Below are 102,507 nucleotides of genomic sequence, written 5' to 3' on the forward strand. Positions count from 1 at the left end.
GACACACACTGGTCTGATGAACCCATTCTGACCTGAGATCAGATTCTAAAAATGTCAGTCGTTCTTCGATTTTTTTCAAAAATAGCAGACCTACAAGCTCGTATCGCGCCACTCGGTGGCGCGATATGAGCTTGTAGATCTGCTATTTTTAAATAGCTAAAGCATAACATGATGCTGACACCAAAATGGGTGCCCGGTCAGAATGGGATAAAATAGACGCCATTAGCTCAGACACTATAACGTAAAATTCTCCATTCATTGTATGTCAATAACATACCCAGCCGATCACCAAACTTAGTTACGTCATCAGCCAAACCCTGATTGGCCGACGCCACCAATACATACAGTACTTGATCCATGATTGGCCGAGCGACGCCACCGACATACGCAGCCGATTGCTCTGCTTGCGCAAGTGTGTGTGTGTGTGTGTGGCCTTGATTTAGTCTAGAAACCAAACAAATCTGCCATTGCAAAAACAAGAAATAAAAATTGTTACGTAGTCTGGCCATGCCTCGATTGAAGGCTGACCGATTGCTTAATTTCTCCTGAATCTGTAGATCACCTCAGTGTAAAGTCGACTGTCTGTGGAGCATAGATTTTCATCACAACATAACAGGGCTATTTAGTGAAGAGTGAATATTGGGGAAAACAAAGAGCTCTGACCAGTCTCCCAGAAATATCCATCAGCCTCTCTTTACAGGAAATGCCAGTGTCCCATGAAGAGGAACACAGCTTTGCTTTCCACTCTAGTAAATTGTCCTCTCTCTCTCTCTCTCTCTCTCTCTCTCTCTCTCTCTCTCTCCCCCCCCCCCCCCCCCCCCCCCCCCCTCTGGCTTTCACATACACAGTACACACTCTTCTCCTGCTTGTTTACTCGAGCCAGGTCGAACAATGGCCTTGCTCGCCAATGTTCCGAATTCTTTCTTTAATGTGTTCTTCCTCTTGTTGGCGGGCACTGGGCTAGTCCCTCCAGCGTAGACTAGTAGCCAGTAGGGAGAAGGGGGCTCCCAGCGGGGTCTTGCTCCGTCCGGAGGCCCTGAGTGGAGTGGCCTTTTCCCCTGAAGAATATCCTGCCGTTGCTGCTGCTTTGAGATGTGGAATGTCAGAAATGTTCAGAACTGACCTCCTTCCTTTTCTCATTAACTGTATTTGTTTATTTACGCTTTACCTTTTTTTCTGTTTTCAGGGGACATTGTTATGCTATACATATGTTATGTTATACTGCCACACTGCATGCAAAGACAATACACAGGCCAGTAGAAGTGGCTGGTGTATTGGCTGGTCTCAGAAACACTTTCAGTGACTTTGAAGGTCTACATTAGCGCAATCAACGCATTTACAAAAACTGTTGATACCTGTCCTGGAGCTCTTACAGACGGCAAGTTATTCCATCACATTCACAATCAAAACATCACACTTGTGTGAAGTGAGGGGCGCCTGGTAATGTTTGTTTAACTGCTGTAAACAAACATTAAAAGTCCATAGACTTGGCTGCCACATGACGTCATGTCTGAAAGCCACACTTTGGGGGGGCTAGGACCTGAACACATAGCCACTGGTTAGCACTGCACAAAAGATATATTAAATTACTAGAACCAAGCTTTCCCCTACTTATAGACAACCATCACTCAGCAAACAGGAGATTGCCTAGCCCTAATTAAGCCAACACATTCTCACAGAATTGGATAAGCAGAAGTCCCTGTACCGGTTAGGGTGCAGTGACAGTCACACGCCAAACTTTGATTCTGCCAATGCTTTTCAAAGGAAGCCAGAATCTGTTAATCCAATCAAATCAAAGTTCAGTTTGACCTGTTAATCAGGTGGTAGATAAGTGCTTAAACCATTAAGCCATTACAGGATGGAACTCTTTACCAAATCATGTTAGTAAAGCAAATACCAGAGTTATTTTTTAAGAAAGGAAAAGAGTAAGCTACTTAAATTACCACTCTAGTAATCTAATTACTAATCTAATTAGTTTCGTTCCCGAGTGCTGATATTGTTATTTTACTGTTTTCTATTATATAAACTTTATTACAGGCTCGTGGCCCACAAGGTAAGACAATACATCACATATACGAGAATAAAAATACAGTACATTTACCCAGCCCCACAGGTTACTACTCTAGGTGAGGCACTCATGCCAGTGTCCTCTGATGGTAGAAGTGTACCTTACAGAACTACGGCCTGGGTCTGTCATCTTTCCAATGAGTCCATTCAGTGAGCGATCCAGCCTGCTCATGAATTTGAATGACAGGTTCCTCAACAGAGCCATGAATGTAGTGAGACCCAATGAACAGAAAAGCCCACTGGCTCTAGTGCTCCTGGGTTCTTTTAACAGGATTCGATTTATAGGCTACTTGCAGTTTGCGTAAGCTCTCCTTCTTATACTTCACCCACAGTGGATGTAGAGAGGGGTGCAATAAGCTCTAAAGAGGTTTACCTTAACATCCGTAGTACAATGGTGAAATTTAGGGACCAACATGTTGGCTTGTACATATAGCATTCTCCTCTGTCTAAACATGTCCTCGTCATCCTCTAAGGTATCTGTTATGATATGCCCAAGATATTTTGTAATCTATTAGTTTTAGTTTGATAGTAGATTTTTGTTTTTCTAAACTGCTGTTTTGTAACACTAGAGGTTTGGGCGGCCCTCACACCTTTATGGTTATTATGGCTGAGTCATGGTGACATGAGCGTGATAATGTGGTTTAAGCCTATTTTAATATAGGATATGTTTCGTTATGTGTTATGTTAATTGTTTGTCAAAATGTGGTTTTTTTGGAAGATTAGCTGACGTCATGCATGATGCATGGCGTCAACTTGATTGATCATTTTTTTATTGACAAAAATGCATATACATGAACATGACTTTGTACATATCTGTATCTCTTAATTGCACAGTCATAAAGATTAATGTTACAGCATTGCAGGATATTGATTTGTTTGTACTAATGGCTTTGTGTGGGAGAATATAAATATCTGTTATCTTCCTGTTTTGTAATGGCGAAAACTTCTGGGAACTCAGATTAGTTATCTTATAGGCTACCAGTAATTAAGACGCCTAAGGGAGAGACGGGAGAGAAGGGGTAGAAGGGAGAGAAGCGAAACCCCCCCCCCCCCCCCCCCCTCGTGCCCCCCCGCAAAAAGAAAAGAATCTATCATGTGGGGACACAGGTTGAGAACCACTGACTTGCATAGCCAAAGGTATGCTGTGTAGGACAACAGGGTTGAATGTTAGGTATGTGATGATCTGTCCTGCAACTGAATGTTTGGGAACAAACAAACGGTGCGTGTCATGATGGCACACACACACGTACACACGTGCACACACACACACACACACACACACACACACACACACACACACACACACACACACACACACACACACACACACACAGGTTTACAATAGTCAAATGCTGCAAAAACCTATCTAGACAAGTAGACAGACACGCTATTCAAAGTGCCGACTGCGTCAACTTACTTGACCTCGTGAGAGTAATTTCTCAAGGGAAGCCGCACAGTAACCAATATTGTTTAGATGCCTTCAATGACCAGTTGTTACTGTACAAAGGTCATTTGAATTACATTGATATAATATGTTATACCAATGATATGTTATCAGGCGTTCAGTGCCTTGCTTGAAGCTGCAATTTGTAACTTTTAATGTTCTACTCGGGACTCAAATCCTGGTGTCCTAATGAGAGACCAAATGTCTATCGCTCTAAAGCCAAGAGACACTTAGTCTGGGGAAATATTCACGCATGAGCTTTGGGCAGTACTATATAACGGTCAACCTACCTGCTGCCTACCTGATTTAGACTGGTAGTGTCCTACCTGACTCCAGGGTAGAGTCTAATGATTAGACCATACCCTGGTGTCCTACCTGACTCCAGGGTAGAGTCTAATGATTAGACCATACCCTGGTGTCCTACCTGACTCCAGGGTAGAGTCTAATGACTCCAGGGTAGAGTCTAATGATTAGACCATACCCTGGTGTCCTACCTGACTCCAGGGTAGTCTAATGATTTAGACTATACCCTGGTGTCCCACCTGACTCCAGGGTAGAGTCTAATGACTCCAGGGTAGAGTCTAATGATTTAGACCATACCCTGGTGTCCCACCTGACTCCAGGGTAGAGTCTAATGACTCCAGGGTAGAGTCTAATGATTTAGACCATACCCTGGTGTCCTACCTGACTCCAGGGTAGAGTCTAATGACTCCAGGGTAGAGTCTAATGATTTAGACCATACCCTGGTGTCCTACCTGACTCCAGGGTAGAGTCTAATGATTAGACCATACCCTGGTGTCCTACCTGACTCCAGGGTAGAGTCTAATGACTCCAGGGTAGAGTCTAATGATTAGACCATACCCTGGTGTCCTACCTGACTCCAGGGTAGAGTCTAATGACTCCAGGGTAGAGTCTAATGATTAGACCATACCCTGGTGTCCTACCTGACTCCAGGGTAGAGTCTAATGACTCCAGGGTAGAGCCTAATGATTTAGAGTTAGACCATACCCTGGTGTCCTACCTGACTCCAGGGTAGAGTCTAATGATTAGAGATTAGAGATCTTAGACGTTTAAAAACTAGTAAAGAATAGAAGATATACAACGATTTGCGAGCTTGTAATTAGGCTATTTTCACTACTTCTTATTTTTGTATATATATTTTTCTTAGATGTATTTTTTATTTTATAAATTTTGTATGCAAAAAAAATGAAATGTAGGATAAGAAAATGAGATTTTTACAGAGTCGTGACCCATAATTGTTTTTTGAAATTTCACGAGAGGATATACTCTAGTGAAAAATGTGTCCGTGACCCACAGATGGGTCCCGACCCATTGTTTGGGAAACAGTCTGGGTCTAGATGTCTCACTGGAAGAGCAGGGAAACCAGATGTATTAATTCAAGTAAAGTGTCTGACTCTATGCCGCTGGTAGTGAACCAAACACTTTGGTTCTTTGTGAGGTCAGCATCCCTGCTGCCCTAATGACATGGTGGAGTTACATTAGCCACATACTGTATGTGAAGTGACAGCTCCCAGCTCGTCATTACCATTCCTCTCTTTCCTTCTGCCTGACCTGTCCCTCTCCTCCGTGTGTCTCCCCCCCCCACCTCCCCCCTCCCCTCCATCTCTCCTAGATGCCCCCCCGCAGTGCTGGGGAAAGTACTCACATTTTTGACTTAAGTTAAAGTATCAATACTGTAATGTCGAATTACTTATTTGCAAGTAAAAGCCCAGAATTAAAAAATGTAAAGCACAAAAGTATTGGACATCAAAATGTAGGCTACTTAAAGTAGCAAACGTGGAAAGTATACTCACAGTGCAGAATGTCCCATTTCAAGTTTTCAAATATATAAAAATATTTAGAAAATAGCCGATCTACAAGCTGCTAGATCGTCTATTTTCAAATGGCCGACATATATACGTATATAGGGCTGGTATTATAGTGGTATTGTGTTTTGCAACAGTAATCAAAATCTATAAATAACTAGTAACTAAAGTTTTCAAATAATTGTAGTGGTACAATATTTGGATCTGAGATGTAGTGGAGTAGAAGTAAAAGTATTGAAAACTGAAAATAGTCAAGTGAAGTACAAATACCTCAAATTTGTACTTAAGTAAATGTACTTAGTGACTTTACACCACTAGCTGTCCCGCCTTCACTCTCTATGCCCGTCTCTCCTTATCTCTCTATCACACTTAGTCCATGTCAGATTTCTCAGAAGCAGCTCCCTCACACCTTACATAATGGGGAAAATTCCTTTACGCTTATGTTCCTGATTATGCTCCCTTTACGGAGAGAGTGCACCAATGTCAGAGCAGTCACGGCGAGGGGATTCAGAGAACTATTTCTCCTCCAGGCTCCTCCAGGAGAAGTCACCACTCACCACCTCCAGTCCAGACAGCCTGGCTCGCTGAAACGTTATTTTAAACTTCATTTTTCACCTTCTCCTTCTGCCTTCACACATTCAGGCTCAGTCTTAGATTTCCATGGGTTTTACACCATAGCCTAATACACTATCTTTGTGTCACTGTCATCTGGATAATCTTATCTGTCACGCCATCTGACTAAAGCCTGATTTATACTTTGTTGTGTGACCACGTCGCGCCAAGAGTATAAATCCGGCGTAACTGTGCACATTAAGGATGTGCCGCTGACCCAAATAACATCATAATCCATCCCCATTGGAATGTGCTCAATTGACATCCCATTGACAGATAAAATGGGCTCTTAACACCCTCGTAACCCTCTAAACTCAACATGGGTCTCCCGGCCTGTCCCTTCAATTTAGTTCATTCCTGTTAACATTCCAGCACTGCACTGAAGCAGTGTCACGACATGTACGACCCTGGTCATAAGCAATCTCCAGGATCTATCCAAAATACCACGGTCTGTTGACAGTGATGGCTGCCAGTGACAGGTAGAAGAGGTCACGGGGAGGAGGGGACGACAGGGCAGCACCTTTAGAAATATTAACTTTAGTTGACCCATAAGGTCACACCTCTGGCTTCCATAACCATGTGAGTAATTCTCCAATAAGACTCAACCTTGCAACTCCTTAAAGCCCAGCTTGGAATTCTCTACACATGCACCCTGGGACGTTGTAGCGTAGCCTACCGTCCGGGACGTCCTATGAGGAACATTGCTTTCACGTGTCACAGCAGTGCTTTGAAAAATGAAAGCGAGAATTGGGAAAAGGAAAAAAGGGGGGGCGAAAGACTCTGTAACCACTGGTAATATGTTTCTCATGGCAGTGCATTCTTAGCAGGGAGGGAGGCGAATGCCTTTGGTTAAGCGGATCTATTTATTCTGTCCCTGGAAACAGCTCGAGAAGAACAAAAGCATTCTCAAAAGGGTGACTTATACTCAGTTGTGCGCCGGTACCGCGCAACAAAGATAGCAGATCTACAAGCTCACAATGCATCGCAGCACGAAGCCATGTGAACGTGTAGATCTGCTATTTGTGGCGCACGACACCAGCACGCAACCAAGTATAAATCAGGGGAAATAGTGGCGTGGCCTGATGCTAGTGCCTGTTTTGCTCCGTCTGCGGTGACTGTATCCTGCCACAACATTGGGGGCAGTGTTGGCTCAGATGATACTAAAGAAAAAAAAACTTTACAATAGGCATCCGCATCTCAGAGAGAACTTTTCAACTCTGTCTGCAGCTTTGAGAGAGACCCAAGCAAAACAAGCGTGGCACTGCAGAGAGTGTTTGTGTGTGTGTGTGTGTGTGTGTGTGTGTGTGTGTGTGTGTGTGTGTGTGTGTGGGGTTCAATCTCAGTGTGGCTAAGCTCACGGAAAGACACTAAGACACTGCCAGTCCCCTTGTTTGGATTACGTGTGTGTGTGTGTGTGTGTGTGTGTGTGTGTGTGTGTGTGTGTGTGTGTGTGTGTGTGTACTGTGTACACAAATGTACCCACGCTGAACTCTGTGGGCTGACTATGAATTTTGCCTCTGCAAACTTGGGAAGCACTCCATGTGTTTGTACACGGCAGGGGAACGGAACAGATTCTGGTGGTCTGAGACTTCTGGCGCTCTTTGTTTTCAACCGAGTCACAGTGCGATCAATGCACAGTCAAATCCACAGTGTCAATTTAACCAAATGGACCCTTATGGTTAAGATTTGTTGCAAGGTCACTCTATTACTGGGTTCTATGGGAACGGGGTCACATACACGTTGTGAGCATGCTCAAGTGCACACACACACACACACACACACACACACACACACACACACACACACACACACACACACACACACACACACACACACACACACACACACACACACTTCACCCTTGTGCTCAAGCGGTTGTTTGGTCAAAGTGACCGTTAGCTGTTTGTATAGTGCTGCAACGCATTGCGACTGCAAGCTTGTAGATAGTCTTATTTTCGGTGCACGACACCCAACTAAGTATAACTCAGGCTTAATAATTGTTTTGTCTGGCAGTAGGTAGACCAGCTGCGGTCGTTGGTATAGGCAACATTGTAGGGTGCCCTCTCGTTAAGGGCCAGCGTCCTTGGACCCTACACACACACACACACACACACACACACACACACACACACACACACACACACACACACACACACACACACACACACACACACACACACACACACACACAAGCTGATCCACACCACGCCTTACTCTCACAAATTACAGTCCTGCACTCAGGCGCCCACTCTGTTTGTCCAAAACATTGACCCGCACAACCGGCCGCATGCAACAGAGAGGCGGGGAAGGGCCTGTCAATCTGACTAAAACTTTAAATTTGGAATGTTCATATTCTGAAACTTGAACAACCAAAAGCGCTTCCTCCCCCTGGCCTCATAGGCAATAGGCCTCCCCAAATTAATAGTTGCAAATTGATTGAAGTAATTATCATGAATAGTTAATTGGGGCTACTTAAGATTAGCTTTGGGACATGACCCCTGATGATTGACACTTATGGGGATTCTGGGAATCAGTGTGTTCATTATGCAAAAGGGTGGAAAAGTGGGGGCTTTTCCATAGAACATGTGGAGCTGTTTACTCCAGGGTTTTTAGAGGACAAGCTTAGCCTATATCTGAACCTGTTGATGTGGTGAAATATTTGAATAGATTATTTTGTGTTTTATTTTTCTACATGTTTACATATACATACTCGGAGAAGGAAATACAGCACGTGCACGCACGCACACACACACACACGACTTCAGGACGACTGGGCATTGGGAAAACTAGTAGGCACAAGGAAGAGTGGGCATTAGGGAAATGTGGGCACCCGGGAAAATGGGCACCCATATCCCTAAACTTGTTTGCCATTTTTTACTTCAAATAGCCGATCTACAAGCTCACAATGTGTCGAATTAGATTGGCTAGTTGAACCATTTCAAAATGTTTTTTCAGTATAGTAAAATATGACTAATACGTTTAGCGATAAAGGGGTAAGGTGGCGTGCACGATAGGGCCCCTGAAGTCTTAGGATTAATTTCCATATAAAGTGTTTTGCATGTGATAAAAAAAGAAATGAGCATGAATAGAACTACTGAAACATTGTCTTTACAGTACATGCCGTTATGTGTTGATGTGTGAAACCAGTGCAATGACGTCATGTCACACGTTTCTGAGCTGCTCTTACTAAGCCTGACACTCAGCCTAAATGTATTTGGTTTCACTCCACGTTTCACGGGCTGTAGCCAGGCTAGCGCTTATTACAACTTCAGCTCCCAAACCAGGAACACGTTCGTGCACGCCCATTCATCTAGTCACGCACATGCACACGCATGACCACAGTTGTAATTATGGTTTTCTGATTGGTTAGGTGAGCATGTACAGTACATGAACAAAACATGATGAACGTCTCTACAAAACCAACGAAACCAATCAATTGTTATTTTAGACATATACTACAGCTTGGCATGCAGTCTCACAGGTAGTAACTAGCCATTGGAGACATACGGACTCATGTTGACCAGTGGTGTAAGTAACTACGTACATTTACTCAAGTACTGTACAATCGAGGCATTTCTTTTTACTTTACTCCACTACATCCAAAGCAAATATTGTACTTTTACTCCACTACAATTATTTGCAAACTTACTATACTAGATTTTGATTATTACAAAACATAATTAGCCACTTCAGCTTTATACATCTTTGATATGAGACATTCTACATAATGATCGAGTAAACAAGTATATTTTGATGTGATTTGATGGCCGGTTCCATCTCCAGTGTCATGAGGTTGTGAAGATGTGGCGTGACGTGTCACGAGGCGTGACCAAATATGGAGGTGTGTCGTGAAATGACAACACGACTGACGGGAAATGCAGGTTTTCATAGTAACAATTAATGTCCTTCCTCTTCTATAACGTTACTTTAATGAGTTAAAAAGGGCTTTATGTGAGCACCACTGGTTTTCCTCCATCCTCTTAGAAAGTAAAATTCTCAATGTTAATTTGACTCAGAGAGTTAAATTAGCCCCTTTCGGGACCCTTGGTTACCTTTTCTGTATTTGGGATGTTGGGACTGACGTCTCAAATACATCAAAAGGTAACCAAGGGTCCTGAAAGGGGGTAAGAGTTAAATGAACACTGAGGATTTTACTGTTACGGAACCACATAGGTATGGTGGGGTGTGTGTGCATGTGTGTGTGTGCGCGCTGTGTGTGATATAGTCATTACTGTCAGATTCCAATGTTGTGTAAAGCTTGCTGATATAATCGGCCAAATCACTGTGTGTGAACAAAACCCTGGAAACAATGGTTGGGGGGTCATTTGGGTCGTGGAAAAGTGGGAACAATGTAGACCTGGTAATAAGAATACCATGATGAGGAAAAAACATGTCGTCAAAATGTTACATAATACTACGTAATGCTGTGCAACAGAAATTAACCGTAGCCGATATGACAAACTATACTTTGACATCAACAAATATCTGAATCAAAATTCCCTCAAAAACAAAACCACCTACTACATAATCGAATTCACACCATATTATACAATGCCATTATAACATGCTAATACATAACATGTAGCCTACAGTATGTTGTTAAAGAAAACAAGCCATGCTATACTGTCAGTGTCATCGATATGAATTAAAACGCTTCTCAAGAACTAGGGCAGATACACGGACCCACTGCCATGCATGTTTTGAAATCCATCATGCAAGAGACAGTGCAGGTTCTCAGAGAAACTCTTCCAAGCTGAAGAACAGTGTTGTGACAGGCTTATCACGCAGAACATGAGCCCAGAAGAACAGTGTTGTGACAGGCTTATCACGCCTGCCATACAGTAGTATCCCACTCCAAACTAAGCTATGTTGACTAAAACTATAAGACTATATCGTCAACAAATAAAAACTAGACTAAAATGCGAGGGAGGGACTAGTGGAGAAGAGATCCATAGAACTAAAAGACAAGTCATTTTATGTTTGCTTGCACTCAGATGTTGTGCTGTGAAAATAGCAGATCTACAAGCTCACAAAATCAACTGCAGATTTAGTCGACTGAAACTACAACTTTTCAGATGACTAAAATATTACTAAAACTACATGAAATGTATTCAAAAGACATGACAAAACTAAATCTGAATCTGCCGTCAATTGTGGTTCAGTCAAAAATCAGTGAGCTCACTCAGTAGCTTAAAGGTATATTCAGTGATTTCACTTAATTCAAATATCACTTATTTATTTGTTTTGTTGTGATAATCCTCCCTACTATAGAGTGTGCTGGCCAGTTCCTCCCTGTCCCCAGTTAACCCCTGGGGGTCAAAAAACCGTAGGTTTCGTTTTTGACTCTCTATCCTGATTGGACGAAAGGCTGGGTCCCACAGCCAAAAACGAAACCTAAGGTTTTTTGAGTGAAATCACTGAATATACCTTTAAATTACAATCCTTCAACAGCTATCCCATCCATGACCGAAAATAGTATTTTAAAAAGTAAATGCCAGACAAACGACAGACTGGCACAGAGGTTCATCCATTTTCACTCCTGAGTTTTAAAAAATGTCTCATTTAGTTTTGTCGGTTAAAAGAGGACATAATCCATTTTTATTCTTGATTCATAAACGACGATACCTGTATACTCTTCAGAGTTGAACATAATTGCGCTGTTAAACTATCAATCAAGCAATCACAGATACACAAAACACGATCAGCCTACATTGCAGTTCATGTGGTTTCACATGAACTGCGACATTGCGATTCTGTGACAGATAACTACATAACTGTCAATAATTTTGACCTATTTCTGTTGATCAAAGGAGAACAGCAGGTTTTGATTAGAACAGCTGTAATAGCATTTATCTTATCCAAAGAAACTCCTACTAGATCGGCAGGAGAAACTCTACATTCCAAAAGATGATTTATGCCAAGCTAAAGAACACCACATATTTGCATTAGATAAAGGGAGCAAAATAATAAGCCCAATGTTGTTAAGGTTTGTGCTTTGAAACATGACCGCTGGAGATTAGAGGTCCCTGGAAGTACACTCACAGTGGGAATTCTAGGGCTCTTATGCAAGCTTGTTCTCAGCATTGCTTATACATGACATGCTGGGAAATATCAAATTAAATGGGCCTGCGCAAAAAAAAAGAAAAAACGTAAGTAAATAAAGAGCTATATTATTACCCTGGGCTGTTATAGAGAAAAGACCCCCCCCCTAACCTCTCCCCAAGCAAAAACATTCTTCCAGGGGAGGACATGGTGTTCCTGGTCCCAGGGTGGTTTAATGGAGGCAGCATCTCCAACCCATAGCCAAATTCCAATACCCAAAATCTCGGCCACTCGCTCGCTCACACTCGGTCACTCCGGCATGGCAAATGATGGTGAAATTGGTGACCTGTCAAAATATGTGACCATCTTGTGGACTTTACACAACTTACATGGAGGTCTTTAAATACGTGGCCTGAATACCGCTATATTGAACTCTGCTAAAATACAAACTGCAACGATTTACATTCGGACACTGATGTCATGTGATGTCAACACGTCACATATTTCAGCAGGTCACCAATTTCACCGTAACACCTCCATGCTGGAGTGAGCGAGTGTGAGTGAGCGAGTGGCCGAGATTTTGGGTATTGGAATTTGGCGAGACCAGCATGGTTGTGAAAGGGCCAGGCAAGCCCTTGAGAAGATGATTGAGATATACAAGAGCGGGTTTATATTTGGAGTCATGTCATATTAATAACACATAATTGGATAAAGTGAAACCTGTTGGTCATGAATTAAGTGGCTTAAGTACAGCAAGTCAGATTATGTTAAAACTCCCATAATTCACACTGCACTGCGATCAACATCAGCTTTTTGTTGGGAGATTTTGCAGAGATCACCTTTCAGGAAGCATGCCCACCACTACCAGGTCATTAAAATAACTAGACCAGTGCCCGGCTGTAGATCACCGAGTCGGTAACTGATGGAAGTTGGAGATCCATGCCCCACCCGGCTATGCAATGTCCGTTGTACCGATGTCAGAGTATCCGTTCCACCTATCTGTCTGTGTCCCTTTTATGCCCATATATGGAGATTTGTGTCATGCATGCCCAAATATGGAGTGTTGTGACGTCAGAACAGGCCAGCCCCATGTGGACCCTGGGCAGGGGCCCGGGCAGAGGCCTTTTGGGGCGGTTCTGGACAACCGTGGGTCCGACCGATTCAACACCGAGCACTGCACTCCCTGTGGGGGTGTGGAACGTGTGTGTCGAATTTGAAGTCGGTGGGGCGAACGGTTCTCGAGTTACGTGGATTACAGCTGTACACATGTAAATACAAACAGACATACAGAGGCATTTATAGATAGATGTAGGCCTATCTGTCACAGGCAAGAAGTGCTAAAAATATATTGCAAGTCTTAACAGACAAATCAAGAAAACACAACCCCTAATATACGCATACACAAACTTTGAAGTATAGATCAGAGTGAATAATCAATCAATAATCAATACCACCTCTTCATTCCTTCATAACAGAGCCAGAGCAAAGTACAGTTGTATCATCACGTAAATGCCTGTCTTGTAGCGCCATCTACAGGTCTATAGACAAAGTGGCTCATGAGTCATGTTGCATGAGCCATGAGGTAGTCTGCTACTCTTCCATATGTAACCACCAGAGGGCGATCTACTCATGTTTGAATTTCAAAGACTTGAAAGTCTTATTAACTTAAAAGTTAATAAACTTAAAGCCTAAATAAACGGGGAAAAAAAGATAATTGTGGCAGCAATTAAACCAGCTCCTATCTGTTTATTACCAAGCACACAGTTTACACAGATTAACTACAGATCTTGCAAGGTGATCAGAACATACAATGGAATGAGTCCATTCTCACAACTTTGTAAACTTTTCCAGGAACATCAATCATTAAACATGAGGAAGAACACAGGAGAATAATCAACAAAACACAATCTCACGTAATCCCAGAGTGCTATAGCATAGAATATCAGATAATTGCGAAAGTTGCAAATGTAATATCTAATATTTGAACAGGACTAGGACAACAGTTGATACGAGGGGAAAACATCCACTGCAACGTTAGGATACACAACCCCGGCTCACTTGTGCTACTTTTCATGTAATTGTCTGATAGCTTGATACAATAATATGATAGGCTGTTTCCCTTTGGACCTTTACAGTACAGCTGTGTGGGGGATACTGTGCAAATCGTTAGTTTATGTAGCGTGTGCGACGTGCGTGTGTGATGAAATACTAGAGCAGCTCTGTGTTGGTAAAGGACCAGTCTGAAAGAGAGAGAGACAGACAGACAGACAGAGGGACCAACAGGATATAATAACATGATGAGACAGGTGACAGAAGATATACACTCCGTCCCGTCTCTCATGTTGTCACTTCACTTGATGTGGATCAACAAGGGATTTACATATAGCTAAATGGCAACAAGGGCCACCTCATTTTAGGATGATCAGTCAGTAGTGCAACTCTCAGTGAGAATGAAGGAAACAGAGCAGGATTCACAAACAAAAACGAGGAAAAAAAGCATAAATAATATTATACCAAAAACAAAACAAAACAGAAATAATGAAACCAAAAAAACTACACTAAGCTGTGTCAAGACAAATCCTATTTTCCTGCAGACAAATGAATGAATGAATAGCTGTGTATTATACTTAGCATATCTGAGAAGACAGCTGGATAATATTTCAATATATAAGAAATCTCTTTGTACATGTTGCAGATCCAGAAGAGGAAAAGTCAGCTTTAAAACAAATGGTAGTTTGATGGACCATAGCAAAGGGGAAAGGGGAAGTGTCAATCTTACAGCCGTGTAAAGAGACCCTCACTGTGGCGACATTACTTCACAGAGGGATCACTACTCAGCAGGAGTTTTCAAGTGACGATGTGGTGATGCTGCCGGAAGAATTGTGCAACGGCGCTCAGTCGTCGCCCTCCAAGATGCTCTCAAATGCAAATGGGAGGAACTTAAAGCCCTGGCCTGTGTAGAACTTATTCTGGAACTCCACCCTGGTATGAGAGAGAGAGAGAGAGAGACAATCCAAATAAGAAGAAACTGGTTTTAATGTCTATTATAATAATGCCTGCAAATGCCAGCACAAGCTCATGGTGGTCGGTGGAAGTCTACAGCTCTCGCCTGGTATACAGTATGGGGTTAATGACTCTATCAGGTCTGCAGAATGCTGAGCTGAGCGTTAGGCGACAGATGACCCCTGTTCTCCATTCCACAGTCTGCCTCTGCAGAAGCACCCGTGACCACATCTCTGCTCCTCTTAGAAAAACAGGGGCCAGAAACCTAATCCTCTGTCAGAGGGGAAACCGATCAGGCTCTATTTTTAATAACTCATTGCTAGGTAACAGCCAGATGACCTTCCAAACAGACGATCCCTTAAATACTTGCCGTTCCATCGTCTGTCTGTCTGGGGTTGGGAAGGTGGACTGATGTAGGAAGGTAGGCTGCAAGATGGCATTATATTATTGACAATGTCTAGCGAATGGTTGAAATTGTGGCAATTAGTGCAATAGATATAACATTGAATTTGATTCGATTTTTACTTTACTGGAAGATTTATGGGAGGGAACTGAAGCCGTAACCACTTAAAACACACTATACTTAGTCAACTTGGTCCTCACGTTGTTTCCCTCTACACCAAATGGGTCTAAATTATTTTCGTTCCTATGCCACCAAAATGTGGAACGCCCTAGAAACAGTCATTAAGACAGTCATGTGAATCCCTTGACTCCTTCAAAACCGCTCTCAAAGGGCACCTACGGATGGCTGCAATTCGAAACTGGCCTCAGTAAAATCTGAATCCCCGCACCCCCCCCCCCACATTTCCCCTCACTGTATATGTATCTTTTCCCTTTTTGCTTCCTTTATGATGAATTCCTGTTCTGTTCTTTAGCTACATAGAAGTGTCTATTTGTATGTCTCTAAATGTTTTGATGAATTGAACAATGTGGACCCTGTTGTAAACAAGTGTAATGCTTAATTGGGTCGTCCACTCACAGTTATCAGTCTTTGTATTGAGTTTGTGCTTGAAATGTACTGTAATTCTACAAACTGTTAATAAATATTTCAATCAATCAATCAAAAAAAATATCTTTGCCAAAATAGCCTCACATTGTTTCCCTCTACACCAAATATCTTCCCCCTATCCACAATATCACAACACTTTGCGTTGTGAGCTTGTAGATAGGTCATTTCTGACAAATGTTCCCCTCAGAATAGGGATGCCATTTACAGGTAGCAGTGTGTGAACAATGCAAACAACTGTCTCTCTAAAGAACATTGTTCACTTGCCGGCTCCACTACTGTAAGTTCAGAGGTAACCATCTGGCTGTGAGATGAGTGATGTGATACCGACATGCTCTGTGAATGTGCCAGTGGATTATCAACCACAAATGCAGGCACTAGATAAGTGCCTTAATGAGGGGCCGACAAAATGCCCTCCAGTGCTTTTACCCAGGGAGTCACGGGCAGTCACAGTCTGACATTATCAACAGGCCTGCATAAACACTACACAGAGCCCCACTTATTCCAGGCTCCAGGCCAGGAAAGACACCGGGTGCTGCCTGGTAATCCACTCATTGTTAAAGTAAGGTTACACATTGGTTACTTTACTGGGATCAGATGGGATGAGATCAGATGGGGGGGGGTCAACTCGATGAGCCACGAAGATGAGACGCTGTAGAAATGCAAAAAAAAAGAAAAAGGAACGGTCTATCCACCTTCAGAGGGAGCTAGAGACCTGTCATGATGTGTGGGATCCTCAGGCTGAACAGACAGCAACTCCATTCTCGGAAACCAGGGTTTCCTAAGCCTTTCTATGCCAAGGACACGTCACAAAGCCATAGCCTCTGGCTGCAGCCCCATTTTTCAATAATTCAATCACGTCAAAAAATAGGGGACGGCAGGCTAAAAGTGGAATTATTATTTTATGTAATTTTCTCATTTCCCCCCCCATTCTCCTCTACTTCCACAACCCTGGAAAACGCTTCATTTGGTCCAATATTTCCACATGCAATGCTTCTAAGAATGAATGAGATATTGTGACATTCTCATGGTTAGAAAGCTAGACCAGTTTGAATCTACAAAGGTCTTCGAGATTTGATGAAATATATATTATACAAACATAATATATTTTCATCAAATCATGCACCTTATGTACATTGGTTATTTTCTGCTATTTTAACTGCCTCATCCACAGCCATTTTTAGCTCTGTACTTTATGTATATAGCATGCACCCTTTTACTACATTTCACACTGCCCATATCTGACCAGTTTATTCCGTTTATTTTTCTCTCTCTACTAATAGATCTACACGAAGTGACGTGTTGTAAGCTTGTATCAACAATTTCCACTATTTAGCAATTGCTTTGGAAAGAAAAATATATAAACGATTGTCAGTGATTAATTTGTATATTTAAGCTATTTGTCACATGACCTGTGCAATTTGCGAGTACGAAGCCTAAAGCCCAAACCACACCAATAGGTCGCCATGCATCTCCTCGCAACCAACCCGTTTCGAGTTGAGATGCCTGGCGACCCATTGGTGTGGTTTGGGCCATTGAATTGAACCGGTTGAACCACTTGGGTCGACATGGGTCGACGTGTCAATAGGACATGTCACAACGCTGGGACGAATGCTAAAACCCTCTCGTCCCTTCTCGACCCTTTGGTGTGGTTTGGGCTTAAAAGCCAAACAGAAATACAAATTGTAACGCCCCAATGGTAAAAAAACAAAAAACAACAACACACGATTAAATCATGAATCGCAATTATTTGTGTGACGATCAATGTAATGGTGACGGCCCTAATAACACAGTGACTCACCAGTGCAGACGCAGTGCGTGCAGGAAGGCCGACAGGCCCTCCATGATGAGCAGGATGCACACCGTGAGGACAGCGAAGGCAGCAAAGACCAGGACCAGGAGAAAGAAGCCTGCGAAGCTCCGGGAGGACAGGCCGATGTGCATCACCATGGTCCAGAGCACCTCCGACAGCTCTGCATGGGACGGGCACACATTACAGCACTGGTCCCTGGACGGGGTTCCAGGTGGTCCCCAGTTAAACTTTTCCACTGGACACACACTGGTCTGATTAATGGAGAGTTGGACCCTTTAACTCTTGAGAATTTAACTCTCAAGGCTCGAGTAAGTTAAATTATTGTAAAACATTTGCATTACTTAAATTTTCAAGAAGTCTACACAATTAGAGAATCATAAGAATGACGATGTCTTCAAATGGTGGTCTGTGGCTTAAATAATATGGGCCTTGACATGAAAAGGGTTGAAAATCACTGCATTCGAGGTGTAAGAACCTGGGTTTCCATGTACGCGTTGTCACACACACACACACACACACATATATATTATATATATATTATTATTATTATTTTTGTCGCTACAAGTACAAACAAGCCTGTTTGATAGTGGCTTATAATCCCACTGGTTTAAGATCCCTCCCACTCACCTGAAAACAAAAGGAACGCCCTGCCACTAGCTGTGAAAGCTTCTATGGACATTTTTTAATCTCGTTTAAAAACACACATGTTCTCCCTGGCCCTTTAACACCATATGCCCCTCCTCACTTTTTAATCATGTGTTGCTGTGCTCTCCCATTCTACAGTTTTGTTTTGTACTTATTTTTACTCGTGAAAAATGTTTTTAATGTATCTTCTCGGGCATTTTCCCTACTGTATATACTGTTTGTTTTCATGATGTGCAGCACTTTGGTCAACCTTGGTTGTTTTAAATGTGCTCTAGAAATAAAATTGACTTGAATTGACTATAATGACTGTATGAGGCTGCTATAGAGCTCCAAAAGCTCCAGTGCAAGCCGGCTGTTTGTCAGTGTTGAGGTGTTCACCTGCTCTGCTGTGCTACGCAGTGGTAAAATGGGTTAATGTGTGTCAGACTTACGTGCGTGGGCTAGACTCAGGGCCCAAAGCCGCAGGTAGGAGGCTGTATTAGAGATGCAGCCCAGACAGTACTCTATGGTGTGGATGGCTTGGTGCACTGCCACGTCCCCAAAGTTAAACTGAAGATCAAACAGAACGTAAGACAGTTACACATCAGCATATGAGAGGGGAAAAAAAGAAAACGGTTCCCATAAAAGGAAGTTTGGTCAATTGACATGTTTCTTCAGATCACAGAGGTTACATCATGTCATTGATTGAAGAAGCCATTTGATATGAACACGGGCAGCCTGATGTAGCACCCTGATGTAGCACCCTTAAAACCAGAGGAATTAGCTACCCCGGCCCTAACCCCACTGGACGCCACGTCCATCTTACACCCTAACCCCACTGGACGCCACGTCCATCTTACACCCTAACCCCACTGGACGCCACGTCCATCTTACACCCTAACCCCACTGGACGCCACGTCCATCTTACACCCTAACCCCACTGGACGCCACGTCCATCTTACACCCTAACCCCACTGGACGCCACGTCCATCTTACACCCTCTACATGATTGGAACTGCCAGGAAGAAGCACTACAGTCTAAAGAAGCCGACGCCCCCCAGCAGAAACTCAAACACACAGTACAGTACACCACACAACAACAGTTACAGGACAGAGAGACGGAGACAGACTGGCGGGACATGCGCTACGACAGAAGGGGTCTGGGATGTACAGTATGAGCTCCAGTCCTACCTCTTCCTCTTCCCGGGCCTTGAAAGCAAGTGACAAAACGTTAGGTTTGGTTAATAACATGCACAGACTAACATAATGTCAGGAAAAGGTGTCAGACAGTGCATTGTTAAAAAAGGACAAGCAGGAAGCATGGATTTAGGCCAGTCAATCTAAGGTTTGACCTAAAAGAAATTGCAATAGTAATCGTTCAAGGTTTTGTATGATCCTTAGTGTCAACCAAATGAAATAACATGTTAAGATTGTGAATGAAATACTTAGTGGTTGGCCATAGCCATCTGTCATCACAAATGTGATGAGGTTATCACCACATTTGGGCACATTTGTCACATGCTACTTAAAGCATAATGACATCTTGAAATGTTTTGCCTTATCGTTTGTTAATGGTACCCCAACTTTCAACCCCTGAATTTCACAATTTGTTATGTTATTTGGATGACCCTAAGGATCATAAAAAACCTATTGCAATTTATTATGGTTCATGCCCCTTTTTAGCTTAGATTGACTGGACTAATTAGAAGTGACTGAGACTCTGGGGCATTTCTGTGAGTTTGCTGCCCTCTAGTGGAGAAATGACTGTATAAGGTTAAATGGTGCCCAGACATGCACTGTAGTTACTAGTTACAGGATGTAAGAAAGAGGCAAACGTTGTGAAAATAGCCGATCTACAAGCTCGCAGTGTGAGACGTTGTGAGCTTGTAGTGCTGCTAGTTTTACAATACGTATCTGTTGAACAGAGTCAAACCAAAATAATGTAATACCTACAATTCCAAGTGCTTGTCAGGGTGTGGCATTATTTTGGGGGGGTCGCGTCCTGAAAGGTTTGGGAACCTTTGCCTTGCTTAGAAGGCAGCAAACTCACAAAATTGGCATAGGGATTAATTGATCCCCTTCAATGGCAAAGAACATGTAATGGCACTATCTCAAGTTCTGAATGTTAGTGGGGGCGCAGGCTATGTATGCATGCTCAGTAATGCTAGGGTGTAAAAGCATTCTGCCAACGCTTGCCAGTCTTTTCATATAGGTCTTCCGGAATCCTGTCATGGACATTTGGCTCCGGTGTTTGTGTGTGTGGTTGCTGTGGGAGACGCCGGGGATGAATGGTCAAAGCCCTGACATGCTGTGACGGAGCCATTCTGACATGCACAGCAGATGGATGCCGCCTGTCGGAGTTATGCCCATATAACCATTCTGACATGCACAGCAGATGGATGCCGCCTGTCGGAGTTATAATATATAACAGCTGGCTGAGCAAGCCACACTGCTCTTTCAAAGCCAAGACAGACTGAAGGGAGACGGGTAATAATCACATTACTTTACTTCTTCCTTACTCCATTATTTCTCTGATAAGATATATCATATCAATATTATAAAAAAAATAAAAAACTGGCAACTGACTACTATCACACTTGACGGAATGGCTGAGCTAGCTCATACAGCATTAGTGGTGTGGTCAAATAGTTGCAGTTGGGTCAAAAACCATACATTTTCAGGAAATTAGGGGATTTCTTTTTAAATTATTATTTAGTCACAAGCTGTTGTTAATACTTTTCATTGGTAAAATATTTATAAAACCCATAGACTTCATAACTACTTTCAACCAGGTGTCCCCATTTAGAATATTTTCAGAAGAATGTAAACCTTGTGAGCTTGTAGATCTTCTATTTTCTAGGGTTGTCCGCGAAACTGTCATGATACGACCAAGTATAAAACGGGGCATTTGTTTTATGAATAACATGGGGGACAACAAAACATGGGGGCGTTCTCTGTGTCTGTGGTGGAACTTATGTGGGGGATTTGCAGCTTTGGCACCATGCCAACCCAGAGAACCTGATCAGCCATATTAGGGTGGAGTCTAGATGAAACACAGAAAACGCACGCATGCACATGCAAACGCTATGCAGATCATGTGATGTCACTTGGTTACAGTACAGTAGTAAAACAAGAAACTGCTTAATGAAATAAAAGGAAAAGGGAAATAAAATACATACTAGAGAATGAGTCAAGTTTCAGGCATCCTGCTGCACTCATCATCAACAAGCATGTTGAGCAATACTTAAAAATGGTGACTCGGCAACAGTGCAACCATAGCACTATGCTTCTTTAACATTAAAACCTTATACACTTCACTGAACACGGTCCTCCAGGGGTATATACTTGGCACCCTACTATTGGCAGAATTGAGACGCTAGGGTTCTAGTGGTTAACAAAGAATGAAGTGCACAGGAGTGGATAATAAATAGAAATAGTCACACAATCTCTCTAAAGCTCTGAGAATAAATTCCGTGGAAGTCAGACAATAGCCTTAAATCTTCTGTGAACTAAAACGCATAGATAGCGCCAAAGCTAGGAAGAGCACTAGACTGAAAGGTCGTGTTTACAGTGGCGTAGACAGTGTTTATAGTTATCAACAGCTCTATAAACAGTCACTTTTAATCATATCGAATGTCAGTAGACAGAACAATGCTTCAGGAAGAACTCTACTCTACTACCAGTTCACTGCGCAAAACAAGTAACTCAAAGGCTCTTGGTGGCCAGAACCTGAAATACTCGACAATCTTTAAAACCCCCGTTTCCTTTTCCTTCCTTGTGGCCTTGGAGGTGCAGAAAACAAAACAAACAGATATGAAGTTCAACATTCACCAGAGGAGCCTGAAGCTATAATATTTAACCACAACTGCAGCTAGAACACACTGCTGTCTCACAAAGTAAACAACTACACAAAATCCAATTTGATAATTGTATTTCTTCTCACAACTTCACTAAAACGTTAAACCGGAATACCAAGACTTCAGACGCATGGACATACAGTACTGGAGCACATTTGTCTAGACCATTTAAGTTTCAACAAACCCAACACCAGCTTCATCCATAATTGAGGCAAATTTCACGCTACAGTGGATGGGATGTGGAAACACGAGGCAACCGTTTTAAGTTTCCGGCTGGGGTCTTGAATTATTCAAGGATATTCCATCTACTGCCCTGGACCATAGCAAGCACCTGTGATCCTCTTCATCAAACTACTGGGCTGCTAGGACTAAAGCTCCTCTAACAACTAGGACAATGGATTGTACACAGCGAAATGTCCTGGGTCTGTTTTGCACTTTCAGAGTCAAACTAACATTGAGGGCTTTGCTGTGTATTTGTCAGAAGCAGAGGGGGATTATTTTGGTTTAGGGAGGGCGGTGCCGTCCTGTGCTCACCTCAGGTTCGTCATCCGAGTGCTGCGACAGCTGGTCGTGTTGAATGATCTCCGCCTCGTCCTCCGTGGGCCCGTTACCCACCCGTATCCCCCCGAAGCTCTGTGTGCCCTGTTGAACGAGACATCAGTTAGAGAGATGAAGCACTGTGTGCCCTGTTGAACGAGACATCAGTTAGAGAGATGAAGCACTGTGTGCCCTGTTGAACGAGACATCAGTTAGAGAGATGAAGCACTGTGTGCCCTGTTGAACGAGACATCAGTTAGAGAGATGAAGCACTGTGTGCCCTGTTGAACGAGACATCAGTTAGAGAGATGAAGCTCTGTGTGCCCTGTTGAACGAGACATCAGTTAGAGAGATGAAGCACTGTGTGCCCTGTTGAACGAGACATCAGTTAGAGAGATGAAGCTCTGTGTGGCCTGTTGAACGAGACATCAGTTAGAGAGATGAAGCACTGTGTGCCCTGTTGAACGAGACATCAGTTAGAGAGATGAAGCACTGTGTGGCCTGTTGAACGAGACATCCGTTAGAGAGATGAAGCACTGTGTGCCCTGTTGAACGAGACATCAGTTAGAGAGATGAAGCACTGTGTGCCCTGTTGAACGAGACATCAGTTAGAGAGATGAAGCTCTGTGTGCCCTGTTGAACGAGACATCAGTTAGAGATGAAGCACTGTGTGGCCTGTTGAACGAGACATCAGTTAGAGAGATGAAGCACTGTGTGCCCTGTTGAACGAGACATCAGTTAGAGAGATGAAGCTCTGTGTGCCCTGTTGAACGAGACATCAGTTAGAGATGAAGCACTGTGTGGCCTGTTGAACGAGACATCAGTTAGAGAGATGAAGCACTGTGTGGCCTGTTGAACGAGACATCAGTTAGAGAGATGAAGCACTGTGTGCCCTGTTGAACGAGACATCAGTTAGAGAGATGAAGCACTGTGTGCCCTGTTGAACGAGACATCAGTTAGAGAGATGAAGCACTGTGTGCCCTGTTGAACGAGACATCAGTTAGAGAGATGAAGCACTGTGTGCCCTGTTGAACGAGACATCAGTTAGAGAGATGAAGCACTGTGTGCCCTGTTGAACGAGACATCAGTTAGAGAGATGAAGCACTGTGTGCCCTGTTGAACGAGACATCAGTTAGAGAGATGAAGCTCTGTGTGCCCTGTTGAACGAGACATCAGTTAGAGAGATGAAGCACTGTGTGGCCTGTTGAACAAGACATCAGTTAGAGAGATGAAGCACTGTGTGCCCTGTTGAACGAGACATCAGTTAGAGAGATGAAGCACTGTGTGCCCTGTTGAACGAGACATCAGTTAGAGAGATGAAGCTCTGTGTGCCCTGTTGAACGAGACATCAGTTAGAGAGATGAAGCACTGTGTGCCCTGTTGAACGAGACATCAGTTAGAGAGATGAAGCACTGTGTGCCCTGTTGAATGAGACATCAGTTAGAGAGATGAAGCATGCCCTGTTGAACGAGACATCAGTTAGAGAGATGAAGCACTGTGTGCCCTGTTGAACGAGACATCAGTTAGAGAGATGAAGCACTGTGTGCCCTGTTGAACGAGACATCAGTTAGAGAGATGAAGCTCTGTGTGCCCTGTTGAACGAGACATCAGTTAGAGAGATGAAGCACTGTGTGGCCTGTTGAACGAGACATCAGTTAGAGAGATGAAGCACTGTGTGCCCTGTTGAACGAGACATCAGTTAGAGAGATGAAGCACTGTGTGCCCTGTTGAACGAGACATCAGTTAGAGATGAAGCACTGTGTGGCCTGTTGAACGAGACATCAGTTAGAGAGATGAAGCACTGTGTGCCCTGTTGAACGAGACATCAGTTAGAGAGATGAAGCACTGTGTGCCCTGTTGAACGAGACATCAGTTAGAGAGATGAAGCTCTGTGTGCCCTGTTGAACGAGACATCAGTTAGAGAGATGAAGCACTGTGTGCCCTGTTGAACGAGACATCAGTTAGAGAGATGAAGCACTGTGTGGCCTGTTGAACGAGACATCAGTTAGAGAGATGAAGCACTGTGTGGCCTGTTGAACGAGACATCAGTTAGAGAGATGAAGCACTGTGTGCCCTGTTGAACGAGACATCAGTTAGAGAGATGAAGCACTGTGTGCCCTGTTGAACGAGACATCCGTTAGAGTCCAGAGCACTGCTATCGTTAAGTTCCATTTAGGGCTGGGTAATAACGCATTAATATATCATATCAATATCATAATATGAGACATTGAGACTAGAACTCATCTGGGATTTTGCATACAGTATTTTAATATTGTGATGTGGCAAAAGTGTTGACTTCACTTATTTTATGAGCTTATAATATGGATCAGATATTTTAGCTATTTTGAGTGTTTGTATACATTTTTTTATGAAATGGATTATCGTTTCAATATATGATATTAGCGATATCATATTTGGTCAAACATATCGTAATATTATATTTTTGTCCATATCACCCAGCCCTAGTTCCATGCGATTAGCGAGCATCAATTAGTACAGATATTTATATACCGGTACGTGCAATATTTCGATTCTTACCAGATTTTTTTTCCATAGGTATTGTCTCCGCAGAACCAGAGTTTTCACTATTAACATACAGGGTACGCACGCCACGGCAATGACCACCAACAGCGACTGAAGGATCGCCTGCACAACCAAAGACCAAAACATTGACATTAGGATTCTACAGTATGGCCATTCCAGGTTATTTGTTATTGTTGAGATTTTAACATGTTAATACAATACAGAACTACAAAACTAAGTACAATATCTCCCCAACCCAAGCAGGCATTCTTAGCTTAGCAGCAGGGATTTCAGCTCTAGCACAGGAGACTCTGGTAGGACATACTGTAAATGTTATGGATTGCAGCTTCAAGTGTTGGATTCATATGGATGGATTGAGGCGAGAACATGCCGCGTCTAACCTGGCCTCAGTAGAGAGATGTTCTACTAACCTAGCCTCAGTAGAGAGGTGTTCTACTAACCTAGCCTCAGTAGAGAGGTGTTCCACTAACCTAGCCTCAGTAGAGAGGTGTTCCACTAACCTAGCCTCAGTAGAGAGGTGTTCTACTAACCTAGCCTCAGTAGAGAGGTGTTCTACTAACCTAGCCTCAGTAGAGAGGTGTTCTACTAACCTAGCCTCAGTAGAGAGGTGTTCCACTAACCTAGCCTCAGTAGAGAGGTGTTCTACTAACCTACTGTAGCCTCAGTAGAGAGGTGTTCTACTAACCTGGCCTCAGTAGAGAGGTGTTCTACTAACCTGGCCTCAGTAGAGGTGTTCTACTAACCTAGCCTCAGTAGAGGTGTTCTACTAACCTAGCCTCAGTAGAGAGGTGTTCTACTAACCTAGCCTCAGTAGAGAGGTGTTCTACTAACCTACTGTAGCCTCAGTAGAGAGGTGTTCTACTAACCTACTGTAGCCTCAGTAGAGAGGTGTTCTACTAACCTGGCCTCAGTAGAGAGGTGTTCTACTAACCTGGCCTCAGTAGAGGTGTTCTACTAACCTAGCCTCAGTAGAGAGGTGTTCTACTAACCTAGCCTCAGTAGAGAGGTGTTCTACTAACCTTCTGTAGCCTCAGTAGAGAGGTGTTCTACTAACCTGGCCTCAGTAGAGAGGTGTTCTACTAACCTAGCCTCAGTAGAGGTGTTCTACTAACCTAGCCTCAGTAGAGAGGTGTTCCACTAACCTGGCCTCAGTAGAGAGGTGTTCTACTAACCTAGCCTCAGTAGAGAGGTGTTCTACTAACCTAGCCTCAGTAGAGAGGTGTTCCACTAACCTGGCCTCAGTAGAGAGGTGTTCTACTAACCTGGCCTCAGTAGAGAGGTGTTCTACTAACCTGGCCTCAGTAGAGGTGTTCTACTAACCTAGCCTCAGTAGAGGTGTTCTACTAACCTAGCCTCAGTAGAGAGGTGTTCTACTAACCTAGCCTCAGTAGAGAGGTGTTCTACTAACCTGGCCTCAGTAGAGGTGTTCTACTAACCTGGCCTCAGTAGAGGTGTTCTACTAACCTAGCCTCAGTAGAGAGGTGTTCTACTAACCTGGCCTCAGTAGAGAGGTGTTCCACTAACCTGGCCTCAGTAGAGAGGTGTTCTACTAACCTGGCCTCAGTAGAGGTGTTCTACTAACCTAGCCTCAGTAGAGGCGTTCTACTAACCTAGCCTCAGTAGAGGTGTTCTACTAACCTGGCCTCAGTAGAGAGGTGTTCTACTAACCTAGCCTCAGTAGAGAGGTGTTCTACTAACCTAGCCTCAGTAGAGAGGTGTTCTACTAACCTAGCCTCAGTAGAGAGGTGTTCTACTAACCTGGCCTCAGTAGAGAGGTGTTCTACTAACCTAGCCTCAGTAGAGAGGTGTTCCACTAACCTAGCCTCAGTAGAGAGGTGTTCTACTAACCTAGCCTCAGTAGAGAGGTGTTCTACTAACCTGGCCTCAGTAGAGGTGTTCTACTAACCTAGCCTCAGTAGAGAGGTGTTCTACTAACCTAGCCTCAGTAGAGGTGTTCTACTAACCTGGCCTCAGTAGAGGTGTTCTACTAACCTAGCCTCAGTAGAGAGGTGTTCTACTAACCTGGCCTCAGTAGAGGTGTTCTACTAACCTAGCCTCAGTAGAGGTGTTCTACTAACCTAGCCTCAGTAGAGAGGTGTTCTACTAACCTAGCCTCAGTAGAGAGGTGTTCTACTAACCTAGCCTCAGTAGAGAGGTGTTCTACTAACCTAGCCTCAGTAGAGAGGTGTTCTACTAACCTGGCCTCAGTAGAGGTGTTCTACTAACCTAGCCTCAGTAGAGGCGTTCTACTAACCTAGCCTCAGTAGAGAGGTGTTCTACTAACCTAGCCTCAGTAGAGGTGTTCCACTAACCTGGCCTCAGTAGAGAGGTGTTCTACTAACCTGGCCTCAGTAGAGAGGTGTTCTACTAACCTGGCCTCAGTAGAGAGGTGTTCTACTAACCTGGCCTCAGTAGAGGTGTTCTACTAACCTAGCCTCAGTAGAGGTGTTCTACTAACCTAGCCTCAGTAGAGGTGTTCTACTAACCTAGCCTCAGTAGAGAGGTGTTCTACTAACCTAGCCTCAGTAGAGAGGTGTTCTACTAACCTGGCCTCAGTAGAGGTGTTCTACTAACTTGGCCTCAGTAGAGGTGTTCTACTAACCTAGCCTCAGTAGAGAGGTGTTCTACTAACCTAGCCTCAGTAGAGAGGTGTTCTACTAACCTGGCCTCAGTAGAGAGGTGTTCTACTAACCTAGCCTCAGTAGAGGTGTTCTACTAACCTAGCCTCAGTAGAGGTGTTCTACTAACCTAGCCTAAGTAGAGGTGTTCTACTAACCTAGCCTCAGTAGAGAGGTGTTCTACTAACCTGGCCTCAGTAGAGGTGTTCTACTAACCTGGCCTCAGTAGAGAGGTGTTCCACTAACCTGGCCTCAGTAGAGAGGTGTTCTACTAACCTGGCCTCAGTAGAGGTGTTCTACTAACCTAGCCTCAGTAGAGGTGTTCTACTAACCTAGCCTCAGTAGAGAGGTGTTCTACTAACCTGGCCTCAGTAGAGGTGTTCTACTAACCTAGCCTCAGTAGAGAGGTGTTCTACTAACCTAGCCTCAGTAGAGAGGTGTTCTACTAACCTAGCCTCAGTAGAGAGGTGTTCTACTAACCTAGCCTCAGTAGAGGTGTTCTACTAACCTAGCCTCAGTAGAGAGGTGTTCTACTAACCTAGCCTCAGTAGAGAGGTGTTCTACTAACCTGGCCTCAGTAGAGGTGTTCTACTAACCTAGCCTCAGTAGAGAGGTGTTCTACTAACCTAGCCTCAGTAGAGAGGTGTTCTACTAACCTGGCCTCAGTAGAGAGGTGTTCTACTAACCTGGCCTCAGTAGAGAGGTGTTCCACTAACCTAGCCTCAGTAGAGAGGTGTTCTACTAACCTAGCCTCAGTAGAGGTGTTCTACTAACCTGGCCTCAGTAGAGAAGTTTGCTACTAACATGGCCTCAGTAGAGAGGTTTGCTACTAACCTAGCCTCAGTAGAGAAGTTTGCTACTAACATGGCCTCAGTAGAGAGGTTTGCTACTGACCTGGCCTCTGTAGAGAGGTTTGCTATTCGGGTCGTTGTAGCTGAAGAGGAACATGTTGATGAAGGCGATCAGAAGACTGGGGGCGTCCTTGGAGGTACGGACGTTAAACGCCAACCACTTGTAGAAGATCAGCAGGGCCAGGTAGCCGAAGAGGCTGGACATGAACACGATCTCTGGGATAAAACCCAGGTAGATGTTCAGGGGTCTCTTGAAGTATCTGAATGCGAAGCACAAGGCAGTTGTTTGTCACTAAAATAATTATTATAGAGATAAAATTTTATATTAAGAAAGAGCAGTAAAAGACTAGAAACACTATAAAAAGGTTACAAGGTCTTCCTTGATGAGGGCACTGGTAGAATTGGACAGATTTTGAATTTCTAAAGGGAGAGAAACGAGCTGCTGAAAATGTCTCACAGGTGGTTGAAGAGACTGAGAATGACGCCAAACAGCATGTGGATGACACCGATGATGATGGACATCTTCATCTTGAATGAGTTGAGGAACGTCAGCTTGTTGGTTGCAATGTTCCAGATCTGTGGGAAACGGATCAAGAAAACGCTCTTGGGTTTATCAAGATTCAGATCAGATAAAAAAAATGCCTTCTAAACCAGTAGTTCTCACACTTTTCCGTGATTCAAAATTATTCAAACCTTTTCAAACATTTTTCAGAAATGTTCCAAAAATAGCAGATGTACAAGCTTGCAGCATGGCACAAAGTGACGTGCTGTGAGCTTGTATATCTGCTATTTTTGAATAGCCACTTAAAGCACTTAAACAAGGCCCCAGTGTCTCCTTTATTATAGTAAAAACAATTTTGGCAAGTAGCACATGACCTACTGTATACATACCCAATGATGCTTTTGAGACCTCATGCACATAAATGAAGAAAAAAAACAACAACTCACTGGATCAATGCCAATTGGGTACGCCCCCAGGAAGACACCGTCAACGTTTGGGTCCAACTGCAGAACTTTATTGTCTTTAAGGTCCTCGAGCCTGCAGTGAGAAAGGACATAGAGCAACTGAAACTTTGCACACAGCTGCACAAAACCACTCGCATATTGCAGTTGAATGTATATAATAAGTAAAAACGTATGATATTTAGTCGACTAAAACTAGACTAAACACATAAAAACAGTTCAGTTGACTAACTAAAATGTGACTAAAACTAAATTCATTCAAATTTGGGCAGGAACCCCTTTTGGTGATAGCATTATGTTATACTTTAGCTATTGAAAAATAGCAGATCTACAAGCTCATAGTGCGCCACCGAGTGGCGCGCTACGAGCTTGTAGGTCTGCTATTTTTGAAAAATCAAAGAACTAAACATAGCTTTTTCAGAAATCTGTCAGGATGTAGAAGACATTTTTAGAATCTGATCTCAGGTCAGAATGGGTTAAGACTAGGACTAAAACCATATCAAACTTTCCCATCAAAACCAACACTTACGTCCAGTTGCCTCCTATGCGTTGGTTGAACATGGGCTTGACACTCCAGCCGGAGCCGAACACATTGAGGGACTTGGAGAAGCAGTCGTTGTAGATGATGCCCGTGTACACCGAGAACATTCCCATCAGCAGGATGATGTAGCGGCCCGCAAAGATCATGCCGAACATCTAGACCACATATAGAACCACAACAACAACAACAACGCCACACTCTGTGATTCCATAGCCTGGCTAAGACGCGTGGGATATTAGTCTGGCTTACTAGCCAGGCTAGTGATCCCAGGCCAGAGAGAATGAAAACCGTTCAAATGCACCGAAGAACAGTGGCGGAGAAAGTTTTCATGCAAGTAAAAGTATCAATACTGCCATAAAGAACTACTCTGTTACAAGTGAATTAAAGTACAAAAATGTCAAAATGCACTTGAAGTACCAAAAGTAAAAGTACTCATTATGCAGAATGTGATCTACAAGCTCACATTGCAGTGCATCGCGACGCATTGTGAGCTTGTAGATCGGCTATTTTCGAATGGCCGAAATGTATAGCTGAAGTGGTTAATGTATGTTTTGTACCAATCTAAATCTACATGGTAACTAAAGTTTTATAGTGGAGTAAAAGTACAATATTTGGATCCGAGAAGTAGTGGAGTAGAAGTAAAAGTATTGAAAATTGGAGATACTCAAGTAAAGCACCAATACCTGAACATTAGTCAATTACAGTAAATAAATGTAGTTACTGTCCACCACTGTAGAACAACAACACCACACTTTGTGTGGTGTTGTTGTTATACAGGCCAAATCTTAGGCCAAAGAGAATGAAAAGCATTCAACTGCACTGAAGAATACAACTACTCACACAGCTCATCACACTCACTTACAGTAACATTACTGTCTGTCTACCATCGGCAATGTGATATTTAGTTTTCTTCGAGATATGTCATATGAATATCATTTGTGATTTATAATGAACTGCATTTTTAAAGATGGAGTGCTGTGATCTCCCCCCCCCAAAATGCACAGGGAAGACATATTTGAATACCAGCAAGACGCCCTGAGGGCGAGAAGCGACCTTGGCCTTGACCTTGCACGCATCCACCTGGGTGACGGCAGACTGCTGAGCGAGCGCCGGAGCTTTGGCATGGGACGCCAGATCAAGATATGGAATGAATTCTGTACTGGCCATATATGGAGCGTGTCATGAGGGTACAGGGTTTGATGAGGTCAGATCAACATATTGAATGTCAGAACAGGTCAGCTCCATATATGGAGATCTAAGGGTTTGAGGTCAGATGTATACAGTATGCAGATCTAGGTGATGATCCAGTCTTCTCAATGTATGGCTATCCAGGGTTTGGGGGACATACCGGACAACACGGAGACATCCATACCTCATTGTGATGGGATGGTTCATGGTGGGACACAACACAGACACAGAGACATCCATACCTCATTGTGATGGGATGGTTCATGGTGGGACACAACACAGACACAGAGACATCCATACCTCATTGTGATGGGATGGTTCATGGTGGGACACAACACAGACACAGAGACATCCATACCTCATTGTGATGGGATGGTTCATGGTGGGACACAACACAGACACAGAGACATCCATACCTCATTGTGATGGGATGTTCATGGTGGGACACAACACAGACACAGAGACAGAGACATCCATACCTCATTGTGATGGGATGGTTCATGGTGGGACACAACACAGACACAGACACAGAGACATCCATACCTCATTGTCGTTCTTCTGGGCCGACAGCCTGCTCTCTCTCAGCACCAGGTAGAGGGCGCCAGCCGTCATGAGACAACCATGGCCAAAGTCACCAAACATGACCGCAAACAGGAAGGGGAAGGTGATGATGGTGAATGGTGCTGGAGACAAGGAGGCAGGCAGCATCGTATGAGAGGGAGGGTGAAACACAGGCGAAAACACACACAATGCATATACAATGATAATGAACGACGTGCATGATTCACAGCAGGTGTCCAAGAAGTGATGAGGTGCTAATGGGCGATAAAGCCGGTTCCATAGAAAGCGTTCTGTAGCGCTGAAAGGTCAATGCCTGTCAGTTGCCGTGGTTCAACACTGCAGTCAGCTGGGAAAACAGAGCCTGCCTTTTAGCACACAGAGCACAAAGCCCTGCAGCCGCCTCACATGACAGCGGCACCGGTCAGATGAGAGAGGTGGAGAGAGAGAGAGGGCTAAGAGGAATGCACTTGAGAGAGAGGTGAGACAAATGCACTTACCAGGGTTTATCTCACGGTAGTTGCCGATGCCGTAGGCGTCCACGATGTTCTGGAAGCCAGAGGTGAACTTGTTGGTCTTGTTGAAGGTGGGCGGGGTCTGCTTGGTCTGCATCCTGTTGAGGATGGAGGGCACGGTGGAGCCGCTCTTCTCCTGTTGAACACCACAGAGCGAGGGGGTTTCTGTTATTCACACATTTGGGTTCATTTCTCACACTTCTTATATTCTATAATTTGAGTGCCAGTCTCTAGGAGCACTTTCAAAAGCTTAGGTGAGTACAGAGAATTCACTAAGAGTACTAGGGTACTTAACCTGTAACTCAGTTGGTTCTTTTAACTTAAGTCAGGTCTTTACTGAGTTATCGTATCACTGCATTAATTACGTAACTTAACCATTTTATTTATTGTACTATTGAAAGTGATATGTAATGCACAGATTTTATTGTTGTTGAAGACTATGAGAAAAACGTCATGATTGTAATAGTATTTATATTCTATTTTTGTAGTTTTCACGGTGTTCCATGATCTTCATCTGTACCGGAAGAAAAATAAACTACACCCGTTGAGACCATCCACGTTCTAATTCTTTCACAACTCGAGGGGCGCTTACATAACCCATTGAGCCATTAAGACCCGAGACCAGATTTGACAAAAAAATTTAACGTATCAGTGGTGCTCAAACTTTTGTCAAGCACACCCAGAATTATCTGTATTGGATAAAGGTGACACAGATGCGTTCCAGGTCTTAATACCGGGATTGAAGTTTAATGAAAGTGTGCAAACTAATGATTGAGGAGGCCTCGGTTCTTAATGGGTTAAGCTTAGGGGTCACGGACTCGCCTGGGAACTCCTTAAATGCACACATTTGGCTATTCGGAGTGGCCAAAGAGCATTGATCACGCCTCCAGGTCTTTAGTTTACTCAAGTTAGGGAACCTGGTACTTAAGACACGCAAAATACAGCCCATAGTGTGTGTGTCTGAAACACATTCTTGTCGATTTGCATCGGTTCGTCAAGCTAAGCGGTTCGTCGACATGTTAAACGTCGCAGAGGTTTCAACTAAGTACTTCTTCTTCTAACACTATCATTTGCAACTTGAACTAGTTGATGATGCGTGCAGCAATTCGCTCGCGTCCCCAGCAGGCTCAGGCCTCACAAGCTTCAACGTCTGCCTGGTTGTCAAGTGAAAAAGTCGTGCACGAAAACATGCTTTATAATATCCCGGTATTCAAACATTATGCCACATAATGTAAACAGACCAGCGAGAGAACATATGCCTTGTTCAGAAGCATGTGCCCATCCGGGTGAAACATCTGCTTTTGAGTTCTTAGCAGTCGACCGATTATAGATCTGATATGATGATCGGATTATTTTATATTTTGATTATTGGTTATTTTGATTGACATGTCGGATCCTCTAAAGCCCTCTTATCTCTTTTGATAGCTGCCCTGAAGAACAATGGTTGACCCTTACTTAACCCATTCTGACCTGAGATCAGATTCATACGGGGTTTCCACTGGACACACACTGGTCTGATTAACCCATTCTGACCTGAGATCAGATTCTAAAAATGTCATTTTTTTTTTTTTCCAAAAATAGCAGACCTACAAGCTCATAGCGCGCCACTCGGTGGTGCGCTATGAGCTTGTAGATCTGCTATTTTTCAATAGCTAAAGCATAACATGATGCCAACACCAAAATGGGTTCCCGTTCAGAATGGGTTAAGGGTTAGGGTTAACCAATATATTATTAATACTAATATTATTCCTTTGATTAACAAAATATTCCTTCCACTGTCATACTCTGCAGTGCAAGTGTTCTGATATTGTTGCATTGCTAAGTAACTCCAACATATCCTGGACGTGGAGCGTCCATTTTCTTAATCGACATGTCCCATTATGGAATCATGTGCAACAGCATGAGAATGTCAACAGGAGCTTTCTCAGTGTCAAGGAATGAGAGGAATCCAGATGGCTTCTCTTATCATTGTGTCTGGGAGGGGCAGCCTACCATGTAATACCATCAGATGAAGTAGCGCACACCGCCACAGATGAAGTAGCGCACACCCCACAGATGAAGTAGCGCACACCGCCACAGATGAAGTAGCGCACAGCTCCACAGATGCTAACTGGGGAAATGGTAGAGGTGAGCTCTGGCTATATTAAAAAGGGACACTTCGCCCCTTTTGCAATCTTATTTTAATAATGTTCGGGAGACAAACAGGGTTTTTATGAGGGTAATATGTGTTTTTAGATATTTTAGTATTTCATCATTTCATGATGTCATGGACAATCACTTACTTGCTGGACTACATGTTGTCTCAGTAAAGGCCTATTCATAGTCTGGATTTTCGGTGGTAAGGTGACCACCGCTCCGGTGGTGAGCTGACCACCGGAGCTGAAATAACGTTGAGCGGTGGTGAGTAAAAACAGAGAGAAGGGCTGGAGCGGTGGCGGTGGTTTGCTCTTCACCGCGGCTCGTGACGTCATGTTGTAGTTCGGTGGTCACCCCACCACCGTAAATCCAGACTATGTATGAGCCTTAAGACAGCCCTCCCCCTATCCACAAGGAGCAGCAGTGCCACCAACGCATTATGGGAATTGTAGTCCAGGAAGGAAGTGAGCCCAGTGACCATGGCATCATGGACCATTTGAAATACTAAAATATCTATAAACATATTACCCACATAAAACCCCCTTGTCTCATTAAAATAAGATCTGGTTGCAAAAGGGGTGAAGTGTCCCTTTAAGAGGCTATGCTCAGACTGGTAGCCCAAATCCGGGTTTTGGCCTGTAAAGATTCAAATCAGTCTGAACTCTGAAAAAAACTAAACTGATTTGTACTAATCAGATTTGAACTGCATTCCTAGGTGGTTTGAAATGTGATTCAAATCTGGTTTCTAAAGAGGTGTATGGACTCTGGACATTGAAATCCGATTCATACTTTATCGTAGGGCAGTGTCGCTCAGCGAAAATAGCCGATCTACAAACTCACAATGCGGCACATTCATTGTGTGACATATTATTACAATAGATCAGCTATTTTCCGAGAGCGACACCATCGCAAGACAAGAGTACAAAACATGCCTATACTGTATGTCATTAGGATGTTACAACAGCAACCAATGCAGATAGGTCGACAGGGTCTGAATATATAAATCCGATCTGATCATTTATACAAAGAACTCTGTGGACAACATTGTATTTGGGAGACAAATCGGACTTGCCTACAGCCTGAACAAAGACTAAAGACTAAAGGGTCAAAATAGTTTGTGGATAAATTCAGCGTGGAGAGAGAGAGAGAGAGAGAGAGAGAGAGAGAGAGAGAGAGAGAGAGAGCCATGCGTGACACATAACTAAGCCTCCACTGGCATGACAAAACCTACACATTTAATCAAGATCAGCACAGCCAACACGGTTTGTAGGTCTGCTTCTGCATGCACATCGCACTAAGCCCACAAGACAGGATTAAAGATTTGGCCAGGGAGACTACAGTAGGAAGTTAGGAACCTCCTATCACATGTCTCACAGTGTTTAATTATGGACTTTGGCACCATTCCAGCACCCCCCCCAACCTGCCTTTTGAACCTCTGTGTGATGTTCTGTGCGTGACTCTGAAGCATGCATGTCTCTCGTTTGAACCTGGCCTCCACAGGGGTGCTAAATCCTCACATATCTACAACTCACGCAGCATTTGTCCCGACAGCCTGTTAGCGCCGTTGCTGGCTGGGCCCTGTTACACAACCTGACCACCTGCACCCCTTCACTAACGCCAAACAGTGGTTGTCAAACGTTTTCATTTCAAGGACCCCCAAACCAATATGTATTTGGCACGATTTTGTGCCAGGGACCACTTTAGTGACATCATAAAATCCTCTGGTCCGCTAACGCCTCCACCATTATCTTACAACAACAGCTGTGGGTGAGGCCTAAGTTCAGGTGGGTGGTGCCAAGGTGAAAACGAGGTATACTTAATTAACTGGTGGGTGTGGCCACATATATAAACAATTTTATCACTTTCTGTAAACTTTTTAGAAAAACATCTTCCTCCTAGTATAATCATAGTACCTGATGATCATTGATTCACTGTTAAACAGTGTATTTCCGATAGCCATACTCATATTTTGTATAGACTGCTGGCAGTATGAGGTTATTACATGTAACATGGCCATGATTTGTCATTGGCTCATTGAAAGCCCAGCCCTCACCTACCCTGTATTTAAAGACTTCCCTACAGTAAATGCTGGCACCTTTATGACTGAAGACGAAACGTTAGTCGTTTCGTATACTAGCACCTAATAAAAAGGCTTAAATTGTCCGTGGTGCTCCAGTGTCCTCTCCTTCTTCTAACTGATGATCATGTTTTAGGGGGGGAAAAAAATTATGGCACTCACAGCAATTTTTCAAGATGTTTCAAAAATCTCAAGCTCACAATGTGTCACAACACGATGCATTGTAAGCTTGTAGATCGGCTATTTTTTAATAACTTCATCGTAAAATAGGGTTAATGTAGTTTAACTGATTGTGGTTCTGTATTAACTTTGTTTTCAAATATGATGCTTTGTACGGTCCCATTAATATTACCCTTGCGTCAATATTTCTTGAAAGATTCATCGTTAGTCCTCATGATAGGATAATTAAGACCATTTGAACGAGGGCGCAGGGAGCGACTCACCGTCCCCCTCCGCAGGGCGAACTGGATGGAGTCCAGGTCGGACACGGGGCACCACACCTCCGCGATCAGACACTTCTGGGTGACGTCGATGTTGCACAGGTTGAGGGTGTGGTAGATGGCCTTCATCTTCCTCACCTTGATGAACCAAACGCGCACCGTCTTGGCCGCGGCCTGCAGGACCCTCTGCCTGTGGTCCTCGGTCTGGTTCAGCACCTGGACCGTGCACACAACGGAGAGAGGCTGGTACAAACGGCTGGAACTAATAAATATCTTTTATTTACACGGATAGACAAAGAGAACATTTCACGGAATTCACGGCAGGAAGTACTTCTGTTTGTTAAAGTGGTGTGGTGGAAGGTTGGGGGGTTTCTCTCCGTGGTGAGTGGGATTATAAAAGTGTGAGGTCACACTGAGACGGAAGTGTAGCGTCCTTTGGGCCACTAACACAATATGAAAACATGATATGACATCTAGGAATGACCTGATGATAGTCTCTCAAGTCAATCTAGACTGTTGGCTCACATCATTTTCAAATGCTTCCGGCGCCTAAAATGTTGTACATGGGATGAACTGAAAATGCAAAGAAAATAAAGCGGATGTCCTGCCTCCCGCCACTTCCATTTCACTTAGTAATAGGAAGTACTACTGTAAATCAAATTAGTCAAAGCCAGCAGAAATGGAATTCAAAAATATATTTTAAATATATGACCGCTTCCTTCCTTCCTTGCAGGGCACAGTTAGGAAGATTGTGCGACATTTGGAAGATTGTGCGAGAGTTATCTGGCTTCAGAGACTAACCTGAATGATGACTATGATCTCTGTTGATATACAGTACAGACAGTACAGTATGTGTGTAGGAAAGAAAGCAGGCCCATGTGAGTGTAAAGTGAGATTTTGTATTTTGTAAAGTGACCTGTTTGCTTTCATGACAACTCTAAATGACTAAGATGAGTGATCAATAGCAGACACAAAATAACATTCTAAGAGTGATTATGTCCACACCAGCACATGCCAAGGCCAGCGCCCTATAGTCTGAGCTCATCCTGTCCATTCAGTGCTATATCTGTTGACACTGGTGTGCACCATATACCCGAAGACAGCTGCAGTAATGAATCATACAGTATAATCCTTGATATTCATAGAAGGGGCGAGGTACATTTAATCATTATATGCCTGCACTTAGCTGATGGTGTTGGGCTATCCTTCCCGTAAGAGACAGTGGGACATTACCAGGTATACCCTGTTAAGAGTGGGACATTCTCCGGTTTACCCTGTGTGACTCACTGTGACTCACAGCATGCCATGTTCCACGATCAGCAAATAGCAGGGACACTTCTGCCGCTCTGCCCAGCACCCATGCAGCCTTGCGTTGGCGTCGATGGACCTTCCTAACCCGTACATATCTGACTGCTGTCCAAGCCACTTCTCACTTGACATTCTACCCTGCAGATCTCATGCTGCCCACGTAGCGACGGGCATAACAGCACCCCCGCAAACAGCGAGGTGTGCATACTGTGGTTAATCACACCACTAAACCACTAAACATATTCACTGTGGAATTCCACAAGGAAGTTGCTTAGGTCCTTTGTTGTTCACTATATTTACAAATGACATGCCACTGGTCTTAGACATTCTAACGACACTACTTTGTATATGTCTGCCACTAATGTGGAAGATCTGTCTGTAGCTCTTAACAAGGAACTACAGAACATATCAGAGTGGGTGGTGAACAATAGGATGGTCCTGAACATCTCAAAGACCAAATCCATTGTATTTGGATCACAGCATATGCTCAAGTCAAAACCCAAATTGAGTCTGAATCTGAGCGATCTAGCAGTTGAGCAGGTAGATGAAACAAAACTACTTGGGGTTACATTAGATAGTCATCTAACATGGTCTACTCATATTCAAAACATAACTAAGAAAATGGGAGGGGGTTTGTCCATGATTAGGAGAGGTGCTGAGTTTTTAACTCCAACATCTGCTGTCCAGGTCATCCAGGCACTAGTGATATCCCACCTTGACTATTGTCCAGTTGTGTGGTCCAATGCAGCTAAAAAGGACCTGCGTAAATTACAAATAGCCCAGAATAAGGCAGCTCGCTTTGCCCTGAACTGCAATACTAGATCTAGTACACTGTTAAATCATCAGAAGCCATCATGGCTGTTGGTGGAGCAGAGATTAGCTGCCAGTCTGGCTGGATTTTTTAGGAACATTTGTTCAAAAAAAAAACCCAAATGCTTATATAAAAATATAAGCCAAGAACTGAAGCAATGAAGAATACAGTCATGTACAGGGCAATGACTTTCTGGAACTCTCTACCAGTATGCATTACAGAAATTAAGGGTAAAAGGCATTTTAAGAAAAGACTGAAGGACTTTTTATATATATGGTAAATTGTAATTCTGTTTATTTTAATGTAATCTAGAGTGAATGCACGGTTGTTGCATGGTTGTTATGCTTTAATGTATTTATTTTGTGATATCTGTAATGTTGTTCTTATTTCAATTTTTGTATGTATATTATTCTGTGAGGACCCCAGGAAGAATAGCTGTTGCCAGGTGTAACAGCTAATGGGGATCCTAAATAAACTAAACTAAACACACAATAAAAGGGAAGGGATACCAATCTACACACACCGTAGAGTCTCTGCTTCTCACTGGTAATCGATCTGTTGATCGTCATACACATTGCGCTGCACAAGTATATAACGTGGCAACAGCCTTCGCAACACTGGCAGGGAGAAAGGAGCGGCACACGGTTGACTCACTCTTGAGTATTTGAGTGTGGTCTTTCTGCTATTTTAGCATGCACGGATGTGTGAGTTTGTGTCTGTGCATGTGTTTGTGACTTTGTGTGTGTGGGTGTGTAAGCAGAGGGTGGCTGAATACAAGTGTACAACATCATCCCCATGGGCAGCAACTGCCAGCTGGTTCTCTATATCATATTAGAGAGGGTTCCCGACCGTTTTCCTAGCCAAAGAAGGCAAGGATGCCCTGTACAGCAACCCCCCCCCCCCCCCCCCCCACACACACACACACACACACACAACCACACACCAGGGGAGCAATTAAACGCTATGACACAACCACCACCATAGTGAGGTCTCACTGGGAATATTGTCTTCCATCAGTTATGTTGCTTCACACACAGCTGCAGTTAAACCACACTGCGCTCTATGTGGAACCAGAGGGCTCACATACTGCATGGCAGCGATGGGCATACAAAGACCTTTCCACCACATAAACCACAGTGAGATGAGCATTGTTTCCCAAATTACCAGACAAGACCAAGCCACGATAAAGCAGGGCATGAAACAGAGAGGATTAGCGGACAAAGGAGCATGGTGGTGGTGTGGGAGCATGTGTGAAGAGTTGGAGGTCACTCCAACTCCCAAATTACACATTTTTAATTGGCAGTTTAATTGCAAAACAAATGTTAAGTTAAAAAAATATATTGAGTTAATATTGAGTGTTGTGTGTTTTGTCTTTTGTTTTCTTCCCCAAAACAATGTTTAATATGCATTTATTCAAATGTTTGCAATTAAATACCTAGACTTGCTATTTGCTACTCACAGAATAACTCTAAAATCCTGAGCGGCTGCTGCAGTAGAAGTGGTTCTTCTACAACCCTATGATGATAGCGGCCAGTTTGTGAACGTGTGCAGCGGCTGTATCACCTACTGTATGAGTGTGTACTGTGTGCACAACACATGAAGATCTCCCACTGTGTGGAGTTCATTTGTCTCTCTAATCTGATCAACTGGTATTTCCTGTGATTCCTCATTTGATTCGTATACTCCAATTGCCACAGCAATACTATTTGAAGCTGCTGACATGATCACATTTCCAGACTTGGCAGCGGGCCGCTGTTTGAAGTGGAACTCCTCACGACAACATTACTCTGAAATGCCAGGTCTTGGAACAAAACAGAAAGCATCAAAGCAGGTTTTAGGGTTAGATTTCTCTGCCGATATGAGGAGGTATTTTGTTTTGTAAAGACTATGACAGCAGTGTACAATTCAAGCACAAGCATTTATAATTAGCAATTTCCTGTACCATAAATCTTGGACAAATCCAACAGCACTGGCAGATGAAAGTTCAGAAATGGAGAAGTGAACTTAAATATTGCACAAGAGTAATATCTCACAGCCGACTGCAATTGATGTTTTTTGTAAAAGAAAAAAAAAAGAAAGAGCTTTATTTGTTTTTTTAATTTATAATTTTTATCCTACGATTTTACAACCCATTTTTTTCACCCAGTGTCAATTATCTAATGTAATCCTGAGCACTACACTTCCTCTGCCAACCTGGAGGGGGGGGGGGGGCAGCGGACAGACCTCATGCTTCCTTCTATGCATGAGGAGTCCAAGCTGCTTCGTTTCACGAGTGTCCCTGGCCGGACATAGCTCGTGGAAGAAACACGTTATTCCGACCAGTTCCTTTCCCTAGGGGACACGGGGAGAACATGCAAACTCCACAAAGAAAGGCCCTTTTGCCAACCCCGCGACAGCTCCATTTTCTGATCTCATTTATCAGCTTCAAGTTTGTAGCGTGCTATCTCCAATTGTGTCTATAATCTTTTGATTCTTTCAATTGTTTATCCTGTATCTTGTGTGATTTCTTTCTGCTGGTTAGGGAAAAAATGGTATCCCAACCATTCCCAACCTGAAAATGTATTTTCCATTTCATGGACAGACAGGGAGACCTCAGTTACTGAACACACATTTTAACAAAAGAATATCACTTGTCCTGGGCCGTGGCTCAGCGGTCCAAGAACCCTGGCTGGTAGCCCAGTCTGGCAGTGTGCCACGGGTTCGACTCCCGCTCCCGACGGCCTTTACTGCATGTCACCCCCCCCCCCCCCCATTTCCTGTCAGCCTACTGTCTGTCCCTCTATAATAAATATAAAAATAAAGGCGAAAGCCACAAAAAAACATAAATAAATAAAAAGAATACCACTTGTACCACCTTGCTGTATGCATGATTGCTTGCTGCATGCATTATAATAAGGAAACTATCATATAGTCACTGACATTTTATGCTAATGATTTCACTGGGGTAAAATTCTCAGATGCTCTCCTTTAAACAGGTTGATGTTATAGAGCCCGTTCATTTTCCTCATAGACTTTTCAGAAAGTATTTATTTAAAGACGTTTACGCCACGGCCAAAGCCAACTCTTGTCGTGACAAATCATGACAATAAACACAATGTTTTGGGCCAAACAAAGAATTAGAAAGTAGAAAAAAACGGCAGGTTACAACACTTTTTTTGTTGCTTTTCTTCTTTGTAATTATTTATTTGGTCCAAAATATTGTGTTTGTTGTCATGATTTGTCACGACTCGAGTTGGCTTCATACGATGCTTAAAAGGTCTTTAAATAAATACATTTTGAAATGTGTATGGGAAAAATGCATTGGGATTCATTTCCTGGGACTGGTGTCGTCATGAAAGGGGGCGGGACTGCGACACTCTATAGACTGTATGGGCGTGCCGAGCCAATGCGCACCGGCAAAATGCATCAGGGGAATTGTGGAAAACAGATAAAAGCTGAAATAGAAAGTGTCAAAGCTTTAAGTGAACCGAGTGAGGGGTGATCTGTGTCATAGGCCTACCATCTGGAGGTCATCGATACGAGCATTGACTCCTGCTGCCATCTCTTTCCTCTCCTGTGGAGTCTCAGGACAGGGATACAAGGATGCTCTGAACCTATGGACCAATACAGAGAGAGGGATTGATTGATTGATTTAAATATTTATTAACAGTTTGTAGAATTACAGTACATTTTAAGCACAAACTCAATACAAAGACTGTTAACTGTGAGTGGACGACCCAATTAAGCATTACACTTGTTTACAACAGGTCCACATTGTTCAATTCATCAAAGGGGGGGGCAGGCTGCACAGTTAAGCAACAACAACAATTCAAAGTTTCAAAAATAGCAGATATACAAGCTCACAATGCATCACATCTCAGCTAAAATGTGCAATTTGTGAAGATTTTACAATTAAAATTCATTTTGTCTGTATTTGAATAGGATACCAGATTCAAAGTGGTTCAAATTGAACCAAATTGTGGTATGTTCATGGAAACCAATGGCTATGACATAAAATTCTCCATTCATTGTCAATGGGAATTAAATTAAGTTTGTGTAGGACAAAGTTTGTGAACATACACCAACATCTGGATATAGGAGGGGCTATAGGAGGGGCTATGTGTGATATGTGGCCATTGCAGTGACAAAGATAGCTGCCTGTGACTAAGATATACAGGATTTGACAAGTTGGTTAGGGGTTCTCTCATTGACAGTATGCTCTTCTTCAGTCCCTTACCCCTCACATATCTTCTTGACACGAGTCTTCAGTTGGTCTCCCTGGAAGAAGATGATGAAAACAGACTTGTGGACCTGGTCACCCTGTTGGAGTAACATACAGCGACATAATGTGTGAAGACATACAACACTGGATTATGTTTGTGAAGCATGAAAGGGCATTATAATCAGTATTACACACTCTATGCTCTATCGACCTCTAAACGACACAGTTTAATTACTTTTCTATGCTTGTTATTTATTTAAAAAATGTATCCCACGATTTAATAAACCATATTTTCACCCAGTGCAACTGCCTAAACTGTAATCCTGGGTGCTACTCTCCCTCTGCCAACCTGGGGAGAGCCCCGAACTGAGCTCATGCTTCCTTCAATGCATGAGGAGTGAACAGGCTGCTTCGTAGCGCTGTGGACGTTATTCCAACCTGTTCCTCTCCCCTCCATCAGGCTGACCAGGAGGCAGTATAGAGACCAGTCCAGACCTTCTATGCTTGTTTAGTATGATTTTGGATTATAATAGTCTTCTTTATTAAGCGGTACTGACCGAGCTTGGGTCCTCCAGTGTATCTTCGATGTCTGCCTGTTTCAGGAACACATTTCCACGGCACACCCTCCACAGCATCCTCTCAAACGTAGGAATGCGTTCTCTGCCAATTACTCCAGCTACAAACCTAAAAACAGGTGGCCAATTTTCACATTTGGTACCAGTAAAGATAATTACACATACTCTTCCCACAGATTACATACACCCAATACAAGGTGAGTTTGAAAACATGACCAACAACGACAAAAAACTCCCATTCTTACTGAAAGAAGTACAACAATGTGCTAACACAGCAGCAAGATTTGTGAAACCAGTTGTGATAAAATAAGGTTAGCCAATGGAAGTTGGACTACTAACCATTGAGTGTCCCACACTATTTGTACCAAGTAGACCTCTAGACCTACTGCACATATAAACAGAGTTGTCACCATTAAAAACCTTTTAAATCAGAGGCTGTTTTTGTATACTATTTATTTTAAAGGTTTTGAGAAAGAATGCTGCTATTTGTCAAAAGATAGCTACGGTACTATTTTCCCATGCAAATAAAGCTCCTTTGAATTGAAATCATGTTTTGTCACTTGGGGCACCAGGAGGCTCAGCCAGACCATGATCTCCCCTATGAGCTGTGGGGCCCCGAGTACGAGTCAGACTCCTGGTCTTGTCTGACATGTCTCTCTTCCCTCTGTGTCATAGTTTTCCTGTCTCTCTGAGAGAGACAGCAAACTAAGGGGGGGTTCTGCATTTTTATGCTCCATTTCTGAGACAGGAAAGTATAGAGTCTACAATCTCCAGTCTCAGACATACAGCATAAAAATGCAGGACTCCCAACAAATAAAATAAGGTCTTAACTGTCCGGTGTTCATTAATATATCACAGCTGAAGCCCATTCAAATGATTGATGGAGTTGGTGATTCTGAGCTCAGATCAATGACCAGGGAGAAACGCAACTGATTAGGTGGTGATCTGCATACCGGCTAAAAACAGGAACCTCAGCCCCTGATCAACAAATCATTAAAAGCGTGGCCAGACTGTTGCCTTTCGCAATTTTCAAATGCTTCCATCAGTCTGGAGAACGGAAGCTCTTTCCATGAGTAAGCGATAAAGCGGATGTGATGCATCCCCTCATTTGGTGCATCCTACTCGAAGCAAAACAGTGTGTCGATTATTGAAGCCAAGATGGCTAGTTAGTTTTCTGCGTTATTTCTTCTTTCACTAGTTTTGTTGACAATTAAGGGCCGTTCCGATACTTTTCCCCGATAACGATACAGTATCGGGACATCTCTAGTCATAATTCCATGATCTCGGTTGTGTTTCCAATGGCAAACCATTCCGTGAGCACCACGTCGTGATTAGTCAAATACCTTTCCAGTCTGAGCAGCAGAGGCAGCTACTCAGCTCTTGGGAGCTGTAGTTCCAGACTCTATAGACTCCAGACTAACAAATCGTGTAGTTATTTTTATTTATTTTCTCTGAATTGAATATGAAGGACCCCAATGGAAACAAACAAGCCATAGGCGTTCTTGGGTTTTAAATCCTCTAACGACAAACTGTTAATAAAGTAATCAATCAATCAAATTGAACTGAAAGCTAATACTAGTCTACTCTGTGTGGAATGCGATTTTCTGCTGAAAGTGACCTTAAGTGGCTTCCCTAGACTTGTCTGTCTGAGCTGGTGTGTTGGACGTGATTGGCTAACTGTAGTACTCTGTGCTCTGATCCAGATGGTTCTTAATCCAGTGGTATTCAGGTGAGACCAATCAGACCATGATGAGAGATTTACCCCAATCTGAGAGGAGCCGCTCGGTTGGGCTCATTGGGGTCCAGCAGAGTGGATGACTCCTCCAGTAGGCTAGGATCCTCCATCTGTATATGAGACCATAGCAAGTTCACAAACCATTCATGTTCATAATAATCATAGAATAATCATGACTACACGAGTGAGTGACCCAAAGAGTACTGAACTCTGTTGTTGCTGAAAAGTAGGGCTTCACACAGTACTTCAGAGGTTTAAAATAAAATAATAAAATACTGTTGAATGTTGAATTTAACAATAATTTCTAAAAATCTAAACACAATAATAAGATGAAGATTGTGTCACGGACCAATGAAGCAAGTGGATGATCAGAATTCTAGAAAATACAGAGGCAGAAATTGTTTTGTTTCCTGCAGAAAGTTACTTTACCCAGTGTAAATGATTGGCAGAAAATGAAACATATTTAGCTCAATGATTTACATAAATGAGTTCTCATATAACTTGTAAAAGACGCGATAACATCACAAGTTAACCTAACAATGTTTCTAAGTGAAGTAGAATGCATACAGGACAAAGGTACAATGGGTCAGCCTGGCGTGGAACATAAACAGACACTGTCATAATGCAGTGTGCATGTAGAGCTAGAAGTGGTGCCTGAGTACTCACTTAGCAGATCATTACAAGTGCAAACACAAAGCAAAAAATGTAACAGCTTCACTGCGTGTTTAATTAGCAAACAGTAGGTCTACAGCACCAGTCTTCTACTTAGTGGCACAGCACACATAGTGTAGTGTACTGTACTGTGGTCTATTCCTGACGCTGTCAGTGTCAACCAAAATTTAACCATCATCTGATGATGATGGGCAAAAAACTCACTGGATGCAATGGTCATGTGAAACTTGGCCAATCAAATCTGGATGTCACCTTTGTGGCATTTTCCCTGACATTTGTTGGCCAACCAAATTCCAATGTTATGTTTGTGACATATTTAGGGACGTCCACCTACCAAGTAAGTGAAAAGAGCACTTAACTCTGCCCGTTTAATTTCAATATACTTAACCACATAAAGGTGGTTGCACACTGGTGCATTTTTTTGCAGATCCGAAAGTATTAGGCTATCACTAGCTCTCAGCCTGTCACCAACACCCCACTAGCCTAGAGCTGCACAGATAAAAACAACCACGGTCCGAAAAAACATTATACGGACAAAATATTCGGCGGCAGTGTTCAAATGTGATTGACATAAAGTGAGGTCGATTTATTTTTTTACATCCTCCGAAATTCGTTCCGATATTCGTCCGGAAAACGCACCAGTGTGCAAACACCTTAAACCGACATGTTTTGAGCTTGTAGATAGGCTATTTTTGGTGTAAAGTTTTGATGTAGACGGAAAAATGCCTTCACTAAGTTTAGAGAGCTTTAAGTGGTTGACTTGTGGTCAGATCTGTGTCAGGTCAGGTGTAGCTGACCTCATCAAAGAACTGCTGCGTGCGGCGCAGGATGTGCTTGAGCTCCGTTAGCTCCAGGAAGTTCTTCTTCAGGGCCTCCTGGTTGGTGTTGATCTCCTTCAGCTCGTTCTCCAGCTTCTCGAACGTGGCCTGCGGAGACAGACAGACAGGGACAGCAGGTCAGATGAAGGACGCCGCCGGTCGGGTGGCGGAGGTAATCAGTTTTGGTGCCGTGGCGGAGATGAGAAGAACAGTTACCTCCAGATCGATCATATCCCTGGGGAAGGGGACTTCAGGGTTCTCGCCCGTGTCAAGGATAGGGATACCGGCCTTCTTGATTTCCTTCTCCACAAACCCTGTATGAGAGAGCATAACCAATCATAATCAAACGCCCACATATTGCTTTCAGCCCTGTGGCTCTGAGGACGCAGTATTGATTTATTTATTCATTTATTGCCAACAAGCACAAAACAAATGATTGCACATTTTGGTTAAAAAGGATAACACAAAAATCCAGAAGGCGGTTGTACACATAAAACTATATAAACATGTTAATAGTACAAACCTTACTGGTTCATTTTACAGTACTGTGTGTGATAAAAACAAAAACTAATTATGATGAGATGTTTTGGGATCCAGTGGTTGGACGTGTTGGACATTGCTAGGCTCACTCACTCAATTTGCGATCCATCTCCTCACATCGCCGCACCTCATTCACAAACTTGCGCTGGAACACGTTCACGTCAGGATTTAGCTGCAACATAAAATACAACCAAATGTGTTTTTAAAACACTGTATTGCTAAAGGCCTATTCATAGTCTGGATATATAACGTGAAATAACGTTGAGCGGTGGTGAGTAAAAATAGAGAGAAGGGCTGGAGCGGTGGCGGTGGTTTGCTCTTCACCGCGGCTCGTGACGTCATGTTGTAGTACGGTGGTCACCCCACCACCGTAAATCCATATATGAGCCTTAAGAGTTTAGTAGTTCTAAAATAATACTAAGATGCTAAACATAATGTAAATAGAAAACACAGCTACGCAACTTTTTCAATAGCAATTGCATCATTTGCATGAACAGTACTTCACATTGTTAGAGTGCATCCTTTATTCTGGGACAATAACTTTCGTCAGGGCTATATTGAATGAGTTTTCCCATGTCTGGCATGAAGGGGTCAGCTGTGTGCAAATGATGAACATGATGCAGAGGGTATGTGCTTTCTCAACAATCTCACTCATCCCGTGAGTAATGCTTCATTCATTCTGTCGTAAGACATTGTCTTACATTGTCGGAAACAGGGACGATCTACAAGCTGAAGTTTTGCTGCTTGTAATGTAGACCTACTATCTTTGGTGAGTGTATAGTAAACCAAGATTAACAGCAATTGTGCGTCCTCTTTTCTGGGCCTTTCTTTTACTTTCCTGGGATTGGGCTCACCCACCCACCCTGCCTGAGGATAAAGGAACAGTATGGTTTCTGCTCTGAATGGCAGAAATTGCTTTGCTGGGAAATTACGTATTACTGTACACACAAAGAAAAAAAGTGACTCACATCACGAAATTGCACCAATCCAATCTCCCCCAGTTCACTGACACAGCAGTAGGCAGCCTCAGATTGGAGAAAGAGCTGGGCTAGAGTCATCTCTTCACTTCTAAAGAGTTCCCCCATGGCGGCGAAAGGAGCTGGCGTGCTCACTCAACCGAAAACACTGGAAATTGGATATTTGAATGTCAGTCATACACAATACCTTTAATATTATAATATAAGACACATTTTGAGCTTGTAGATCTGATACACTTGCTATTTTTTTTTCAATTATTTTTGACATGTTTCCACCAAACAGAGACTATATAATTTGCATGCTAATGTCAACATCCCTAATGAAGCCAACTTATATCAGTTGTCTAATAGTTCAACACTGCAGTGAGAAACTGCCATGTGACCAAAAAGAATCTGACAGCTAGCCCCCATGTAGCCCCCATGGTGATCCCATGATCAGTCCAGGAATTTGGTTCTGCTTGAGAAATAATTTCTGCTCTGGTAATAACTGGATTGTATAGTGTGTTGAACTTAATGGAATGGAATTGGTGTAGCTATGAGGAAATTGGATTACATGCCAATCAACGCGTTAATAAGCAATGTAATTGCCAATGCAAACGTTTAAAGTATGTTATGTTGACAAATAATGTCCTCAAGGCTTTCAAGCCAGTTAAGCAGTGAAAAGTCTACTGTGTGAAACGACCCCATATAGGCTTATCAATGGATTATGAAGCCCCATGTGACAGGCAGTGTGAGCCCCCTGGCCAAGACAACATTAGGTTGTTATATTATATATTTATATATTACATTTTGATTATACTTTCTATCATAAGGCATCCAGGAACAATCCAGCGGATTTACGAACGTTGCATATTTAATTAAAGGTACACAAGATGTCACTTAAGTTGCGACATATGTCATCTGCGTTTATTTAAATTACACTGACTTTAATGACTTGTAGCATATGCTTCAAACAAAACCATCAGAGTAAAGCGACGATCATATTAGTTAAGTCCCACTACAGAACGAGTTGTAAAACATTACTCTTACATTAGCAATTATCTGACTATAATATACATACTGTATGTGTGGCTAACAACAGGCTAGCTAAACCTAAACTAACGACAGATCGCGCACCTGATATGTCAATATTTACCTACACACACCAGTTGCTGTTGTTAGAATATGCAGTTACACAAAAACACACTCTAACCCCGGTTCACCGAAAAATATTAACGTATATTTATCAACCTTTGATGTGTGTCTCTATGAGTGAATGGATCTCCTGATCTGTGTGTTCTTTCTGCTGTGCTGTTGTAAAGTGATCGTTCTCTTCTCAGCTGATCAGCCTTGGAACCCAAAGGATAACTACCACTACTACATCCCATATCCTGGAAGGACTGTCTGCGATTGATGAAGTTGTAAGTTAAGCTGGCAACAAAGTGGGTGCTTTTTCATTTATTTAAACAAGAGTTTCACAGAAAACACTATCCTATCAACTCAAACATGTTAAGTCTGTATTCAGTGTATTGTATTTGTTGTACATGAATGTCCACGTGGATGTATTACATACTTTTTATTATTATTATTATTATTACGCATTTTGACGTTACACTGGCGTCTCCGCTGACTACCACCAACTAGCCAATCACAGTGCATCCGTCCCCCCGTGCTATGGGATGTACCTTTTCAGCACAGCAGGTTGAACTGGAAGGCAAACTTGTAGAGAGGCTGAGCCATGTTTGTAGTCCGCTCTGGCAACTTGTTGAATGCAGACCAGGGAGGGGAGGTGCCGGTGGTACAGGTACACTGACTAGTGAGTCACAGAATTAACACGAGCCGGTGACGTAAAGCAACAGAGTTTAGAATATGAATGTATCGTTATTCTAGACCAAATTCAACACAGGCACAGGCAGAGAGAGAAGCAAAACTGCTAAATGTTATGACTGAACAGTGCCATCTGCTGGAGACCCATATGAGTAGTGGAATGGAACTACCATACGTTTCAAGTTCAACTGTAAATTATTGTCCCAATTAAGTCGCAGCTGAGCGACGTGGTTTTTAATGTGGTGTTAATGTGGTGTTACTTTTACTCAACAGTAGATTTTTTTAAATGCATGCAAAAAGAAGGACAAATATGGACAGACATCTACCTACAAAAGGTACAATAATGGCACCAGCCTGCCCTACATCATATTTGTCAAATGCCTTTTAAGTAGCCTATAGTGGCCAAATGTGTTGAAATCAATATTGCAATCATGTATAACTATGCTGTATGTTGTTATTTTGTTGTTTTGTAAATAACATACATTGTAATTGTTATCCTTCTTTACACAATGGGAAAACCTAATTCCATGCATTTTAAAAAGTTACATAATAACTACCTTTTGTTTTAAATTGGCATTGATGATTTGGTATATACTTAATAAGTATTTCTATTTTTGGGTTAACAAAATAAAAGTATATATTACAACAGAAAATCATGTTGAACCAACCACATATATAGTGAATATGATTGTCATATAACTTACATTGAGCCAACTAGATCATTCAGATGCAACTTGCCTATAATGTATTAGTTCAGTTGGAAGGAGGTCTAAAACCTTTTACAGTGTATTTGTGTAGCATCTCCCCCCTCTGTTGCCCCCTCTGTTGTCTCAGTAAAGTCACTCCTCTGCAGTGGGCAGGGACAGGGTGGAGCCTCAGCAGTAGGGGGCAAGGGGTGGGGGGCCGGGTGGAGGAAAGGAAAAGTTTGACTGGGTGGTTTCACAGGGTGCAGAGGCATTTCAGTCAGGGCACATATGCCTCAGCTTTGAGAGGCACTGCTCCCGTTGGCTGGCCAGCATCCCAGAGCAGGCGGCAAGACAGTCAGACAGACTGTGTGTGAGAAACAGAGCTGGGGAAAAAGTTACTGTAGTTTAGAAAGAGGGAGATACGAGGACTGTGGGAGAAAGTGTGGTTAGGAGAGAAACGAGGACCTGGGGCCGACGTTTGGACGCTCCTGCTGGTTGTCTTTCAGCTGTGTATTTATATCCTCGTGAGTTTGTGTGCCTACAGTGTGCCTACAGCCATGGCGGATGCAGGTGTGAAGCAGCCTAAGCAGCAGCAGCAGCCCACTTTGATAGAGGTATCCGACGACGATGAAGAGGTGGCCCTGGTGGCCGCTGCCACAGAACCGGCCGTAGAAGATGACCCTGCCGAGGAGGTGGACCTGGTGCTGCCCGCCGACTCAGAGGAGGAGGAGAAGAGCGAGGCGCAGGTGAACGGGATCATGGTCCTGGGCCTGCTGGACAAGATCATCGGGGTGGTGGACCAGATCCAGCAGACTCAGCAGGGCCTGGAGACCCGACAGGAGGCCATGGAGAAGTCGGTGTCATGCATCCAGGGGGACCTGTTGAAGCTCTCCAAGAGCCACACGGGCACAGCCACCACCGTCAACAAGATGCTGGAAAAGGTGCGCAAGGTCAGCGTCAACGTGAAGACAGTGCGCAGCAACCTGGAGAAGCAGGCAGGCCAGATCAAGAAGCTGGAGAGCAATGAGCACGAACTGCTGAAGAGACGCAATTTCAAAGTCCTCATCTCCCAGGTGAAATGGGGAAGGGGGGGTTGCTGATTGGCTCATGTCTGTGAGTTTCTCTCTTTATCCAGGCAGTGTTCATTGTCTGAGCCTCATCAAAATAATTCAGCATACTGTTAATATTATTGTATGATGTGGTAACACGTGCTAGATCAAGAATTCGAGTCCCACCATGGGGTGCGGTCATTGCGGTGCAATACATTCTTCATGATGCACAGGAAAGTCAGAGGGATGCGTGAAATGCACCTGAAAAGTTATTATTGTACCGTCACAGCAACCTTTTGACATCATCACCAGGGTGACTGAGTGAGCTCTCTTCACATCTAGGCATGAGTATTCCCTCCGCCATTTGAACTATGTAGTCAAAGGATGAGTGATGTCACGACTCACTGTAGTGTTGTTATAGTCCAAAGTCCGATCATAAGCATTTGTGTGATAAATAAGTCTTGGAGCAGGCTCTGTAGTTTACAGCAGCATCCAGTGTCCACTAGTTGGATGCTGTGGTATGTGGGAATTAACTCCTTGTGTTGCGTCGTCATTAGGGTTGGGACCTGGAACCGGTTCTTTTTCAGACCCGGTTCCAAGATTGAAGAACCATAATCGGTTCTATTGTATTTGGAGCCGTTTCTGGAACGTTTTTATTTTTATCACACTGTCAGAGCTGGCATGTGGACTTGATGTCTACTATACAATTACTATACCAGTGGTTCTCAAACATTGATTTCACTCTGAGAGTGTACTCTCTCAGAGTTACAGTTCTGTAAGGGTCCATTTGGAACCCTCTATAGGAATCGTTAAAGGGAACCGTTAAGGAATCGGATCAGAATCGTTAAGGAACCAGAATCATTAATTTCCTAAAGGTTCCCAGCCCTAGTTGTCATTTCATATTATTCCCATATGATAGACTATCATCATTCTCTAACAGATAGAGAACTATACCACTATCATACCGCTATCATCGGCAAGGACATGAGTGAGGCAGACTTTCGTTACCCAGGGAGACTATATAAAGAGCAGCAGAAACCCTGGGAGTGACTTACTGTAAAAGATGAGGTCCATAATAAACACTGGCATGGTGGTACAGACTTGGCAGACCTTGTACTATGTCAAATTAAGATATCCCTTTTATTGTGGACGTTTGACCATGATGTAAACTAGAGCTATACTTAGTATAGATCGTATACTTTGCCCCACCTGCTCGTGGGATCAGTACTGCTCATATAGCATGCGCTCGCTCTACAGTAGTTATAACCTTCATGCTGCATGCAGAATAATATTCTGAGATAATTCCTCAATCTTCTCAACATTCATAATAATTTATAATTATAAATGATGAACTAATTCATATATTGAGTAGGCCTATACAAAATGCATTGGAAATGCCAATCTAAATATTATCTTATCTATATACCTGGAATATACATCCCTAGTAAAAAAACTAGAAATACATCTGCACTCTGCACCATCATGTGTAAACGGAATGAATGCAAGTTTGCGTGTGTGGCTCACCGATAGGTCTATATCTACCAGTCCAGCTTGTACTTGAGACCAAAGTCTTTTTTTAGCAGACCATGCTGTAATGTCTGGGATACAGCTTGCAGCCTGCATATGGCAGGAACTCTGCTTTACTTTATCCTGACCTAGACTAGTCTAGACTACCAGTACAATACAAACCGAGAGAGAATACAAATGAAGACATCAATGATACTATCTCATCTGTATTTCTTTATCTAGCCACATAGATGTTAGGACGAATCTTCCAGTTAACTCACCAACTGGGTTACTCATCTTGATAGTAGTAAAACAACTTATTATAGTTTTTTCTCTCCCTGAACTATAGTACAGATAGTATAGCTGTGCTCTCTGGCACTGTAATTAGTAAAAGAAAACAGAAATAACTGGAATATATTTAACATCTTGTTTGGCAAATCTTTTGTTTTGTCAAGGTGTTCTTTTACTTAGAATGTATGCGTGTGGAGTTGGGCACTAGTCTTGGACAGTGCTTGGTAGACGATTTGTGCGGTCTAACTTTCAGATCCCCCAGCCGGTATGTCCACTGTGGCAGCAGGTTACACTATTGGCATTTAACAGAAACTCAATCACCTTAATAAATTACTGCAGTAAAGCAGGTGCCCCCTGCGGTGTGTGACAGTGACATAAATGGACTTCATTCAAATGGTAAATAGTGTCCGCATTTCTATACGGCCGCTCTACCTCCTGAGCTATTGCCATCAGTGACATCCATCAGTGTGTCCTGTTTTTTACCGTGTGTGTGTGTGTGTGTGTGTGTGTGTGTGTGTGTGTGTGTGTGTGTGTGTTGACGAGTCCTTGTGTGTTAAAATGTGGTTATATTATGGTCATCTTTTTTTCATTCATTCATTCATGTAGTACAACATATCAAACTCCTTCTACACATACACAGGCATTTCCGACCTTATTACAGTATGTTTATGTTATTATTAATTGTTTCTACCATATATCTCAGCGTTTGTTCTTGTGTCTTCCCAGCAGTAAGAGCTGTGTGACTTCCATATTGCAGGTGTTGCATTTTCGTCCATCTATATTTATTGTCAGAGAATGGCTGTAGGGTGTCCGGTTTAAATGACACAAATTGGCAGCATAGCAAATCAGACGGGCCCTGAGTTCACGTGTGTGTGTGTGTGTGTGTGTGTGTGTGTGTGTGTGTGTGTGTGTGTGTGTGTGTGTGTGTGTGTGTGTGTGTGTGTGTGTGTGTGTGTGTGCTGTGCGTGTGTGCTGTGCGTGTTGAAAGTGTGTGCATTTGTCACCTCCCTCCACTGGCTTTCAATCACTGAGAGTATCAAGTGACAGGTCAAGTGATAGTTGTTATAGAAACATTATCATAGTATTATTTGTGTCATGCAAGCTCTTACGCTTGAAGCATATTTGTGTGTGTGTGTGTGTGTGTGTGTGTGTGTGTGTGTGTGTGTGTGTGTGTGTGTGTGTGTGTGTGTGTGTGTGTGTGTGTGTGTGTGTGTGTGTGTGTGTGTGTGTGTGTGTGTGTGTGTGTGTGTGTGTGAGAGAGAGTGAGTGTATATATATTGGAGGCAGTATTGGATTCAACTAGGTGTTTCTCTCATGTTACCATCTTTCTGTACACTGAGAATAGCCACATCCCTCCGTGCTAGCTTCTGGAAAACACTTTGACAGTGTTACTTTATAATTACACCTCCATTAATGGCAGAACACTGTCCCCTATAGCAACAACAGGGTGTCATTATAGATGAAGGCTTTTTCAAAACATTAAAAAAAATCGATAGCTAATTTTACATGTTACATTTTACTTTTAAGTATAAATTAGGGCAGTAATTTATGAAAAAACATACCAAAATTAAATATGGAGATACAAGGATTCTGCCCGATGCGACGTTATACTAATAAAACTTGACTCTGAGTTGGAGGGCCTTCACATTGACTCTGAGTTGGAGAGCCTTCACATTGACTCTGAGTTGGAGGGCCTTCACATTCACTATGAGTTGGAGAGCCTTCACATTCACTATGAGTTGGAGAGCCTTCACATTCACTATGAGTTGGAGAGCCTTCACATTCACTATGAGTTGGAGAGCCTTCACATTCACTATACAATTTACAATTTACAATTTAGGCATTTAGCAGACGCTCTTAATCCAGAGCGACTTACATTTAAGCAAGAACAAAAGCATGGGAATACATCACATAAAAGCATTTATCATGAGACATGCGTAAGCTAAGAAGGTAACAGTGGAATATCTATATGATGAAACTATACATACACTATACATAATAAACTATACATATTCACTACTATGCTATACATATGTACTATGGCGTGCTATGACTATATACAATACAATTATAGTGCTGTCTACATAACATGCTATAAGTCTGTGTCAAATGCTATCTAAGCCAACAGAAATGCTATCTAAGGGGTTGGAGAGCCTTCACATTGCAAAAGTCTGTCAGCACCTCACTGGAGACTGCAGGTCAGCGACCCATGAGCTCACTCCTTGTCCAGATCTCACTCTCTGCTAATACTTCCTACATTCCTACATACTCAAATCCTTAAGTGTTCTTCTAACACTGAAGGTGTAGAAATCAGGGTTGCATATCGATTTCTATCAATCCCTTTTTTCAAATAATCGTGACGCATACTTATTAGTTATGATAGGGGATTTTCCATTAACCTTTTATATAAGTAATTCTTAACAGATATCTCTGTCTGAACTTTTCATGAACTAAAGTTTGATTTGTGCCCATGAAGTATGAACATCTTTTTGCGAGACAGTCTGCCATTGAACATAAAAGATGCTAGCACAAGTGTACTTGCCATGTTCCTTGCTAACGCCTGAGCTGAAATTATTATTTCTCAGACGATTCTAGTGATATCATACAATAATTGCCACATCAGTTAATAAAAAACGATTCTATATTAACAAATCAAAACAAATACATTTGAATGGATTTCTTATATATGATTGACTAAATTGATTAATCTGATTAAACACGTAAGCCCTATTTTATGCTTTGTCGTCCAGCGGTGTCACGCAAAAATACAAAAGCATGAGCTCACAAGTGAGATTGTAGATTTGCTATTTTCTGTATTTTAATAATCAATTATTATTTATAATCATATAATCAACTGATTAGTTTAATTAACAGTGACTACATGACAATACACAGGCTTTATAACTAATGTTGACTTGTCTCGTGGCCCAAGATGCCTGTGTGTATAAATGTCATTTTACACTCTATTTCTTAAATCTTGACATTCTGATAATTCAGTGTGATGTGAATGTACAGTAATGTATGTGTGTCCCTCTGTGATATGGCTCTGCTGTCTGTCTGGACTGAGGGTCTGACTTCGTTTGGCAGGAAGTGATAATCACTTGGTCGTCTCTATTGGAGAAAGTAGACTATTATGCAGTCTACTTTCAAGGGCCATTTGCCTCATCCAAACCACTTAGCACTTCATAGTGCAGTCACAATGACCCAGCTTACAGCCACTTTAAGCACTTGAACCCTAAAATACCCAGGGGTCTATACTAGGCCCCCTCGTGTTTTCCCAGTGCATCAAATATAAAAAGTAGCATATAAATTAGCTTATCCCTCTCATTCGCACACACCTCTCATATTCCGTCCATACCGCCACAGCCCCCACCCATCTCCATCTTCTGGGGTGGTGGAAAGATGTCTGTCAGGCTCTACATTTCACTGTTGCGTGTCAGCTCCTACAGTTAGTTATGTACAGCCATAGCTCCAAGTTCCAGTGCTTGATGGCGTGTGTCTGCTTGTGCATGTAAAACTTTGTCCCCCTCCAGCAAGTGCACGTGTGCATTGTTCCATTGCGCACGGTGCTCATGTGCATGGGCACACATTTTGTGCATTATTCATTGGTTATTCAAATGTGATGAGGTCGGCACATTAGGGCACATTTGGGCAAGTAGCTATGGCCCAAGGAGTGTTTTTCGTGCAAAACCAATGCTTGGAATGGATTCAGAATCATGAAAACCCCCTAGTTTGACATGTCACATGCTACTTAAAGCATAATGAAATTTAGAAGATTTTGCCTTATAATGGTTGTATGGTACCCCAACTTTCAGCAGATGTCAAAAATTCCCCTAGGGTGGTGGAATAGAAACCAATGTGGGATATGTTAGTAGACACCTTTACAAACACATTGGTGAAGAAAATCTTGGTAAGAAATGTATTCCCGGATTTGACATTATACTGATAATATTCCCTGACTACACCCAGAGGACTGTCCTTGGCCCCCTCATTTTTATCAATCTACACCAAATCATTTGCTGACAATAGCCGATCTGTGAGCTTGTAGATTGACAAGCAGAATGGTTCAAGCTACATGTTGAAGCTTCAGAACTTCAACTAGAAGTCCTGAAGTCCTGTGTTTGTAACACCAACCAAGGACCAACATTTTGCCCCCTCCTTTTCTGTATTTTCTGACCCGAACTCCACTGAATATGTGATTTGAGTTGGTTGTAGGTAATGTCATGTCATTCTCACCTTTTCGCTGTCACTGTCATTAGGATGCTGTATGTGTGTGGCAGAAATCCGATCCCTTGCCATTCCTATTGGTTAAGGCCAAAGGTTTGGGACCTCAAACACTGTTTGTCTGTTTGTTTTTTATATACATTAATTAATAACTAACCAAAACAGACAAATCATCCTCCTACATATTTAGTATGTTACCAGTACCACCACTAACAAGGGTGGGGGCACACACACACACACACACACACACACACACACACACACACACACACACACACACACACACACACACACACACACACACACACACACACACACACACACACACACACACACACACACCATTTTTTGCCATTTAACTTTATATGGTTATAATGTGGTTATATTCATGTAGAAAACAGAAGAAGAAATGATTATTATAACTAAAGCTAGCAAAATAAATAGGGAAGGAGAGGTCATCGTTTTATTGCGTCCCTAACTGCGTTTTGGGATGCAAAATGCACCCTATTTTAATCTCTGCACGCACGCACACGCACACGCACACGCACGCACACACACACACACACACACACACACACACACACACACACACACACACACACACACACACACACACACACACACACACACACACATAAATGAAAGAAAAAGGAACGGTTTTGGACATACAAGGTTTCTACCCGACAAATATGTCTTTCCTACGGATTTACTCGCTGAGGTAGATATCAGGTCACCTGTTGAGGTTCTCATCCAGCTTTTTAGCTAAGCTGGGACGTCTCTTCATACACTAGCACCTCCCAGCTCTGTGGGAAACACATGTATACACTCTTACTCCAAGACTCGTAGGCACTCAACTCAGAAATGACAGCCAAAGTAGCAAGTTTGCCAAATCGTGTGACTACATATTAAATGAAAACTGCTGGGGTAGTCCGATATAACTACAGCAGCAGCAATGGAATGAAGCGCTGCAGTGTCCGCTTTCGTTGAGTGAGTCTAAATTTAGCCACATACTCGGCACCAATTAATTGAGAGAGAGAGAGAGTGTGTGTGTGTGTGTGTGTGTGTGTGTGTGTGTGTGTGTGTGTGTGTGTGTGTGTGTGTGTGTGTGTGTGTGTTGGTACTGGTAAGTGGTAACATACTAAATATGTATAGGAGGATGATTTGTCTGTTTTGGTTAGTATTTATTAATGTATATCAAGATTGTGAGCTTGTAGATCTGCTATTTTCAAAATATTTGTATACATTTGTAACCATGTGAAATGGGGACATTATGCATAATGAGTACTTTCACTTTTGGTACTTTTAGATTTTTGATAGCGATACTTTTACTCAAATAAAGTTTGAATTTCTGGACTTTTATACTTATACGTATCAGAGCATTTGTACATTGCAGTATTGATACTTTTACTTATAAGTAAAATATGTGAGTACTTTTTCCACCACTGCTTGCTGTACAAGTTGGTAAAAACTGAGTACTTCTTCCACCACTGTCTGCATCTATGCCATCAATAATCGCTGACCAGTCCCATTGTTCAGGATCTCTCAAACAATAGTGCAAGCGTGAACAAAGCCATGCAATATGGCTTCCTTCCCACATCGCCAAGCATTATTGAGCAAGAATGACAGGTCATGAATCACTGCATTATAGCTCTATACGTAATCTTATAGTCTGATATGCTATTATCTGATGCTATATTAACGGCTATAGCAGGCTGTTAATCATGTTCTAACTAGATGAAGATTGCTCTGGTGCTGATTGCTTATCATTTTTCTTATACTGTAGGTCTAGTAAGAATTTAGTAATTACAATACTAATCATTTATAATAATATGGGGGCACGGTGGCACAGTCGGTAGTGCCTTACAGCTAGAAGGTCCTGGCATGAGTTCAAGTCCGTTGCTCTCCCCAGGTTGGCAGAGCGTGTGTAGAGCCCAGGATCACATTATTGACAGTGACACAGGGGTGAAAATGGGTTGTAAAATCGTGCTTGAATCCTGCTTGGGGCGCCAGATTGCTCAGGACCGGCCCTGGCTGTAAACGTGACAGCAGATCCCATAGCCCGAAGTCGGACCTTAAATATTGAAAAAGTGTCTTAGACTTAGCGTAATGCCAATACCCATGTGCAAGTTCAGATTAATTGCTCAACCCACTGAGAAGAACCTGCGAGAGTGGGACTGACGGACAGAGGTTTCCTTATGTAGTTAGGATATATGTTGGATCATGTAGGATAAAAACTGTCCGGTGTAAAAGTGCAGTCCAAGAAAGTATAAGCTCCTAATTCAACATTAAATGCAAGAAACCAGATAGAAAGACTGCACTGATAGCTGTTGATGTAGTTTTGAATTATTCATCAGTTATGTCTTAGTCTTAATTAACTATAACCAGTAAGACGCCCTGAGTAAGACGCGACATCGCCCCGCATCCGCCTCATTGACGGCAGACTGCTGGGCGAGCGCTGGTGCTTTGGCATGGGGGCTCAGATCAACATATGGAATGAATTCTGTACTGGCCATATACTGTATATATACCTCATCAAACCCTGTAGTGAGTGTACAGGGTTTGATGAGGTCAGATCAACATAAGGAATGTCAGAACAGGCCAGCTCTATATATAAAGATATAAGGGTGGCAGCGGGGCAGTGTCTTGAGTGTACAGGGTTTGATGAGGGCCCAGGTATAGGGCCGGGCCTTAAGTTTCGGGCCTGTTGAGAACTCTAGTTTTTGTCAGCTGCTGGTGCGGCTGCACTAATAACTTTAAGGCGGGCCCGTCTAGAGTTTGAATGGACAGGTATCATTCAAAAGGGAGACATCGAAGAGGAAGGACGCGTGGGGAGGGATCAACATACTGTATGGAATGTCAGAACAGGTCAGGAGGTGTGACGTGACACACGGAAATGCAGGTTTATAGTATTCATAGTAAATATAACCCTGTGTTGTTCTAAACTTTACAGCAACGTTACTTAATCTGTTACTATAATGCACCATTACAGGCACGCACAGCTTTGTTATATAATTTACCCTAGCTAGCGGTGGTCGCTGCCAGTTCATTCAAACACAACTGGAAAAGTAAATGGTCAAACCCTGAGATTCCACTTGGTTTTGAGTCATAGTTGTGGGAGGCAGGGCTGAAGCATGGAAAAGGGCTTTCCCAGTCTGACTTCTGTACATGAAGTCAGACATTACTGTGACAGAAAAGCTAAGGAACTCGCTTCCTGTGGCACATACTCAGGCTGTGTAGTGACATCACCATGGGTCTTAATGGAAACAAAATGTTCTCTCTTTGAATACATCTGCCTGTAAGGAGACACATTAATACTGCAGAGCTTGACTGTTGGGGGACAAGAGAGCATTGTGTTTTCCACAAAACAGAATAGTTACTGTATACTCCTCTCCTGCATTACATCTTCAGTCGTACTAACAGCTCCCTAAATGCCTGGTTTAGTAATCTCCAATTAGTAGAACATAAGGGCTGACTCAGCTTATATTACGCTGCCATAAACACAATGCCAAACAACCACAATTTTACCAGGATAACCAACTGATAAAACATGCAACTTTATTTGACTCTTAAGGACCAAAGTGTTGTGCTTCATTGGCATTGGCATGACTTAATTGGACATTAACAAGCGTGATGTTAAATAGCACAAAAAGCGGTTCTTAATTCTTTGGCTCATAATCTTATAGGGGAACTTGTTTTGGGAGCTATATAGCACCTATTTTATGTAGCATCTTTGTCAAATGGTGCTAGAACCATTAGAGGTGCATGCCTATTCTTCTAAGCTGTACCAGTTGAGATCCTCTAAAGCAGTGGTTCCCAAAGTGGGGTCCGGGGACCCCCAGGGGTCCTTGAGGGAGTTCCAGGCGGTCCCCAGCTAAATGATAGTTTGGAGTATAGTATACAAATGGACCCTATTTGGTTCCATTTGTACACTCTCTCAGAGTTAAAGGGGTCCCAGAGATAGAAATGTCATTAAATGGGGGTCCATAGACTAATGCGTGTCATACTGGGGGTCCTTGATATTAAACTCTGCGAGGGCCGTATAAATCTTCTCTTATGGGGGTCCCTGGCATATCTTTTCAAATGGGGGTCCGCGGGATAATTAGTGTCAATTTCGGGGTCCATGCCATGAAAAGGTTTGGGAACCACTGCTCTAAAGAACCATACAGCATTGTTATATTGCGCCTCAACAACCTCAAAGAACCGTTTAAGAACTGATGCGGAACCAAAACATTTGATGTGTTATAAACACAAACCTCCACCGTCGGTCTGTTTTGAGCCACCCCTCCCCTCTAGCTCCTTCTAGAAGGTCACATGGGTGATATCACTGTCTCCTAGTTAAATGTGCTGCACAGCTTCACAAAGTGGGACAGAACCAGACAGCTGCCTCTGTGATACACCACCACACCTACCTTTCATCACACTGCCTTTAAAGGAATGGTGTCTATCTTAATAGTGCGTGTGAGCCAGAGTGTGTGTGTGTGTGTGTGTGTGTGTGTGTGTGTGTGTGTGTGTGTGTGTGTGTGTGTGTGTGTGTGTGTGTGTGTGTTTGTGGGTGTGGATGCTACATATGTGGTTGTGTGAATGAGCAAGTGAGTAACGGCTGCATGGTTGAACACATGTTGGGTGTTCAATGCCTTGGTTCCGGATGGTCGTCATAGATGTTATACGACTTGTATAACAAATTGGATGCCAAGTTAACCTGCTAGCCCTTGTCTATTGCTGCTATACCACTGTCATGATGAAGCTTTCCGGGTAATGAGTTGCATGGGTACAGAATTGATGTGGCAAAACTAATTCATGGGTCACTGAAATAATGTAACAACCAAGAAATACCGACACACAAGTCATGCACACCTCACCTCAGTGTTTCTTTTTTTAGAAAATATTACCTAAATGGACCTGAGTGGCCATACCTGATTGGGTTCTGAGAAACAGAAGGTCACTGTTCGCCCCATCCTTGGTGTATGTGTCGAAATGTCCCTGAGAAAGACATTTAACCCCTAATTGCTCTCCATATTATATTAATGTTACCCATGTCTCCTAATAGATACTAGGATGGGTTAATGCAGAGGACAGATTTCACGTGTGCAAATATATTGTGACAAAAATTCCCCAAAGTAGTGGGGACCTTATTATTATTATTATTATTATTATTATTATTATTATTATTATTATTATTATTATTATTATTATTATTTATATTATTATTATTTATATTATTATTTATATTATTATTTATATTTATTATTTTCTTTTTACAGGTCTTTTTACAAGAACAATGTGATTATTTTATTGATATTGTTAATGGCGAACCCTGATAACATTGGACAGTAATACTAATAATGTTATGATCATATCAGTAAATGGCGTCTCAGTCCTGCTGAGGGAGGGAAAGATAGATGGAGACAGCGGGACGGAGAAAGAAAGAGGGAAAGATGCCAGTGGGTTTAGTCAGAGTGACTGCAGTGGTCTCTTTATAGCGCTTGTCAGGGCCACGCACTGTCGGCTCTGTTGTTCATGGCAACAGCCCTGTCGTTAAGTGATCCTTGTTGTGTGTCCTGCAGAGAATGCTCTAGCTGCCTCTGACAGGAATTAAGCCAGATTTATACGTTGTTGTTATATGGCAGTGCTTTGCTTGCTGAAATTAAACGATTTTCAGCTGAGGATGATTTATACAGTGTACTGTATACAAGATGTATTAGGCTTTAGAGACGCCAAAACGCATGCTGTGGTTTTATGGAGTGAGGGTGTTCCAATGCACAGGCCATGCTGGAGATGATAACATCTATTGCAGTCTTGTCATGCTTTAGTGTTGTCCATTTTGATCTCTTTATACAGTAGTAGCCTATTAAATGTCGATCCGTCTCTATCTCACCTCTCTCTCTTGAGCCTGATATATGTTTAGTCTCTTTCTCACAGAGACAAGCTCATGAGCCTAGGGACAGCGTTGGCCTGTCTACGCACGACACACACACACACACACACACACACACACACACACACACACACACACACACACACACACACACACACACACACACACACACACACACACACACGTCACACGTCACACACACACACACACACACACACACACACACACACACACACACACACACACACACACACACACACACACACACACTCAAAACATCTTTGACTCTGCCAACATTTCCATGAGGTATGATTCATCGTTCTCCAAGGAAAGAAAGACACATTACCAACAGAAGTCTCTCTCGTTGAGAGGGACACAGTCACACATACACACATACTACTATTACTCTGGCACCAGGCAGAATACTCGATTGCACGGAGCGCAACGCACACTTTTCCATTGCTGGTGAGTGGAAGGAGATGTGGAAGGTAACACAGGGACGCTAATGGACTTTCTCATTCTGTCACTCTGTTCTGTCACTAATTTGTTCACATGTCAAGCCATAGAAAATAGAAATGCTAAATCATTCCTGTTCTCTGTGATTGTAATTAGACAATGTGATCCTTGAAAGGCTGGCTGATATCTGCAATATAGGCCAGTGGTTCCAAACCTTTCAGGTCGAGACCCAAAAGAGAGATTAGACGTTTGGCCGGGACCCAAAATAGTGACCATCAACTCGTACAATTCCAAATGCTTATTAGGGTGGGGGGTCCCCAGTTAAAATATGATCAATTTGTGGGTCCCCAGTTCAAATATGATTTTTTGGGGGGTCACCGCCTGAAAATGTCGAGAACCACTGAACTAGATATCTTAGTAGACTGTGTAACTGGCACAGTGATTTAGTGCATGTCCTGAACATGTCCTGTTATATGACTTCAACTGTTCCCACTTCCCAGCATGCCCTGCACTGCCATGTTTCCACTGGCTGTAGCAGCTTCCTGTTCAGGCCTCATAACTGCAAATAGAGGTCCAAAATAACTGTGTGTGTGTGTGTGTGTGTGTGTGTGTGTGTGTGTGTGTGTGTGTGTGTGTGTGTGTGTGTGTGTGTGTGTGTGTGTGTGCGTGCGTGCCGTGCACACTGTGTGTAGATAGATTCGTAGTATAATTATAGTATATTTGTTTACTGTAACTGTAGTGTATTTGAATACAAAACTAGCAATTCAGTGTGTTGTTTCCTATAGCGCCATTGTGCAACTTAAACCAATTGGGACAATACATTTCTGTATTGAAATCCACCCATGCAGAAACATTCCTAGCATCAGCATTTCAGATTTGCTTTGGCTTGCTCAGAATGTGTAACATCAGAGCAGGGGAGTGACACTGTGCAAGTGCATATATCGTCCAGCTTTAATCAATGTAACACTAAACAGGTGATAGCCGTCAATGTAAACTTCACAACACAAGGACACGAGAGGTGGATGGTTGCCACAGCGACAGTGCCCTGTGTTCATCTGTTGCTTTGCAGAGGGGAGGGGTGGGGTAAGGGTTGGCTGAGTGCTGTAGTGGCCAGTAGCCAGAGAATGATAAATGGAATCCAGAGAGGGGGACAGGCAAGCCCAAAATAAACCCTAACACGGGCAGGTTGAACTGGGAGCCCCAGTGCCCCACCCCATACACCAGCACCAGATAATAAGGCAGCAATGTCAATTTTATAATAGACTCATATGGCAATATTTTAACAGATCAAGATAAAGAGAACTCTACACTGTGAACATTTGAGTGATGATCTGACAGGTATCTGTCTTTTTGGACAAAGACATAAAGGCCTCGGAAACCCAGACGTTAAATCAATTTTTCTCCCGGCGGATCCTGCCGGGAGCTGCCTATGCCATAAAAAGCACAGGTGAGTTCCAGTCTACTCAACCCCTAACCTACTGTATAAATGCACCATTTATCATTTATATCTGCGTCTTTTCCTTCTAACAAGATAATTGTTATTGGCTTATAATTGTTGTTTAATGATAATGTTAGTAAGGGTTTAGATAATGTCACTGTTACAAGAACGGCAATGCCCACAGTGTTTAATCTATAATGGCAGAGAAGATTAATAGATCTCTCATGTCAGCTAGCCTGAATTAATCTGTTGCAGGCCAGTGAAAATGGAAGAAAAAGGTAAGATTCACACTGGTCTGGAAAAATAGATAACCTTTCTGCTAAATCTTCCACTTCCTAACACATAATGCCATCCCCATCATCCTCTCAGTCAGAATACACACGCACGCACGCAGGCGTACACACACACACACACACACACACACACACACACACACACACACACACACACACACACACACACACACACACACACACACACACACACACGCAGTCACTGGTGCTGCTGAGATGAAAGAAGAACACAGATATATCTCTGCAGAGCTTATAGTGCTTTCCATGTGTTCTTCTTACACCTTGTTGCCAGGGGCCCTTGATGTTGTACATTTTACAAGGGGAAGCTCAGAGATTGCTAAGCTACATATAGCCACGGTTTAGGACCCAAGAGCACATAAGAGTAGACACACATTGTGGTGTAAAAGAAGATTAATTTCAGCCTGAATACAGGAACAGGACAGCTGGGGGAACAAGTGAGCGTACTGTACCAGGCAGGAAAGTTCACTGCCCAAATTGTAAATTGGACGTATTGGCCTGAGGTGGAAAGCCTCAGGCTTAGAACTCATGGCCAGGCTCCCTCTACCATGTCCTGATGAAGCTGACTGAGCCTGTGCCAATCAAGGACAACTCATTGGTGTGAAACCGCTGTGTGGCGTTGGTCGGTAACCTCTGGGTGCATAACTGCCATGTTCATTCTGTCAGGGGCAGGTAACGAATGGTTTGCCACAGCCTCCACAACTTACTCCAAACAAAAATGAAATTCTTCCCACTGGGTTCAGTGAATCATGATTGTTCTGTAACGGTTTTAAGCAGGAACTAAATGCAGGAAAGAATAGGTAGGTATTGTGAGGTGAAACTAGTTCAATTTAGCAACAGGCTGAATATATGAACAGGAAACGCACATGTGGGTAGCATACGGGACCAGGACATACTGTACTGTACTATACTAGCAGATGCACATAAAGAGCTTCTCTTATGTGACCATCAGTCAGGAGTCTAAGTAGGAGCAGAGAGGTGCGGCAGCCGGCAGGGTGGGGAAGTGATGATAATAAAGTCATCCATAACTTTAAAGACAGATCTCGCCATGAGTCAGAGGCATGTTGTCGGGGGTCAGGGCAGTGCATTGGGAGGGATGACATTCATTCTTATAATAGATATTTCTTAGTCCCTCTGCGACTATCTGGCATGCACACAGACAGCATGCTTCTAAGTTTGTTTGAATGTAGGCCTAGTTATTGAACTAGCTGCTGAATGAATGTCAGAAGAACAGCAGTTAATGGTTGAGCAAGAACTGGTGGTTTTAAGTTTTCTTCATCTGATTATTGAACCCACAAGTAAAATTATTATACAGAAAAAGATCTATTTTTATCTTTTTGTATTACATGAATGCAGTTCAGAAACAGCCAGGATATGTTGTCTTTTTACCACTAGGGGGGAGTATAAGACTGAAAAAAGGCCTGTTTTCACAGGCGCTCACTGGCTGCACAGTTCACACACAGTGAAGTCGATATTATCCTTGGCTAGTTGGCTCACAAGGTAATAATGCCCTAGACTTCTGTAGTGTGTTTAAAATATGTTAATAAGCTGTGAACGTGTTGTAATGTTTAGGTCAATGTATTAATACCTGACAAGTGGAACATGTCTAAAGTGAAGCTGACTTGTGTATGTTGCAATAGCCACAAAATGTTTTAGAAGTGCAAGCAGGCCCGGGCCAACCTAGCGGTCCGGCCGGGCACCTAGGCTCCTAATGCGCGTTGCGGGTTCGAGTCCGTTCCTGACGAACGTGGCTGTGTGTCACTCCCTGTCTCCCCTCGTTTCCTGTCTGAATTACAAGCAGAAATATGTTTTTTCAGTCCAGATGTTTCTTTTGATCGATTATAGCCGGTAGATATGGACAAATGTTTAAATACACTGCACAATGGAAAATACTTTTCCTTCTTGGAAAATGTCTCATCCCAAACCAGCTCTTGGTGATTGATGATTGATTGATTGATTGAAAATGTATTGTATTCAGTTAGTAGAATGGGTACAGTTCAAACAAAAGTACAGGTAAAAAAGAAACTGCTACGAGGATATAACCAGAAAAAAGCACTAAGATTTGTTTACATCAGGGTCCTCCATTTTCAATTCATCAGAACATTGTACATGTACAAATATACACGAAATTTAAATCATCAGAAAGTAAAAAAAAATAAAATACATGTACAGTATGGAAAAATAAAGGCGGGGGGACTTTAACTTTTTTAACAGACAGTTGAATTGCAGCCGCCCGTAAGTACTCTTTGAGAGCGGTTTTGAAGGAGTCTAGGGATTCACATTTCTTAATGACTGTTGGTAGGGCGTTCCACATTTTAGTGGCATAGGAGCGAAATGAATTTAACCCGTTGTTTGAGCCAAATCTGGGTTGTACGTGGTTTGTCGAACTCCCTCTGGTGTTGTGATTGTGGACTTTGTTGACATTATATTTTATAAGGAAGTATTTTGACATGACATAACGTGGGCCCATTGCATGTTGCTCTACGCTGTCGTCAACCCTAATCTATTCTAGACTATCAAAATGGGCAGGGGTGAGGTGGGTTCTGGAAGTAAGGCCAAGTAGTAGTCTGACCAGTTTGTTTTGGGATGTCTGAAGCCTTGTTTTAAGGGCCTTTGAGGTGCTGTGGTACCATGAGGTGCATACATAGTCAAATAAACCTTGTATGAGGGCTCCTGTTAGGGTCTTAAAAGGTTTGCTTTTCACCATTATGACAGGAAATGCATTTGTGTCTAGACATGCCATTGCGTGCATGCCGAGGTTTCGGTATGACTTTATCATTAATGTGTTTCCTTGAAGCAACAAAGATTTAAGATCTGTAGGGAGCTGTGCCAACCACACTGACCTCAGTTCTTTCTTTAAGATGGCAGATGACTTTGATACCTTCAAGCAGCATTTCAACAAATACACCACTAGATGGGGCGCAACAATAAAAAACTGTCTAATGCTGAATAATGGATCATGCATTCATATTTCCAATTTCATCTCCATCCTGAAGAGCATTATTCATTTCAATTTCTCAGAAATGATATAAATCACAGTTATCAGAGCCTGTGAGTGGATCACAAAAGTATAATATGACTCAATACAATTAAAAACAACTAGAAAGTTATAAAGATATCCAATTCATTTAGTTGATTGTGTTCCATGGACACATCAGGAAAATTACATTTAATGTCTTGACTATTATTTAAATTCAATTTCTGTTTAAAACTCTTTGGAACAACATATTAGTAGCCTCCTTCCACTGACTGCTGCAGGATTCGGTGGACAGTTTTGTGTTGTTGCATGCCCTCCATAGCCTTTTTCACTAATAAGTAAGTAAGCCTTGCTGAGCCATGAGGCTGTTTCTGTAGCGTGAGGCAGCTTGACCCCCTGGACATGAATGACGTTAGTATGTCACAGGGACTTACCCCCAATCCAGCTCTTGATGCTGAGTGCCAAGCAGGGCACTGGGTCCCATTTTTCAGAGTCTTTGGTATGACCTGGGCCGGGGATCGAACCCTGACCTCCCAGTCTGAGGGCGGACACTCAAACCACAAGGCCACTGAGCTGGTAATGATGCATTTCACTAATGTTGCATGTTGTATCTTTCTTGTGTCACTACAGGAAGAACCACCAAAGGAATCCAAGGCCAAGTCCGAGGAACCTTCAGTTGCTGAAGGTGTGATAGTCGAGGGCCTGCAGCAGATACCCGAGGAGGGATGCGAGGGGGCCGTCAACTCAGATGAGGAGGTGGAGATCGAAGAGATCGTCGAGGAGTCTCGGGCCCAGCGCATCAAACGCAGCAGTAAGGAACGCGTGGACAACATAAAGAAGGCCTTCTCCAAAGAGAAAATGGAGAAGAACCGGCTAAAGACCCGGGAGAAAATTGAAAAGACCAAGCAGAAAACTCGTGACAAAATGGAGAAGACAAGACTGAGGACCCGTGAAAACCTGGAGAAGACCAAGCACAGCTTAGAGTCGCAGATGGGAAAGCTGAGCACCCGCATGACTCCCAACCAGGAGCGCAAGGAGAAAGTGAAGACCTCCACAGAGAACATAAAGAAGTCCCTGACCCCTGACCACACCGTCCACGCTCGCTCAAAGACGGCCGTGTACCGGGTGCCGCCCTTCACCTTTCACGTGAAGAAGATCAGAGATGGGGAGGAGGTGGTGGTGCTGCAGAACACAGTGGAGGCCCTGGAGGTGGCCGAGATTGAGGGCCTGCCTGGGGCAGAGGAGGATGGGCATGTTGGCCTGCACGTGGAGGTGGCGGAAGGGGAGCTGGTGAGGGTAGACAGCCCAGAGATGGAGGTCTTGCTGGAGGTGGCTGAGGACTCCAAGCTGGTCCTGGTGGAGACAGACCACGTAACCAAGTAGACTGCTCCACTTCTGGGATGAGATGAAGGACGCTACTGAGAGGGATGAAGAAGAAAGGGAAACAGAGAGAGAGAGAGAGAGAGAGAGAGAGAGAGTAGAGAGAGAGAGAGAGAGAGAGAGAGAGAGAGAGAGAGAGAGAGAGATCATTGATTTGATTTTGATTACGAGGACAAAATGTTAACTAAAAGCTGACTTTCTGGACATGATCACAATCTATTATGACTCATTTATTTTCTGTTTCCTTTTTTCATTCAGCCAACACTGACAGGGAGGACTGTTTTTTGCTTCTAGTGTAACATTTTGAAGAAAAAGACAGTAGTTTATCACGCTGCAGGATGTTCCTGACCATATTTCTAAGCTTTTTTGTTATAAAGTGAATATTCTCATTCAATACAATTATCCCAGATCTAGATGTTGCAGATCAAGTTTTTTCATTACATTTTATTGTTTGTTTTCCGAAACAGAGTGCCAGAAATTAAAAGGGAAAAAGTAGCATTTGCTATTGATAATTTGATGTATAATTGCTATGTACAATATACATCAGAGAGTATGGTATTGGCAATAATGGTAAAGGGTTGACAGAAAGGTTTGTTGTGTTTTGGTCAACTCATGTAAAATAAATGAAATGTCTGGATGAGGTTATAATGTATTTCCTTAGTTGAAGAGGGTTTGAGATTAGATTATGAAGCTTTTTACTGCCACTGTGGGCTTGCCTCACTCAGGCTATTTGTGCAAAGTGTCAAGATGTAAAGTTTGTGACATATTAAAGGTTGAAATGATGATTGATAATGATGATGATGATGATTGAAATTCAAATTATGCCACAGGTATCTGTTATTTGAATTTATGTCAGGGAATGAGGTTTGATTTGATCGATTCCTCCTTTGTTGAAGTACCACAGCATTCATGAATTCATAGCTCATGGTCCTACTCACTGAAAGCTACTCTCTGTGGATACCATTATTTTTGCTGGCAACAAAAAACTAACAAACAAAACAAAAGTTTGTTTTGTATTCAGGAAAGGAGGGATAACAAAGACATTTCCACTTCAAGAACATTCTACCTAGGTTCTGAGTTGTACAATATTATTATGTGGGATATGGGTGCCTCTTCTAATACTCCTTGAATAAAGCTATAGTCACTAACATTTCATTTATCTTTAAATCATGATAAAAAACCGTATTGTTATTGTGTTTTTTCAATATGCATGTTTAATAATATTAACGTTATCAGCACATTTTAAAAATGACTACAATGTATTTGTATCTAGGCTGTGTTGGATTGAAGCTGGACATTGTAGTCTGACTGTAGACACTAGACAGTGTTGTCTATATAGCTACAGTGAGTGCTGCACATACTATAAACATGTCTTGAGAAGAACGGTGTCACAGCTCATTACAGGAAATGTTCATATCTCTACAGAACAATTTCCCGAAAGACCTGAAGCAAATTTCAGGGTAAAATGGCTGTTTAACGACAGCTCATTCCACATGCCGAAATGCAAAATGTCATGCTAATTGTTATAGGCCTATAGCCTAAAAGTAAAGTACAATAAGTAGCCTACATGACATTTAAATAAAACATTGTGATAAACATTGTGATAAACATTTTTTATCACAATCTACAAAGCAGAACTATTCATGTTGATTATGCAACCATGTGAATTTGAACCCAGATTTACTGTATTGCATATACTTGCTAGACGGAGGGGAACCTTTCCCTTGAACAAGACATAAAAAAAGACATAAAGCCTCTGGTCTGCTCGAATCAATCAATCAATCAATCCACGGTTACTGCTACACAGTCACATACATGCCTGAATAAAAAAGTTAATTTTCTAATATCAGCGTTATGCTGACTGGGTCATAATTATGCTCCTTATTGATGAACCAACACAGACCGCCAATACATCTTCTAACCCAGAACAATGACAAGCACACAATACTCATTGCAAGATGGAAGTGAATGTACGTCCTGCTGTCTCCCTAGAGGCCTTTGAGCCTGCCCTTGATGGAGTATGGGGTAGGAACAAGGCCACTCCTGTGTAGCATATGACACCATTAGTGTAATCAATGGGCCAGGGAATGTGATTAAGGAGAGTGCTCCCTCTGTGTCCCGTATAGAGTATAGAAGCAAGAGAAGGACCCTGCAAAGAGAGAAGATACTACAGGGAGGATACATGTTATTGGCTCATAATTAATATAACAAACCTTGTTTTGTGCGACAAGGACTTTTTCCACCTAACCAGTTCTCTATGAATAAAAGCTTCTTGACTCACACATGTGGTGTATTATTTTGACCGTGTACAGCTTTATCAAATATATCGATATATTATGCTTGATTGCTGTATGACTGTCCAATACTAATATTCAGAAGTTGCAGTCAATATTTTACTTGAACTTCCATGTTGGTGCAACTTTGTGCAGTAAGAGTGGCCTATTGGTAAGAGGAGAATGCTAGTCACTCACTAGTATAAATCCCTTCACCTGTCCTCTCCTGCAATATAGCCTATACCCACCATTGAAGTGCTCTAGTCTCTAGTCTCTAGTCTCTAGTCTAGACTAGACTAGAGCACTAGTCTACTCTAGTCTAGACTAGAGTGGACTAGACTAGCAAGAAACATGAACCACAGAAGCAGAGTGTTACTGAAGAACATGCACACAACAAACCTACCATCAGTAAATGAAGTAAAAGTGTTTTAATTGATTTCTTTATTTCTGTCTTGTAGTTTACTTTTGAGGCGTTTTCTTAGCATACCAAGACATGTACAAATGTATCCCCATGCATTCTCTTCCTATCCCATGTCCTTCTCCCCTGTCAATAATCTTCACACGAAGTTACCAAAAATAAGTAAGTATATAGCCTAAACAAATGATGATGATGATGATGATGATGATAAATAATACATACACAACTGCATCAAAATGTATTATATCTATAATATAAGGCATATGGTTAATTAATACTTAACAATGTGTTACAAAGCTGGTACACACACAAAGATCACCGGTCAGTCGGTCACATCTTAGGCTATACTGAATCGTCAAGGTCACACTTATTTTCCACATATTTTCTAAAAGGCCTTTCTTTTGAGAGCAGTGGTTAATTTATCTACAGCAAGAAACTGAAAGAGGTTTTTCAACCACTAACTGATTTTCAGGTTTTTTTTTTGTGTGCATGTGTGTGCGTGCGTGTGTGGGTGGGTACCATAGAATACTCTAAGGTGGGTACGTGCATGCGTGCTATTAAGCTTTTGTGTGTGTGTGTGTGTGTGTTATAAGCTTTGTAATACACTGTTTTGGTAGTACATCTTTCCAATTTTTTTGGCCAATACCATAAACAGTTTAACAGTGTGCCCTTTTTGGAATTTCAATGAACAGATTGGTCTGTATTATTGGCATCAGTTATATGTAAGTATGCATGAATCTGCTCTTAACCTATCTGGTCTTCATACCCCATTAATGTACCATGTCTCTGTATCCAAGTCACTAAAGGTAACTTAAGTCATCTATCTCTGAAGACTCTTTTGATGTAGTTTTAGTAGGCCATAGGCCCAGGGCATAGGTTAACTGTGAGTGGACGACCCAATTAAGCATTATACTTGTTTAGCCTACAAGAGAGTCCACCTTGTTCAATTCATCACATATTGATCACCAGAGTGACTGGCACTGCCGCAGCTGCACTCTCAAGTGAGTGCCAGTCACTTGACTTTTGTTGATGATTGAATTATAGTTTATTAACAGTTTGCAAAAAGTACAGATGTACAGTTATGTACAGTTGTACACTACCCGGAGTTTCCATTGTGATCGTTACAAGAACCGCGGCAAGCGGTCGGGGTGAGGAGTTAACTTTGTTCCTCATTTTTTGCTATGGGTTGCCCAGAACTATAGGCCTATAGCTGGAGCACAGAAAGTGCGTGGGTTTACATTTTTAATTACCATCTGCACTCAGATATTAATTGTTCAGACCCCAGATCCCCAGGCATCATGAATAAGGATCAGATCATGGGGAAATAAATTAATTTGGCCATTTTCCATTTGTGTTAGATTTGTATTTTCTGTTATTCATGTAGGGCAGGCTTAACTCTGAATATAGCTCTAATGCCTTAATTACTTGATTACTTGATCATTAGGCCATTACTTCATCTCTAATGAAGGCATTGGACCAGAGCTAGGGGCCGGCTATAATAGATTGAGGCATAATGTTGCCAGCTTGTAAACTCAATGGTGATACAGCGATCTACCTGCATCTACCTAAAGGAGGTCATGGATGTACTATAACTATAGGTATTAAAAGGTGGTTGCTTCGTTGTTTAGTCTTCATTAAACTTCGGGTGACGTAGTACTGCCAGTAATTCAGATGACTTCCAGCCTGGCTCTTTCGTTGAAGCGCGCGCCCTCCCCCTGTGTTACCCATCAAAGCAGACGCCATTGTGCATGCGGAGGGAGGCATGCGGAGGGAGGCACGCATAGATGGAACAGCGCAGTTGCGAAAGTAATAAACACAACCTTACTTTGGCCGTCCGTCCCTCCCTCGCGGCTGTATGGACAACGATCATTGGCTAAAGTTGTATTCTGGATTGCTATTGCCTACTGTAGGTGTCAGTCAACAGTATTACAGCGTTTGTGTGGCTGGAAGGCTGCAGTCAGTGTAGATGTAGGCGTGGGTTGGCATTAGGGACGGACAGTGCTATGTACATTGGAGAAGTCAGAAGCGCTATCGTATTTGTGTGCGTTCTTTTAGATTTTTCTGCATCAGTTTAATCGCTAAGTTTAGCGAGTATAGGCTACGTATAGGCTACGTCCTACCGTGTTTTATTTAAACACATAATAATATTATTGACTGATCGTCGTCTTTTGTTGAGAAACTTTTCAAAGGAGAAACAGTGAGTAGAGTTACACTTTTGTTTTCATAGATACTGCTGTTGTTGTTGGTGTTTATTTTCCGTTACAGGCTTATTTGTTTGATGCCGATTATTCATAGTGCCAGTGGTGTTTTACAGCAGACCATGTTGCATGGTTGCTCGATCGGTTAACATGTCGCGGATAATGGATGTCGCAAAGTATCCATGTTGTATCAACATTTTCAGCGTTGTCTTTGCCCTACGTCACATTATTGCATAATTGACTTAATGTGTTTTTTTGTCTGCTGTTTAATGATATATTTGGGGATTTGCTTGGATGTTTGATAATTGCTCTGCACTATTTAACATGTGGGGGAAATTGCTTAGGCAAGCCATTTGATATAGTTCCCAAGCCCCCATGGTCTGGATCATGATGATCCTACTTGAAAGAGTAGCCAAATGTTTCAAATGTTAATGTTTAATGTCAAGGTAAATTAATCAACTGGGATGCTGAGTTATAGTGAGTCGTGTAGTCTATGTTCTCCTCTTGTCACGCCCATCATCGTCCCAACACGACTGCAGGCCTGACACTGTGCTCTTTGATTCTAGCCGTTATTATTTAGTTATTACAATGCATATCTAAATCTAAATGCGTGGTGTTTTATGTAAACTGATTTGATTTCTAAAGTAAGCCAGTACTGAGTTAAAAAGATTTCTCTGCTGGTGGTGAATCCTCTGTTTGATATCCCATGGTAGCATCTATTTCGAATAGACTGTACATCCTTTAAACTGAAGTCAGTGCAAATCATTCTGTTTAGTTTAGTTTACTTTATAGCTGAGTTTTCAGGCACGTTTTGTAACATAAGATATGTGTTGTCATAGACGTCACATTTGTAACTACATCTGTGTACAGTTTGTTTCTTGGCAACTGATTTATAGATTCTGTAAGATTAAATTTCTTTATTGATTTATCCCCAATGGGGAAATTCATAATTTCTCCACAGTGCAGAACGTACAGTTTAAAATGGAGACAAACAAGCAAATGAGAAAATAAAAAACAGACTGAGACAGCCCACCATCATACAGCTGTACAGAATAAAACAAAGATCACATCACACATACAGTGGAGAGCTGTCTCGCTGAAATTCCCGAAGGACTTCCTAAAACACTCAGTGTTACACCTTGGTAGTTTAAAACGACAGCTAAAAGTACTTAGTATTTAAGGCCAGTGGTCAAAGGATGACCCCTAGGCTACTGCAACAACTTTACCTTCGCCAGATGTTTTGATTAGTTTATTGAGACTGTTCCTATCTTCTGAGGTAAAGCTGCTACCCCAGCAAACTACTCTATAAAATAAAATACCGGCTAAATGCATTGCTCTGAGGAGTTGGTTGCCAACATTTAAGCAAAGTTTCTGTAGGAAGAAAAGTTTAGACTCTAGAGTCTATAGTCTAGACCAGGCACCAATGCATTGGTGTTCTCCTTTCAGTCTTAATTTTGCATCAATGTGGGCAGTGGTACCCAGTAGGAGGTGACCATTTCAACTGGGTGGCCTTTGGCTGAGATGGGGGAAACCGCAATATTTTTTTGGCTGAATCATCAGGATGTTTTTGGAGGCTTGGATATGCTATGCCTACAGTCAGAGGCATAGAGGGTGCCTGTGTGGGCCTTGTTATGTATGTGTGTACTGTACTGTACATGAGGCATTGTTTAAAATGTTGTTCAAGGAAGTATTTTCTGGAGTATAGTAGCCTGATTTCCTTTTGCAAATCACTTTATTGAATATTCTTTAATGTCAGCTTGTACACTATTAATCAGCATTTGACACAACGCTATCTTCTGCATGGATGTAGATAGCCACATGTGGAAGGCAGGTCAAACCTCCTGTTGAACTCATATTGAACTCCTGGCTCTTGCCTTGGCCTGCCTGGCTTTCATATTCCCATTGACTCACACCATATCAGACTTGGGGTTGAGCAAGTGTTTGTTTGAGCTTTAACATCTATCATTTGGTCACTCACTATACTGTAAAATGGTTTAAAGAACACAAAATAGAGGAATATAATGCACCAGTGTTGAGCTCCACTTGTCGTCACAGCTGTGCTAAGTATTGACAAATGTGCCAAGTTGAGCAGTGGCGCTTAAGTAGGTCTTTGTTGTCTGGCAGAGCATTCCACACTCTGTTATTAAGGGACAACACAACGCAAGATGTTCTGAAGCCTTCAGATTGCTGATGGGTTTATGGCTCATCTAAGTGTTACATACTGTAGCCTATGGGCAGTATAGGGGTTTCTGTGGCCTAAAACATGAGTGTTATTGTTATTTTATGATTATGAATGGTGTGAAGCTACTAGCTAATGGATAGATTAGCCTAACAGTCACGAGGAAATTGTAACTGTTCACTGTCAAGTCTCTCTGTTATTCTTTAGTAGCATAGAAATTATTATTATTATTATTACATAAATAGGAATGATATTATTATTCCTACAATAAATAGTAATAACACAACATACAAAATAATGCCTCAGTGTGGTATTGATTGGGTAATGATGGAAGCCTGAGAACTCTACCGACCTTAAAAGTCTTAAACTGATTTGTTAGCCTAAAATTTAAAGTTGGTGTGTAATGAAAATGCGGCAATATGAAAAAATGAAAACTGAACTGATGTATTCATCCTAGATACGATGATGACTCAGTCCCCTATGGTACTGTCTGCCTATTGTTTTTACATACTACACACAAGTTCACCCACAGAGATGTGTTGTTGAACTTTGTCACCTTAGTTCAGATAATGTGGATTCCCCTCTTTCTCTCCTACAACAAAATCCATATAACCAATGCATGTGCGATGCTGAATAAATGTACTATCCACATCCAGGACTTCCAGGTATTGCATAAGACAATGGTTTCTTTTTTGGCTAATGTTTGCATTGTTTGTTTACTTATAATTAGATAGTAGAGTGAAGAGAGACAGGAAACCGAGGGCATACGGACCGGACAGTGAAGCCCAAAGGCCATGTTTATTTTGACAGACCTAATTTAAGCAATAATCCAAATAATCTTTTGGACAACGATGAAGGTGTGTGTAACGTTGGAGCATGGTCTCAATGGAAATACATTTATCTGCTAGTACTACCTAACAGATTGTAAACCCAAGAAGCCCATGTCTGATTCATCCAAGGAGCTAAGCTAAAGTGAATAAATTATGCCCTGTGTAAATACAGTGCTAGATAACATTACTGATACAGATGGCAACTCATTCAGAGTTGAGGCCAGAGTTCGGCAATAAAATGTTCCAGTGTGTGTTTAGTAACAGAACAGTCCTCTTGACTGACATAGTCAACTCTTGAGATTGGATTTTAATAAAGGAAGTTTACTTTTGGGACTTTTCAGTGTCCATCATTGTTGTCTACAATCTACATACTGTACACAGTACACAACAAAGTACTCCAGGGACCAGTGTGGCCTGCTGTTGGTAAGATGAGAAGCAAGACAGGCACTGTCATTTGGGGAACAGGGATGAGACAGACAATGGTTTCACTCATCAGGATAATGAAAGGCCGTAGTTCTGAAGGAGGATGAAATCTGACTCAAGATGCGTTTGAGCGGATCTATTATTGTTCGATAATATACTGTTCTCTCGCTTTGCAGGGTTGTGAGGTGTGAGTCAGGATGGCACAGTGGAACCAGTTACAACAGCTGGAGACCAGGTATCTGGAACAGCTCTACCACCTATACAGCGACAGCTTCCCCATGGAGCTACGGCAGTTCCTTGCCCCTTGGATTGAGAGCCAGGACTGGTAGGTATCATAAATAATTGATAAGAGAGATCCTTTCCTCTTGTCATGTAACTGCTTTTTGCTCTTACATGCCTGCTACTATCGATTGTGTCTCAGTGATTGTTCTGTTCATTACTGTTCAGCACATATTTTATGTTTGATAGTTTTTTTTTATATATATATATATATATATATATATATATATATATATATATATATATATATATATATACGATAATTGACTATTAGTCTGATCCATCACTTAAGTCCTGTTTTCTAATTTGTTGTAACAGTGTTGCACCCAAATTGTGAAAATTTGCTTTATACAAACTCAACGCATTGAGAACTTGCAGCTCTGCTATTTTTTTTTAACATTTTAGGAAATTGTCGCCTATAATGACATGCCAAAAATAGTGATGCCACTTTAAAAGTTTGATTAACGTTTGCACCGCTACTTTTTTGATGATCATACAGTAATTGCAGCTTTCCTCTACTCTATTGCAAACCAAGGTGCATTGTATGCATGCCAGGAATGACTGGGAACTTGGCAGGGTTAGGGTTTCCTTCAGTCTACTTCCTCGAAACACCATAATAGACACAGATCAACTGATTGTTTTAATTTCTTTACATGAACTTTATGTTTTAGAGAGGTGATGTCATATCTTATTTTTTCATTGTATTATTATTTTATTTCTTAGATAAAAATGAAACTTAACAATGTTAAAACATTATCTAAGACAGAATGTTTTCAACATTTTGCAGACTCTTGACAACAACAGCTGGGCTGGGCTTTTTTAACCGTTTAAATGTTTAAAAAAGAAAGCTCTATATTCTGACTGTAATCATTGCTGTCCCTCTTTGATAAACAGATATAAAATTTTCAGGAGAGTTGCCAATTTCATCCAATTAGGAGATAGTACCCATTTTATAATTTAATAGTGTTCCAGTTTTAATTTTGTCTTCCCAAAGTGCCCATTTCACTTATTTATCCTATGTCCTGTATGTGGTCGTCCTGTTGGTGTCGCTACTTGAAAATGCATTTTCTATTTACTAAAGAGCTGGAGAGAGACAGAGAGTCCCCCTGTTACTGAACAAACATCTATAGCAATATTAGCTATTAGAATATAGAGCTATTTAACACTTATTTTAACAAAACAAATCACTTATAGAAATATATTTAGGTTGGAGAAGGTCATTTTCCATAAATGTACCTGCAAGGCAATACTGCCTTAAAGTAACTTAAGGAAATATGAAACCTTAACTATTCAGGAAGTTGACGGTGAGCAGTGGTTGCTTTTTAAACTGCTGTGTCAAAAACCCACACCCAGTATAAAAGAAAAAAAAAAGGTTTATTAATATTTGAAACAACTAGTGTTGGGTAAATGATTAGTATGAGCATGGGTAGATGAACATTCAGTGAAATTAGGCAAATATTCACATATTCACATGCTCACAATGTTCCATTACGCTGCGTAGTAAGCTAGCTTGTAGATTAGCTAGTTTCTCTGAAGAGAATTGTATGTAGAGGGACAAATGACACCTTTGTGAAGTGAGGAGTGCTCTTATCATCGTGCTTCATCATACATCATCTCATTCTGGCCAATCAGAATTTGCGTCCTCACCTTCGTCTTCAATGTTTTGCTAGTGTTAAGCAATGTTTGTGTTACACAATTTTTTTTTGATATGTTTTGAACGGGTAGCGCACCTACAGTCAGAGCACGGTGGTCACATTAAGAGTCATTCATTATCAATGACATTTAATGTTTGTGTTAGGACAATGTGTTTACACACACACACACTAAAATCTGGACATATGAGGGGCAAGCACCCCTCAAAAAAGAAGGGGACCAATTATAGAGTCCTGGTAATGAAATGTGTAGGGTTTAAGTGGTAAAAGCTGGCATCCGGGACAACGCTCCACATGTCCCAGTCAGACTCTTATGCCTTCTGGCTCCCAAAGCATTTCGAACTGCAGACTCACTCCCAATCTTCTGCTGACTCTACTTTAGCCCGTAGAACTTGCTCTAGCCTCGACGACCTTGCAAAGGCTAAAAAAGAAATTTAGATAGCATGTTATGTAGAGGCATGTTATGTAGACACTTGCCAGGTCGTTATTGATCTGTTTATAGTGCAGATTATTGATTTTCTTTTGATATTTGATATTTCTTGGTTTACTTATGATCCTAGATGACTATATCTTTGCATTTTATGCATTACCTTGTGCTTTCCTTGCGCACTGTAAATCGCTCTGGATTAAGAGTGTCTGCCAAATGTATTTGTAAATTGTAAATCATAATTGTAATTGTAAATAGACTAGTCGACATAATGCTAATCATTTTTCCATTGCCTTCACAGGGCCTATGCCGCAAACAAGGAGTCCCATGCCACACTGGTGTTCCATAACCTCCTGGGGGAGATTGACCAGCAGTACAGCCGCTTCCTGCAGGAGAATAATGTCCTCTACCAACACAACCTGCGCAGGATCAAACAGCACCTGCAAAGCAAATACCTGGAGAAGCCCATGGATATCGCCCGCATCGTCGCTCGCTGCCTGTGGGAGGAGCAGAGGCTACTGCAGACCGCCACCACTGCTTCACAGGTAGCAAGGCCTTTAACTTACCTATAGACTTAACATTGTAAAATTGAAAAACGCTGCTAAAAATCCTAAAGACGCAGCAGGGACCTTTACAGTAGCTGCCTACAGTACCTGGCTATGATATGTGTAGCGGTTTGTTGGGGCGAGCTCGCGTAAGGGTGCCAGTCAGAGACCCAGTCTGACAAATACGGTAAAATAATAACCGCCCCAACCACCGTACAAGGGATAGACAAATAAATATATCAACCCCTGGAACAAACAGTAGACACACAATAATACCATACAGAATCATAAAGGAAACATGCACAGACAGAGGACTTAATTTACCAGTGAGCAGTGTTCAACAGTGAAACCAAACCCAAAATCAAATAATAAATGTTAATGTTTTCTTGCAGACAATGTTCAGTTCCCGCGTCACTCAAGTGTGAACCAATAATGTGCTCTTGCAGTATGACTCAAAAATAATGTTCAGACACGCAACACCAATCTCAGATAGTTTAATGAATGTTCCCACAAACAAATAAAAGAACAAGTCGGTCAGAACGCCAGACAGTCACGGTCAGAGTGCTGTGGCATCCCTTACTGACAGTTGATGACGGTTAGCGTTTCCTCATCGAACCCTCCGGGATGATCCACACGGCGTTGACAGCGTAGCCAGCTGAAACCGGGCGTCGGACGAGCAGCCACGCTCCGTCGGGGAAATTACTAACAATCACTTCTTGGATGGTGTGGTGTTGACTGATCCCACTGCGGGCTACAAAGTACAAACGTTTGTCTCTCACAAGCCAGAGGTAGGCTACACACGGACGCGACCAGTGGACAGCCGAGTTGACAGCTGTCAACAGCAAACTCTCTCGAAGCGCGCTCCCGTTCCGTTCATTCATTCTCGTTCTCGTAGCGCACGGGCATGTGACGTAGGATAGTGTTAAAGGCGCAGAGCGCCACATATGATATGTCCAAATATTGTCAATATAGGTTTATTGCTCTGTGGGCGAGGACCCAGAAGAAGTGAATTTCACCCCCTCTCTCCATTCACTTAATTTTTAAACTTTTAATCCTGACAGCGCATGGCGCGACAGCCAAGTTTCAATATCACACCTTTAGCACATCAACAAATGTGACCACATTTTTAAACAGTAGTCTTCATCATCACTTGTGATTTGTTTGTTTTGGTTCGGATTAATTTGGACAAATTATAACAATTATAACATGACATGATTGTCATCATAAGATGTTTACCTTTTATTTACTGTATAGTATACATGTAATCTCATTTAGACCTGAGGTTTCATTCTCAAGAGAGATCTGAATAACACATGGAAGCATATTTAAATACTTCCAACATTTAATTGATGTGCTATAATACAAGAAAGAAACACCATAAATAGTTCTAGAGATCCTCTTCAGTTTAAATCATGAATGTAACATTATTTACAACCATCCAGTACTTTTATTTGGCAATTGGCATACATGCTAAAAGTGTGATTCTGAGACCTGTTTTGCTATATGGAGAGAAAGAAAAGGAGAGGTCTAATGGAAAATACAACAAAAGTTACAGCAGCTTTGTTATTCTAATGCAAAGCTTCTTGTGGCAGGAAACAATTGTTGCAGTGCTGAAAACTTTGCATTTAGCTGTTTTATAAATGCACAGTGCAAAGGCCTATGTGCTTACTACTACATGTCTCTTTGTGTATGGTTCTCGTATAGGATGGTCCAGCAGCCCATCCTTCTGGGACTGTGGTGACAGAGAAGCAGCAGATGTTGGAGCACAACCTTCAGGACATCAGAAAGAGGGTTCAGGTGAGGCTGCATCACAACGTCTTGTGGTGGCGAAAATGCATATAAACACTATGATATTGATTAATGTAATGTAGCCTACTAGTAGATGATACTTAACACTCTAATTACCACCTGTTCTTCACTGACAAACTCATTAGAGACTGCCGACTCATGTGAACCTATTTCAAGCTGTGTGAGTTAACTATAGAATAGAGTCCATTTAAGGAATGACCATCTCTTGTTACTCCTGAAACTCTGTACACTGCTGAAAGTACAAAATATGTGTGGGATATGAGTGCTGGGGGATGCTCTGGAGGGAGACACTAGTCTCTCTCCGGTCTGATGACATATACAGTACAATAAAATAATGGAGTTAGAATCCTGATGGTTGAGTCCTGCTTCTTCCTGATGTTGTTTACTTACTAATAGTAATATCAAAAGATTTCTTTAAAGAATGCATGCTGCATAATGCAAGCGACTATCTGGACATAAATATAAAAATGTCTGTCTGTATGTTATTCCTCAGGATATGGAACAAAAGATGAAAATGCTTGAGAACCTGCAGGACGACTTTGATTTCAACTACAAGACATTGAAAAGCCAAGGAGGTACAGTAACATCATGGATTAGAGACGCTCGCATGGAGTTTTTCGTCACCCGAAAACCGTGTCTACATAATTATCCAACCGCATTCATTATATCATCCTATTTATATATCCGCCCCAATCGCACCGCAGGGACGCACACATGGGATTCTATATGCAGTATGTACTTCTACAAACAAGGTCACTCACCACTGTCAAGAATACCGATGTTATGTAGCGACCGTATATATCACAAGTAAGACGCGCAAACGCGGGAAGCGAACGCAGCTCGTGTGTGTGTGGTTGTGTGTGTGTGTGTGTGTGTGTGTGTGTGTGTGTGTGTGTGTGTGTGTGTGCTACAGCTGCGCCCTGTGTGTGTGTGTGTGTGTGTGCTACAGCTGCGCCCTGTGTGTGTGTGTGTGTGTGCTACAGCTGCGCCCTCTGGTGGCGGGCGGGTGGTGTAACAGCGGGACAGACACACAGACACACACACACACAGACATTCAGCCCTTGCTGTCATAGTAAGTGGCTCACTGCGTTCGCAATAATATCCATGGTAACAAGCCCCCCGCTCGCTGTTCTTCATTAGGCAGGGTCTTTTGTTGGCAGGTTTAAGAACTTAAATCACTCCCAGTCCCATGCCAAACTTTTATTCCTCCCTTTTTTATTTTGTTATAAGTTTCTCTCTCACTATAGCTGCCTGCCTGTAGTCCACCATATTGTAGTTGTTTGGACGTAAGGACCCCTTGCCAGGGGAAAACGTGTAGTAGGCGGGCCCTAATTTGTGCCCGATGGAAAATGACGTAATATTAAAAATTAAAATACTACTAACACACGCACGCCAATTCTTTTTGCGTTTTAAAAGCTATAATAGGCATATAGATACATGTAATTAATTTATTTCCCACATTATTTCATCTGTGGTTTATCCAATATTAATTAATAATATATTTCAGTGACCCAACTCCACCCTAAATTGTGGTAACCCTGTGGTTTTAGCCGCCTAAAACCGCAATCCGTGCATCTGCATCTGTTATGGATGGTTTATATTTGATATTCTCTCAGTGAGATGCATTTCATCCCATGCTGCTAACCTTCACTTACAGTATAACACCTGAACCAGTTTTGAGAAAACATCCAATAATTCTGTTTGTTTCCAACTCTCTCTCCTTTTTGGACAGAGATCTCTCAGGACCTGAACGGGAACAGCCAAGCCGCTGCCACCAGACAGAAAATGGCTCAGTTAGAACAGATGCTCAGTGCTCTGGACCAGCTCAGGAGGGTCAGTCTCTTTTCCTCACTTTATCATAGTCATAATGACATGATCGTTGGTACTGGTGGCTGTGTTCATTATTGGCTCTCTGTGTGATGGCTGTGTTCATAACGTCGTCGGTCTTGTTATACTGGATGTTGTTGCAGCAAATAGTGACGGAGCTGGGAGGACTTCTGACAGCCATGGACTTTGTACAGAAGAACCTCACAGACGACGAGCTGGCCGACTGGAAGAGGAGGCAGCAGATCGCTTGTATCGGAGGACCTCCGAACATCTGCCTGGACCGCCTGGAAACATGGTAACTCTAAGCTAATGGGGAACAAAATAAACATGACATCTTTGTCCTTGTCTAGCACTGATGCTATACAATGCTGTAATGATGGTGTTTTAAATATCCAGTGGGTGAAGTTTGTTAATTAAGTACACTAGTCCTTACCCGTTGTACGGACTATTGCCCCCCATAAATATATTGAATTGCTCTTCATTATAACTTGTATAATATATGTGTGTGTTTTTTTGGTGAATAAAAACAGCACTATAACATGACAGTATTTGTATAAATGCATGGTAGGGAAATGTTTTCATGGCAAGGACTGTAAAATGTACACTTATTAGCCCACAGACCCCCATTTGAAAAGTATGAAAGACCCCAGTTTGACATGCAGCACAGAAAGTATGGGCTGTCGCACAGGTATTCCCAAATGTACAGTGTGGGTAATGTGATGTAATAGATCATATTATTGATATATGTATTTTGAGGAAGAATTGCTTTAATGTAGACTTGTTCACTGGAAATGGGAAAACAGTACATCATAGTCATACATAGAACTGAAAGTCTCAAACAGTCTTTGTCATGTTAGTAGTGTAGTAATTGCATTTATGTATGTATATACCGGTAGTTTCATGGGCAAATGTGGTTATTATGTATGTGGCTTGGCCCAGTGAAAGGGGAAATGTCCAGCAGTTCAGTTTGATGGTCAATGTGTTAATATTTCTTTGTATACAACATTGTTCATGTCGGTACGTTTGGTGTTGCCATACATTTTATTCATTATAATAAGTCCCGGACTGTAGCTTCAAAACTGTTTACATACATAACTCTCTGAAGGTTGTACATACTTATATTAATATGTTTTGATTGTGATTGTCTATCTCCCTGTCTTATGTGTATGAACCTTTGTCTTTTTATTAGTGATTTGTAGCAGGGCCCCTTTGGGAATGACACTTCCGTCTCAGTTGGGCTTCCCAGCATAGATAAAGACGTTGAATATTCTCTCCCTGGACAGGATCACGTCTCTGGCTGAATCTCAGCTCCAGATCCGCCAGCAGATCAAGAAGCTGGAGGAGTTGCAGCAGAAGGTGTCCTACAAAGGAGACCCAATCATCCAGCACCGGCCCGCTCTGGAGGAGAAGATTGTGGATCTGTTCAGAAACCTCATGAAGAGGTATATATGGAAGAGAATGTGGCGTCACACCATTGAAATGAATAGCTGAAAACCTCACAAGATGGCACCACCTGTCCATTGAACTCAATGGACAGGGACAGGGGTGGGGGGTTGCTTGTTCTTGATAAGACGTCATGGTAGCTTCCTCTACATTTGTCTACGAGGGCATATTTTCGTAGTGATTATTATGTTGATGTTTTTATTAATCAAATACCCAAGATGCATGTTTTTTAAATCCATGTTTCTCTTCTTAAAAATAAGAAGTATTGATTGGTTGATTAGGTAATACAATGTTCTTGAATACTGTTCATATTTAAGAAAATATCTTGTGCTCTGATATAGAATTTTGAAGTTTTCCCCAAAGTCTCTGAAATAACCTGTTATGTTTTCTAGTGCTTTTGTGGTTGAAAGGCAGCCGTGTATGCCCATGCATCCAGACAGACCACTGGTCATCAAAACAGGAGTGCAGTTCACAAACAAAGTCAGGTAAAACACTGCTTTTGTAGTAGTAGTACTAGAGGTAGACCATTGCCTATTTCCATGCTACACAAATGAGCTTGGATTATGTTTGGAGACTTATGCTGTACTGATAGTTTGTCAAATGTGTTTTTCATCATAATTATTTCAGGTTATTGGTGAAGTTTCCGGAACTGAATTACCAGCTAAAGATCAAAGTTTGCATCGACAAGTGAGTTTTCTCCAAACATTCCAATACTTTTTTATAATAATTCTTGATTACAAAGACACATGTCTGTGTGTCAATACCTTGCATGCTTTATTGCTTAATTTCCACAAAGGGAAGGCTCCGGCTATATTAAATACATCTATTTGTTTTGCAGGGAATCTGGGGATGTGGCTGCTATCAGAGGGTAACTATTTACTTATTAAAAGCATTAATTACTGAAGCACTGTTTAAAAGAGTGTTAAATGAGATTATTGTACAGTTACTCCCTACCTTGATATCATCTCTTATCAGGTCTCGAAAGTTTAACATCTTGGGCACCAACACCAAAGTTATGAACATGGAGGAATCAAACAACGGCAGCCTTTCTGCAGAGTTCAAACACTTGGTGAGGCATAGAGGGGGAAAAGATCAGTTTATGCTGTTGAGCTTGTGTGATAATAATCAAGCCACCTAATGACATGTGACTTCCTGTTTGTTCGTAGACCCTGAGAGAGCAGAGATGCGGCAATGGTGGCCGGACCAATAGCGATGTGAGCACCATCTCATGACACCTGTCATGTTGTTTTTACTTAAACTGTGTGTTAAAATGATACCTTCTGTCATAAATGTTGTTTATTTTATTTATTTAGCTGGACACATTTCTGATTTGTGTCTGATCAACCTGTTGTTCTGTCCAGGCATCACTCATTGTCACAGAGGAGCTCCATCTCATCACATTTGAGACGGAAGTGTATCACCAAGGTTTGAAGATTGATCTGGAGGTTAGTTCCTTCCGCTTTTGTATAATGACTTTATTTTCAGTTTTCTGGTAAAAAAAAAAAACCTAACAAAAAGTAGAGGAAGCTTCTCAACAAAACTTTCAAATTGGGACATGGAGCTTAATATCTAAAAAATTCAAAGCAGTCAAATTGGAACATTTGTTTTGTGTCATTTCTAGACCCACTCCTTGCCAGTGGTGGTCATATCCAACATCTGCCAGATGCCAAACGCCTGGGCCTCCATCCTGTGGTACAACATGCTCACAAACCACCCCAAGGTATGACAGTGCCCCCTTGTGGAATGATGGGGCCTGAATTTGAAATTGGAAAGAGTGTGACTCACATTTAGGTTGTAGCCTTTCTGCAGTGGTTAAATTGTGTGTGTGTGTGTGTGTGTGTGTGTGTGTGTGTGTGTGTGTGTGTGTCATTTCTTTGCAGAATGTGAACTTTTTCACCAAGCCTCCTGTGGGTACATGGGATCAGGTGGCTGAGGTACTAAGCTGGCAGTTCTCCTCCACCACTAAGAGAGGTTTGACTATTGAGCAGCTCACAACGCTGGCTGAGAAGCTACTAGGTGAGACGACTTACTTGTTTTCAGAAAGGTCTCTGCTAATGTTGTTGTGTCGTTACGTATACTTCTTTTGTACCTCACTTAGGGGCCGTTCACACCTAAGAGACAGCTGTCTCCTCTGTGTGTTCTGTGTGTCGCAGTCGCACAGCTCGCAATGCATTTTCAATCGGAGTCATACAGTTTGACGAGACAAGCTTGCTCCCTGCTTGCTCCATGGGGGGCGAGGAGGGCAGAAGACAGCCAGGGAGCAAGCTTGTCTCGTCAAACCACGTGACTCCCATTGAAAATCCATTGCGAGCCGTGTGACACACAGAAGATACAGGAGACACAGAGGAGACAGCTGTCTCTTATATGTGTCAGGCGCCTTAGCATGTTTTGTATGAAGTGTCATATACAAATGATTGTTGTACAATTATTATTATTATTATTAATATTAATATGCTTTTCCAGGGCCTTGTGTCAACTACTCTGGTTGCCAGATCACCTGGGCCAAGTTCTGCAAGGTATGTCATCGACACAACACAACCCTCAGTGATCAATTCTCCATCCTTCCATTGTGCTGCTTCAATTTGACCTGCGTTTCCTTCCTCTTTATCCTCAGGAAAACATGGCTGGCAAAGGTTTCTCCTTTTGGGTGTGGCTGGACAACATTATTGACCTGGTGAAGAAGTACATCCTGGCCCTTTGGAACGAAGGGTGAGAAGTCGTTGTGTTGGACACTGACCCGTTGACCACTTGAATACAATTTCCCTGGTTCAATGTCTTGCTGTCGCGAGTTGTGGATAATGTCCGTGTAAATGGTAGACGGAGGGCCATGGGTTAAAAGAAACAATAATAATCAGATTCCCTAGATTTGCATTGTAATGGGGGTGCTTTTCAGAGTGCAGATCCACGTCTGTCTTTTGCACAAAGCCATTTGTCTGGCGAGAACTCAATCTATTTACTTGAATAGCTAATCACCCACAACATAGCACAAAATTGAAGGGGATAATGACTGTAGTTTTCTATGAATAGTTGTTTTCCAGCAGCAGTAAATATTATGAAAGCCTTTTGTGTTCCCACTGCAGGGCCTCAAACCAATAATTGAATACCTATGTCAATGTTGGTTTGGCCACACTGAACACCGTTGTACAACCTCGCTGCATTCCGTGCCAAATGGAAAGAACTGTTATGGTGCAGTGTTCTGTGTCTCAATGTAAAAAGCAAAGTGCCTAAATATAATCTTTAGTAGTTATTCACAGGGCAGCCTTTGACTAGAATACTGTGATCACTAGTCCTTTATGCCATGGTTCAAATTGAAAGGACTCTGGGTGACACATAAAAGGTTATAGGGACACCACCACCCCTAAATAGGGTCCCATACTATTTATTTATATTTATTTTAGTTTATGGAAGAGTTTATGTAATCTGATTTTCCTTTGTGTGACAACTTGTACTGTAAATAAAGGCCAAGACCTCTAGCACAATTTGAATAGTGCCCTAGGGTTACTGAAATAGCTGCTGGCAGCCATCCAAACCGAGAAGGGTTCAAGTTCATATTCACTGCTCTTATGGCAGGAGTAGTACTGAACCCAACCATGGAACGCTGATGATTAGAGAATTGAAATAATTACTGTACTATTTTATCTGCCACTCGATAAATAAATAAAACAATTGTGAGCATTTGGCAGGGTGTTGATTGTGATGTCTCCCTGTAGGTATATCCTGGGCTTCATCAGCAAGGAGAGGGAGCGAGTTCTTCTGAGTCCCAAGCCGCCCGGCACCTTCCTACTGCGCTTCAGCGAGAGCAGCAAGGAAGGGGGCATCACGTTCACCTGGGTGGAGAAGGACATCAATGGTGAGGAAAGCCATGTACTGTCTCTGAATGGTGATTCATACCTGGTTACGCGAGACCAGTGTGGGTAACTAAATATAAATCTGGCTTAACAGTCAGTGGTGGAAAGTAACTAAGTACATTTACGTAAGCACTGTACTTAAAGTAAGTACAATTTATTACTTTACAAGTTATTTGTACTTTACTTTAGTATTTCCAGTCATTTTACTTCTATTCCACTGCATCTCGGAGACAAATATTGTACTTTTACCCCACTACATTTAAAAACTTTAGTTACTGTTTAGTTACTGTTCATAGCTGGTAGCGCGCCACTTGTAGGTCTGCTATTTTTGAAAAATCGAAGAACGACTGACATAGAAACATAGCTTTTACTTAAGTATAACAATTCATTACTTTTTCCCACCACTGCTTAAAGGAGAATTCCATGCTAGAATGCTTTCTTATCTTTCTTACCTTTCTTTGTAGTTGTTACGTCCCCACCAAAGAGGTCCAGGTGTTTTTTTGTGCAAAAACTCCTTATTGGCTATTTTCCCTACCATAAGCCCTCAATGAATTGCATTGCATTGAATGGGAATTGAATGGGGCTATGGAGTGTTATGCTAGTTCGCTTATTTCCATCGAAAGAAGTAGTAAAGTGTGCCGCTTGGGATATTATTTACATTATGAAGAGAGGATATATACAAAGAAATTATAATTTTGAGCAATGGAAATAAGCGAATTAGCACAACACCCCATAGCCCCATTCAATTCCCATTCAATTCAATGCAATTCATTTAGGGCTTATGGTAGGGGAAATAGCCAATAAGGAGCTTTTGCACAAAATAACACCTGGACCTCTTTTAGTATGGAATTCTCCTTTAATTGGTCTTCTTAGGTAAGACCCAGATCCAGTCAATGAACATGGTTGTTATTATGTGGTCTTTCTTAGGTAAGACCCAGATCCAGTCGGTGGAGCCTTACACCAAGCAGCAGCTCAACAGCATGTCGTTCGCTGAGATCATCATGGGCTACAAGATCATGGATGCCACCAACATCCTGGTGTCGCCACTCGTCTACCTCTTCCCCGAGATCCCCAAGGAGGAAGCGTTCGGGAAGTATTGCCGACCAGAAGCCGCTCCGGAGCCCGAGATGGGAGGAGACTCCATGAGCAGTAAGCTGTCGCCTCGTACACACACACACACACACACACACACACACACACACACACACACACACACACACACACACACACCATTGTGACTTGTTTTGTTGTTTTTAAAACAATGAAACAATGTGAGTTGCTTGGCACACACATTGTTTTTATAGTTAATCAAATACATTGATGGGTGTGTCTCTATTTTTAGCCCCGCTAAGGCAGGCATCTAAAGATGGCTGTCCATGTGCAATATCTAACAAAAACAAATTGCCATGGAATTTTGAGAATGGCCCATTATGATTTCATTATATTTATTTCCATGCTCATTCATGAACCCTAACCATCTGAGGCCCTGGTTGAACCAGTTCCGTTCTTTTTTTCCCGCCTACTTTTGAACCAAATTAAATGGTTCAGATCCCTAAAAGTTGTTGGTCCGGAACTGGAACCATTCTTCTTGTCCTGAAGTGGGAACCAAAGTTGAGGTGTCACTATCAAGGTTGGAAGATGCAGATGTGATATAAACCATCATAAAGGAATAAAGAACCAAACCAGTTCTAGAACCAAAGTTATTTGGGTGGAAAAGGGGGCTAAATTACCCCATGACGGTGCCTTTAGCACCACTCTCTGGCCAAAATGTCAACTTATATCTCATAATGTATTTGACAAATTGCATGATGAACCCTACTGAGTTTGGTGACTTCATGGCTTTCTAGAAGGCTCTTTACTGATGCATCCACAACTACTTAAAATGAATATACTATATATTTGCCCTCTTAATTCTTAAAGATTTCTCTCAAGGTTGGCAATGTCTGTCTTTTCAAACCACTTTGGTCTGGTTCAGTGTAAGGAACAGCACACTCTTTTGGTATTGCTTTCACAAAATTTATTTGTTTATTCCAACAGCTATTCAGCCATACTTGAAGACCAAATTCATCTGTGTGACCCCGTAAGTATCTATTTCCCTTTGACTATGTTAAAATCACCCATATTTACCGCAAGTGCATGCCACGTCAATCGGTGACTTTCAGTTACGGTAATTTAGCTGTTTAGTCACAGGCTAGCACGTAGTTTCAGTTCTAGTTCCTGCTAGATATTATTGTTCACTGCAGCACCACTGGTTATTTTCCCCAACCATAACTGCCCTTGTACTGTAGCACCGTGGGCAACAGGGCTGCCTTTCTTTCCCGCTCACTATTTGTCATCAACTTGCTTGGAAGATGACAGAACTCATGTAATAGGAAGAGGCACGAAGTATGTGAGAGGAAGAGACTTCACTAGAGATAGTAACTATGAGTGCATACAGTACAGTATGTAAGCCATTTAGCAGTGTAAATAAATGAAAGGAACTTAAATGTAGAGCATCCATTAATGTTGGCCTGGGCAGAAAAATATGTCTGAGAAGGGCAGAGTTTTGTAGTGTCAGTGAGTATGATGTAGTTCCAGTGACATCAGATGGATGTAGTCACAGGTTTTATTTTAAGTGCAAAATCCCTTACACATTGGTTGCTGTATGACAGGACAGGTCTAACTTCATTATCCCACCCCAAATGACTTCATTGGCACGTTTAATTGGCTATTAAATTGGCTATTTAAAATGCCTTTTTAATTTGAAAACAGATTCTTACAATCGTCCTTCCCTGAACCTCCCACTTTTTTTCCCCGTGAACAGAACTTACAAGGATGGCTTTTTATGCTTCATAGTCCTTGAATAGAGCACTTAAAGTCTCCATTACGGGGTGTCCCTGCTCTTCTATTGAGACATTTATATCATGTCAAAGATCATGTCTCACCTAGACACAGGATCTGACACAAATGTTGACCTGTTGGTCAAGATTGAAGTTGTGCCCTGAGCAAGCAGGCCGGCTCTATTGGCTCAGTCAGTGGTAACTGAACCCAATACCCTTGGGTTATTTTAAAAGTTTACATTATGCGGCTAAAAACGAATGTCTGCAGCTGTTATACTCGAGTTTGTATTCATGTAATTTGTATTTTGCTTTGTGTTTGTTATTTCATTTTAGATTGTAATTTCTGCTTGTTCGCATTCTTAGCCTGGGCTCCCTTGTAAATGAGAGATGGTTAAAAATAAAGGTTAATAAAAAACAATAACAGTCAATTTAGTCAGGGATGGTTTGGATGATGGTGGTTGGTGGTTGATGTGATGTCGTGAAGGTGCGTTGTTGTTGCGAGGTTTGCTCAGCCAGATCCTGACCTGTCTCCGTAGGTGTCCCTCCGTGTTCATGGACTTTCCGGACAGTGAGCTCCTTGGGACCGCATTTGCGGGGTAGGCGCTGGGGAAGCTGGCATGTAGGGAGGGCTATGTGTGCATCTTCTCCCTTTGTTTGTGTGTCTGAGGGCGGGTGGGTGTCAAAGGATTTAGTTAAAGTCCTTCAGCGACCTAACACTTGTTATGTTTCAAACTCACAGCCCGCCTAGCCATGATGGCCTAACACTAGGGACATCTCCCTGCCATTTCATTGGAGTTTTGACATCGTTCATCATACCACCCCTGTTTTCCAGTCATTTTCATAATTCAGCAGAATCGATATATTTGGATTAAACAGTCCAATTATTTGTTTGAGGAAAATTATTAAAACAAAAGAATATTACAGGTTAAAGTGTTGGTAGTGAATCCGCACGCATTTTTATTGTTTAATAATCAAAAATAACAAACAAAAGGTCAGCTTTTGTATCTGTTTAATGGATTGTCTGTAAGGCTTGCAGAGATGAATTTCCTAATGCACTCTGGTCTGTTTGATCCACTCAACTGCTCTAACCTCATAATCCTGACTGTAGAATAGAATAGCTGTCTTTAACACTAGTTAAACGTGGTAGCCCTCTGTGTCAATGTGCTGGTCCATTGTCTGCCTATAAGAGAATGTCACTTACTCAACATGTCACCTGTTCAGTCATGCCTATTTTTTAGGGGTGTAACGATACATTTCCAAATTTTCCATATACTTCGATTCTTGAAATTAAAATCGATTTTTCGATGCAGTTACTCTATCGTTACACCCCTACTATCTTTCTTTACACTGTCACATATTCCTTGTGTCGGTGTACTGTGCTTTGTATTTGCATCGAAGGATTTCACTTTCACCCACCGACTTTGTCCCCTCTGTCAACCACTGCACTTTTCTGAAGCCTTGACACAAATTCTGAATAGTCTCCCATGTCAAGTCAGACCCTTGGAGTTAACTTTTCACTAATCAACCTTAGTCTCGCTGATGTTCATGCTAAAGGACGTGTTATGAGCATCAGTCAATACAACATCCGTCTTTAACCATGGTAATGCCCCGCCTGCCTCTGATTGGCCTACCCACTGCCAGTCTTACCAGACTTTCCTCCGAGGTGGATATTCTGGTGACACTGGTGCGGGGGGGGGGGGGGGGGGGGGGGGTAGCCTGAGTTACACTTGGTTACGCACCAGTGTCGCACGCTGAAATTAGAAGATCTACAAGCTCACAACGTGTCACAGCATGACACATTGTGAGCTTGTAGATATTATGCGCAAATCACGCTTAACACTTACCTTAACACTTGAGGTAAAACCTACATAGATCTTATCCTGACATTGATATCTGCAAGTACGTACAGTATACGTGCTGGCACAAGCGGTAACCGTGCAAGTCATGTGGGACTGTTGTCTGTGAGCCGTGGTTTGTAACACATCATTTGTCCTCTTGCTATTTCCACAGCACCAATTCTGGCAACACCAGTGACCTGTTCCCAATGTCACCCCGCACCCTGGACTCGTTGATGCACAACGAGGCAGAGGCCATTCCAGGGCCTTTGGGTGAGTCAATTACACATACAGTAACACAGGGGTGCCCACACATTTTTGACTTAGAGAGCTACTTTTCAAAATGAACAGCTCAACAAGATCTACCCAGCAAAAGAATAATATTATTCTATTGCTGAAAATAATTTAAACTGTATCTGTGAGAGGGCGTTACATCCAAGACAAACACACATGGAATGGGAAATAGAATTGGTTTTTTTGTAGCCTATATTACTTTGTAATACTTATTACAAAGTAATTGTGTGCAACACTCTTGAAAAAGCATTGCTTTGTGTGTTTGAGCTGACATGCCCTTTTGATGTCAATCAAACAAGTCACCTTAATTCAAGTGGCAGATACCTTTTATAATATATTAAAATTATACAGTATATTTTTAGAGGCATGTCATGTGGTCTACCTGCACAGGCTTTGTGATCTACTGGTAGATCACAATCTACCTTTTGGCACCCCTGCTAACAGAACGTGCATACACAAGACATGCGTATTGCGTATACCAGTGGTTTTCAACCCTTTTCTTATCAAGGTCCATTATTTATTCAGCATTTGAGCCACCATTTGCACCATTTAGTGTCTCAGACCCAAAACTTAAGAATATTTTGTTATCGTTGAATAAGATTTTGTCCAGAATTCCATACTTTATTGATGTTTGTACCATAGGAGAGATAACAGGCAAAATAACAATTCTTCTACATTCTCTAATTGTGTAGACTTCTTGTAGATTAAGTAATGCAGAACAATAATGTAATTCTTGAGAGTGCTTTCAAGGGGAGGCATACTATGGTCCGACGGAGCATTGGTTCGACATGCGTCCGCACCTCGGACTAGCGCCTGCTCCCGTGCTTGCGGTTATGGTTAGGTTAGGGTTTGAGGTGGGTTGTCGTGTTTCGGACCAATGACTAGTCGGAACCAAACACATGCACCCCTTTCAAGAGTTGAAGATCTAATGAGGTCAATTTGGTTACCAACTCTCCATCATTTAGCTGGGAACCACCTGGAACCCCCTCAAGGACCACCAGTGGTCCCCGGACCACTGGTTGAAAACCACTGGCATATACATACAGAATGTTTTTCCTGAAGTTTATGGCTATATTTGAATTTACTCCACAGATTCACTTACTTTGGACATGGAGTTGAGCTCTGATGTTGCATCACCCATGTGAAGACAGTTGTTGTTGTTGTTTTTGTATCCTCCATAGATTACTGTTTTAGCCCATGTTGTGGTAGAGATCCAGAGTTTCATTAGAAACTCGCAGTATGCCCTGTACAGTTTGTTGTAACGTTCATGTGAGGGTGAAAGCAGTCCCTTTCACACAATCCTAGATCAAGCATTTTTAAAAGATATTCTTTTACAAGACATTAAATTTGCCACTTCTTTTAGGTTTTAACAGTCGAACTACAAAGCCGTATATTGACAGATTGTATTTCAAACAGCAAATACACAGTTTTATGAAGTATGTCCCCATGTGGAACCTTTCAGTATCTCAAGATATCATTTTTTTATTTAATTTTTTTAGAAACTGTATTTTTGCTTGATTGATTTATTGACATTGTTCTGAATAGCTTCTGTTTATATAAGGAAATGTAAAGAAGATGATTGTTGTATAAGCTATCCCATTTTGGAATTACGTTTAAACAATTATGGTTGATTTATCTTTTGCTTTGTCTGACTTTGTATGACTTTGTATTTGTTATAATTCCTGCCAAAAGTGACAGCTTTGGTGTTTCACAGATGTCCCAGATCCCGTTTACACAATTTCCTCCTATGTTCTTCCATCTGATGTATTTATAATAATACATTCAAATGACTGTAGAGATAAGAAATGAATGACAAGAAATTTGAATTTCACTTAAAGGTTATTTGTCTGAAAGACATTTTTTTCTTATCTTCGTAGTGCGAGTAATTGCCTGACATTTTCTCTGTCTTGTGGTTATACCATATACAGTATATTGTGTGCACGCGCGCCCGTGCGTGCATGTCTGTCTTTGTGTATATATGTATATACTGTAATATATACCCACATAACTTCATCAAACCTTTTCTGAAAACAGGAACAAATTTTGTGGACCCCATTCAAATGCTGTCATTTGTCATAATGTGAATTGCACTTGCCAACGGCAAATGGCTGTGTTTCCAGTGCTTTAATTCCTATGATCAAAAACAAATAATTTACTTAATTATGAATCATCTGTTTTTAGTCAAACCTCCATGTTATTGACATAATCGCGGTAATGGCTTGAAATTATATTTCATCCTGACATTGTGTGTGTGTGTGTGTGTGTGTGTGTGTGTGTGTGTGTGTGTGTGTGTGTGTTTTTGCGCCAACAACCACACCATGCACATTTATCACATCTAGGCATGCAGTTCAATGACTTTCACTTTCTGTATGCCATTTCAACGTAGCTTACTGTAAAATATACTGTAGTGATTATATATCAGATAATAAAATCATGTTATCACTAGCAGCGCAGTTCTCCTTTGCTTTATTTTACAAGGGGAAGGTGTCACTATTTTCTTTTTTTTACTGAATTGCTTATTAAAACAAAGTCATGCACAACAATATTTTACATAAATAAGTTGAAATGTAACCTTTCAGAATTATGAGGACACTGAAATAAAGTGTACCTTTTTCATAGATTTAGCAGATGCGTAAATTATTGTTGGACATATTTCCAGTGAAATGGAATTGATTATTATTGCGGCATCTAATTAAACCAGCTCACTGGCTCATAATTCACAGACCTGTCATTCTACTCCATGGGCTGTGAGAAGGAAGTTAAAGCGTAAAGAAGATGACAAAATCAAAAGCAGAAAATATTTTCCGGTATATATTGTGTACATTGGTAAATTGTATTGGTACATTGTAGCAAATGTGTGGTCAAAGAGCAGCGTGTACATGTCATCAGACCTGTGTTTCTCTGGTTAAAACCATTAATGTCTTCTACATTTTTCTGAAAAATTACCAGAAGCAAAGATTTGAGTTAAAAATGTTCACTGTGAAATATATATATATATATAAACTTGCGGCACATTTTCACAAAACTATTTTTCAACAGTTTTAAAACAGTTAAAAGCTAAGGTGACACAGATGTGTTCCAGGTCTTAAAAGTCCAGCTGATATCAGAAGAAGCGTGTGTAATTTGACATCCCCTCACTCAGGTATCATCTTTGCCCATTCTCTGCATACAGTATGTGCCTGGATGGCATACCGTATCACAGAAATTAACATTTCAGTGCAGAACATGTCATAATGAAAAAAAACACATTACAGGCTTATGGCCTACAATGTAAGACAATATTACACATAAAAAAGGATACAGTATATTTACCCAGCCCCACAGGTTACTAATCTAAGAGAGGCACTCATGCCGGTGTCCTCTAATCGTAGAGGTATCTACGATCTGTACCTGACAGAACTACGGCCAGGGTCTGTCATTTGTCCAATTAGTCCATTCAGTGAGCGATCCCGCCTGCTCATGAATTTGCAGGTCAGGCAGAGCCATGAGACCCAAAGTACAGAAGAGCACGGGCTCTAGTGCTCCTGGGTGTCTTTAACAGAATTCACATTGACATTGTACTGCACTGACATAGTATTACCTCCATGGACATAGCAGCGCTACCTGCTTTAGGTAGGATCGGAAGCTTTACGGAAATGGGAAAAGAAAGTAGGATTTTTTAAATGTATTTAGCCTATTATTTTCTTTGCATTGCAATCATAGTCAAGTCTACCTCAGTCTGTGTCCTCTGTGACCGTGTATCATTTTCTTTGACAGGCAATCTCCATGCACACTTCTCCCCTGACCACATATTAATAGTACTAGTGTAGTCAAACCCTGAGTGTTAATTTAACACGCAAGTGTTAACACAGGGGAGCTTACTCGACTGACCGCACACACACACACACACACACACACCCAAACAGCTCTAGGGGCTGCATGGTTTGAGGTGATGAGCGGGGTGGCAGGTGAACACGTTCAGATTTGTACCGTCAGTGGCTGCTGACTCAGCTGATTTGAAGAAGCAACTGTCACCCTCCAGTCCTGGCCAGCAGCCAATCAGTTTAGGGAATCGATTCAGCTTCAACAGAACAGAGTGCAACGCTTGAAGGGTTCTGATGTATAGCCGTGTGTGTGTGTGTGTGTGTGTGTGTGTGTGTGTGTGTGTGTGTGTGTTACGTAACTATATAACTAGTTACCTTAAAGGACCTATAACATAAAATTCAACTTTTTCAATTTATTTTGTGTTTTTGGGGCTCCCATATGTGTTTTCTATCCCCACAAATAACCAATTTTGAACAATCAGGCTTTTATATCATATAGGTGCTTTAATGGAAATTGCTCTTGTATTGCTATTGGAGACACTGGGGGGACACTGGGGAACACTGGGGAGGCACTGCAGGGGCACTGGGGAGGCACTGGGGGGGCACTGGGGAGGCACTGGGGGGACACTGGGGAGGCACTGGGGGGACACTGGGGAGGCACTGGGCAGGCACTGGGAAGACACTGGGAAGGCACTGGGGAGACACTGGGGGGCACTGGTGGGGCACTGGGGAGGCACTGGGGAGACCCTGGGGAGACATGGGGAGGCACTGGGGGGGCACTGGGGAGGCATTGGGAAGACACTGGGGAGGCACTGGGGAGACACTGGGAAGACACTGGGGAGGCACTGGGGAGACACTGGGAAGACACTGGGGAGGCAGTGGGGAGACACTGGGGAGGCACTGGGGAGACAGGGGAGGCACTGGGCAGACACTGGGGAGGCACTGGGGAGAAACTGCAGCCACTGTGGAGACATTGGGGAGGCAGTGGAGAGGCACTCAGGGGGACACTGGGGAGCCACTGGGGAGGCACTTGGCGGAAACTGGGCAGACACTGGGGAGGCACTGGGGGAGGCACTGGGGAGGTACTGGACATTTCATATCACACACACTATGATTCACTATCCCCCTCACTATCCCCCTCATTATATATACTTTGTATAATTCCTCCTCTTCTTCAGTCTTCAGTTACAAATTTGCATTACCACTTTGTTTACAATGTCCGCCATTGTTTATTTTCCAAGCTGGCATGGAATGGAAACAAGCCTGGTTTTATCCTGCATCAGTATTATAATGACTCAAATATTAAATAATCACCACCTCAGGACATTACTGGCAATTGAATAAATATCAGTGTTTCCTGCAGGAAAAGGCCTTGGCATGGTGCTGGGCGCGGGGGGATCAATTAATTTTGATTGATTAATTAATGAATTTGATTAATAAATTAAGATTAATTTGTATTATTGCTCTTGTATTGCTATTGGAGACACTGGGGGGACACTGGGGAACACTGGGGAGGCACTGCAGGGGCACTGGGGAGGCACTGGGGGGGGCACTGGGGAGGCACTGGGGGGACACTGGGAAGGCACTGGGGAGACACTGGGGGGCACTGGTGGGGCACTGGGGAGGCACTGGGGAGGCACTGGGGAGGCACTGGGGGGACACTGGGGGGGCACTGGGGAGGCATTGGGAAGACACTGGGGAGGCACTGGGGAGACACTGGGAAGACACTGGGGAGACACTGGGGAGGCACTGGGGAGACTGGGGAGGCACTGGGCAGACACTGGGGAGGCACTGGGGAGAAACTGCAGCCACTGGGGAGACATTGGGGAGGCAGTGGGGAGGCACTCAGGGGGACACTGGGGAGATACTGGGGAGGCACTTGGCGGAAACTGGGCAGACACTGGGGAGGTACTGGACATTTCATATCACACACACTATGATTCACTATCCCCCTCACTATCCCCCTCAAAGCTTGGCATGGCGCAATTTATTTCAACCATGGCGCAGCGCCATGCCAACAACATTGTGCAGGAAACCCTGAATATGTTCCATTGGTTCCAGTTAATAGCAATGACAATGAGGGAGACTGTGCAAGACAAGAGAAACCCACAGCAGCGTAGCATTAAAATCAATCAGATTCAAACAGTTGTGAAAAGGTTACCATGGGCTATTTCCATTCATTTTCTTTCTCACCAAGGCAACCACTTCACTTTCTGTCTGAGGTTGCTTCCCTCAGGCGCACACCAATAATTAATTTGCTCTGTTTCACCATTCCCTCCCTGATTCCTCCTTAATACCCCTGTCTACTCTCTTCCACTCTGCTCTTCTATCGGTCACCCACTAAACACAAGCACACACACACACACACACACACACACACACACACACACACACACACACACACACACACACACACACACACACACACACACACACACACACACACACACACACACACACACACACACACACATTGATTATGTTATCAACCAGTCTACATGGTCCAATTTGTGGCACAGCTGAGCTCTAGTCTGACTGCAACCACTGCAGACAATACACGAGTTTGAATCTAATGGAAGAAACTACCATAGTGTGGTCTATAGCCCGAAGTTCCCAACCAGTACTTGAGCCCCCCTCTGGTGGTACTCAAGAGGAGTCTCCCAAAAAAGAAGAAAAAGGCAAAAGTGGAATGAAATATTTATATTAA

General features: G+C 42.3%; 3 protein-coding genes across 5 annotated transcripts; 2 read left to right on the forward strand and 1 right to left on the reverse strand.

The window, feature by feature from the left end:
* Positions 1-13,695: 13,695 nt before the first annotated feature.
* On the reverse strand, positions 13,696-50,228 carry atp6v0a1a (ATPase H+ transporting V0 subunit a1a). Its single transcript, XM_083780530.1, has 21 exons — positions 50,130-50,228; positions 48,891-49,047; positions 48,016-48,094; positions 47,599-47,696; positions 47,362-47,490; positions 45,920-46,002; positions 44,140-44,266; positions 43,598-43,680; positions 42,881-42,974; positions 37,266-37,478; positions 32,595-32,745; positions 32,080-32,219; positions 30,337-30,503; positions 29,793-29,883; positions 29,302-29,420; positions 28,888-29,104; positions 25,370-25,477; positions 22,829-22,936; positions 18,890-19,007; positions 17,802-17,973; positions 13,696-14,973 (listed from the first exon to the last, which is right to left on the reverse strand). The coding sequence occupies exons 2-21, from the start codon at positions 49,005-49,007 to the stop codon at positions 14,886-14,888; spliced, it is 2,502 nt and encodes an 833-aa protein (XP_083636656.1). The 5' UTR covers positions 49,008-49,047; positions 50,130-50,228; the 3' UTR covers positions 13,696-14,885.
* A 1,414-nt stretch (positions 50,229-51,642) lies between these two features.
* On the forward strand, positions 51,643-72,571 carry cavin1a (caveolae associated protein 1a). The gene is made up of 2 exons (XM_083780385.1): positions 51,643-52,464; positions 70,149-72,571. The coding sequence occupies exons 1-2, from the start codon at positions 51,949-51,951 to the stop codon at positions 70,899-70,901; spliced, it is 1,269 nt and encodes a 422-aa protein (XP_083636511.1). The 5' UTR covers positions 51,643-51,948; the 3' UTR covers positions 70,902-72,571.
* A 3,016-nt stretch (positions 72,572-75,587) lies between these two features.
* stat3 (signal transducer and activator of transcription 3 (acute-phase response factor)) lies at positions 75,588-98,445 on the forward strand. 3 transcript variants are annotated; one of them, XM_083778837.1, is made up of 25 exons: positions 75,588-75,786; positions 79,396-79,544; positions 81,879-82,122; positions 83,827-83,919; positions 84,425-84,506; positions 85,664-85,764; positions 85,902-86,053; positions 87,042-87,200; positions 87,594-87,686; positions 87,829-87,888; positions 88,040-88,069; positions 88,177-88,270; positions 88,368-88,415; positions 88,563-88,646; positions 88,823-88,921; positions 89,082-89,217; positions 89,665-89,717; positions 89,816-89,910; positions 90,912-91,051; positions 91,977-92,198; positions 93,087-93,129; positions 94,232-94,258; positions 94,405-94,464; positions 95,879-95,976; positions 97,090-98,445. In XM_083778837.1, exons 2-25 carry the CDS (start codon positions 79,417-79,419, stop codon positions 97,140-97,142), a joined length of 2,394 nt encoding a protein of 797 aa, XP_083634963.1. In that variant the 5' UTR covers positions 75,588-75,786; positions 79,396-79,416; the 3' UTR covers positions 97,143-98,445. The 3 variants fall into 3 exon arrangements, with proteins under 3 accessions (XP_083634963.1, XP_083634964.1, XP_083634965.1); XM_083778838.1 differs by lacking the exon at positions 94,232-94,258; XM_083778839.1 differs by lacking the exons at positions 94,232-94,258; positions 94,405-94,464.
* The last annotated feature ends 4,062 nt before the right edge of the window (positions 98,446-102,507 follow it).

The sequence above is a fragment of the Protomyctophum parallelum genome (genome assembly GCF_964188405.1).
Source record: "Protomyctophum parallelum genome assembly, chromosome: 13".
In the NCBI taxonomy this organism is placed as follows: domain Eukaryota; kingdom Metazoa; phylum Chordata; class Actinopteri; order Myctophiformes; family Myctophidae; genus Protomyctophum; species Protomyctophum parallelum.

Excerpts from the sequence above, each read along its gene's own strand:
- stat3 (XM_083778837.1), top strand. The coding sequence starts at position 79,417 with ATGGCACAGTGGAACCAGTTACAACAGCTGGAGACCAGGTATCTGGAA. Across the intron at positions 85,765-85,901 it reads CTCTGGACCAGCTCAGGAGG|CAAATAGTGACGGAGCTGGG; the intron begins GTCAGTCTCTTT and ends ATGTTGTTGCAG. Across the intron at positions 89,911-90,911 it reads CTGGCCCTTTGGAACGAAGG|GTATATCCTGGGCTTCATCA; the intron begins GTGAGAAGTCGT and ends GTCTCCCTGTAG.
- cavin1a (XM_083780385.1), top strand. The coding sequence starts at position 51,949 with ATGGCGGATGCAGGTGTGAAGCAGCCTAAGCAGCAGCAGCAGCCCACT. Across the intron at positions 52,465-70,148 it reads TCAAAGTCCTCATCTCCCAG|GAAGAACCACCAAAGGAATC; the intron begins GTGAAATGGGGA and ends GTGTCACTACAG.
- atp6v0a1a (XM_083780530.1), bottom strand. The coding sequence starts at position 49,007 with ATGGGGGAACTCTTTAGAAGTGAAGAGATGACTCTAGCCCAGCTCTTT. Across the intron at positions 43,681-44,139 it reads CACTGGAGGACCCAAGCTCG|GGTGACCAGGTCCACAAGTC; the intron begins GTCAGTACCGCT and ends TTACTCCAACAG. Across the intron at positions 29,105-29,301 it reads CTCAGTCTCTTCAACCACCT|ATACTTCAAGAGACCCCTGA; the intron begins GTGAGACATTTT and ends CTTCGCATTCAG.